The sequence below is a fragment of the Stegostoma tigrinum genome, chromosome 15 (assembly GCF_030684315.1).
Source record: "Stegostoma tigrinum isolate sSteTig4 chromosome 15, sSteTig4.hap1, whole genome shotgun sequence".
NCBI classification, from domain to species: domain Eukaryota; kingdom Metazoa; phylum Chordata; class Chondrichthyes; order Orectolobiformes; family Stegostomatidae; genus Stegostoma; species Stegostoma tigrinum.
In genome coordinates, this window is record NC_081368.1 from 51,338,380 (window position 1) to 51,460,275 (window position 121,896).

The 121,896-nt window shown below is 39.0% G+C and overlaps 1 protein-coding gene across 1 annotated transcript; it reads right to left on the reverse strand.

The window, feature by feature from the left end:
• Positions 1–31,942: 31,942 nt before the first annotated feature.
• chm (CHM Rab escort protein) lies at positions 31,943–121,363 on the reverse strand. Its single transcript, XM_048544431.2, is given in 16 exon segments — positions 31,943–32,850; positions 32,852–33,070; positions 39,659–39,825; positions 45,113–45,211; positions 47,952–48,048; positions 50,138–50,198; positions 51,178–51,282; positions 62,041–62,118; positions 80,021–80,243; positions 81,179–81,299; positions 86,866–86,982; positions 87,549–87,975; positions 90,502–90,623; positions 95,530–95,602; positions 108,300–108,366; positions 121,282–121,363. Coding segments are annotated over 16 exon segments (2,118 nt in total). The 5' UTR covers positions 121,331–121,363; the 3' UTR covers positions 31,943–32,757.
• Between the last annotated feature and the right edge of the window lie 533 nt (positions 121,364–121,896).

The window sequence follows — 121,896 nt, forward strand, 5'->3', positions numbered from 1 at the left end:
TCCATTTTAAGCAGATGTTCAACTGCACATCTGCCAATGTGGTGTACTGAATCCATTGTACCCGGTGTGGCTTACTCTACATTGGGGAAACCAAGCGGAGGCTTGGGGACCGCTTTGCAGAACACCTCCGCTCGGTTTGCAATAAACAACTGCACCTCCCTCTCGCGAACCATTTCAACTCCCCCTCCCATTCTTTAGATGACATGTCCATCGTGGGCCTCCTGCAGTGCCACAATGATGCCACCCGAAGGTTGCAGGAACAGCAACTCATATTCCACTTGGGAACCCTGCAGCCCAATGGTATCAATGTGGACTTCACCAGGTTCAAAATCTCCCCTTCCCCCACCACATCCCAAAACTAGCCCAGCTCTTCCCCTCCCCCCACTGCATTCCAAAACCAGCCCAGCCTGTCTCTGCCTCCCTAACCTGCTCTTCCTCTCACCCATCCCTTCCTCCCACCCCAAGCCTCACCTCCATTTCCTAGCTACCAACTTCATCCCACCTCCTTGACCTGTCCGTCTTCCCTGGACTGACCTTTCCCCTCCCTACCTATACTCTCCTCTCCACCTATCTTCTTTTCTCTCCATCTTCGGTCTGCCTCCCCCTCTCTCCCTATTTATTCCAGAACCCTCACCCCATCCCCCTCTCTGATGAAGGGTCTAGGCCTGAAACATCAGCTTTTGTGCTTCGGAGATGCTGCTTGGCCTGCTGTGTTCATCCAGCTTCACACTTTATTACCTCTCCTAGGAAGTGTTCTTGAAAACCTCCTCAATATGTTCACATCCTTCCTGAGGTTAGGCATCCAGAACTGCACACAATACTCCAACTGAGGTTTAACTAATGTCTAATATAAACTTAGCATCACCTCCTTCCTCTTGTACCCTGTATAAATGAAGCTTAGAATGCTGCATATTTATCACAGGCCTCCTTACATGCTCTGCTACCAGGTTTCTCTGATCCTGTACACCTTTTAGAATTTTACCTGTTATTTTATACTGTCTTTCCATGTTCTTTGTTTCAAAATGTATTCAAATTAATTGCATTAATTAAAAATAAAATTAAAGATTAAAATTAATCTGTCACCCACTTGCCCACTCCACCAGTTTATCTATGTCCTTTTAGGACTTCCGCATTGTATCTCTCACAGAGCAGAGTGGTCCAAGGCTTTGTTCCATCCATGACTGTAAAATTGTCCCCTTCACGCCAATATCTAAGTCGATGACACAATTCAGGGAAAGCAAGGGTTCCAATACTGAACACCGAGTGACTTTACTGCAAACCTCCTAAAAAAACATTAATCATCACCCTGTTTTGTATCCTTCAGTCAATGTCGTATCCATGTTGGCACTAGCCCTTATACTCCATGAGTTATAACTTTTGCAACAAGTCTACTATGTGGCATTGTGGTGAACACCTTCTGAAAGTCCGTCCATCACATCACCTTCATTATTCTCATCAACGCCTTCCGTTACATTGTCAAAAAACACCAGCAGATTAGTCAGACAATACTTTTCCTGAACGAATCTATACTGGCCTCTGTGGCTTAGCCCACATTTCTCCACGTGGGTATTAATTCTACCCTGAGTTTCTCACATCTTCTTCAGCAGCCAAATTAACCTAAGTGACCATTCCCCGTTCCTTCGTTGGGGTGATTTCACATAAAAGAAAAAAAAAGTTACACAGGAGATAAGAGCTGGTGCATGGCCATAAATGCTGTGCTGCAATCACAGGTTCAAGTGACTCAAAAATACAAAGGGACAGCAGAGTTCATTTCAAAGCCCTGTCTCACCAAAGATTGGCCTCAGAGAGGGACCATGAAGAGTGCTGACAGCTGCTCCAACACATGAAAAAATATTTATGGTAAAGCACAAGTTAAACATGTCCACCTGAAGATCTCTTTCTTGGGAAATGGAGAGGCAAATATATTACACGAGATATACTTTATATTCTGTACTGTGTGTATATTTGGTACCTGAATCACTTCTCTGTCTTAGGTCCATTTAATAGAATAGATCAGAAATTGACTTCTGCAGGTTAGAGGGTTAGAGGACATTAAAAGGGATAATCATATGCAACATTTTCAATCAGTTCCCAACTTATTAGTTTTAATTTTTAAAAATGACCTTCAAATTACTCTGTGTAATGGTTAATAAGTCGGTATGAATTGTTTTAGTTCACTAGTATAGCTACAAATTGAGGGGTGATAGATTTAAGACAGACGTCAGAGGCAGGTTCTTTACTCAGAGAGTGATAAGGGTGTGGAACGCCCTGCGTGCCAATGTAGTTAACTCAGCCACATTAGGGGCATTTAAACAGTCCTTGGATAAGCCTATGGATAATGATGGGATAGTGTAGGGGATGGGCTTAGATTAGTTCACAGGTCGGCGCAACATCGAGGGCCGAAGGGCCTGTTCTGCGCTGTATTGTTCTATGTTCTATGTTCTACGTTCTATGGTAGAGACATTGATATTAATCATTGTGTGAGCAACTCTTAAAACAGGGGGAAAATGAATTTAAAATAAGTGATTTGGACTTTCATATGCTAATCTTTGAACAGTAAAATTTCAAGGCCATTAACTTAAGGAAAGAAAATTATTTAGGGCAGTAGGTAAATATTTTGCAAAATGAATGACAAACTCGTTTTGCACTATTTTGGTTTGTTATTTGGTGTTTCAAGATTATGATTCACAGTCGGACTAGCTATTTAACTAGAATAAAGATCAGAAAACAAATGATAATGTACAAAACTCTGGTGCGGCCACACTTGGAGTATTGTGTACAGTTCTGGTCACCGCAATATTAGAAGGATATGGAAGCTTTGGAAAGGGCGCGGAGGAGATTTACTAGGATGTTGCCTGGTATGGAGGGAAGGTCTTACAAGGAAAGGCTGAGGGACTTGAGGCTGTTTTCGTTAGAGAGAAGAAGGCTGAGAGGTGACTTAATTGAAACATATAAAATAATCAGAGGGTTAGATAGGGTGGATAGGGAGAGCCTTTTTCCTAGGATGGTGATGGCGAGCATGAGGGGACATAGCTTTAAATTGAGGGGTGAAAGATATAGGACAGATGTCAGAGGTAGTTTCTTTACTCGGAGAGTAGTAAGGGAACGGAACGCTATGCCTGCAACGGTAGTAGATTCGCCAACTTTAGGTACATTTAAGTCGTTATTGGATAAGCATATGGACGTACATGGAATAGTGTAGGTTAGATGGGCTTGAGATCGGTATGACAGGTCAGCACAACATCGAGGGCCGAAGGGCCTGTACTGTGCTGTAATGTTCTATGTTCTATGATAATATTGTATGGAAAACTGAATATCATTTGTATCTCAGATTATGGTATTTATCTTATGTGAATGATGACTTTACATTTGAGGTTCCCTTTTTGTTTCACTGAAATTAAGAAAAAAATCAATCAAAACAAAAATCCTGCTGGATATCAGCATGCAATTTACTGGGCAAACGTGGCACCAAGGAAAATTAAGAGAAGGCAACAATTACCTGTCCCCAGGCTATCACTTCCCATTTTTAAACTACATGGATTTTACGAAATGTAGTATCCACAATTTAACAAACCCAATTGCTTCAGGTGTGATGATTTAGTGTTTTAAAATCAAAGTCCAGCTTAGCGAACCAATTAATTTGGAAGTCTTTGTGATTTGCGGAAGAATCAATGTTTTATTTGGACAATGCACTTCACAGCATCAGGATTGCCATGTGCAACAGCAAAGGACAAATGGCTGGAAGGGAATTCAGTTCAAATAATTCAACATTAACTGTAAGGAACAAAGGTTCATTTGTTTTTCAGACCTCCAAAAACTGTATGTAGTTGTAATGTTGGAAGCAGACCATTCACAAGCTCACCAGAAAATTATGAACAAGGAAGGCTATTTGTCGCCATTTTCCATGTAATTAAAGAGTCCAGATTCCCTCTTGAATGCCATGTCGAATTGTTTCTTACACGATTCCAGTTTTCCCAGCTGGACTACTCCATTTGAAAGTTCATTCCGAGTGTCAGTTATTTCCTCAAAGAATTTTCCGACCTCAATCCAAAATCTACTTTTTTTTTAAACTTGTATTATTTGAGCTTAAGTTAAATTATTCCAGATTTTATGTATCTGTACTAGGATAATTTTTATTTGCTTTTGAGTCTTGAAGATTCTATTCAGCTCTTACTACTAATTCAGTCCATTGGCACTGAATGTCAACCTTATGGTGGCTCATTAGCTGTGCCTTCAGTACTCAATTACCTTTTGTAAATCAATAACTAGAATTAGATACAGCATTCGCGTGTGGTCTAACCAGCACACTTTGACATCAGATCTTCCACCAAATTACATTTTACTGTCCAAAAACAGAAATTGCTGGAAAATCTCAGGAGGCCTGGCAACATCTGTGAAGAGAAAATCAGAACATTTCTGACCCTTCCTCAGAACATTTTGCTGTTTTTTGCCGGGTATTCCGAAGATGATCATGGTATCCATTTGTTTTTTGAGATTATTTTCAAATCTTCACAGTGTATGTTGTAAGAATAGTATCTGAACTTGGTAAACAGATTGATCCAGCTCCTCTTCCAATTGTTTTTACAAGTTGACAGATTTGTTGCTATATACCTATGGAATTTTCACTGCGGCTCTGGTTTGTTTGTCAATTATTTCAAATATCTTAACAATGCCTGCTGCTTAGCCAGCAATTGTGGAGTGAAATAATAACTTGGTCTTCTTTCTTTCAGGTGTTCACTTTAAAAGCACTATACAAATGCAAGTTGTGCTGGTTGTGTACTGTTTAATATGGGCCATATCCTTCTTTGGAGCTTGTCAATTTTAAATGCCCTGCCTGTATTTGTGCTGACTATTCTGTTGAAACAGCCCACTTGTGACAATGTCAGTGTCAATCTTTGTTTTCCTTGGAAGTATTTGATTTAACAAAAATACATTATTTATGTAAATAGAACACAGTGGGCTTTTTCAGCTGACGTTGACCTTCATCCAGAAGACTTGAAGTGGGAGCTTCAGAGTTGCTCATCAATCAAGTTAATTTACTTCAGTAAATTCAGTCAATTCTTGGTCAAGTCACAGGTTTATGTCTCACAGGGGAGTAAAGTGCCCTGGCTGAGCGAGATGTAATGCTGACACTTTTCAACTTGGCTAATATAAAATTATTCCTCACTGCTGATTGTGGAATGATGGCAGCTTTCAACATAGGCATGTATGGCTGTAGTTGCTGTTTCATCTGTTAATAACTTTAACTTCTCTGTCAATAAAACTCCGATAAGCAGGCTCACTGTAAAAAAAAAATCAAGCAGCAAACATTCCACCATTAATTTTCTTTTAACCTATTTTTCTAATTAACCTGTTCAGAGATGAAATTGTACTCCTCTGGAACAGGTGGGACTTGAACCCAGGCTTCCCTGTCTGGGTTGTACAGAATAACACACACAGGCACAGAACACACAGGTGGCAAGAGGAACTCTCAAATAAGTGGATGGTGGTTTTTATCCCTCATCCTCTGGGCTATGGGCCTAGCATTCTCCCACTGCACCACTGCGCTAGCATATAGACAAGTGGCACATTTTTGGACAAATTTACAAGCTTTATGGTGGCAAATTGTATCTAAGAAGCGACAGGCCAAATGTGAAAAGTACTAAATTAAATAATTAATTGTTCAAATAATCAATTGTTCAAAGCTAAAAATTGTGTACACAGGCAGTCTCCTGGTTGCAAGTGGGGCATTGTTTAGCCTTTGTGCTGGGACACCATGGGCAGTGAGCCCTGGTACAGCACATGGGCCACGAGCCCCAGGACACCATGGGCAGTGAGCCCTAGTACAGCATATGGGCTACAAGCCCCAGGACACCATGGGCAGTGAGCCCTAGTACAGCATATGGGCTACAAGCCCCAGGACACCATGGGCAGTGAGCCCTAGTACAGCATATGGGCTACAAGCCCCAGGACACCATGGGCAGTGAGCCCTAGTACAGCATATGGGCTACAAGCCCCAGGACACCATGGGCAGTGAGCCCTGGTGCAGCACATGGGCTATGAGCCCCAGAACACCACAAGCAGTGAGCCCTAGTACAGCGCATGGGCTATGAGCCCCAAGACACCATGGACAGTGAGCCCTGGTACAGCGCATGGGCTACGAGCCCCAGAACACCACAAGCAGTAAGCCCTGGTACAGCGCATGGGCTATGAGCCCTGCTGCAGCGCATGGGCTACGAGCCCCAGAACACCACAAGCAGTAAGCCCTGGTACAGCGCATGGGCTATGAGCCCTGCTGCAGCGCATGGGCTACGAGCTCCAGGACACCACAAGCAGTGAGCCCTGGTACAGCACATGGGCTACGAATCTCAGAGCAGCAGATGGGGAAACAGCCCCGGAGCAGCACACGGGGGAATAGCCCGGGACCAGAATCCGGAAGCAGACCTGGAGCAGCGTCAGGAAGCAGACTCAAAGCAATGTTGGGAAGCAGACCTGGAGCAGTGTTGGGAAGCAGCTCTGTAAGTAATGCAACTATTTTTATTCCTCTGTAGTATCCAATAATTGTACCTAGGTACCTCTACAAAGCTGTCGTCACAAAAAGAGAGACTTTGCAAAAGCTTTTCATTGTACTCCTAAAATGCAGTACATGTGACAATAAAAGAATATTTTATTGTTTTGTATATATTTTTGGAATAAGAATGTTTGCTGTCCACTCAAAGCTATAAGAAATACTAAAATATGTTCTGACCTGGAAGCAGATATAAGCTTCATTGCAGATCATTTCAGAGGGAAAGTAGAGCTACACAATCACAAGGTTAGTGATCTAACCCAAATCCACACTGCAACAAAGTAATACACCTATTGAGTTCCCCTAAATGCAACAGAAACTCTTCCTTTTTTTGGCCTCTTTTGCTTCCCTGTTCCTAGTTATCAACAAAACCACTTTGATCCATGAGTATGTTGGATCACTATGTTAGCACATATCTACAAACGGCTACAGATATGTGTTTAACCTACAAATGGCTACAAGTATCTGTTTAACCTACAAATGTATATGTAAAAGATGCATCAATTGCACTGATGTGTAAATCAGTGTAAAACATTCTGACCAATTTTGAAAACAAATCTGCATGTCTAATGGAGATTTAGGCATTATTTAGCTATCTTATGTTTATCTCTCTATTACCAACAAGCGCAATTAATTAATGCTCTTTTATTTTTCAAATACCCTTTAAAAGTAAACAGATTCATTTTTTCACATTTTCTACCCTGAACTCTCTTACCTGGTTTCTCAAAATTTATAATTTGCCAATGTTGCAAATACAGTAAGAAGAAATTACTTCACAGTTTGATTTTCCCCACTTGATTCCCTTGAAAGGTATTCCATTATGTGGGGAGATATCGATGTCCCACTGGTTACATTCTAAGATCTGAAGTCCACCTCTCTGTCATACTTCCAATTCTGTCTTCAGCCTGAGTCTTTGCACAGCTTTCAGACAAACAACCTCTGTCATACATCAACAACCAGGATTTGACAAAGTGCTCAAGTTGTGTCTCAACTAGAACAGGAAAGTACCATTTCATCTGTGTTGTACTTCAATGGTTTCACTTCTGAGGACAGGTAGCTCTCCGTAGCTCACATTCTTAGTGTAGTGAAGGATATAAACATGGGGAAAGTGGCACAAGGGAGCAAGGCATGAATGACTGCTCTCAGAAGAAAAGTTCTGAAAATGAACTCAGTTTACCCAATTGTCATGCATTGTACAGATATGTTACAGTATGAACTTTCAGTCAATAATTTTTTGAAAACTGAAAACAAATAAGGGGTGAAGACAGCACTCACAAAATCATATGACTTGGCATTTGGTCTATAGGCAGTATCAAATCTCTGTTAAATATGGACATGGCCAATGATACCTCACAGCCATTTATATAATTCGCAGCTCATTCGTCAAGGCCAAAATATAAATATAACAGGCTGTCTCCATGTTTCATACTGCACAAAGAGGCAAGATTGAAATTGTAGAACATAGAACATAACAGAGTACAGGCTCTTCGGCCCTCGATGTTGTGCCAACCTGTCATACCGATCTCAAGCCCATCTAACCTACACTATTCCATGTACGTCCATATGCTTATCCAATGATGACTTAAATGTACCTAAAGTTGGCGAATCTACTACCGTTGCAGGCAAAGCGTTCCATTCCCTTACTACTCTCCAAGTAAAGAAACTACCTCTGACATCTGTCCTATATCTTTCACCCCTCAATTTAAAGCTATACCCCCTCATGCTCGCCATCACCATCCTAGGAAAAAGGCTTTCCCTATCCACCCTATCTAACCCTCTGATTATTTTATATGTTTCAATTAAGTCACCTCTCAGCCTTCTTCTCTCTAACGAAAACAGCCTCAAGTCCCTCAGCCTTTCCTCGTAAGACCTTCCCTCCATACCAGGCAACATCCTGGGAAATCTCCTCTGCACCCTTTCCAAAGCTTCCACATCATTCATATAATGCAGTGACCAGAACTGTACGCAATACTCCAAGTGCGGCCGCATCAGAGTTTTGTACAGCTGCAGCATAACATCTTGGTTCCAGAACTCGAGCCCTCTATTAATAAAAGCTAAAACACTGTACACCTTCTTAACAGCCCTGTCAACCTGGGTGGCAACTTTCAAGGATCTGTGTACGTGGACACAGAGATCTCTCTGCTCATCTACACTACTAAGAATCTTACCATTAGCCCTGTACTTTGCCTTCTGGTTACTCCTACCAAAGCGCATCACCTCACACTTATCTGCATTAAACTCCATTTGCCACCTCTCAGCCCAGCTCTGCAGCTTATCTAGGTCTCTCTGCAACCTACAGCATCCTTCGTCACTATCCACAACTCCACCGACCTTAGTGTCGTCTGCAAATTTACTAACCCATCCTTCTACGCCCTCATCCAGGTCATTTATAAAAATGACAAACAGCAGTGGACCCAACGCCGACCCTTGCGATACACCACGAGTAACTGGTCTCCAGGATGAACATTTCCCATCAACCACAACCCTCTGTCTTCTTTCAGCAAGCCAATTTCCGATCCAAACTGCTATATCTCCCACAAGCCCATTCCTCCGCAATTTGTACAATAGCCTACTGTGGGGAACCTTATCGAACACCTTGCTGAAATCCATATGCACCACATCAACCGGTTTATTCTCATCAACCTGTTTGGTCACCTTCTCAAAGAACTCAATAAGGTTTGTGAGGCACGACCTTCCCTTCACAAAACCGTGCTGACTATCCCGAATCAATTTATTCTTTTCTAGATGTTTATAAATCCTATCCCTTATAACCTTTTCCAACACTTTACCAACAACTGAGGTAAGGCTCACTGGTCTATAATTACCAGGGTTGTCTCTACTCCCCTTCTTGAACAGGGGAACCACATTTGCTATCCTCCAGTCGTCTGGCACAATTCCTGTAGACAATGATGAGTTAAAGATCAATGCCAAAGGCTTGGCAGTCTCCTCCCTGGCTTCCCAGAGGATCCTAGGATAAATCCCATCCGGCCCAGGGGACTTATCTATCTTCACCCTCTGTAGGATTTCTAATACCTCTTCCTTGTGAACCTCAATCCCACCTAGTCTAGTAGTCTGTATCTCAGTATTCTCCTCGACAACATTGTCGTTTTCTAGAGTGAATACTGTTGCAAAATATTCATTTAGTGCTTCCCCTATCTCATCTGACTCCACACACAACTTACCACTACTATCCTTGATTAGCCCTAATCTTACTTTTGTCATTCTTTTATTCCTTAAATACCTATAGAAAGCCTTAGAGTTTACCCGATCCTATCCGCCAACAACTTCTCATGAAATCTCGTAGCTTCAGATCAAACAATGGTAAGGAAGTTGCCTGCTGATTATCACCTACTGCACCCCACCCTGCAGGAGTTTCCCAGGGCAGTGTCCCCAGCTAAAGTATCTTCAGGAACTTCCACAATGACCTTCCCTCATCATATGGCTAGATGGGTGATGTTCACCAATTATTGCATGATGTTTAGCACTATGCATGACTCGTCTGATAGTTAAGCAGTCTATTTTCAAATGCAAGGCCCAGGCAATATCCAAGCTCAAGCTAATAAGTGGCAAGTAACATTCCCAATACAAAAGTGCTAGCAATGGCTATCTCTAACAAATGAGAATTTAACCATCGTCCCTTGGCTTTCAATAGCATTCCTCTTGCTGAATGCTCCATTTCTCAACACACTGGGGGTTACAATTGACCAGAAACAGAACAGGATCAGTCATATATATACTGTGGCTGCAAGAGCAGGTCAGAGGCTATGAGTTCTGCATTGAGAAACTCAACTGATATTTCCACACTGCCTGTCCAGTGGCATAAGTCAGGAATATGGTGCGCTAGAGTATTTCCAACTTGTGCAGATAAATGCAGCTTCTTCAAAACTCAATAATCCAGACAGCATCCAGGACATATAAGATTACTAGATTGGCACCCCATCTAACACTTTCAACATTCACTCCTTTCACCACCCAAATACAGTAGCAGCAAGGCATGCCATCAATGAGATGCATCGTGGTATCTCACCATGGCTCCCTTAACAATAACTTCAAAACTCAAGGCCTCATCAACCTAAAAGGACATTGGCAGCAAATTAATGGGTAATCCATCACCTGCAATTTTTCCTCTAAATCACACATCATCATGACTTGGAAAAATATCACTTTTCCTTCATCGTCACTGTCAAAATCATGGAACTATCTCCCTAGTAGCACCAAGGGTATTCCGCACTCAAGGACTGATTATCACCGTCTTCCTCAAGGCAATTATGAATGTAAATGCTGGATTTTCAGAGATGCCCACATCCATAAATGAGCAAAAATATGTCCTACCTATAATAAAAGACAGTAAAAGTCCAACCTGGCCAATTGCCGGCTCATCTATCTGCTCTTGAACATCAGTCAAGTTATGGAAAGGGCTGTCTTCAATGCTATCAAGTGGCATTTGCCACCTTATTCAAATGTTGGCAAAATAGTTGAGGTCCAGAGAACTGAGCTGAGTGTAATTAACTGTCCTAAATATTAATGTAGCATTTGACCAAGCATGGCATCAATAAGCCCTAGCAAAACAGGAGTCAATGGGGAACAGTGGGAGCTCTCCGCTATTCAGAATCAAACCTGGTACAAATGAATTACTTCAGGAGTTCCTCAGGACAGTGTCCTTGACTCAGCCATCGTCAGCTGCTTCAAAGGCCTTCCCTCCATCATAAGGACAGAAGATTGCATAACATTTGACATGATTTGCATCTCCTCAGATACAGATGCAGATGGCCTCTGTTTGGAGCAAATCTGGGTAACATCCAAGCTGTGACTAATAAGTGGAAATTAATATTTGCACCAACAGATAGAAATCAAACCAGCCAATACCACTACTGTATCCCCCATTATCAACATCATGGAGGTTAACATTGACCTGGAAAGCACTGGAACATCCATACAAATACTGTAGCTACAAGAGCATGTCAGGATCCAGGAACTCCTCAACGAGTAACTGATATCTAACTTCTCAAAACCAATGCATCCAATTACAAGGCACAAGTGCATTAGGGAATAATCTCCATTTTCTTAGATGAGCACAGCTCCAAAAACACTCAAGAAGCTGGATCCCATCCAGGCCTGCTTGGTCAGCACCATTTCCATCACTTGAAGATTCACACCTTCACCACGAGCTTGTTCTCAACTTTTCCATTTACTTGACTCATTTTCTCCAAATCAAAGGTGTAGCCATGGCTACCCACATGAGCCCCGGTTATGCCTGTCACTTTGTAGAGCATGTGGAACATTCCTTGCTGCAGTCCGACTCAAGCTCCTACCCACAGCTTTTCCTTTAATACATTGATGCTGTCTTTGGTTCTGCTTTCTGCTTTTGTCCGAAATTGGAAAATTTGCTTCCGAGTTATATCCTGGTCTCAATTTCACCTGGTCCATAGCTGACTCATCCTTTCCCTTCCTTGATGTTACCGTTTCCATTTTTGGGGATAGGCTCTCCATCAGTGTCCATTCCCGCAGTAACCATGACTACACTTTGTCACACCCTGTTTCCTACAAGGATTCCATTCCATTTTCTCACTATCCCCTTGTATGCTACATCTGTTCTACTGATGCCACGTTCTGCAAGTAGGCCTCAAAGATGTCCTCTTTTTCGTTCCTCAACCGAGAACTCCGCACTGTATTGGTTGAGAGGGCTCTGAACCCATTTCCTGCACTTCTGCCCCCTCATCCCTTCCCCTCTCCCATATCATGTAATGATGGTTTCTGTTTGTCCTTATTTTCCACCCATTAGTCTCCAAATTCAAAGGAACATCCTTTGCCATTTCTGTCACTTCTAGCAGGATACTACCACAAAACATAGCTTCCCCTCCCATTTTTCAATCCAATCTACTGTATCCACTGATCACTTTGTGGTCTTTATGTTGGAGAGACCAAACACAGCTTGATCGACTGTCATGCTGAACACATCGGCTCTGTCCGTAGGAATGAACCCAACCTTCTAGCTGCTCACCATTTCAATAAACCACATTTCAAACAGTTATTGTTAGTTTTATTTTGGAACAAATTCTACCATGCTATACATTGCTGTGACCAGGGGCACTAGTTTATTTTGATTCCTTTTCTTGTCCAGGTGTCACACTCAGCTTTTGGAGGATTACTAAACCATGATATTACTTCAGGGCAGTGCAATGAGATAGGCCACAAATCTCTTTCAGCTAAAACAGGAATCGAATCTTGCACTATTGTTAATGTTCTGAACCGATGCACAAGTCAACTAACCAACCAATCCCTTGCTTTAATTAAATCATTCTACTTCTATTGGATTCTGTTGCTTAGAATGGTGTTCAGGAGATTACACTGCACATCTCTATTAGTTTTCTGTGAAAAACATCCTTGATTGTGACGTTTGTTGAATTGTTAAAATCAAAATAATTTCTACATATTTGAACATCATATTCCTTTGCTGCAGGATGATCTTTCTGGAGATCATCCGGATTCTGGATTCCTTCTGGACAAATTTCTCTCCCCCAGCCTTTCCCAATGCTCATATTGACTTCTACAGTTTCATGGCTTTGGGCACCCGCAAGGACTTGCCCACGCAGCTAATCTGCATTTAGCAGTGAACATCGATAGTCTATCCAACTGAGAATGTGGTGAGGAATTATTGCTCTTTATTGTTCTAACTTGCATCCCTCACACCCCCTCCAAACTTTCCAAAACGTGCTCCGACTGAGATCACCTGACATAACCTGGAGCAGGCAACAGACAGGAAACTTATTGGTTTGTGTTGTTCACGTACTGTCAAAGAAAATGAGTGGAATCTGTCAAATAACCTTTATAAATTTTTTAAAAAGCTGGTAGGCTCCTGCAGTTGACATAAATCCAAAGCAGTTGTGATGGCAAAGTAACAATGCTGTGCATGCATTTGTATAAGGGTGCAGTTATAAGGGTTCATCAAATCAATTGTGGTACTTAAATGCTGAGCAAACCAGGATGAGCACATCTACTCTTAATGGGGACTGATCAATAGAAGGATTACATAAGGGAAACCTTTCACTTCACACAGGATAATCCTATCGAATAGTTACACACTATACTAGGAATGACTGTCAAGGTAATTGACCTGCAGAAAAAAAATGGTCATTAGCAATGTTCCTGAATTTTAAAATGATTTAAAATAATTTAGATACTTTTTATTACTGTAGCTTCAATTTCTTCTGGCACTTTACATTCAGGCCTAATATTCATAATCTGCATAAATTCATTGCCCAATTCAACATTCTATATCAAAAGCACAAATACTTAAAACATTTTAGTTGTTGTACTCTCTATAAAATCATGAATTAATTTAAATAGCTTTTACACTTGATCAGTTTGCATTTTGAGAAAGCTGGGTTCATAAGCAGTACAATGCTCAAACTGCAGATAAAAGTGGTTTTATGGATACATCAGCTGTAAGCGATACAGTGTTGTCAAGTATGATCCGACACAGTACAAAGAACGGTGTAGTGTAGCACAGTACATTATAGGATATGTGGATCTATTTTAATTGTAGTGATATCAGAACTTTAAAACAATCCAGATGAAGTTTTACCTCAGTTTCAATTTTCCAACAGTCAATAACTTACTGTAACATTATGTCAATTCTGTTACCGTCTTCAACACAAAATGAAGCTTTATGATGCCACGGAAGTTGTAGTGTTCTCAATGCTGCTAATTTGCTGGCCAGTTTCAACTGGAAAAGCTAGAATACATAATTTTATGTTGTTAAGAATCTTCAAACAATTTTAATTCTTGGCCGTGGTTTTCTGCACTGCCTAATTATGGGTACTGCTGAGGTTTGTCGAATACTGATCTCTTGACGCAATGCAATCTTGATACAATTTCTAAAAATGTATTTATCATGCTTTCAGCAGACATCATCCAGAGAGTTCTGAGGAAGGGTCACTCGACTCAAAGCGTTAACTCTGATTTAACGAAGTGATGAATAAATTCAAAACTTCTTAAGTATACCAATTTTCCCCACCCCAAGCTCTCACCAATGCCACACAGCTCATTTCTTTTCTTCTCTCTCTTTCTCTGAACTCCAACTAAAATCTTTGTGATGATAGAGACACCGAGACTCTAATTATTCATTAGGTGGCACCTTGCATTGACAATGCAACTCAGTCACGTGCTGTCCCATTTCTAACCGTTATATCTTAGTAGAGCAGAATACTATGACTATTGGAAATCTAAAAGTACCACGATAAAATAAAACTCAGCAAGTCAGAAAGCATCCGTTTACAGGGAGAAACACAGTTATTGGATCAGTTCTTTCACAGCCATACAGGACAGAAACAGATATCCTAGATGAATCTAGTCCCATTTGGCCCATATTCCTCTCAACCCTTTCTATTCATATATTCATTTGGATGCTTTTTAAGTGTTGTTATTGTGCCAGCCTCCATGGCTTCCTCTAACAGCTCATTCCTCTGTGAAAAAGTAAGCTCTTAGGCCCTTTTCAGACTTTTCTCCTCTCACCTTAAACCTATGCCCTCTAGTTTTGGTCTCCCCCACCCCAGGGAAAAGACATTGGCTACTCACCCTACCCATGCCCCTCATGGTTTTAAAAACCCCTATAAGATCACTCCTCAGCTTCTGATACTCTAGTGAAAATAGCTCCAGCCTACTCAGCCTCTCCCTACAGCATAAACCCAGCAACATCTTTTTCTGAACCCTTTCAAGTTTCACAATATCCTTCCCATAGCAGGGAGACCAGAATTGCACACAGTATTCCAAAAGCAGCCTAACCAATGTCCTGTACAGTTGCAACATGACCTCCCAACTCCTATATTCAATGCATTGACCAAAAAAGGCAAGCAAACTAAATGCCTTTTTCACTATCCTATCTATCAGCAACTCCATTTTCAAGGAACCATGAACCTGCACTCCAAGGTCAAGGTCCTTTTGTTCAGCAATGCTCCCAGGACCATACCATAAAGTGTATAAGTCCTGCCCTGATTTGCCTGTCCAAAATGCAGCACCTCACATTTAACTAAATTAAACTCTATCTGCCACACCTCGGCCCATTGGCCCATCTGATCAAGATCCCACTGTACTCTGAGGTAACCTTCTTCGCTGTCCACCACACCTCCAATTTTGGTGCCATCTGCAAACTTACTAACCGTATCTCCCATGTTCACATAGAAATCATTTATATAAATGGCAAAAAGCAGTGGACCCTGCACTGATCCATGTGGCACACCACTGATCACAGGTCTCCAGTCCGAAAAGCAACCCTCTACCACCACCCTCTGTCTTCTACTTTTGAGCCGGCTCTGTATCCAAATAGCTAGTTCTCTCTGTATTTCATATGATTTAACCTTACAAACCAGCCTCGCACGTGGAACCTTGTCGAATGCCTTGCTGAAGTCCGCATGGATCATATCCATCTCTCTGCCCTGATCAATCCTCTTCATTACTTCTTCAAAAAACTCAATCATTTTAGTCAGACACGATTTCCCACACAAAATGCCATGTTGACTATCCCTAATCAGTCCATACCTTTCCAAATACAGGTAAATCCTGTCCCTCAGGATTCCCTCCAACAACTTGTCCACCATTGATGTCAGGCTCACCGGTCTATAGTCCCTTGGCTTTTCCTCACCAACTGTTTTAGATAGTGAGACAATATTAGCCAACTTCCAGTCTTCTGGCACCTCACCTCTAGCTACCGATGATACCAGTATCTCAGCAAGGGGCCCAGCAATCTCTTCCCTAGATTCCCAAAGAGTTCAAGGCTACTCCTGATCAGATCCCAAGACTTTATCCACCTTTATGCATCTTAGGAAGTCCAGTACCATCTCCTCTGTAATATGGGCATTTTTCAAGATGTTGTGATTTATTTCCCCATGTTCTCTATCTTCCACATCCTTCTCTACAGTAAACACTGATGCAAAATACTCATTTGGTACCTCACCTATCTCCTGTGGCTCCACACATAGGCAGCCTTGTTGATCTTTAACTGGCCCTATTCTCTCCTTAGCTACTCCTTCCTCTTTAATGCATTTATAGAATCTCTTTAGATTCTTCTTGACCCTATTTGCAGCAGATATTTCATGTCCCCTTTTTGCCCTCCTGATTTCTCTCTTAAGCATACTCCTATTACCCTTACACTCTTCTAGGGATTCACTCAATTTCTGCTGTCTACACCGGACATAAGTTTCCTTCATATTCTTGACCAAAACCTCAATTTCTTAAGGCACCCAGCATTCCTACACCTACCAGCCTCGCCCTTCACTCTAACAGGAACGTATTGTCTCTGGACTCGCGTTATCTCATTTTTGAGGGCTTCCCATTTTCCAACTATCTCTTTACCTGCAAACATCTGCGCCCCATCAACTTTTGAAAGTTTTTCCCTAATACCGTCAAAATTGGCCTTCTTCTAATTTAGAACTTTAACTTTTAGATCGGCCTATCCTTTTCCATCACTATTTTAAAACTGACAGAATTACAGTCACTGGCCCTAAAGTGCTCCCCCACTGACACCTCAGTCACCTGCCCTGCCTTATTTCCCAAGGGTAGGTCAAAAGTTTTGCACCTTCTCACGTGGATACATCCACATGCTGAATCAGAACATTTTCTTGTTCATGCTTAACAAATCCCTCTTCACCAAGCCCTTAACACCATGGCAGTCCCAATCAATGCTCGGGAAATTAAAATCCCCCAACATAACCACCCTGTTATTCTCACAGATCTCTGAGAAATCGTTGCAAGTTTGTTTCTCAATTTCCCTCAGACTATTGGGAAGTCTACAGTGCAAACCCGATAAGGTGATCATCTCTTTCTTATTTCTCAGTTCCACCCAAATAACTTCCCTAAATGTATTCCCAGAATATCCTCCCTCAGTACAGCTGCAATGTTATCCCTAATCAAAAATGCCACTTCCCTCCTTCTCTTGCCTCCCTTTCTATCCTTCCTCTAGTATCTACACCCTGGATCGTTTAGCTGCCAGTCCTGTATATCCCTAAGCCATGTCTCTGTAATTGTGATGATATCCCAGTCCCAGGTTCCCAACCATACGCCGAGTTCATCTGCCTCTTGCATTGAAATAAATGCAGTTTAATTTATCAGTCCTACCTTGTTCTCTGCTTTGTTCCTGCCTGCCCTGACTGTTTGACCTGCCTCTTTTCCCAACTGCGCCAGACTCAGACTAATCTCTTTCCTCCCTGTGTCCCTGGGGGCAACCCCTCCTTACCAGTTCAAATTCCTCCCGAGCAGCTCTAGCACATCTCCCTACCAGTATATTAGTTAGAGGAGTCAGGGAGTGAATTTGTTTGTCTAGAGCTCAGAAGCAAAAGAGGTAAAGTTGGTTTGGTCTATTACCAAAGTATGGAAAGGGTTTAGGGAAACATATTTACAGCAATTTACAGGTGCTTGCAAAAATTATACAGTGGTCATAATGGAGGGTTTTGTATATCTGGATGAAGATAATATAGTAGGAGTGTCAAGGACAAAGATTGGTTACAGCAGTGTGTTTTCAGTCGAATGAAAAAGGCATTAAAGGACCTACTTTTTGGGGATATGGTGAGTCAAGTGGATCAGGTGTCAGTGGGAGAACATTTAGAGTATCATAAACTTCAAGCTAACGTGGAAAAGAACAAAGATCGATGCAGAATCAGAATAATCATCTGGGGAAAAGCCAACTATTGGTAAAAATGGATCTGGCCCAAATAAATTGGAGTTAAAGGTTAATAGGAACATCAACGGCTAAGCAATAGGTTCCACTCAAAGAAGATAGTTCAGGCACAGACAAGGTATAATCCCTAGAAACGGAAACTTTGGACTAACTATGTGAAGCTCCTTGGAAGGAAGAAAGATGAGATAGAAATGATGATTAAAGTGAGAGAATGCAATTGAGAAAGATGTCAGGTAGAAAATACAATTGTAAACCAGTTGAATATTGAAAATTCAGGGAAGATGAGAACCTAAATAAGAATAGCTAGGAGAGTCTGAAAGAGATTAGCATCAAAGAAACAATACTGATCATAAAGCTCTGTATAGGCTCTATAATGGTGAAAAGAGAAGCAAACTAAAATGTGGGTTGACAGATGGAAACAGGAGACATGGCTGAGGTACAAATTATTTTTCTTAAATTAAGTTCAATATTTCTTTACCAATGGCTGCTCAGACTACAGCGAAACAGGTAATTCAGACTTTAGAAAGCTTTACAACTGATAAAGGAAAGGTACAGGCTGTCGTATTTAAAATTGGTTAGGTACTGGAACCAGATGAACTGCATCCAAAGGTGCTAAGGGAAGTCAGAGTGAAATTGTGGAGGCACTGGCCATAATTTTCCAGTCTGAGAGTTAGGGGTAGGATCAGTGACCTGGAAAATTGCAAATGCTGTAGTCTTGTTCAAAAGAGGGGATAAAGATAAGCCCAGTAATTACAGGCCAGTCAGTTTAACCTCAATGGGGGCAAAGTTTCCAGAAACAGCACTTTGGGACAAAATTAATAGTTTCATGGATTGTTAAAGAAAACCTCTTCTTAAGAGAAAATCGTGTTTGATCATTATTGGAGTTTTGAGGCCTGAAGGTAGCAATTGCATTGATGTGGTGCACAGGGGCTTCCAAAACGCAGTTGACACTTTGCTGCACAATAAACACTTGAGCAAGGTTTCAGCTCATGGATTAAAAGGGATAGTAGCAACAAGTATACAAAATTGGCTGACGGATGGGAGTGGAAATTCATGAATCATTTCTCAGGCATGTTGAGACCTTTGCAGTTTCGGACATACAACCAAATGTGTGTGGATCATATGGGATTTTGAAGTATTGCAAACTGTGAGCAGGGTAGTGTAGAACTTCAAGAGCAGATGGACAGTGAGCAAAATTGGGGGTTTGAAGTGGCAGTAAAAGTTCAATTGGGGAAATGAGATATGATTCATCTTGATGTGAAGAACATGGAGAGAAAAGGCAATGACATCATCCTAAGAGCAAAGCAACCTGGAGGTAAATGCACATAAGTCATTCAAGATAGCAGGCCAGATTGAGAGATTTGTTGATAAAGCATGCTGCGTCCTATGCTTTGTTAATAGCTGTATAGAGTACAACAACATTTAATTAGCTTGACACTGTCCAGGACAAAACAGCCCAATTGGTCTTTGCCACATCTGAAGTGTTCACGTCCTCCATTTACAGCTCACAGTAACAACAGTATGCACAATCTAGAAGAGGTACAGAAATTTGCCAAGGCTCCTTTCAAACCCACGACTGCTATATCTAGAAGGACAAGGGCAGCAGACACATGGGAATACCACTATCTGAAAGTTCTCCTCTAAGCCACTCACCATCCTGGCTTGGAAATATTTCGCTGTTTCTTTAATGTCGCTGAGTCAAAATCCTGGAACTCCCTCCCTAATAGCATTGTAGGTCCACCCATACCACATAGGCCACGTAGTTCAGGAAGATAGTTACTTTCTACTCCTACCACTAACTTCTCAGGGGAAATCATGGATAGGCAACAAATGCTGGCCCAGCCAGCATGCCCACATTCAATGAATGAATTAAGCAAAGTAAGGAGGTTGTAGTGACTTATGAGTTCCCTGATTGGACCAGGTTAACAGCCCCAATCAGGGCGCCATGACCAACAAATACAAACAGGAGTGTCAGAGGTTCTGTTCACTCTGAGAGCTGGCTCTGAGGAAGTTAGACCAGTGTCAAGTACTATGCACGTGTAAATAAAGTGTGACTTGGTGACAGGGAACTAGCAGCTGTGGAGTTATTTCATAGGTTATATTGAACTCGTACCAGATGCTGATTTAACGTCAGGAGTATTGTATACAGTTGTGGGTGCCACACTTGCAGAATTTTGTGAAGGAATGGAAGAGGGTGCAAAAATGATTGATACAAATGGTTCAGGAGATAAAGAACTTATGTTATGAAGAGATATTGGCAAAGTTAGGGCTGTTTTCTTTGGAGGACAAAAGGTTGGGAGGAGATCTGACAGATATTCAAGATCTTGAGGAGTCTGGGACAGAGTAGATAGGGAGAAACTGTTACAACTTTTGAAGACATCAGTAACAAGGCACAGATTTAAATTAATTTGCAAATGAAGCAAGGGTAACATGACAAAAGCATTCGCACACAGAGAGTAGTTAAGAAATGCACGGCTTCAGAGTCTAGCAATGTATTCAAAAGGGAATTAGACTACTACTTAATAAAGGAACAGTGTGCAAGATTACCGGGACAAGGCAAGAGAATTTGAAAATTAAATGCTCATTTCGGAGTGCTGAAGCGGTCATGATGAACTTAATGGCCTCCTTCTGTATTGTAACGATTCTGGGATTCTGTGAATCTCATCAAAACATTATGCAAGGTAAAGGTTTTATTTAAGAAATTTCAGTGACTGTAATATGGAGAAGCATGGATAAAAATGGTAAGAGTGATTACAAACACAGCAATCATACAAGTGAAATTGTATGAGGCACTTCTGTATTATGGAATAAAGCCCCAATAGCGTAAGGAGAGGTCAAGTAGCTATCTTACAGTGAGGATTAGGAAGTTCTATGCTAGTTACTGAAAAAAGATGTATCTGATATAGTATTAGCAATTGATTCTAACACCTAATTAATACTGGTGATAGTAACAAATGAATGCTTTATGTCTTTATATAGCAAGGCTAATTGAAACAAAGTCACGCATTGTGGATTAATGTCACCCAACTGCACACATCAAATGGCACACTGTAATGAATCTGAAAGGAGAATCTCTGATAGAAATAGAATAATTCAGGATCCTGCAGCATCAAATAGCACTCCAGTTCCTGGGATTAATTAAGTTATAGCTACTTTGGAATCTGTGGCTTCACTTTAGAAATTTATGCCATATTTATATTGCTCCAGTTGTAGATACGACAAATAATTTTTCAGTATAACCAAACAAAATTTTGTTTAAAGGGTGTTCAGGAACAATATTATCCTTAAAATGTCTTACTCTTTGCAGTTGCCTTCGAATAATGAAACTTACTCATTCAAGTTATACAAACCATCTTAATCAGCTCATCACTAGATCAGAAGTAGTTTGAATGAAATGACTGCAGCCTCTCTTGTAGAGATCAGTGCAACCTTATAGCTAGATATCTTGATCATGTAGCTATCTTGACCTCAATCTATACCTTAAGCAAAATTATTAGCCTTAGAGTCTCGCAGAGACATTTGACTACAGGATGCTGCAAATTACGGTAATAGGTGAATTTGTCTTTTCTCCTTAATTCCCAAATGCACATTCTCCTCGTGATCACTGCTATCTACATGTCAATGCAAGAACTCCTGTGAGAACACGAGAAAAAGATTTTTAGCTTCGACATAACTTCTATCGGTTTCATTTTTTTAAAACAAATCATTCTTGTTTTCCTTGATCAATACAAGTAGCCTCTTTTTGTTCAACTCTCCACTGATTGGCTTGCCTCATCCAATTAGATCACTGGCTATATATATCAGTTCCCTGAAGAAGCTCAATCTTTCCCCACCGTTATCTTTTCTTCCTTTAAATTTCATGTTTTAGCCTCTAGTGTTTAATTGCTTCAGATTTCAATATATTTTTGGGTGCTCTTTGGAGGGTCAGTGTGGACTGAATGACCAAATAAATAGCCTGCTTCCACACTGTAGGGATTTGATAATTTCAAAGGAAAGTTCAGACAAAAAAAAGCACCATTTAATGAAAAAACTTGACCTGATTTTTTTTGAATTCTTAATTAAGTGTATGGAATTCCACACTTATTACTACACATAATGCCGAGGACCTAAAACATTTGAGAAGATGCAAAATAGATTTAGAAGTATGATATTGGAACTGTGAAGTTATAATCTAGCAGAAAAGCATGAACAGGCAAAATTTCTATTCTTTTGGAAAGGATAGGTGAAGGGGACTTAACAGAGAGCTTTGAAATTATGAGAGGTTTTTGTATAGTAGGCACTAAGTGTATCCACTTATGGACAAGAAGAAAGTTAAAGGCCATTAATGTGAGTCACTAAGAAATCAAGTGCGGAATTCACAAAGAAAGTTCTTGTCCTAAAGGATGGTGAAAATGTGGTTTGTGCAGGAAGTGGTTCAGGTAAATAGTGGAAGTACATTTAAGGAGGTTAGACAAGCACAAAGGAATAAAACAAGGAACAAAAACAAAAGTTGCTGGAAAAGCTCAGCAGGTCTGGCAACATCTGTGAAGGAGAGAACAGAGTTAACGCTTTGGGTCCAGTGACCCTTCCTCAGACCTTTAGGTTTTTACAAAGAAATAAAAGGTTATGCCAAAGTTAAACGAAGGCAGAACGCCTGAATGGAACAAAGAAATCAGCATGGACTGATTAGGTTGAATATTGTTTCAGTGCTGTGTGTGTAATACAGCATTAGAGCTTCTGATGAATGGTTTGCAAAATGATGGAAATGCAAACTTTTCCCAAATTAGAGTTTTAAGGACTTGAAGGAAATGTTCAACAGAATGCCCAAACTTGGTTGCCCAAAATCCCAAATTTAACATATGCAAGTTAATGTTAATTGCTCTGTAAAACACCAGTTGTACAACATTGCATTCACCTCTATATTGTTATTTTCCTGCTTCTGAAATATTTTGTCACTGCTGTACAGATTTACAATATGCATTTGTTGCTGTTGGTTTAAAACAATTTCACGTTGCAATGCAATTATACAGTGCACAAATTGAACTTTTTTGTAAAAAATCAATTTGGAGTTCTACAAGGAAAATTTCTCAATGAAAAAAGTGCATTAACTGTATACAGGTTATGTAATGAAAAGCTTACCAATATGGACAAACTGACAGTCAAATAATCTGCAGGAGACAAAGTAGTTTTGCAATTTACTACTGTGATGTAAAATGTGTGATTCATTCATATCTTAATGTCATTTAGTTTGACTACCAAGTGAGTTTGTGCATCTGAAGGCGTTTAATGATTAAACTGTTAAGTAATTCTGTGGCAATGGTGATACATTTTCAATACAGTACAGGTGACAGACTTTCTGGATGCAATGATGTTTAGTTTACATTGGGAGAGTTTACACATGAACAAAATAAAGAATGTAGTGACTTGTGCTTTCAAGAAGATTAATGGTTTTTGGGGTGCTTATGGGAAACACCACAGCTTGGAAAAAAGATTTTTAGTTTTAGTTTGGGATAGATTTGGAGATGTTTTGGGTTAAGCTATGTAAAATAGCTGCTTCTCAGAAAGGGAGGTATTGTAGGATTGTTAAAGAAAGATTAATTGAATTCAAGGAGTTTAATTCAAATGTTCCAGACAAGAGTATTGGTTAATACCCCGAAGGCTTATTTGAAGCTGAGAAAGATTGAGCTTCACTATATCAAATCAAGGAGGACACCTTCAAGAACAAAGAACAAAGCGAACAAAGAAAATTACAGCACTGGAACAGGGCCTTCAGCCCTCCAAGCCTGCGCTGATCCAGATCCTCTATCTAAACCTGTTACCTATTTTCCAAGGATCTGCATCCCTCTGCTCCCTGCCCATTCACGTATTTGTCTAGATATATCTTAAATGATGCTATCGTGCCCGCCTCTATCACCTCCGCTGGCAAAGCATTCCAAGCACCCACCACCCTCTGTGTGAACAACTTTCCACGCATACCTCCCTTAAACTTTTCCACACTCACCTTGAAATCGTGACCCTTAGTAATTGAGACCCCCACTCTGGGTAAAAGCTTTTTGCTATCCACCCTGTCTGTACCTCTCATGATTTTGAGGGATCCCCCCCTCAACCTCTGTCTTTCTAATGTAAATAATCCTAATCTACTCAACTTCTCTTCATAGCTAGCGCCCTCCATACCAGCAACATCCTGGTCAGATTCTCATAACTGGAAATTTGGGATAGAGAAGGGGTTTTGAGTACTGTAAAAGTATGCAGTCAAAGATTATGTTTTAATGGTGTTTCAAATTTTTAAAGCTGTGTTATATGGAAGCTTTTCCAGCAACTTTTGTTTTATTCTATTTTATCGTTATTTCTTTTGATCTCTTGTTAAAGTCAAATCCACAGTATTGTGTTTTTGTGTTTCAGTGACAAACCTTCTTGTTAAAACCCAAAAGGAAAAAGAAGTTATAATTGATCTTGCCAGATTTCAGCCTGGAATCTCACTTGTCCAGTGATAACATTGCATCCCTCAAACCTATCAACCAATTATCCTGTGAGGCCTCACAGTACAGAACTGGAGGAACACAACAGGTCAGGCAGTGACAGGGGAGCAGGAGGGTTGATGTTTCGGATCGGGCCTCCTTTTCTGAAGAAGGGTCCTGGTCCGAAACGTCAACTTTCCTGCTCCTCTGATGCTGCCTAACCTGTGTTCCTACAGCTGTACACTGTGTTGTCTCTGATTCCAGCAACTCTAGTTCTTCCTATCCCCCATTCTGTGAGGTCTAGTAGTTTTTCAACAATATGATCACTTTTTTCAGCAACACATTAGTCGATATATGTTGCAGGTTTATTGGTTCAATGATAAGAAAATACAAGAGATTTTGCAGCCAATACTTCAACTTGAACACTCAAGTGAAACACAAGCCACTTAACCTTCACTTGAGATCTTTCAATGTCCAAGCAATCAGAACCTCAGCTCTGATGAAGAGTCATCTAGACTGGAACTGTTAGCTTGCTCCCTTTACATTGGTATTGTCTGACCAGCTGCGATCTCCAGCCTTTGTTGTTTTCAGCTATCTCCAGTGCATTGTGAGAGCAGCAGTCAATGCCATGCTTTGAATATTCAGTTACATATCTGCAAATCGGAGGTTGTCAACAGATATGGTGCAGCACCTGTGAACTGTACTATTAAATTCTCAGGATACTGTGCTTGTGGACATTTTGCACTGTGCATGTACAGAATGTGGGAAATCCACTTGTTACACAAAGTGTTTGGAAAAGCACAGGCTCAAACATTCGGTCAACTATGACATCCCCAGGTCATGGAGAAATTGCATGTGCCCCATAAAGGGACACGCAATTGTTGAATGACCGTTGAATTGGCCTGCCTATCTGGGTCAATTTAAGGCGAACATTTTTGGAATTTCTCTTTGGTTAAGCCATTGATCTAAGTCTTAGAATCTCTTCTCAGAAGAAATGGATGAAGCTGCCTGTTGAGGGTAAATGAGGGTCACTAGTTCCAGAGGAAATCTATCTGAACTTCACCTTTACCTACCAAATGCTGTATCTGCCTTCGAGAACTTATTGTTGAAAGGATCACAGAGTTCTATGTTTGTAACATGTCACTTTTGTAGTTCTTCCTTTAATACTTGGTTTGACCTGTTCCTGTTCTGACAAATCATGGTGACATAAAAGGATTATTTTAAAATGTAATAAAGATAAAAGACCTATTTTAATGTAGTTAGCTAAGATTTGAGCTTGTGGAGTGAGAGAATATGAAGAATGACTAGAGAGTTGGCTGGAAAAACAGAATAGAGATTCAGTGTAGTTAGATTGACAAAGGTGGAAATGGTGTTCCAAATGCTTTATAGGTAATTAAGTACTTTTTAAATGTAGTCTGTCTATAATTTGAATGCAATTTAACATAGAATGTAATTGTTGAGCGCAGCACTCTCTCAGGAAGAGTTGTTGATTAAGGATTATAAATATCAGTTATGACCATTTTAGCACCTCTGTTCTTCTTCAAAGAATTGTCATGGAGCCTGTTAGGCCCACTTGAGGTAGCATATGGAGCTTGTATTTAATATCTCACCTGAAAGATAGCACCTCTGATTGTGTGTCCTCAATACTTCACCAGAGTAGCTGTTTTGATTGTTGTTCTTGCGTTTCTGTTGTAGGACTTGAAGCCACAATCTCTCGGTATGGATGAGCGCCACTGCGACTATTATGGTAAGAATGAAAAAAAAATTGAGTAGTTGAAGAAAAAAGGCAAAACTACTGGAATTTCACTTTTGCAATGTTCTTGTGTACTAGATCAAAAAGGTGAAATTCAAAATGAATTGTCACTGAAGATTCCATCTGGAAATAGATAATTTCCTATAGGTAGTAGCTAGATTATTTTTGACAATTTAAGGATAGAATATGGTATTTGTGCTGGACTGTTTATGACTACTGAATATGTAGAAGAGTTAACGAAAATAGGCAAATTAGAACATGGTTCTTAATACAGGCTGTCCAATAATAAAGTGTAGATGTTTGGGTAATCATGTTCAACTTTATTTCTATCAGCTATTTTGTAAAAATATTTAAATTTTCCGCCACAGGAAGTAACACAGTGTTGATGACAGAGCTAAATGTCTGTCTCTTACATTATTTAAAGTTGGTAAGCTGTATCTAAACTCATGCCCTACTTTAACCATTTCCAACAATGTTTAGAACTACTTTTGTGCTTGGTAAAACTCTTGTAATGAGTAATTTATGAAAAAATAGATCAATGCAAAACTTATCAATATAACCTTACATTAATCATTTAGCATGCTCCCCTTCATTGCTCAAACCATTGAGATTAGGAGTTGGGACATCATGTTGAGATTGTAGAGGACGTTGGTGAGGTCACAGCTGGAATACGCACCCTGCGATAGGAAGGATATTATTAAAGTTGGAACGGGTTCAGAAAATATTTACAAGTATGTTGCAAAAGCTAGAGGGTTTGGGTTATATGGAGAGGCTGGATAGGCTAGGGCTTTTATCACTGGAGCATAGGAGGTTGAGGGATGACCTTGAAGAGGTTTATAAAATCACGAAGGGCATAGATTAGGCAAACAGCAAAAGGTTTTTTTTCCTCTATGTACAGGAGTTCAAAAGTAGGGGGCATATTTTTAAGGTGAGAGAAGAAACATTTAAAAGGGACCTGAGGAGCGATGTTTTCACTCAGAGGGTGATTTGTACCTGAAATGAAATGCCAGATGAAGTGGAATATGCAGGTACAGTTACAACATTTAAAAGACATTTGAACAGCACATTAAGAAAGGTTTAGAAGGATAAGGGCCAAATGCAGGAAAATGGGACTAGTTTAGTTTGGGAAACATGGTCAGCATGGGCAAGTTGGACCAAAGGGTCGGTTATTGTGCTGTATGACTCTAAACCTCTTGTCAAAAGAGGTGATTTTTCTGCTAATTCAGTCAATGAAACACCTGAACGCAAAGTCTAAAAAGCAAGAACTATTCAGAGACAGTACAATGAGAACTATCGGGACGTTGGTTTTCATGGACAGGAGCTGTTTCTTAATCTTTACCTAAATGTCCTAGGTGCAGAGAAAAACTGGCAAATAGTGGAGTTGAATAGATTTTAAAAATATGTCTATGCTCACAGACAGTTTTTTTTGGAGCATATTTGAATCGTTTCTGATTCTTCTGTAGCCTGTCGTACGCACAACGATGCAAACCTTTCTGGTCAGGCTGTAACTAAAGGAAAAGTAAGTAAACGCAATGTTTACGAGCACATTTAGTTAAAAAAAGTGGGTGTGCATGGAATTGTGCATCTTGTTGAAGTGTACCTCGATACTAAAAAAGTTGATAACCACTGCTGCCGATTATAATGACAAAAGCACAAACAAAGATAAAATTGCACGTCAGGACAAGATGCACGATAATCATAAGCAAAGTCTTTCCAAATCCAACCGTCTGTTGATGCGAACATTGTTTAGCCAGGCATTCAAATTTTAAAATAAAATGGGTAAAACAAAATAAGTACATTTGGAGTCTGAGTTCAGAATAACCAATTAGAGGGGATAAAGTCACTTTTGTAAATGCAGATTGGTTTACTATTATTTGATCAGAACCATGTGAATGTCATATTAAATTTCTTTCAATGTTAAGACATTTATATATAGCCTTTTGGTTTTTAACAGAAACATTTATGCATACTTACTAAATTATCAAATCAGATAATCTTGAAGCAAATTTCTTCCTCTGGCATTTACAACAATGATTCCAAGCTTCACATACATCCATGAATACACTTTACTACAAAGAATATCAGACACTCAAATTTACTGACCATGAACAGAATGCTCTCAGCAGATAACCTTGAAATTACACACCAGATGCGGGCATCCTTGAAATTAACTGTAATAAGCTTACCAACATTTGTTTTGTTGCAAAATCTATTATAGTACACTAACATTTTGATGACTGCAATATCTATTCACTGGTCAAGATTGTTCTACTTTTTTCCCCAAATGCACACTAAAGAGATAATTGATTATTTCTCTTCAACTTAAAACACATTAGAAGATTATCTCTACAGCTGCATGAAACAATCAGTTCAAAAAAAATTCAGTGCAGATATGACTAAACTAATAATAGCCAGAAACATTTAACAATTTATTAAAAATCTTTGAGGCATTTTTCCTGATATGGAAGTATGTTATTTACATGCCAAATTAGAGACTGCTATGAATAATTCAAATAATTATAATATTCACCTATATAACTGAACATAAAAATCCTGATTTCATTTACTTACAATTTTCAAAATGCATACTGGTGAGTAACTGACCTAAATGATCTTAGATTTAAAATTTATATTTTGTAAGTCAGAGCGAGATACCAGGCCAAACAAAAATCTTACTGCAGCCATGGAACTGAAGTAAAAACTGTACCTTTTCTAAAATGTGAAAGGTGCAGAAATATTACTGCATTTAAATAATTTTGAAATTGATGGTGTACACACCTGCATATTAAAGGATATATCATTTCAAATAGGAAATGGACTGTTTAAAAAAAAATTATCATGACATGGTCTTTGCTGGCTGGCAAGCATTTCTTGCCTGTCCCTAGTTGCCCTTGAGACAGTGGTGGTGAGCTGCTTTCTTGAACTGCTGCAGTCTACATGCCATAGGTTGATGCACAATGTGCTAAGGAAGAGAATTCAAGATTTTGACCCAGTGACAATGAAGAAATAGCGATATATATTCAAGATGGTCAGTGGCTTGGAGGGAACTGCAGTTGGTAGTGTGCCCATGTATCTATTGCCCTTGGCCTTCTAGATGGAAGTGGCTGTGCGTTCAGAAAGTTTTGTCAAAGGATCTTTGGTGAAATTCTGCAGTGCATTTTGTCGACAGTACACACAACTGAGTGTTAGTGCTGGAGGGAATGGATGTTGGTGAATGTGGTGATAATCAAATGGGCTGCTTTGTTCTGGATGGTTTTGAGGTTCTTGAATGCTGTTGGAGCTGCACCCATCCTGGCAGTTGCAGAGCATTCCATTACAGCTCCCATTTGTGCCCTGTAGATACTTGACAGGCTTTGTGGAGGCAGGTGATGAGGTATTCACCACAACATTCCTAGTCTCTGACCTGCTCTTGTAGTCATTGTTTATGTGGCAAGTCCAGCTGAGTTTTTGATCAAAGTTAACCTAAGCATGTCGACAGTAAGGGATTCAGTGATAGTAATAACATTGAATGTCAAGGGGCAGTAGTTAGATTGTCTCTTACTGAAGATGGTCATTACCTGGCATTAGTGTAGCCTGTATGTTACTTGCCATGTCAGGCCAACCATGGATATTGTTCAGATCTTTTTGCGTTTGAACACAGACTGCTTCAATACCCGAGAAGTCACAAAGGGTAGTGGACATTGTACAGTGAAATCCCTATTTCTGACCTCATGATGGAGGAAAGGTCATTGATTAAGCAGTTGAAGGTGGTTGTCCTGAGGAACTCCTGCAGAGACATCCCAGAGCTGAGATTACTGACCTCTGAAGACCACAACCATTTTCTCACGTGCCAAGTACGACCCCAACCACCGGAAAGTTTACCTGTTGATTCCAGTTTTGCTCGGGCTCCTTGATGCCACACACTGTTGAATGCCGCCTTGATGTCAAGGCCTATCACCCTCACCTCAGGATTCCAGGTCTTTTGTCCATGTTTGGTCCAAGATTGCAGTGAGGTTAGGAGCTGAATGGCCCTGGAGGAACCCAAACTGGGTGTCACTGACAGGTTATTACTCAGCAGATGCTGCTTCATAGCACTGTCGATGACACTTCCCATTGCTTTACTGATGACAGAAAGTAGACTGATAGGACAGAAATTGGTTCGCTTGAGTTTTCCCTGAATTTTGTGTACAGGACATATCTGGGCAATTTTCTACATTGTCAGGTAGATGCCAGTGTTATAGCAGTACTGGGACAGCAGAGCTAGGGGACTGGCAAGTTCAGGAAAATCCCCAGTTTGGCACTACCTCCAGATGTTAGTGAAGAGGAATTTGAAAAGTTGACAGGAGTACTTCTGGTGCCTAATTTTTGATGGATTGTTGGTCCAGTTTAATTTCTTTGTTATGACTTCATAGCAATTGCTGCAACAACGAGGGCAGGTCAGAGTCAGAGTCAACCATATTGCTGGCAGTCTGGAGTCTAATCGTTACCCAGATCAGGTGAGGATGGCAAATTTTCTTGCCTGAAGGACATTAGTGAGTCAGATGGAAGGAAATCACAAAGTTCTGAAAAACACCAACAACATTTGTGTTCAAGTGCACCAAAAATGGAGCTGTTATAATTCTAAAGTTGTGGCTGTAATGCAGTCAGTGTTTGACCAAAACTCTTTTATAATGCTCGTGTAACTGCAGCATTGCCAACTGACAGGGATTTCACTAATGAAAAGCACTGCCCACCACAGAATTTCATGTGTCTACAGAGCACACTACTACCTCAATTTTACTTGTAATTGCGTGGAAAATGGGGGAAAAGCAGAAGGGGGAAAGTAGGCACATGCTTGGTTCTGCAACTGGAAAAATAGCTTGCTATTAACAAAACTTTTCCTAGTCAGATTGAGAAATTTAATTTACAGCACATCTTACAGCATGACAGTACCAAAACTTACTGTAAATTCTCACAATCAACACTTACAGCATCCCTAATATAGAATTACCATATCCAATGCTTAAAGTCTAAAAGTGTCTCATTCAGTTCAAAGATAAATGTTCATGTCACGTAAATAGAACTCAGCTCTGTGAAAAGGCTAACTGGGGAATAAGATTGGAATACTGAGTTTCTGCAAGAGATACTTATTCATTGGTTAGAATCAGGAGGCAGTAAGAGAAAAGATGCAGTTTCATTAACAATTAGCCAGAAGAGAGATGTAAACTAATCAAACAGAAAGATAACAAAGGGAACGAAGCAAGAGTGACAAAACTTCTAACGTTCACATTGAATGTATTTCATGTGGCCTTTAAAGTTAACAACATAAAAATGGTCAGTTACAACTTCTAATTAAAGGCCTACTTATGGAAGTACATTCTCCATCAATTTATCAAATATGACACTTTCTTCATTTATTTGTATTAGCTGCTTGAATTGCTCCATAGTCTTATTATGAAATTAGCCAGAGTTGCAATTAGCTTCTGAATTTTTATAAATTCAGCAGGTCACGTTTTAATTTTAAAAAGAAATTTGTTCAAGAAATAACATCAGAGCACACAAATGTACCACAGGCATGGTTTTTGCAACATTTTAATCACTTTTGTTCACATAACCATTAAATGAGGTGTATTTTCACACATTATTGCACAGTATATGTTTTTGATATTGAACACATTACTCATGGAAAATAGTACCTTGATCTGCAAAACATCTGCTATTCCATCACATATCATCATAGACCTATTTGATTTTCCACTGAGAAAATTGTTTGCACCTGCCCCTGCTTTCTGAAGTATATTCATAACATAACATTAGCACTTAATATTTTTCCAGTAAACAATATTTCAAAATGTTGAATGGTTTGAACATTTTCTTGTCAAAAGAAATATTTTCCATCATTTATCATGAGTGAAATCTGCCCATTTCTTTGGGAATAGTATTATTGTGATAAAAATGTTCCAGCAAAGCAAGCTGTAGCTTTAATTTTAGATACCTTAATAGTCTTTAAACATCCAAGTGCTTTAAGCAAAGCTTATTTTGGCAATTCTTCCCCAGTCCCATCTTCACAATTGGCTACTTTTAATTAGTGTCAATAGGCCTTAACATTAGTCCATTTTCAGGGCAAGAGGAGAGTAAGGTGAAGAGGAAAGAGTAGCAGCAGGTGGCTGGAAATAGATCCATTTGTTAGAACTGCTTTACGCATAGAATACAGCATTTGTGTGTAAGATATCAAAAAAATTGCCTGAACTCAAATCCTCAAATTAGTGGACTGTTGCAACGTGTAAAGGCTCTATAATTCCACTGTATGACATTAACAGCATTTTTCAGTTGGCATCAATATAATTTGGAAATACCACCACTGGTCATTATTTTGACATTTTAATATACATCATTCGGTATCCTTTGGTATTTCTATCCCATTATTACACTTCAAAGCTTGTGCATTAGAGCTGGACATTTCAGATTGTCCGGCCGCTTCATTAAACATCCAAAGATTCTACCACTTCCTTGTTACCATCTTCTGTGGGATCAGATTTGGGATTTGTATTTTCTTTTACTTGAACTGCTTCTAATTCTGTAGAAGTTCCAAAACCAGAACCTTCTGGTTGCACACCATCACCATCATAGATAATATCTTCAGGGTTTGGAGCCATGGGACAGAACTCTTCCCCAGGACAGATTTGATGAAAGATATCTTCTGCCTAGTGAAAAGAAAGAGGAAATAAGCCCTGTAAACATTGATCCAAACACACATTGAAAATAATTACTGGTCTGAAAGACGATAGCCTTTTGAATGTTGCTACAATTATAATGAAGACAAACTATCAACATTAAGCTTTCATCAGTTAACTTTAACAATGGACTAAAAATGGTTTCAGTAAGGAAAGTGACCGAAATAACTGCACATGGAATGCACAAAACTGGCTGCACTGAAATGACCATTTTCGATCAAGTGGCAGCAAACTCTGAGGTATCAAGAAATTTTCATCTCCTATTTTACTCACACTTACATTATACAATCACATATTGGAGAGATGAAAGGGCACTGGTGGAATGTTAATGTCTGAAAGCACTTCATTCCCTTCCTCTTTCAATCCAATAAAGCAACACTTCCTAAAGAGCAGCTTGCGAATACCACCTTTCACCAAGAAATCAAGGTTATTGTCCTGAGGAAGCAGGTGACAGTAACGGGAGCGAGTTCCAAGAGTCAGCGGCAGCAGCTGTAACAGGTTCCGAGGGCCTGCGGGAGCAAACTCCAAGAGCCCTTGAATTCTGAGGGTGGCACTGAGATTCATGGTTGAGGGTAGAGGCCCACTTCCCTGACAAAGATAATATTACCTGAAGACTTTTGGATCTGGATGCTTTTTTTGGCTTTTTTTAATATTTCTGCTTTGATGCTTCTTTAAAAATTCTGTTTCTTTCCAATCTAAGATGGTAATTTCTTTTTAAAATTGGTATTTTGTACCAGAGAGGATGCTGGAGGCCAGCAACTTTGTACACTTTACATTGTAGCTGAGTACACGTAACAATAAAACCTAAGTCTAATTCCAGAACAACAGCTAAACAGTCACTCAGATTTCACTCTTGCAACTCAATGATTGCAAAAATTTCATAGTGCGATGACGTTGACCTTCCTATCTGTACAAACACTTAAAAAAAATTACCTGCATTTGCATGCGTTTGAGGTCATGTTTTATTATTTTTCCCCCCCCCCAAGTTTAATAGGAAACTTGACTCTATTCTTTTGCTCAAGATAGCTTTGGAATTGGACCTCCTCCATTCTTATTTGGTTCACTAAGTTTTAACTGAAGTGCAATAGCTGCACTAAAAAAAAAGTCCCTGCTGACCAATGGGGTGGGTTAAAAATAAGACTCAATTACCCCTCCTCAGTTGGTTGTAACAATGTAGGCACTCATGTTAATATAACATCTTTCAAAACCTCAAAGTTCCAATGTGTTTTGCAGCCAAATATATCTTTTCAAAGATGTGAAGTTAGAAAATGTGGCATAAATGTTTGCATACAACATTCTGCAAACAGCAGTATTATCAGTCAGTGATTTTGGTCAAGAAACAAACATGTTTCCCACGACGGAAGAACTGTAAAGGGCCAAGGAAGTGCCACGTGATATCTCAGGTTCACCTGCAGAGGCTACATCCTTCGACAGTGCAGCACTCCCTTCTGAGTGTGCAGAAGTGTCCATCTAGATTACATGATCAAATCTCTGGCTGCTGTTTGAACCTATTACCAAACCAAACTGACACCAGTGATTTGAAGGTGAATGACTGGAACAGCTTCCAAATGTGCTGGTCATCTAATTTATCTGAGAAATGCTCTATTTATCCTCAGTACAGCTAGGAGAAAAGATCCAAAGTTCACACTGCTGATTGCTTTGTGCTGAAAAATATTGGCTTCATAATAAGAACAGCCTGCTGACAATCACTGGCCTGATTCACATAAATAACTTTCACTTGAGCAAACTATTAAAAAGAGAAGTCAGCACTCATGATGGCATTCCAGCCAGGTGACAAGGACGATAAAGGTCGAGGGAAGAGAAATACTGATAAAATATAAAGCAGAGAGAAATATTCTAAATTTTACATCACTTAAAAGAAGCTTTCATAATAGTAATACGGTAACCCTAAGCTTTCCTTGTTGAGCCCACACATTTATTGAAAATAAATAATTCACAACCTCGCTGTGTTTGGCATCTGAAGACCTCTCAAAAAGTGTCCTTATGGACCAAACAATGAATTATTTGAGGATATATATGTGCCATGTTTACACAGAAGCACTAAAGGGGAGTCTAAGTATGCAGGTGAAGATGATGAAAACAATTTCGAACTTGCATAGAATCTTAATGTGGATAAACAATCCACAGAGGCATAAGGGGAAAAAAAATGGACAGCATGCCAAAGAAGGCAACAATAGCAGGGTGTCCAAAACTTTAGCTAAGGAAGTATGTTTTAAAGAAGTGCAATAGCACAGGTATTCAAAAAGGTTTTAAGTCAGGCCCATACCTCGGAGGAGTCTGTCCTTCCATGTTTTCTTCCTTCTTCCAAGTAGACCTCAAAATGAAAACATCATGTTTGACAGTGCATTGTAGCGAGATAGTACTTGACTCATACATCACAATATGTAGAGCTCTGAAATAACAATTCTTCCAATTTAAGATGCAGCAGGTACAGATGTAAAGCAAATTTATTGGTGGGGGGGGGGGGGTTCAAGCACTGGCACAGATGTTTATATTGATTAAAACAGAGGAGCAAGGTAAGCTTGACTTATGGGACTGAAATAAAATGCAGCTGCAGGTGCAGAGTATAGGGTGGAGGACACCAGTGATTTGTAGAGGTGAAACTGCAGAGGGATCTAAACTAGACTGATTATTAAGCATTTGAGATTATATAGGTGAGATTATATAGGACTGTTAGTCAAATGTCAGTCAGTAAAGGACCATAGAATATAGGTGCAGGATAGAAAAGTTTGCGGACTTGAGCTTGACAGAGGTTGAAGTTTGAGAAAACTACCTGAGACCAAGTTGACCAAAACAAAAACAACTCTACACTGGAAGTGCAAAAGGAATAAATGAAGCTTTCAATGGCATATGGGCAAATTGGGGATAGTACGGCAATGTCACAAAGATGAAAGCTGGTTATCCTTGTGACAGATTAGATATAATAATTGAAAATTCAAAGTACAGAAAACAAGATCTCGGATCTGCCAATGGTCACATTCTGCATAATGACCACGAATAGGGCAGAGTTAATGAGAGTATGTGCCTGTAGTGGTTAAAGACACCAGTTGCCTGCTTCACATGGCTTAAACTTATGAAGGACTGTCAAGACAGTCAGATGGAATAGCAGTGAATCAATGGAGAACGTGTAGAAGTAGAGTTAGGCAGCATGAGGATAAGTAGAAAATAACCTTATATCTACAAACAAAAGCACAAGGAAGATGATGGACAACAATAGCCACTAGTAGAACCCAGCAAGGACAATCTCACCATCCAGACAACAGAGAAGAGATACAAGAATTAGGTGGTGTCATTCCACTCTGTCCCATGTCTGGATACCTCAGCGCCAGCAGTAAGCAGCAGCAGGGACAACTGAAAAAAAACCCTTTCAGGCCACATAGTCATCAACTATCAATTGTACAGCATATTAAATTGAAAGGATTGTTATTTCAGAGCTCTACACATTATGCTGTACAAGTTGAGTACTATCTCATGACAATGCACAGTCAAGCATGATGTTTTCACTTGAGGTCATTCAGCTTACTTGGATGAAGGAAGAAAAAATGAAAAAGAACAGATTCCTCAGAGGTATGGGCCTGACGTAAAACCTCTGAATACCTGTTAACTTTCAAACAAGCTGATAGACTCTACAAAGCTACTTTCATTGCCTTTGCAGGCCCAAATTATTCTATCAGACTACGGATAGAACAAACATTTTCTGGGGTAGGGAAAGGAGTGGAAATTAGTTCCTGACAGAGCAGCCATTTATAGTCTTGAGGCCAAACACTTAGACTATGGGTAGCTGCACATTGGAATAGGATGGCAAAGGTGCAAAGCAACCATAAGTAGCAGATTTGCCTCCAGACGCAGCACACACAGCTACAAGATTCTTGCCTCATTCTTTCAATGAGCTCCACATTGAACATTTCAAATGTAGAGCTACTAGTTTCTTCTATTTACTGCACATTATTGTACATAATTTTACCTTTATTTTTCAACAATTTGCATATCACAGATTGCCAACTATGTTTCAAGCAAGCGAGATTTGTAATTTTAACATACTTTACTATGAATGGGTGTTTCAAAGCACTTTACAGCCAATGAAGTGCTTTTGAAGTGTAGTTACTGTTGTAACACAGGAAATGTAGTAGCCAATATGCAGACGGCAAACACTGAAACAGCATTGTAAAAATGAGCAGATCTTTTTAGTGATGTTAATTGAAGGATAAATAATAGCTTGGTCACGAGAAATAACCTCTGGCAATCTTTATAATATATGCTATTGTCACATTCCCCTGAACAAGCAGATTAGGCAGAGATATAGTGTCACCTGAAAGAGAGTTGACAGCAAATGTAGCCTTTAAATGTATCAACCAGAGTTTCAACCTTGATTTTTATTTCTCTGCAAATGCATCTGAATATTTTAAAAATCCAAGTTCATTCATTCATGGGATGTCAGCAATTATTGCCCATTCCAAATTATCTAGAGGTAAGTTCAGAATCAACCACATTGTTGTAGGCTTGGAGTGACATGCAGGCCAGGTCAGGCAAGGAAGGCAGAATTCCTTCCCTCAAGGACATCAGTAAATCAAATTGGTTTTTATCCAAATTGATAATGATTTCATGGACGTCTTTAAGCTAGTTTTTTTTATTCTAGATTTTTATTGAAACTCAAAATTCACCATCTGCCACAGTGAGATTTGAAGCCATGTTTGAAGAACATTAGTCTGGCTTTCGAGATGACTAATCCAGTGACATTAACACAACATTGGTAGCTCATGGAGGAGATGGCAAATAAACAGTTGATACACAATAGCATTATTTACTGTTTCATGAGAGTTTGCTCGCTGAGCTGGAAGATTAGTTTTCAGACGTTTCATCACCATTCTAGGTGACATCATCAGTGAGCCTCCGACGAAGTGCTGGTGTTGTCTCGCTTTCTATTTATCTGGTTAGGTTTCCTTGGGTTGGTGATGTCATTTCCTGTTCTTTTTCTCAGGGGATGGTAGATTGGCTCCAAATCAACGTGTTTGTTGATGGAGTTCTCATTGGAATGCCATGCTTCTAGGAATTCTCGTGCATGGCTCTGTTTGGCTTGTCCTAGGATGGATGTGTTGTCCCAATCAAAGCGGTGTCCTTCCTTATCTGTATGTAAGGATGAGTGATAGTGGGTCATGTCGTTTTGTGGCTAGTTGATGTTCACGTATCCTGGTGGCTAGCTTTCTGCCAGTTTGTCCAATGTAGTGTTTGTCACAGTTCTTGCAAGGTATTTTGTAGAGGACGTTCGTGATACGTGAACATCAACTAGCCACAAAACGACATGACCCACTATCACTCGTATCCTTACATACAGATGAGGAAGGACACCGCTTTGATTGGGACAACACATCCATCCTAGGACAAGCCAAACAGAGCCATGCACGAGAATTCCTAGAAGCATGGCATTCCAATGGGAACTCCATCAACAAACACATTGATTTGGAGCGAATCTACCATCCCCTGAGAAAAAGAACAGGAAATGACATCACCAACCCAAGGAAACCTAACCAGATAAATAGAAAGTGGGACGTAACACCAGCACTTCGTCGGAGGCTCACTGATGAGGTTACCTAGAATGGTGACGAAACGTCTGAAAACTAACCTTCCAGCTCAGCTAGCAAACTCACATCCAGAACCTCAACCTGAGCTACAAATCTTCTCAAAACTCACTTACTGTTTCATTGTACGCGTTTTGCAGTTTATCTCCACCCGTGGTGCAATAAACCTGTCTACTGATTGTTCAGCTGCACAGTAGTCACACCAATTCCTTGATATTTTCACAACAATGCAACATCGTACCTCCAATCCCAAATGCTTGCATTTGTATTTGATTTAATGGTCCTCTTCGAAACTTCGTGCACTAATAAAAAGTGTCAATTTTTCCTCAAGAAACTGATTTTCTAGGCATGCTGCCTTTTAAACACTATAGTTCCTTTGCTTTACACGAAACAAACACCCACTAGCTCCAAGATTCATTTCTAAATTTGACTTGCTTTTGTACAATCAGGCTATTCTTCACTCCCCTCCGAATTGCTACCACACTCTTCAGGTAAACCTTAAATTTTAAAATAAAAGAAAGAGAGAGACTTTTAAAAGAGAGAGACAATGGCTACTTAACAGAGGTATGCTGCCTTTTTAAAACTCCCAGTCAATCCAAACACTCATTCTCCCTTCGACTCTTTAACATCCAAACAAGTCTTCAAGTATCACAGTAAATTGTATGGAAGATTTAACTGTGGTAAGTAAGAGGAATCAATTTTAGGTGTTTGATGACAGTTATCCATTCCAAATGGAAAACATGGTACAATTTATGAGATTTCAATACTAGATTATGGAAAAGACAGTTCTCTCTGAAGAGCTGAAACAATTTGCCTCGCAGACTAATTGCTATTGTTTTCTTAACTGTGATAACATAGCAGAGAAGTAACAGCAAGGCTCTGAAAGCCTTTAGCACATCCTAAAAGCAAGAAACAAAATTATGTAAACAGTTTATTTTAGATATTTTTGAACTGACTGTACCTGCTTAACAGACTGCTCAAATCCAAGTGCAGGATCAGGTCCACAACAGACAAACACATTACTGGGAAGGCCTTCATATGTACTGTCAACTGTTGACGTATCTCTCACATTGAAATATAAAGCCCAAAGCACCTGAGGTTTTTCTTCCACTTCACGCTCACTACAATCTGAAAGAAAAATATGTAACCATGTTTGTCGTCAAGCACAGCACCATACATACAGATGTAATGCATGTTACAAGGGCCTAACATCACCTGCTTGCAATCTAAACCAGAACATTTGTCAAGATTCTCTCAAAAGAGAACACAAAATCCACAAGACAGTCAAGTACTGCAATATGTGCAAGGGGAGCTACATAATAACTAATGTTCCTTTGCCAAAAGTTGGAATGGAAGGAGAAACATCTGGATGAAACCGCACGACAATGTTTTGATGACATTCCCAGAAAATACAAATTTACAATAGATCTAGAAAATTAAAAAATATCCAAAATTACAAAATAAATGGGAAACTGTGATTTTAAAATAATATCCACAGGATAATGATAAATTACCAGTGAAAATAATAATTATAATCTCATTCTTCGGTATTCTAATGAGGCCCAATCTACTAAAACACTCCTGGTAAGACAGTTCCTCCATATCAGCTATCAGCCTTAGATGAACCTTCTTTGGACTGTTGCCAAGCCAGTACATCTTTCCTTAGCTAAGGGGCCCAAAACTGTTTGCGGTATTTTAGCTGTAGTCTAACTAATTACTCGTACGGTTTTAGCAAAACCTTCTTACTTTTATATTCCTTTCCCTTCAAAATAAAGGCTAACAATCCATACACCTTCCATCTTACACACAGAACTAAGGAACTAGCTTCTTCTGATTCATGGATGAGGACTCCCAAATCCCTCCGTTTTGTAGCTTTCTTTATTTAAGTAATATTCTGCACCTCTATTCTTCTTGCCAAAATGCATAACCTCATTTCCTGACTTTTTTTTCTCCCCCCCCACCATTTGCCAAGTTTTTGCCCAATCACAACTGGACCAGGAAATGGCAAACGAAAAAAAACAAGGCCTGAGGTCAGTCTCATGAGTGTGTAGATTTGGGGGCAGTAAATCAGTGAATGACGGAAGAGTGTATAGCAGCTAACTGATCAAAAGGTGATGACAAGCTCAATTTCATGGCCATGAATGTGGGCATGTGTGTGTATATGCGGAGACTGGGTCCAAGAGCAGACTGCTTACTCAAATTAGGCACGCTTAACAGAAAGGCTTACGAAGAGTAGAATGGTAAAGCTGGGGGTGTTACTGGTAATGCTTATTCAAACCAAGGCTGAAGAAGTTTTGAGAAAGGCAAGAAGTGTGAAATTGAGATGGAGATTAATAGTGACATGGACATGAAAGTGGGGGGAAAAAAAGCTATTTTGTGCTTGAAAAGTGGTCTTGGAGGTGAAATTCGACGTCAGCAGGGATGTTAAACACGTGGGACTGAATTGATCACATCCATTTTTTTTTCATAAATATATAAATGGGTACAAGTCACTGTCACCTTGTTATCATGCACTTTATCATCTTGCTGAGGTAAAGTCTTATTTCGACACCCTACCACCACCCAAGGAAAATTGCTCTTCCCATTCTCACTGGGAAGCAAAGCTCTCTGTTGAGACCTTGAGTGATCCACCAGTAAGTTATTGTAGCATGTATAGAGACAACACTGAAAACATCAGTTCGCACACTGGAGTTTTTCAAAACAAGTTTCACATCAATTAGGAGAAAAACATGGGAATTAACTTGTCATCTGTGACTAATAAATTAAATGGCAAAAACATCAAAATCAAATTGGGGTAACTGTATAAATTAAAAGATGAAAGCTTGAAAACAGATAGGGAACAGGAAAAGACATTAAAATATCAAATATTAAAATCAGCACAAAATGGTCATAACACAACTGAACATAAGTTTTAATGCTATCACCATGCTATTGTTGATTCACTGGGAATACTGCTTCATTTCTATATTCTACATGGTAGAGTCTCTGAACTTACTGAAGCATGAGAATACAATTCAAGGGCACTCATTTAATAACTTATGTACCCACCAGCTCAAAAATCAAAACTTTATTTGGTGTGAAGGGCCTAAAGTGCTCTTCTTCTCTTTCATAGCTTTCTAAGAAGCAGCTAAAATATTTTATACTTTTATTCCTACTCCTGTAATTCAGATGTACAAAGCTTTCTTCTGTATTGTTTTATTCGTGAAGAAACTAAGCCCTCTCTTTCAGGTGCCTTTGTCTTTTTGACCTGCTATGGCCTAGTGCTCACCTGATCTGGTGATTCGTCCTCAATGGCTCTAATAGAATTTGCTCTGACATTTTAATTAAAATACTGCCACTGCCCCACACACTGCAATCACAAGCAGATGATAAAAAGGGCAATGTACCAGCTGAAAATTCGTGCATGCCATATCTTGGAGCAGAACAGCACCTGATGTTCCTTGTTATCATCTCTGGTACGTGAACAAAAGGATTTCAATTATACTTTAAGTAAATGATAGGTAAAGCTTTCCTTCTTTGTAAATGGGATGGAAGTTTAACATGCACATCAATCTGTGGTGGCATCAGATAATTGAGTATTTCTTGCACCGAGTTTAAACTGGATCCATGTTCATTGATTAAATTTTTTTTAGTGTAAGTAAATAAAAAAACACAAAACTAAAAATTTTGGAAATTTTTTGTTTTCTCAACTGGAATGGGGAACAATCTCAAATACCCCACAGTGATTCCTGGCTGAATCTGCACATTTCTCAAAATAATCATTCGACAGCAAACTGAAATTGTGAACCCCGATAATTGCTTCTGGATCTAGAATAAGTTCAAATTTCCAACAAGTCAAATGTACCGTTGTATCATGATTCTCTGATCTGCAATGTCATAGAAGCTGGTCATTCAGCTCTGAGAAAGGCTACCTAATTGATCCTATTCCCCTGATTTTACCTATATTAAATTAATAAACACACAGATTACATCTTTTGCAAGTTCTCAACACAAGACTGAAGCAATATTTGAAATGTAAAATACTGAGCCATTCAGAATTTGTCCTTCAGCATCGAAAATTCTGGCCAAGAATTTAGCTCGAAAAAAATTGACAAAGGAAAATCACTTAACTGCTTCATCTGGGTGACAAAAAAAAATTATTATTTCTGGCAATCTCAATGCAGCTAGAATTAATGAGTCAGCAGTAAAAATCTGGAATTCAGCAGTTTCAGCTTAATGAAGCCATTATCAAGGTTGAGAATTAAAAGTTAGAGAATCACCATATTTTGTAAAATGCATTGCTGAAACACCCAATGCAACTGATAGTGACTGATTCCAAATAATAGACTACACAACATTCAATGTATCACTGTGTAAAATGATCAAGTGTGAAGGGGAAAAAAGAACAATATGGATGGCTTAGAAAATAACAGAGCAAACGTCTTCAGGGGAGTCATTTTCACATTGTTAACTTGTGAAGCAGCAACAGTTAGTGTTCACTCTCACTCAGTTTCCACTGTGCAGTTAAATTATTTGAATGCTATAGTTTGCCACAAAAAAACGAGTACAATCTACTCTTTCAGTTAATGAAACAGCAGCAAAACCCAAAGCCAAAAGTGTGCAAGGCTTAGTTTGCACTTATTATCTGTAAAATATACAGAAAAACTGGGTGGAGTCTCAAATACAGTGACAGTCCCCACCAATTAACTTAGCCATCTTCAACATTTCACTAACTGTGCTTCTGTTCAAATTTGAAAAACAATTCTTTTCAAAACACGTTCTGTGCTTTCATGCATGGCTCCGAATTTTACTGCTGATTATTTATACTGTCTGCAGAAATACAGTTAACTTATTTTTGGTTAGTTTGTTGATATTCAGTAGGAAGGCAAACCACACAGTCAGATGACAAAGTTTTTCTACCCTTCACAAGCACATGGAATTCCAAGGTGAGTATACACAAGCAAGTTTTCAATTTCTTACAGGTACCTTTGCATTTGCATCTCACAGCTACCATCATCATTCGAATACACAACAGGCTGAATTAAAGCAATAATTACTCAGTAAATTAATTATATTGGAATGACACTTACACAAGGATGACTGAAAGATGGGTAAGATGGAGGGGGGGGGGGTGGAGAATGCAAAGTGACTGAACAGTGCAGCAATAGCACGTCATTTTTTTGCAAATGTGTTCTCATTAAAATGTGACTAGAACAACAATGATGACCCCAGGTGTTGTACATAACATCTAGCTTTGGAGTGTGGAGTGTGAAGTGATTACTTCATTATGTGCATGAGTTATTGATGTGTTAGCATGTGATTATCGTAATGTCATGTCAGAAGCAAGCAACAGTTCACATTGAGATAATCAGGTTCCTCAATAGCATTATCAGGTTTAGTTTTCATATCGATTTCAAGACCTTTGTTTAATCTTCTAAAACTTGTTTCGAAGCTCAGTGTATCACATTAACAGACAACCACATTTTATTACTGTGCACACAATCATATATTATAATAATGCAATATTGCTCAATAATATTTGCTTCTGATAGAAGGCCTCTGGAGACTAAATCATACTGACTGTATACCATTATTTCAACAGTAAAACAGAAGTTGTGTCGTCAATTCATAATAAGGCAAACAAAATAATGAAGATACATACATGATGGAAAGGAGCTAGGCAAATTGAAAAAATGTCACCAGAGCAAAATAATGTAGCTTCTGGAAATCTGCACTGAAAAATTTACAAGAAAAGTCACATAAATAAAATATTAGTATTTGTTGAGAGAGAAGAAGTGATCTAATTTGCTGAACATCTCCAGGGTCTGGTTTTTAAGTAGTAAAACTCCCCTAGCATTTCTCCATGGTCCATATTGAATTGAGTGATGTCTACTTAAGTCTCAATAAAGGAAAAACGATTTAAACTATTATTTGATATTAACAACCACTAGCCATAACTTCGTTTATGCTCACAATCCTATTTATAATCATTAAAAGGTTCCTGTTCATCACTTGCTACAGCTATGACAGCCAATCCAGAGAAAATCTGGGCAAATTCCCATTGCTGGGCTTAAGCTGATTTTGAAAGAAGTACCTACCAGCGAGGCAACCGAAGTAAACATGACCCTACACAACCACCAAAATTCAAACAGGAGACATTCAACAGATATTGCAAAATAGGCTTCACATTATAGACGTGGCAGGGGTGGGGAGGGAATAACTATTAAAAGGAGAAGATGTGGGATGAGTAAAGTAGCATTGAGCCAGATGGTGAGGGAAGCAATAGGCATTTTACTCTTATACCTTTGTCAGTGCAACATGACATCAGTAAGGAGTTAGCAAATTGGACAATTTCAAAAGAAAACAAAATGGAATGTGGCACAACGCAAACATCTACCCTGTCATGGTGAGAAGTGATTAAGTCTTCAATTCTTACCAGATGCATTTTCACTGTACAGGGCATACAGTGTAGATACAACAGGTTCCAAGTCTTCTTTAGCAGTTCTGTTTGATGGGTGAGTTAGGTGAACCAGATCTATTTGAAACAGAACATAAAGTAGTATAGTACTGATGCGAAACAAAACTGCACAGCTGAACAAGCAATTCAAATGCTCCCAAAACAAACTTTGTATTGTAAAAAAGGGAATATTTTGTGGTGCAGCCTTTTCTCGAACAATAAGCTGATGCAATAAACTTGGAATTTCACTTCTTTTACATTAGAGAATAAAAGCCACCTCTTCTTTTGTAATATAGCCCATTTGTACAGGTTTAAACATTTTGCACTTGGAAATAAAGATACTTGAGCTTCATGTTTATCACCACACAGTACTCTACTTGACATGGGTGTCGACTAACTGCAGGGAAGCTTGTCCAAACTTAGCCATTTAAGAGGATCTTGGTATAAAAGGTGACCTTATTTGAGTTTGAGATGTATATGAATGAGATTTCTAGGGATGCAATCTCAAACATCAACAACATTTTTTGATGAAAATGAACATTGTAAATTTAGGAACATATATGGTTTGACATTGCAATTAAAAACAAGTTTTGTTTTGAGGGTAGGCACATGACCACCATGATGTTTTGAGCACAGACTACAATTTATGCCCACGTGCTTGTTTTTCCAAACACAACTAAATCACAGGTGGATGTGCAACTGGATTCTTTGGCACTTTGCAGTATTTAGAGTAATGATGCATGCTGCTTTGCATTTGAATTGTCAAAGAGGTCAATTGTCAAAAAAGATTGTATAATATTTATTACAATGAGATGCTGCTTTCCTGAAAATAGCAAGTTGATAAGCAAAGAAATTAACTTTTAGCACCCCAAAGCTATACCGACTACATGCCAAGAAGCTTGGCATATTGTTCAAGTACATAAGACTGTTGTAATTTTAACGAACGCATATCTTTTGCTGATAACACAATGTGGAGACGGAGGAACACAGCAGGCCAGGCAGCAAAGGAGCAGGAAAGTTGACGTTTCGGGTTGGGACCCTTCTTTTGCTGCCCCACTAAAGGACTGACTTAAGATCCAGAATGTCTACGACTTAATTGTTGGGGAGCCCAAGTAGGCTACATTTTTTCAACAAAAAAAACCAACAAAAATCACCAAAACCAGGTGGGAGCATTGGTTTGGAAAGAACATTTGAGGGGGTTCATGCTCCAGTTGCAAACCAGGTATCTCTTATAGGTAAGTAATTGTGCATAAATGTTGGATGAGTTTATGACTAAATTATGGGAGCTTTAAGTCTTTGCTTGGCCTCCGTCAAAACGATGTGACACAGAGAAATGCTCAACTAAGTTAGGTACAGAAGATTTTCTGTCACCTGTGGAATTAGATTCAAATGGTACTCATTCCCTGCTTTCTATCCTTTCTTCTGGTCAAGAAAAAAAAGATTAATGGAAAAGAAACTAAGATGACAACCGTTATGGTACGATTGTCAGGTTGAACAAAATTGAAGGCTGTTACGATCCCAAATTGTAACAGCACGAGAGAAACTGTATTTGCTACTTACTAGCAAGCTCAAATAGCTGTTGTCATCTGACTGTGTCGAAAGCACTAATCTAAATCACTCAGGCCAACTTCAAAAGCACACTGACAAGACATAGGACTGTAGTTTATTCCATTAAAGGCTGAGCCAACAATTCACTTTCCCTATTTAATTTGCTCTTGCAAATGACTCACTGCTGTGCAACTTCATCTATTCACAGCACAAGGAATCCTAAACTAGAGATTTTGTTAGAACTGTAATAATTTTCATTAACGACTACCAATAAGGGATTGTGGTTTACATGGTCAGATATCAGTCTGCAGAACTGACTACAAAGGAATCTTGTTCAACCCTTTATATGCATTGAACATACATAAAACGTGTAGCTTTTCTGCCCTACCATAATTATTTTCATATTATTCTATATAACAATTCATAGGTATTTGTTTGCAGACCCACTTCTTCAAACTTTTTTTGGAGATGGTACTTTTTCCCAAGAAAAAGTCTAAATAATAAGGTACTGTATAAAAGACATTTGTTTGATGGAAAACAATTGAGTATGATTTAATACTTCAGAAAGAAGAATTATCTGAGCAACAACAGGGTTCATCCTTCATATTCCATTCACTTAACAAACACCTGCACATATTAAATACTCCCTGAAGCGAAACAAACGATGGCCATCATACAAAACATCCCCATCAACACTGACAGCATAAGGCCAAAGGATGCTTTCATGGGGATGGGTGGTGAGAATCTAATTTTCTTTATTGTGAAATGCCCAGTACCACATTACAAACTTTACACAATTGAACAATAAATCAAAAATAACCACTATATTTTATGGTACTTCATACTGTCTTTACATTCTGCCCTCTGCTGCAGTCTGCCACATCAGTTTCTATTAACCACATGTTTTAGTCACTCAGGTATGACTGAATTAGTAACAGCAGCTGAAGCCATTTGTCATGTAATGCTCTCGTAGCAGAAAGAGCAATAATTTCAGTTCATGATTCCATCATTTTAGTCACATTTTCAGGGCAAGTGAAAGACTTCAGTTCCAGTCAGCTGGCAACTCTGATTACAGGTATGTCATTTTCACAACACATGATCGGGGGCTTGAAGAATAAATGAGTTAATCTTCAACAGTTATTGACCGTGGTAAATCACTCAGTTAAAGATCAATTTAAAAATGAAAATAATGTAGAAACAGGATTAGATATTGATTTTAAAGCAAAATTGTTGTTAGTTCAGGTATTAAGTGCAAAATATCTCAACTTACAGGTGCCCTGTGGACAGGTATTTGAAGAGGGAGAGAGCTCAATGACTCGAATAGAAGGTTGGCCTTTTTCCACTGCAGGGACAGTCAAAATAGATATCTGTAGAGTCAACGCATTAATTTGGGGATTGAGTAAGTTGAAACAATATCACCAAGTCTAAATAATCAACCTTATGCCTCAAATTCAACTTACACATTTTGGCTGCTTGTGGAATCTTACTGTACACAATTGAGCTGCTTGCTTAAAACGCACTGTAGTAATGCAAACAGCACTTAGGATAACGGGGTTTAACATGATACCTCAGCACATGACAAAAATTAGTCGATTATCCTGAGATCAGAAATATCGTTACCAAAGGGGAAAGAAATCAAATCTTTGATTTGGATGCTGAAATAAAACCACCAACTTGACCTTGAATTTGGGATTGTATTTCACCAAACAACTGTATATCTAGTTAACTATAGTGGCTGTCATATTTCAGACCAAGGGAAGATTCATCATGAATATCTTCAATCCCGTATCTCACATTTTCCATCTTCACAAGAAAAAGTCAGTGGGTTACAATTTGGGTATTTGATTTTTCTTTCCTCCATATGAAAGTTTGTAGAATTGTCAATACGTGGAAATTTATTTCATATAAAGAAAAAGAAAACATGAATGGGTGAGCCAACTTGCAGAGGGGTGAGGATTTTAGGAGCTTAAGTACGAATACAAACTCGCTTGCATTACAAATGGAAAAGCTGAAGTGATTTCTACATCATGTTTTAAAATATGGACAAGTCTGAATGGTGTCACTTCCCAGTGCATCAGTAATCTGCTGCTCATCTTGGAATGTGGCCGTATGCAACAGCACTGTAGCCAGGTCCTGACCTGGCTCAAATGATATCATAGGTATCAATGATATCTGAAGTGAACTACTGAGGCACTCACTGGCTTCCACTAAGTGTATTTGCCAAAGTGAGCTTGTGTTAAAACAGGACGAAGGGGTTCTGGTGCGGTAATGACAACTTCTACTGTTTAAACACCCATCACTTAGTCTCGCTTAGCTCACTGCATCATGACCTAAGTATGAGATTGTCTTCAAAAGGGACAGTGGATGCACAAAAGGGGCACAGGCAGAAGTCAAATAGATTTGACAGTTACAGCCCTGGATTATGTTATCATGTGGTCTAAATGTTAGATAATAGGTACACACATGAACATACACATTCTTGGACCTAAAAGTAGTGTACACCATGGCAGTACCTAATGGAACATCGAAAAAACTGTCAACTTTTGAGCTTCAATTCAACACTAACACTGCTATGTCAGCCATTTATTTGCTAAATACCAGCTAAAAACATTACAATCTCACATAGGAAAGGAAGGAGGTCAGAAATCACATGATGCCAGGTTAGAGTCAAAAGGTTTTTTGAAAACACGCGCTTTCAGAGCTTCACTCCTTCAAATTAGAGAGGGGTAATATCCAACACAATTTAGAAGTAAAAGATCGCAGGATCACATCACTGATGAGGATACATTAAACAAACCTAAGATGCTGTTAAATCTTTATTCAGTTAGAAGATTTTAATTGATTAATACATGTATCACACACTCAGCTGAAAGAGCGAAGCTCCGAAATCTTGTGCTTTCAAATAAACCTCTTGGACTATAACCTGGTGTCAGGTGATTTCTGACCTTGTCTGCCCAGTCCAACACTGGCACTTCCACATCAGGGAAAACACTTTTCCCTCACATTCTACATCCCAGTACAAATGATATCCAGCTGGATGTTAAGCTTGTGTAAAAGATTTAGTTATGATTATATTGAGCAATTAATATTGTACTGCATGATTTCCTCACCGGATTTTGCGATCAAGGCTGCAAAACAGATGAGGAAGGCTATTCACTTATTCAGAAAGATCATGCAACCAAACTAACCAAAAATTAAAATTAAAATAACAAGAAATAGAAATTGCTGAAGAAACTCAGTAGACATAGCAGCACTTGTGTAGAGAGAAACCAAGTTAATGTTTTAAGCCCGATGACTCTTCTTTGGAACAGTATTACCAACTGTCAACTTGACAAAAACCTGCCTAGCTTTCTAACTTCATGTAACATTCTATTCAAAAGCCCAGTTATCAGTGTTTTACTTATATTTTATATAAACTTAAGAAAGGAAAGAGAAGGTATCAGTAAGAATTATTACCTGCTCAGAAGTGGATTTCAGGACAGAAGAATTTGTTATAAGAACACCTCTTGAAGTATACCTTACAAAGAGAAATAATAATTAAATAACAATGTGGAATATGAAACTATGGAGTAATATAAATGATGACAACAGATCTCCAGAATTTGACAATATTCAAAGTATCACCATAATCCAGGATATCAATACTTAGACTTTTTAAGCAATGCCACTGGAGAATTTAAAAAGCCTAGTTAACAAGCATAAGAATTTTTCAAGGATCTAATGAGTATTTAGATATTCCACAGCTTTTTCAGCAGACATGCAAATGCTGAAGATTCAAGAATTTTTTTTTGACCACGCAATACAGAATTCTTTGCAGCAAAGAAAAATAACGGACTGTCAACAATCACACAGAAATAACACAAATCACAGAGAAGGATACAATAGCTCTGAAAAAGTGTGCATCATACTCAAGGGGTTTCACAACATTCAACTATGAAAGAGTAAAAGATTTATGGACACGAGATCCTGAGTCTTTCCAACAACTTTCCACATGCTTTCAGGCCAAATGCATTTTGATACACATTTTTCTCTCGTATCTATTAGTGCATTACAATTTTCCAAGTTTGGATTTTACTATTGTATCTTTCAACACTATCATTATACTTTGTAAACCTGGTCACCTATTTTCACAACTTAGATAGGTACAAGATAGTGCAGTGCTGGGAAAAGAAAGGAGTTGTGTGTAAAGTTAATAAAAATGTATTCTGTTGCTGATGGTTCTTCTCTTTCTTTCATCAGGAAGAATGCAAGTCAAATTTCAAAATTACCACAATAATTTGTACAAGAGGCTGCTGATTGGTTGGAAAGTCAGCTCTGATTGGCAAGGCAATGCCATGAGAGAAGTAACATGCAACCATAAGCATAATAACTAAAATTTATTTCAACACACAATCATAGGTTTCCAATTACAGTTTAAATTAGACATTTAATAACCTTATAACATGGCTGTCTGAAGTTATTTGATGCAACAGTTCTCAAATGTAGAAAAGTTTTACCTGTATTGCACATTTTTAGTATGTTCCTCAGTTAAGTAGCTGTTATTCACAATAAAATATCGACAGCTTATGCGCTGGCCATTACTGTCAATGACCGCTTTACACCTGTGATGTAAGATAAAGGTGGTTGAAATTAGTTCATAATACAGAAAAAAGTAGCAAGCAAATTTCCTACAAAAGTAAATGAAAATCAAATCAAACAACGTAAAAAAACTTACATTAAATAGTTAATTTACAATTTTAATGAACTGCAAATTTCAGTGAAAAACTGTACTGAAATTGTTGATTGTCTAACTAAAATCGTGTAGATGTTAGTGATATGGCAGTGGTTGAAAACACTGATGCACCTGTGCTCTAAAATTCCAAACAACTAAGAACTACCTTGAGGTATAATGTGCATCTTACAAAAGAATTGACACGTAGCAGGAGACAAAATTAATTCAAGAGCTGGTATAAGAAGTGCACGTAATTAAATGATGCCCATATATCTGGCATTCACAAATATACACCAGACTTTTTTTTCAAAACAATAAATTCAGAGAGTCATTTCGAAAACTTTTCCAAAATCCATTTCATGTAGTGGGAGCCTAACAGCCACAGCATAACCCATCAAGATCAAGGTTTCCAACTTGGAGAAGTCTAAACTGTCTATGCAGCTCAGAAGAAATTATCTCCACAACTTTCAGCTTTTACAAAATCTCAGCATTAAGTCTCGCCATGGGTGTGACTTTCCCCGCTTTGGACATGGTGGGGGTGGTGGCAAAGACAAATAATTGGTCAGATTGATGAGAGAGATACACTTCACCTTTCCTGCTACCTTTGCAATTAACTCCTATAAAATGCATGGACGACCTTCTCCACCTTCGTCGAAGAAGGCCCTTAAATGGTCAATTAACAGCTACACTCAATTATATGTACTCCTGGGGAGGTGAGAAAAGTGGCTCTTTTACCAACAGGAAAACTCTGCAATCCGCCTGCCCGGTTTGTGGAGCGTCCATGTGCCCCAATCTGGGGGCAATTGGAGATAGGATGGGATCAGAGATGGCTGCTGAAAACCTAGAGTGAAGTTTGTCAAACACTTCCGACCCTAATTTGCAGTTGATCTGACGAGAGACCCTGTTAGTAAGATTCAGGAGTTGAGAGCTGAGTCAGCTCTCTCAATCCAGATTTTATGGATTTCAAATTTCACCATCGATTCAGAATATTGGCCTGTGCTTCTGGATTCTAGTCCTGTGGCATAACCACTATGCCACCACCTGGTGCAGACGGAATATCCTATCTAAGCATGACCTCGATGTTAAAAATGATAGAAGCAGAAAATGGATATAGCACAGGAGGAGGTCTGGTAACCTATCAATGACCACGAAGGCTCTCTGGAAAAGCAAATTCAACTAGTTACACCCCCTTACCGTTTTCCTGTAACCCTGCAAAATGGCACTTTATATAATTATCCAACTCCCAAATGATTAAATCTGTCTATTCACAATACATTCTAACAATGTTATTTCCCCACATCATTTCTGGTTCATTTGACAGTCACATTAGATTATTGCCCTAGAGTTCTTGGCTCATACAGTGGAAACACTAGCATGCTGACTACTTCATCTAGACTTAGGGTGAACACAAATTAAATCTTGTAACCTGCTCTTCTCTAAAGAGAACAGCCTCAGCTTCTCCAATTCATCCACATAACAGAAGCTCCTTATTCCTAGAACCAATCTTATAAAGATGAAGGCATTGGAGAGGGATTTTAGAGAGCCAAAAAAATGCTACAAACTCATCACGGGGCAAGAAAATCCTGCTGTTCACAAAAAAAATGGTATTGTTACACCAGAAGAAGTTGGCATAAAACAAATATGGAGCATTTTTAGCTCTATGAGCTTTATAAATAGCTTGTTGAAACCACCTGAAATTACCTATATATTATTTCAGAATAGCAACATTCTCTATAAATAGGAATTAATCGCTACAGATATTTTAAGAATTTTCAATACACACGATTCGAAAGGTAGACATGAACATCTGTCTACAAAAGGAGAAGTTGCAAGGGCCTCATTATGCAATTTTGATGTTGACAACTGATTCTTTTGAGTTTACATTTTGTTATCCAGAGTGTTGGAACATAGTAAAGCATTCAAATGACACAAATCTATGATAATCAAATAATCACAATGCCAAGAATACAGTAATTTGATCAATTTTAGAAGTCAAAGCCATTAATTTCGATAACAATTTTTTAAAAATGAATAAGTCTGCAGAACAATTTGTGTGGTAAAATTGAAAGAAGAATGGAACCAAATTCAAATTTTACATAGTGGGTCAGATAAAGAATTAAGTTCTTTACACAATTTTGTGACAAGATAGTTGCAATCGTGCACATCCAGGTTTTTGTAAAGAAAACAAATTCTCATTTTTCAATTCCCACTAATCCTTGCCTTGAATTTGCATGTTTTGCCAGCAAGTGCCTCATTCATTTTGCAAGCCTCTCTGGATTTGTTTTTACTTCAATACGATATGGAAAAGCCTACCATGATCAATTTCTCTTTCTTATAGCTGCACAGAGATTTCTATGCAGCTTAAAATTTGGAAATTAAGTTTTAAAAAGGCACCAGGTTTCCACGAATACTGAATGTATCAAAATGCTTCGTTGATTTTTTTTTCCCACTAAATGGTTAAAATAAGCTCCCAACCTCATGGTTCACGTTTCCTCAGATGTTTCATTTTTAAAAAAAAAATACCTTTTAGAATCCATTATAAATCTAAATATGCAGAGCAAAATTATAGTTATAACCAATCAGAAAGAGATTGTTAATACTCAGTTACCAGCTTGTGGGAAACACTTGACACTGCATGTATGATCTCATTTGAGAAGAGTCAATCTTGATGAATAGGAAATAACCTCCATTGATATCTTAAGAATTTTCAATGCACATGATTTGAAAGCTCGACAAAAACCTGACTACAAACAGCAGAAACCTCAAGGACTTCGTAATGCAACTTTGCTGATTCTTTCAAGTCTACATTTTGTTATCCAGTATTAGAATGCACGAAAAATGGTCAGTTGAAGCTAGTTTCTCAGGATTCTAGAAGTGCAAATATTCTTTGCACAGCTAGTTATGCTCCCAGATGAAATCTAATGGTCAATTCTGCAAATCAAGCCCCCAGAGAAATCTTATAAAATACATGCATGAATGTCACATGCACCGGAAACTCAAATACACATAACATTGAAAAGCAATTTCAGCTTGAAACTGATCTAAAAAGTTGTAGATCCATCAACTTCAAATCCATTTACCACATGTTCATTTAACTAAGTTTGGCAGCTGGAATTGCACGTCAAGTTCTGAAGTTGCCCTTCCAGATAGAAAGATAATAAAAGTGCAATGTTTTTCAGATAATAAGCTTGCCCCAAAACTGTAAAGAATGATACCTCCATTGTATCAGGAACACAATTAGAGAAAAGCAAACAAAAAAGGTCATTCAGTTCCAATGAAAAAGTTCCAATCACACAGACTAGCTTCAGAACCTAGTGTGGCTCTTGCTCGTCATTCACATTTTTGAATAATTTGGAAATAGTTACAGTTAAGTCTCTATACATGGTGCTTTGTGCATTTTACATTTGGTCAGATGGCTCAAAAGACATTAAATTAAATTTGCAATTTTGGTTTAAAATCATGCCCTCTAGCTTTGCAGTAAGAAGTTTGCCATATTAATATAACTGACAACCTTCACAGCTTTACACCTCACATTATTTCCCAGATTTTTATCTCTAGTAAAAATATTGAGTGTTCCCATCTTAGATAAGAAATGTTCGAAATTACTGATTTTGTCTAGCATCATTTTGTAGATAAACGTGTCCTCGTGCACATAGCAAGACATTTGATCTTAAAAAAGAAATCACACTCCATGGCTATGAAAGTCTTAGGCACTATGAATCATGCAGAATTTTGCTTGAAAAAGATTGCACAGACAGTGTAGCTCAGAATTGAAGAGACTAAACATTATCTATGGAAAGAACGGCCTTGAAGACAAGAACACCATTTTCTCATTAAAAACCAAGGGAACTGTGGATGCTATAAATCAGGAACAAAATGTTAACTGATTTCTTTCCTCCACAGATGCTGCCAGACCTACTGAGCCTTTCCAGCAAACTTGTTTTTGTTCACCATTTTCTCATTTCCTGCTTTTTACATTTCTTGGCCCCATCCAGCTCCCTCCCAACTCAGACATTTGAAGGACTTCCTGCTACAAAAGGATTCAACAAGCCTCTGCAAACTCAAATCAGCAACGGTATATTTAAGGGAGTCAGAGGAATTAAAGTACAGAAAAATGAGAGGTGTAAGAACTATATAATAGTGATAACAGAATACTTCAACTATGCCAATATTGAATGTAATGAGCAAATAAAAGCAGAGAAGGGGAAAGAGTCCATGAAGTGTTCGTGGGAATATTCCGGGCATTGCTGAAGCTTGTCCGAGACACCTAAGAGGATCAAAGGGAGAAAAGGCTTGGTCAGTGGTAATATAGTATTATGGAATCTCACAGTCATGTAGCATGGAAACAGATCCTATAGTCCAACTTGTCTGTGTCTAGTCCCATTTGCCTGCATTTGGCCCATATCCCTCTAAACCCTGCCTACTCATTTAGGAGATGCTTTTTAAAAAGGTTATAGTTTCACCCACCCCCCCCACCACTTCGTGACAGACTGTTCCACACATTCACCACCCTCTGAAATGATACCCCCAGATCCCTTTTAAATCATTCCACTCTCACCTTAAACCTATGCCCTCTAGTTTTGGACTCCAACCCCTCACACACCCACCCCAAACCTAGGAAAGAGACCATGTCTCTTCACTCTATCCATGACCCTTATGATTTTATAAATCTCTATAAATGTCACCCCTCAGCCTCTGACTCTCTAAGGGTTCTAAACAACAAAAAAAAAAAGGCCCAGCCTATTCAGCCTCTCCCAATAGCTCAACCTCTTCAGTCTCAGCAATATCCATGTAAATCTTTTCTGCACCATTGTTTAACATCCTTCCTGTACCAGGGTACCCAAAATTTTATGTATTTTAAAAGCATCCTCACCAATGTCTTGTACAGCTGCAACATGACTATCCAGCTCCTACACTCATTGCCATCATTGGTCAGACAATCATGCCAAATAGCTTCTTCAACCCCTGTCCACCTGGAACTCCACTTTCAACTAACTATGCACCTGTGCCCCAAGGTCTCTGTTTGGCAACTCTCCCCAGGGCAGAGTATTGAAAAATTGAAGTCAATTCCGTAAATGGACAAGGACCAATAGAAAATAAAAATCGTTACATCAAAGAAAGTTACTTGAAATATACCCACCACAGGCAAAAACAAAATATTGCAGCGTGTGGTCGTAAAATGAAGATGGCTCAAGAAGATTCCTTCAAATAGAAAAGGGAGGGCAACCAAAGTGAAGATACTCTCCATGACAACGGCAAAAATGTCAGATGTCAGTTTGATAACACAAGAAAGAATTGGACTGTATATAAAAAGGAGAGGGAGAAATGAAAAAGTAGTAAAGGACAAAGATGCAATGAATATATTAATGTAAACTATAGAAAGAACACAAAGATTTGCTAACAGTAAAAAAGGGCTGCTTGGAGGACACTGAGGCTAGTTAGTGTCCAAAATGGAGATCAATTAATTAGTGGAGCCAGAAAAAATTACAATATTAAAATTGTGTATTCTGCAAGCCACTGATCAAGGAAGAGGACTTTATCAGGAATTAAAAACAGCAAACACTGGAAAAAATTCAGGTTAGTGCATGTCCACATTGAGAGTTTAAGTTTCGGGATTTGTGACTTATCAGAACCAGGAAGGGCTACAGGTATGCAATAACAAGGTGACTGGGACAAGGAAAAAGGAAGGCTTGTGTTGGGATGGAAGACAACAGACTGAATGACAGAAATGTCAGTCTTAAAAAGGTCTGATGCAAATGGGGATGGAGCAAGGAAAGTTCAACTCATTATAAAAATAATAAAAATTTTATAAAATTACACTGAGATGTGTAGAAGTCACCACAATTTGGTGCAGTTTTATTTACAGAATGTATGAAAAGAAATAATTGGATCAAAGTTAAGACAAAGTTTGGTTTTTGTTTTCTCCGTGGCAATCTGGGTTTATGGAGTGGCAACGGAACACTGTTGTCAAAGCAGCCCAAGGGCACCAAAGTAAGGATTTGTTGAACGGACCCACCACACTGCTTCCATTAAGTCACGGCATTGCCAAAGCGAGGAGGGACAGTCCGGACCAAGTCACTGACACTAAAGTTATCACACCTTGAAGCCACCATAGCTACAATGAATGAAACAGAACCATCATGCCACTATTAAGACTGCCACAATGCCAGGAAGAACAGACCAGACCCACGAACGATGAAGCCTTCGAAAACGCCATGGTCATTATGGACACAGGGAACAGACATCTGGATCCAACACGCTGCTGCAGCAGCCCCTCGCAACTGCCTACCTCCACTGCAGTCACAGAAAAGGTGACTTTTGATACAAAACAACAAAATGAAACAAACAGAGGAAAAAAGAACGAATAAAGAAGAACGCAGCCAGCCAGGTGAGCTGCAGCATACAGGAACAGAACCTGAACACTTCCTACCCTGCTGCTGCTGGCATCTTTAATTCAGTGCAGTGGGCCAAGGATATGCCAACGCGAGAGCAAAGAGGAGAATTACGATGACAAGCCACTAAAGCTGTGGGTTATGTTTGAAAGAGAATAGAAGTGCTCTGCAAAGTGTACACCCAACATAGGACGGACCACAATTTCAGCATCACATACAGTAGATTAGTGAAATGCACATAAAAATGTTAGTTGACCTCGAACTAGTGTTTGGGCTCTTAGACGGTCAAGACAGAGGGAGTAAAAAGAGAGCAGTGTTAGATCTCCTATATTTGCATGGAGAAGGTGCCATGGGAATGGGTGAGGGTATCGAAAATGTTGTTGTCGTCATCGTCGTCGTTTGGAAAGTTACTATTTTTCTTAAGTCCCGGTTTTAACCGTCAAATACATTGGTGAGTGTGTCTGGAGCCATAAGTAGGTCAGACCAAATAGGAATGGCAGGATTTTGTTCCCCAAAAGGACAGGAATGAACCAGTTGGGTTTTTATAATAAGTAATTGTCTTAACATCATTGGGTACAGACTAAAATTTCATATCTGATTCATGAAGTAAATTTGACCTGTTATCTTCAGAGCAAGAGTCCAGTAACAGTACAATTTGGACTATCACCCTGGAGAACTTCAAAGGTACTATGAAATGTGATATCTGTTTATAGGTGGCTGATAACACTGAGCCAAAAAGAAAAGAAAAAACCCACAACTGTCCCAAACAAATAATTAAAGGCTTGTTTACTCAACCAAAGTTGAAAGGTGGATTAAAATCAAGAGTAGCTCAAGAGAGACAACAGATTTATCCATGATTTTTAACTCTCAAATGATTTTTCAACTGGTTGGTCTTACTGTGCTGGAGTGATCAACTGCAAAAGGCAGGTTCTTCTTACCTGGAGAGAGAGAGAGTGTGTCTTACAAAGCTATTTGGAAGGCAAATGGATGGAACCAGGAAAGCAAATAGTATATGTCACCCATGTATTACAAAAGGTTTTGAGTATAGGAGAATGCGGTGTCACTTTGATTGTACAGGGTTTTGCTGAGCGTACAACTACAAATACTGTTTTGATATTTGTATCTAAGGAAGAAAGTATCTACCTTGGCAGGAAGGCAACAAGCTTTTATTAGATTAATTCTTGGGAGGAGAAAGTTGCCTATTTCTACTTTTAAGAGTAGAATCAGCCTGTACTGTTTGGAGCTAAGAAGCATGAAAGATGATCTCATTGAAAAGTAAAAGATTCTGAACGTTGACACACAGAGGTCCCAAGCTGGAACCAGAGGGGTCAAATTAAATATAACAGTTGATCATTTAGGATTGAGATGAAGGAAGTATCTTAAATTTAAAAGATTTCACATCTTTGAACATGCTTATCCCAGAAGGCTCTGGGTCGGTCCTGTGTATATTGAAGACTGATGTCAACAGATTTTTGTCACCTAGATAACTGAGACGTACAGAAATCAGGCAAATGTGCAGTGAGGTCAAGGCTCATTTTTCTCATCAGTGTAGGGGCTCAAAAAGGGAGTTTACAGTTGCCCCTGCAACCCATCTTCTCACAGGAGAAGGAAAATGGAATACAGAGAATAAGAATTTAGACCTATTCTGAGGTTATCACAAAATTTAGCTTGAAAGATTAACAATAAAAGTTATTCGGATAAATGAACAGCACAAATTTGTAGACTGTGTGTATATTTGATTATTTTTACTTTAAGTGGAGATTGCTTATTCACAGAAATCAGTCCTTTCTCTGTGCAATGGTTTTGTCAGTTTCTCATTCTTAGAATTTCCTCTGTTCTAATTACAGGAACCTTTGATTACCAAGGTTGCCATTTAAACTTTTGAAACATAGCATTCAGGCATTTTAAATTAATCTAAACTTTAATTAATTATCTGCATTAGGCATCACCTGTTAATTTTGAATACAGTCTTATTCCTCACGAATGATAAATTTCAGGTTCAATGACTCGACAGAGATCATGAAATTACATCAGACTACTTTCTTCTCTGCCGAAAACTACTTAGATTCTACAAACTTAGTAATTTTGTCTCATCTTTTATACTCTACAGATGTTCAAAAGATCTAAGGAAACTTGATCAAGGGTATTTTGTTGAGGGTCTAGCAGATTAGATTCAAGTGTGCCTTGGATATCAGAACAATGGCACATGTGTGAACTTTGAAAGTCACTTCCCCTACTTTCAAAGTTTCTCTTTTTATTGCTTCGCTGTTTGTGGGTCTTAAAGCAGACTGGCTATTTGTAGGAAGGGAAACAGGGTTAATTTATCATTTTATCTATACACGCTAAACATTAAAATTTGCAATTGTTCAGGTTATAATTATACATAGGTCAGCTCCAGTAGAGTTCAACTTCCTCTTCCCCCGTACAAAATGCACAATATACCTGAATGCCACAATCAGCAGCCTTACCAGTGTACAAGATTCTTGCAAAGATTTGTTACTCGGGGTGTGGATGAGGTTGTTGGTTTGTTTGCTGTGCTGGCTGGTTATCTTACAGATGTTTTGTTACCACACTAGGTAACATCATCAGTGCAGCCTCTGCTGAAGCAACACTGTTCCACTCCACTTGGAATTTATATGATTCAGTCTGTTAAGTTGGGTGGTGTCATTTGCGGGTATTTTTTGGATGGGTTTGTATTTGAGGTCTAGTTCCAAATGTTTGTTGATTGCATTACGGGTTAAAAACCAGGCCTCTTGGAATTATCTTCTGTCTGAGAATCATTCTACGATAATCAGTGGATGATTCTTACCACTGACCAACTGATCATCACAGGAGGACTACTAACAATGTAGTCAGTGGGTGTAGTTTTCTATTCATCCTAATTTTTAAATCACGTATTACTGTTAGTTTCAAAGCCAAATAGCTATAAATCAGAGTTAAAGAATGAAGGGATAAAATCTGAGGTCAATTAGAATACAAATTATGAATGACTAAATAATCAAACCTGAAATGATCAGTCATGAAAACCTATTCCTAACGTAATTCAAAATGGGGAATTAGTTTAAATGCTTCTTTCTTCTGTCACTTTCATCAGCAAATGAAGTTTCTAGTGTCCAAAGGAGTTTGCGATTGTCATGATTGAGGTGGTTTTTCATCTCAGGTGAGATAGTGGGAAGTGTCTGCAACATATTACAGCCATCAAAACTCTAAGACAGACTAACTGGGCCAACGGGTCTTTCCTCGTTGGCAAGCCACACCTGATAATGTGAGATGTATTTCATGAAATAACAGCTCAGTGTTTTAAAATTGTGAATAAACGAACATTGTTCAAACCAGCTTTTCGCCTTACTGTATCGTGACAACTACTCGGCAGTATATTTCAAGGTCCACATCTCAAGCCAAAAACAGGGATAGTAAATGTTTAGACTCTTCACATTCAAACCAGAATGCTTGGTACGTGACCATCTTTCAATGCATCCCACTTTTTCATCACCAAGTATTCCAACTTAGTTTCAAAGCTGTTTGGGAAGAGTACTTTACATCCGCAGACATCCCTTAGTTGTGTGAATTTTTTTTTCTAAAATACTCAGGTTAGCAGCTGATGGGCCTGTATTTATTTCATATCTTAATCAAATGAAACTAACAGAACACCACCCTGCACACAGCCTGCTTCAATCCTTCCCTTATGAAACTTGAGGGCTGTCATTACTCATCTCAAAATGGGATAAACAGCTGCACAATCCTAGTTGAGTTTTGCCACTGTAGATAAAAGGGTTTATCAGATGTGAAGAGCAACCTAGTTTGCTACAATGAACTTTCTAAAAATTCAAAGTCTTTTCCTCTTGGGAATGACATGCATTATCAACAGCGATTAATCTGGTGAATCTTTTGGTGAACTCAATTTATAAAATGCAACACAGAGCCTTTTTGTCTTCAGAGGAAAATCAATTAGTGTAGGTAAGGCCACAAGGAAAAACTAACATCACTCATCACTAGCCCCTGGCAGCTCAAATGATTTGTCTTCCAAGCTTGAGTGATCAGGAGCTGTTGTAATATCTCAGGAAAATTAATTTTGTTTCTACATTCTAGACCAAGTTTCTCTGTTTGCTGGACCTTTACACAAATAACTTTTAATCAAGGCTGATTTTTGATTAATATTTTAGATGATCCCAGAAGAAGGCTCCTTTTTCATGAGCCCTGACGCAGTCTTGCCCCAATCTGCTGCGTGAAAGGCAGGTCATTGCCTTTGTCCTTACCTCGACGTTTCTCTGTCGACCACCAGGCATTTCACCGTATGTCGCAAACAGTATGTTCCGCCAAAGACTGCAGACATCCTGTCGACAAAATACATATTGTAATATTCTTTACAACTATGACTTCACATTATCTCCACATCTTACATTTAAAATTGGAGAAAACAAAACTGGAATAACTCAAGTTGAAGTCTGTTTTTCAGTTCACGATTAACTGTATCCCAAATTTAAAAAAGGTAAGTAGTCAGCCATTGAAATGTTCCCACAAGATATTAACTTACTTACAGCATAAAAACACAGTAACCTGAATTCCATATCTGTCCTCAGCAATTTCAGATCCAATACATACGCTTCCCATTCTGCACTCTTGACGAAAGCTTGATGGAAGCTATATTTAACCCATACAGATCAGCACACCTGAAAGTGACTAATGCAAAGCTCCTACACCAAATGACAAACCAAGTTAATAAACAGGTAAACTAAATTAAGTGGTGCAGTTTTGAAAGATACAACTCTCCATTAGAGTTCATTAGACCTTATAGGTTTTATTCTGCCTGATCCAATAACAAATCATGCTAATATTTCATGTTAGATTTAATATTTGAAGGCCTTGAAGGGTCACAAATGCCATACACATTGCAAGCCAACAACCTGTAGCAGGCAAATTTTGCTGGTTTTCAACACTCCAGATTTAAGAGATTTTTCATGAAATGCTTTGCGCTGAAATTCAATGCAGCATTCCTGTGAAACTGCAGTTCATCCACCTGCTCATTATACAAGGTTAGGCTCTTTCACAGAAGTTTATGTTGATCAGTCACAATTCTAGTTTTCTCAAGTGATATGAGCAATAGCTACTCCTTCTTAAACTACAAAACTAAAGATATTACTTTACAGACGTTACATACTTACATCAGAAACCAACATTTGCACCAGACAAGCACCGACCAATACCAGCTTGAATAAGAAGCCCAAAAACGAAAGCATTACCAACGTGTGTTGAAAGCAGTTTCAGATTTAATACTTTGAGAATTTGAATTTTGAAGATTGCAGATATCTGGATTAGGTCTGGAAAAAAAAGTCACCGAAAAGCCTTGAGGTATCTAAACCATTGCTTAAAAAGGAGGCTTCTCACAAAGTTACATGATTTTAGATAACTGCCTGAATACAGTTCAGGGGAAACATTCCAAACATGTTTTACTTTTTAAAATAAGAGAAATACCCAAGAGGGAGCGAGCACAAGAGGGAGAGAGAAAGAAAGAGGCAGGCAGGCATGCAGGGGTTCAGTGCATAGTTCTTTGAAAGCTGCATCACAGATAGATAGGATGGTTGAGAAGGCATTTAGCGTGCTTGCCTTCATTGCTCAAACCACTGAGTATAGGAGTTGGGACATCATGTCGAGGTTGTACAGTATTATGTTGGTGAGGTCACTTTTGGAGTGTCGGGTATAGTTCCGATTGCCCTGCTATAGGAAGGATATTATTAAAATATCAGACAGGGCTCAAAAGATTTACCAGGTTGTTGCCAGGACTGGAGGCTTCGAGGTATGTGAATAGGCTGGCTGGAACTTTTTTCATTGGAGCGAGAGAGGTATAGGGGCAACCTTGTACAGGTTTATAAAATCATGAGGAACACAGATAAGGTGAATAGCAAAAGGTCTTTTCCCGAGCATTTGGCAGTTCATAACTACTTTAAAGGAGAGAGAAGGAGGATTTACAAAAGGAACCTGAGGGGCAACTTTTCCACACAAAGGGTGCTTGTACGTGGAATGAAATGCCAGATGATGAAGTGGTAGATGTAGGTACAGTTACAACACTAAAAAAAATTTGAACAGGCACATGAACAGGAAAGATTTACGAGGGATATGGGCTAAACACAGATCAGTGGAACTAGTTTAATTTGGAAAACTTGGTCAGCACTGTCAAGTTGGACTGAAGTGTGTGTTTCCATGCTGTATAACTGCAAGTTGCTGTATAACTACAAGTTGGAGTGCACAGCAGAGGCTGTCATTTTCTAAGTGAGCACAGCTTCAACAACATTCAAAAAGCTTGATACTAATCAATCTGCATTTCATCCACCACTAAACATTCACTCTCCCCACAACAGTGCACCACTGTTGCAGTTTATATAATGTTCACTGAAGAAGTTTACTACTTTTTGACAGCACCTCCCAAAACTGCTACTTGAAGGGATGAAGTTAGCAGGAATACAAGGGCACCACCTCCACATATTTCCTGAACTCACATGCTTTCCTGATTTGAAACAATATTGTTGTTTTCTTAAATGTTAACGGGTAAAAGTCCCGAATGTCCTAACAGGCTTCATTTGAACTTCCTATTTAGTATTACTACTTGTGGGACTATTTGCTCCTGAGATGCTGCTTGGCCTGCTGTGTTCATCCAGCCTCACATTTTATTATCTTGGAATTCTCCAGCATCTGCAGTTCCCATTATCTCAGTTACAGCCTACTAGCAATTTCTGGAGGACAGTTACAGATAAGCAATAAAGTAATTCTTTTGTCACAACATTCAAATCTGTTGAAAGTTTAAAAAGATGAATATAGAATGACCCCATATATGCAAATCGTAGAGTAGCTCAAAAATAAATTAGTCTGGCTGTGACTCTACTACTGTTTAGAAAATGGAGTATCACAGCTTATAGCGTGAGGCAAATGATTGGGCTGCTGGATGCAAATCATCTGATTACAATTTTCTGTAACCTTTTCAACAAATTGTGTTGTATAACGCAGCAATCTGTCTTAAGCCTTTCATCAAAAGTGTGAAGTTAATTGAAATTAATGCAAATGTTTACAGTTTATCAAAAGCTTATGAAAGCAAATGGTTTAATATCATCTACACTGGAACACAGTCACTTCATGATAATATGGAAAATGAAACACTACACCATTACTGAAGTGAAAAGCTTCTGCGTATGGTTACCACAATTTCACGCTTTGATAATATTTAGTGTAGGTGATGAATGTTGTGCCTAATTGAGTACTCGGGATTTGAATACTAAAAGTCAAATCACAGCAGGACTGCTGCTAGTTATTACAGAAACTACACAAAGACCAGAATGTCACCTGATAACACAAGTAATAAGTTAAAAGCAACATGAAAGCTAATAATCTAAAATAAAAACAGAAAAAAGCTTAAGTATTCTTGATGAACTGTGGAGAGAGTTCACCTTTCATCAAAACCAGAAAACATTAAAAGGCATAACAGGTTTTATGCATGTTCAAAAGGTGGAAAACGGCCAGTGATGAAAGAACAAAGGGTTTTAGATGGGTTGCTCAGCAAGAGGAATTAAAATGATTAAAGGTGGAACAATTGGACAAGACAAAGAAAGAAAAATAATGGGCCAATACTGGCTGTAAATAACAATAGCAGATGCAGTGCCAGAAGCAGTTAAATGATAAAGTCCTAACCTCTGGCCCTAGTTTAACTTATTAAACTCACTGTTGAGCCCACCATACAGGTGCAAAAACTGAGGTGGTGTCCTTTAAGCTTCCATTAAGCAGTAAAGAAGGCAAAGCCCAAGGAGAGGGAGTGGGGTGAAGAATTAAAATGACAAGCAACTAGAAGCTGTGAACCACAATGTGGAACGCAATCTACTTCCACTGCTGAGTACCTCTGGTGGGGAAATGAGAAATTTCAGGGCATTTCAGAGAACCGACCACTTTGGAATGCTGAGAAGAGGGGTATCATGACTGAGGTGATAGGAATAATGAAGGATGATCTACTGAATGTGGTAATTAGCAGACTAGAAGGTGCGAGAACAAAAGGGAAACATTTTATGACTCTGGGAGCAAGAAGGAGGGGTGAATGTATAGGAAATGGGGTGCTCACGGTCAGCATGTAAAAGGCAATTATAGAACAGGAACTTGATGGTTCAGGAGATCATTCAGTCCACAGTACCCACACTACTTGTAGAGGTTTTCAGTTTACTTCTATCTTCCAGCTCTTGACCTGGAACCAGTGGGGGCTGTGCTACTTCAAATGCACAAAGGCTTTCTTTTAAAAGAAAGCATGTTGAGATTGTCTGCTTCTCCCACACTTTTAGGTAATGATCTTCTGGTGCCCATCACCACCTGGATGCAAAACACTCTCAACATCACTTTAATCAGTTGGTCAATAACTTCACAACTATAATCACCGACTTGTTGACCTCTCTGCTAAAGGGAAATAGATTCTTCCTATCCACTTCAATTTCTTGTCCTCATCTAGGATAAGCAGAGAAAAAACTGGCCCTGTCAGTCACCACTATACGCAGTTTACACTCAGATTGAGCAGGCCAAGTTCATGATAATTTAAAAGACATTTGGAGATTCACCTGTGCAGGCAACATGCGTGCGGCATCGGGTGGGAGGGAGCTTTGGACAAACCAACTATTTCTAATTTGGGACAACTTTCAGCAAAGTCAACGCCAGATTAAGCAGTTACCCACATAGTATAATTCAGCATTCAGACAGTTAAACTTTTCTCTAATGGCTGATACAAATCACAAGTGAAAGACGATATAACAGTATCTTGTTATTTTGTTTACAGAAAATGACATTGGGCATTAAAACATGATAACAAAATCAAATACAGAGTATTTAAAACATCAATGTTGCTATCGTATTTTACCTTTAATCAACCACGTGCATGTAATTGGAGGTTTTATTTCATACTTGCCTCTGAAATACTGGAAAACATCTTGTTTTACTGTAAAATCCTCTAAACTGCTGATCGTTACTGAGATCCAAAAACAAAACTGTTCGACCCACATCCCCAAAAGATATAGTTGCTCAATAAATAAGAACACAACAGCCTGGCTTTTGGCAATTTTTGCTGTGGAGACACGCAGCATACAGCTCCCACAGAAAAACATGTATGGACAGACAGATTTTTGTTTAGTATGAGAATCAAGGGCTATGGGAAAAGGACAGGAAATTGTACAGGAGCAGGATCTGGATCAGCCACAATCCTATTAGGTATGCCTGCAAAGTTTTCGTGAAGCAATTTTTTCCCCCGACATTAGGTTTGGGTTTCATTCAGGACCTGGCTGAACTATTGCCCTATAGAACCAGCAGTCTTATTTTCAGTGTTAAATTTTTGCCACAAACCGGTCCAGCTAATCTTTCTCTCCGATAGGACTTGTCACGTAATTTGATATTTTATTTCTGCCTCTTCGTTTAATCCACTCCAATGATGAGGTCAAACTTCAAAAGTTTAAATGAACACTGCATCCCCTGGTTGTGCGTATATACTGTGAGATGATAATCAAAGCATCCCCTTCTGCCACACAACACCTGCTGCATACAGCTATGATACTGAAAGTGAGTACATTGCTACAAACTGAACAACGTTATGCCAAGACTTACATTTATGTCCGAGTAACAGCACTGAAAATCAATTGCATGAATAAGAGGTAGGGAAAGTTGCAAAAATCACTGGTAAATGTTTGTGGGAAGAACCACCTTTTATAGTACATCTTTCATTTTACAAGATGATTAAAGCTTTCTCAAACTTGCGCAATTATTCAATTCAATACCAAACTGGTGCTAAATACTTCAGTTTTTTTTTCTGAAATAGCACAATCATTTATGCCCTTCCATTTCCCAGTTTCGGAGCAGCTTTCAACTTCAGCAACCATTTCCAAGAAATGGAGCATATAGATTTTGTTTGAACAGGTTAGTTCCAGTTGCTCTAATTTCCTAAGGGCTTGGGGAAAGCGTTACTCATCTGTTGTTCAAACTTTTAAATCGACAATAACTTCAGTTTCCATGGGCATTTGTGTACAGCGACAAAAAAACACATTTAGACCATATATGGACTATTGACAGCAGCTATGGGCTCCACATTAGGAAAGATATACTGACATTGGAAAGACTGTAGTATAAACTTGCCAAAACGATTGATACCATTACTCCAAGGTGTTAAATTCTCAAGGAGTGATTTCCCCATATAGGGTTGTACGGCCTTAAATCTAGAAAGTCAGAGAATGATTTGGTCAGCGTTTAAGACATTACGGTAAGACAGTGTGGCAGATAGAGAGCATCTAGAACAAGCTGGAGGAGGCACGTAGCCCAGGAATTAGGAGGGAGATAACAAAACATGGCATGGGCCCAATCAGGTAAAAAGCCTCCCCTCGGTGTCATGAGTGGTTGAAGCCGGAAAGGTTCTTCCACTGCCAATTAAAGTGACAGATCAACTATGAACTTTAGATTCAAGACTGATAGATCTCGTCCAAAACAATTAAGGATATGGGGAAAAACTGGTTATATGGTGTTAGGTCATACGCAACCCATAATGTTAAAATTAATGGTGGAACCAGATCAAGGGGTAAAATGGCATATTTCTGTTCCTTTGTTCTTAAAACACACTTTGTTCACCCAGAATTCAGAAGTATAATCAGTTGCTGCGTGACAACATAGATGATGAGATCATCCCTGAGGCTAGAGGACAACGTCAGGGGGAAAGGGGGAAAAGGCAGTCCAAAAACTGGGATTGAGCAGGGAATTTATGGCAAGAGAGAAAATTTCACCTTAATTAGGTCAAAATAAAACCAAAAAGAACTGCAGATGCTGGAAAATCAGGAAAAAAGACCAAAACAATCTTGCTGGAAAAAAACTCCGTATTTCTGCTTTCCCTCTACAGATGCTGCCAGAGTTAACACTTTGGTTCTGAAAAGGTCACTGGATCCATGTTATAGAATCAGAACCTCTACAGTATGGAAGCAGGCCATTCGGCCCATTGAGTCCATATCAACCCTCCGAACACACACACAGACCCCTCCCCACCCGCCGCCCCCCCCACACACCCACCTCCTACCCTATCCCTGCATTTCCCACCCTAGACACTATGGGCAATTTAGCACAGACAATCCACCCAACCCGCACATCTTCGGACTGTGGGAGGAAACCAGACACCTGGCAGAAACCCATGCAGGCACAGGGAGAATGCGCAAACTCTGCACAGACAGTTGCCCAAAGGTGGAATCAAACCCGGGTCCCTGGTGCTAAGAGGCAGCAGAGATAATTATGCTGCGCCAACTACAGATTGACATTTAATTCTGTCAATGGAGTCATTACTTGATGGGAGCTGAATTTTAAATTACACAGACAGTTAAATTCTTATATTTTCAGCAGCTCTAATGCCTACGCTGGTGCTGAAAGTGAAAGGACTTGCATGCTTTAGTGGCCTATTTCTCTTAATTGGTTGCATAATTTACTTACCTCCATTTGGAGAATATTTCATTGTTTTAATAGCCCAGCTGACACATCAAATATCAACTGGTTCCACCTCCTTATGAAGTGTGAATTTACAAAATTGTGCCAGGCTGCAAATGGGTTGGAATATGCAGCTGTAGGCTGCTCAGCATACTCAGCCCTTGATGGGTGACAGGTATAAAATGGATTGCATGTAGGGCCAACTATTTTCAGCCAGAAGTGCTGAGTGGCTGGTCCATCTCAACCACTTCCTGAATTCTCCACATCACAAATGTTGGACTTCAGCCAACTTTAAAATACCTACAAGATCAAGAAATGGTTGCATGTGCTGGGTATTACAAGTCTAGAGGTGCTTTAACACTGGTTGTTATGCTGAAAGTTTGTGCTCTGGAATTGTCATATCTCACGTTCTCATACTGTTAAAACGCTAGCAATTTCTTGCTAAAATGAAAACAATTGATAACGTGTCAGGTCTACAAAAAGCAGCAAAACAAATCCCACCTGGCCAATTATCTATCCATCATCAACCAAGTAAACAAAGACCACATTGGCACACAGTTATCAAGTCACATTTATTCACTAATAACTTGCTCTCTAATATTACTCTGTGTTCCACCGTGACAACTTAGGTCCAAAACATCATTGATCCCTTTGTTCATGTTTGAACCAAGTCTGCAAAGTGAAAGGGAACAGTGAGATCAATACTTTAAAATCAAGGCATCTTTTGACCGTGTAGCTTCGAGGAGCTATTTTAAAGAATTTTAAAGGGATTGGGAAAACTCTCCACTGACAAGTCATACTTAGCAGGAGGGAGGGGCTAGGGAAACCAATCATCTTTGGACATAGCTGCAGAGGTTCATCAGAGCAATGTCTTTTGCCCAATCACCTTGACTGCTTTATCAAAGACTTTCCCTCATCCAGCTGAATTCAGACAGAGAATTACGCAGAGAAAGAGCCCATTCTGTGCACAGTGCTTGCGCCAGCTCTTTGGCAGAGAGCTATCCAAATAGTCTGACTCCCTTGTTCTTCCCCTGTAGTCATTCAACTTTTTTCCTTCAACAATTTATCCAATTCTCTGGTGAAAGTTGCTGCCAGATCTGATTATTTTCATCATTTTCTGTTGTAGTTTCATACTTCCAGCATCTGCAACGTTTTGCTTTTGTGCTGAAAGAGACATCTGGATCTGTCTGCCCAATAGAAATAATGTTATACCATCTTATAAACAGTTATGGACAAGGAGATGATTAAAAACAAACATACAAGTTTTTGGATTCAGAAATCAAAAGTAATTAATTAATAGGTCACTTGGATGAGCAAGCAACTTTTGTTCTGTTCAAATAATGATCACACATTGGTTCACAGGTTTCACTTGCTGCAGAAACTGTTTGAAAAGGTACCACATGCACTGGCATTACTGAATAAATAAAGGCCATCTCTACTACCCTTTCCATTATTAAATAAAAGACAACTGTCATTCTAGTTTTAATCACGTACAGAAAACTATCCACATATTTGTGGTCTGTGGACTTGAGGAACCTTTTTATGCCTTTAACCCTCAAAAGTATCATGACTTGAAACATCTAACTACTGCCAGCAGTATCAGTGATGTGTTCATTTGCTAAAAGAGGATGCTAAAATTGTACTTGCTCTCACCTTTAGCCTTGCAGCATCAAATCACATTATGACTAAATTAACAACTGCAGAAACTTCAGACCTTGTATCACACTGCTTCATATAGTCTTTAAATGCCATTTCAGTTCCTATCAAGATACAAATCAGTGGAAGCAATTTTTAATGCAGCTGCTAAACAATAAGACCCATTAATAGCTGAACTCTGACAGCACTATTCACAATGATTAATGGTTCTGTGTATAATTTGATTATTCTATTAATTCTGCTGATTACTGTTCCTGCTAATACAGTGAAGGTCACTTCCAAAATAAATCTTCATTACACACTTACATTAATGGAGAGAAAATACTGCCTCTAACTAGTTGTTTTTCTTAATTAAAAGTTAATGTAACATGAACTAAATAAGCTTGAGGGCTACTTTTGCTTCTGTTACAGTAACAGGATGTTTTTGAAAAAAATCAAGATAGAAACTATTTCACCTCAAATCATGCTGGTAATGGAGACTTAAAGATGATAAATAAAAAGGATTAAGAAAGCCCTCTTCAAGAAATGTGAAAACATGTGCAGCCACCGAAAGCCATGAACTGTTTCTACTTCAGTGACCCAAACAAACATCGAACTTTGAACAATTAAACTTTAGATAATGAGATGTTTCTACTAAAAATGTTCAAACAAAAATGTCAATCTATCCTAAAGGTAATCCAAAAAGGAGGGAGGGTGGAATGAGACATTTAAAGAGTAACATTTGGAAATTCCTACGTCATTTGAAAGAGACTATAGATTTACAAAAATTGTGAAGTAAAATACACATGTAAGCTGTTTGCTAGGCTCTTTATGTTAAAAGAGAATTATTTGTGTGTGAGACATTTCTTTACAGTAGTATACATTACTGGATTACCTACATCACTATGATAATCAGAAATAAACTTCACTTTAAGCTATTCAATGTAAACATTGATTTACTGTTTTAAAAAAAATCAATTCAATTTACCTCTGCTCATTTGTTCTATTATCCCACTCTCATATCTTGCTCCTTCTGCTTATATTAAAAGATTGTTTAGTTTTTATGTTGATTATAATTCTATTCTACTCATATGATGGCAATTTGCCCCATGTGGCTTTTTTGCCCTCCGCTTTCATTATTAATTTGGGAGATGTAAGCAACCAAGCACTTATTGGCTAGAAAACAATTTTTCAGGTTCCCAGCCAATGGAAGTCTGGAAAACAGCATCCAAATTTAGAAGTTGTAGTGAGGAATAAAAAAACAAACCTGTCAGTCAATCATGGACCAATCAAGATTAGACGCTGCAAATCTGAAATTAAAACAGAAAATGCTGGAAATATCAGGTTATGGAGCATTCATGGAGACAAACAGAGCTAATGTTTCAGACTTGTGACCTTTAATTCACAACTGGGAAAACTTAAGAACAAACTGATTTTGACCAAGGGATGGATGCGACAAGGACAAAAGGAAAGTCTGGGACAGGGTGCAAGACAGGAAAGGTATAATGCTAGAAGAGTTATTCTGTATGGTTTGGGAAGACTAGTGATGGCAGAAAGAAAAGTAACAACTAAACAAAAAGACATGCACAGAGGTGATCTGCTGCTGGTGAGCAAAAGAAAACAGTGTAAAAATCAACACATGCATACAAAAGGCAACAGATATTGAAATCTGAGCTTTGAAACTGGTGACATCAACAAGGGCTGTAAAACACCTAATTAGAAGATCTCATTGCCATTCCTAAAGCTTAAGTTCAGCTTCACTGCAACAATGCAACATGGGAGGAAAGCAATGCCAGCATGAAGGAAAGTTAAGGATTAAAAAAGGACACGTCGCCCAAATCCTGGGGTCATACTTGCAGGTGTAGAGGCGTTCCACAAAGCAGACACAATTCGAGCTGTGTCTCACTTGTCAGGGTTAAATGCAGAAAAGACTACATGTAAGCAATGAGTACAGTCCACTCGACTGAAGAAAACACACCAATTGCTGGTTCATCTTGAAGCGGTGTTTGGGAATCTGTTCAGCGAGAACAGAGGTAAAGAGAGCAGGATTTACATCGGAGATAATGGGAACTTCGGGATTTGCATGGCAAGATGCCATGGAACAGATGCAGAAGTGACTGAGGAATGGTCCCTTTGGAATGCTGAAAAGAGGCAGGCAAGGTACGCTTAGAGGTGGAAGTGGTCTATTGACTTTGGGAGCTGGTGTGTGAACGTAGACGACAAGAGAAACTCTGTTGTGGTCACCAAAATTAGACAGACAATCAAATAGTACAGAAGAAGCCCTTCATTCCTTCAAGTCTGCACCAACAAAAAACTAAATCTAAAACTACACTAGTCTCACTTTCCAGTACTTGGCCCATAGTCTTGATTAAAACAACATTTCAAGTGTTCATCCAAGTACTATTTAATGGTTTGAGGTTTCCTGCCTCAACTATCCACTCAAGCGGTGCATTCCAAATTTCCACTACCCTCTGAATTTTTCATTTCCTTAAAATCCCCTCTAAAGCTCCAGTCTTTCACCTGAAAGTTATGCTTCCCGATTATTGACTCTTCAACTGTAAGGAGCAGTTAAATTCCTATCCACCCTGTCCATTCTCCTCAAATCAAGTCTCCTTTCAACGTTTAAAGCTTTACAGCATTCAGTCGCCTCTTACGCCATTTTTGAACTGCTTCTGAAACATCTACATCGTTCCTTAACAAAGATGATCAATATTACATACAAATGTGGTCTCACCAATGCCCCATACAGCTGGAACATAACACCTCTAATTTTTTATTCAAATCCTCAGAATAAAAGCTAATGTTCTATTAACAATACCAATTACTTGCTGTCGTTGCTTACAGAACTTCTATAATTCATGCACTAGGACACTCAGATCCCCAGGCATCTTGGAGCTCCACAATTCTGATAATGTAATTCTTTTTATTCTTCCCAACAAATGGACAATTTCATACTTCCCACATAATACATTTGCCTCATGGTTCACTCAACACAATCATTTTGTAGCTTCCTTATTTCTTCTTCACAACTTGCATTCCCAATGTACATCAGCTAATTTAGCAACCGTAACTTCTGACCAGTCATGCAGATCATTTACATAAATTGTAAAGAGTTGAAGTACCAGCAATAATCCCTGTGGCACCCCACTCAATGCATCTTTCCAAGTTAAAAATAACCTATATTCATGCCATCCACTGGAACATCTACCCATATGCCTAAAAATATAAAATCAATCAAGAATTAACCTGTTGGGTCACTTGAGGACTTACGGCAGAAACTCAGAACCCGAAAGGAGACAGTATCCTTGAATCAAAGGGACAGCCAAAAATGACAAATGAAGTTAACACAATTCAAAACAAAATAAACAATATTGCTAAAATGCAATCCTTTGATTTCCTTGTTACAACACAGAGACAGACAACTGATCCAAATCAGTCTTTCAACCCCTATATTTGCAGCACTTCAAAACAAAACCATTAAATATCCTCCAAATAGTCACTCCAATGGTTCCCAACCAGAAGTTTGTAAAGCCAATACCAGACTTTGAAAATAAGTTTCCAGGCACTGGCTTTGTATCTTAAACAAAAGACTTACTATTAGATACACAATAATTTTAGCAGAGAGAAAATTAAACAATGGTAAGCTAGTTAATGCCTGTGCTTTAAAGTCAAAACATTTGTTTTCAGAAAAGCATTCAGACAAAAAATAAAATAAAAACAAACAAACACAGTTAAGGGATAAATAAAGCAAAGTAACAAAACTAGCCAGGTTACTTAAGTAGCTTTCATGGTGCATTGATTTGCAGGTATAAATTTGGACTTCTTGGTGGCTTTTCTGAAACATTAATCAGCATCACATTTTTGGTTCATCCAAGCAATACTTCAATTTGTTAAATTGCAGAGTAGGCAAGGTGGGTATAATTGCCTACTCATGCTCCATATTCAAATATTCATAATTCAATGGATTGACAGGTTCTTAAAATGATTAATCGTCACATTAAAATCCTTGTGAATAAAACTGATGTACAATTCTATGTTTAGCGTCATGTGGATACATCCTACACACAAACAAGCCAACCAATATTTTCCATAAGGGCAAGTTGACTTGAAATCAGACTTCTATGGGACAACATACTGATAAACTAATCCCATCAAGAAGGTCTTCAAAAGGACTAACACAAATGAACTTAAGCCTAACAACTCTCACACTGGAAAACAGTTTCAGTTGGTCTCTAACAACAAAAATCATGCTTTCAGTTTCAGATAAGGAGGAGAAGAAATTCAGTTACACTGGTATCGCTCATACAGTCATGGTCATCTGCTGTCTTGAGAAGCAACAGACCAGATACACTGAAATATCATTTCAGTGATTACTTTCTCTCACTACACAATTACAACACTTGACAAACATTAGATAGCAAAATCTGTATATAGAGCCTCTGTCTATAACATTTGCTTTCTAATTTACTGAAATTTGAACACTGGAAATGTAACTACCAACCATTTTACCAAAACAATGTGTAAAGAGTGCATCATACTGGAATGGATAAGTATAACAGACTGCAGAGATAGTGCCTTGAAACAGTTGATAGATACTGCAGAAAATAATGTTCATTGTGGCATTAATTGCAACACATGAACGTGAAAAAAAATTTGAGCTGATTACATTTTTACTCCAAATTATCCATATGACAGTTACTTCACATTGACAGATTAACTTGCTTTTGTTTCATAGTAGAAATTTACTTAGCTCTTCAGCATTAAATGCAATGTACAGGTAAAATCATTGTCCCACGTTAAAATGCACTTTAGTGTGAAATTTACTGATCTTTGAAAGTACATATTCTCGCACTTGATATTTATCTAATTTTCTATTAACAATTATTGTGTGTAAAATGTTAGCATGATGAACTTAATTCCAATTTTCAGCAGAATAAAAAGTTGACTGAGTTCTATCACATTTTTGATCAAAGGGGCATATGCTCAACAAAATTCTACATAATAGTAACCTTTCTCTGCCCCAAAGTCTCTCACGCAGAGGTTTACATTTTAAAGCAGCCAAGCAACAATTTTAGGTTTTTGCTTATGACTTATTTGAAAACACATCCTGCAACGAACGACTATCTAATCTGAATAAAGCAGCACAAGATTAATCCTACCACCTAGTAACCACTTCCTTCCAAAGCTACTGGCTAGAGTAAAATACAGATAAAAATACTTGAAAGGTTAGGACCATAATTCTACAACTGAATGACGTCAGTCTGAAGGTCCAATCCGTAATGCTTAAAAATCAGACACTGCTAATGTAAAATCTCACTCAAGTTAATCATAAATTTCCTGGAAATTACATCTGTAATCTGTGACAAGCAAACCTGTTTCAGGCAGTTTTTCCCATACATTTTACAAATTAATTTGGTCACTGCAATACAAATTACAAGGATCAACTGTAAAACCCAAGATGAGATGTCTTCAAGTAGCTAACATACGCATTTCCGAACACACGGTAATTCCTGTGCAACATCCTCATACGTAATTAATTTTAGAACATAGAACATAGAACAGTACAGCACAGAACAGGCCCTTCAGCCCACAATGTTGTGCCGACCATTGATCCTCATGTATGCACCCTCAAATTTCTGTGACCATATACATGTCCAGCAGTCTCTTAAATGACCCCAATGACCTTGCTTCCACAACTGCTGCTGGCAACGCATTCCATGCTCTCACAACTCTCTGCGTAAAGAACCTGCCTCTGACATCCCCTCTATACTTTCCACCAACCAGCTTAAAACTATGACCCCTCGTGCTAGCCATTTCTGCCCTGGGAAATAGTCTCTGGCTATCAACTCTATCTATGCCTCTCATTATCTTGTATACCTCAAATTAGGTCCCCTCTCCTCCTCCAATGAAAAGAGACCGAGCTCAGTCAACCTCTCTTCATAAGATAAGCCCTCCAGTCCAGGCAGCATCCTGGTAAGCCTCCTCTGAACCCTCTCCAAAGCATCCACAAGTTTCCTATAATACGGCGACCAGAACTGGACGCAGTATTCCAAGTGCGGTCTAACCAAAGTTTTATAGAGCTGCAACAAGATCTCACGACTCTTAAACTCAATCCCCCTGTTAAACACCTTTGAACTTGAAATCTGCATATTTTAACTACAAAAAAGTGAACCAAAGAGTTTGTCATGTAATAAATAATAGGGTCACGTCAATAGACCAGAAAATCAAAACGGCCCAGGCCAAAGCGACAGGGACACTGATTAAAGATCAGGGCAGCACGTGGAGCTTGAATTCAATTGATAAATCCCAGGCAGCCTTGGTAGAATTATTAATTGTTGTAAAAAACTATTTCGTTCACTAATGTTCTTTCGGGAAGGAAATCTGCCATCCTTATCTTGCCTACATGTGACTCCAGATCCACAGTAAGATGGTCAACTCAAGTGAGTTTTGAGAAGATTTGTAGCTCAGGTTGAGGTTCTGGATGAGAGTTTGCTCGCTGAGCTAGAAGGTTAGTTTTCAGACGTTTCATCACCATTCTAGGTAACAGTGAGCTTCTGATGAAGCGCTTTCTATTTATCTGCTTAGGTTTCCTTGGGTTGGCAATGTCATTTCCTGTTCTTTTTCTCAGAGGATGGTAGACGGGCACCAAATCAACGTTTGTTGATAGAGTTCTGGTTGGAATGCCAGGCTTCTAGGAATTCTCGTGCGTGTCTCTGTTTGGCTTGTCCGAGGATGGATGTGTTGTCCCAATCAAAAAGTGGTGTCCTTCCTCATCTGTATGTAAGGATACTAGCGATAGTGGGTCATGTCTTTTTGTGGCTAGTCGATGTTCATGTATCCTGGTGGCTAGCATTCTGCCCGTTTGTCCAATGTAGTGTTTGTCACAGTTCTTGCAAGGTATTTTGTAGATGACGTTTGTTTTGCTTGTTGTCTGTATAGGAAACCTTAGAGGAAACCTTCAAGACCATCAATAATACCCTTTACTGGCAGAACATTCACAAAAGAGGAGGAAAACAACAACAAACTGCCAATCCTAGATGTCACAGTAGAGCGAACAGTCAATGGGGAACTTCAAACCAGCGTCTACAGGAAAACAACACATATGGACCAAATACTGACCTACAGGAGCAACCATCCCAACACCCACAAACGAAGCTGCATTAGAACATTATTCCAACGAGCAACCACACACTGCAGCACAGAGAAACTACGAAGAGCAGAAGAAAAATCACCTATACGGCGTATTCAAAAAGAACGGGTACCTAATGAACACAGTCCGCTGATTTCTCAGCGACAAACCCAAACAAACAGACAAAACGGGCCCAGAAACCATAACCACTCTCCCCTACAAAGACATTTCCAAAATGACTGCCAGACTACTCGGACCTCTTGGCATCAGGGTAGTCCACAAACCCACCAACACACTAAAACAGCAGCTAATGAACTTAAAAGACCCTATACAGACAACAAGCAAAATGAACGTCATTTACAAAATACATTGCAAGAACTGTGACAAACACTACATTAGACAAACTGGCAGAAAGCTAGCCACCAGGATACATGAACATCAACTAGCCACAAAACGACATGACCCATTATCACTACTATCCTTACATACAGATGAGGAAGGACACCACTTTGATTGGGACAACACATCCATCCTCGGACAAGCAAACAGAGACACGCATGAGAATTCCTAGAAGCATGGCATTCCAACCGGAACGCCATCAACAAACACATTGATTTGGAGCCCGTCTACCATCCTCTGAGAAAAAGAACAGGAAATGACATCACCAAACCAAGGAAACCTAACCAGATAAATAGAAAGCGGGACATAACACCAGCGCTTCATCGGAGGCTCACTGATGATGTTACCTAGAACGGTGACGAGACATCTGAAAACTGACCTTCCAGCTCAGCAAGCAAACTCACAACCATGGTCAACTCAATTATCCTCTGAAAACAGTTGAGTGAGCTACCTTGCGGCAAAAGGGTCCAGAATTAAAGTGATTTGCAAAAGCTGAAAATATGATGCGAGGAGCAACTTTATATTACAGCTCGAGTAATTAAGGCAGGCTTTCCTTTAATTTTTCTGAGTCAAAGTCTTGGAATTCGCTTCTAAACAGCACTATGAAAAGCAGCAGTTTAAGGACTGCTCTCTTCACAAGACCAATTAGGGCTAGACAAAAAGAGTGACCCAGCCAGCAATAGCCACATTTTGTGAAATAAAGGCAAAAAGTTAAACTGAATGTCCAATTTTCAAGTGAACTACTTTTAAAATAACATTAATCTAAAGCAGTTCTGAGGAACAATCACTGGACCTGAAATATTAACTCTGATTATTTTCTTCACAATTGCTGCCAGGCCTGCTGAGCTTTTCCAGCATTTCTGGTTTTGTTCCTGATTTACAGCATCTGCAGTCCTTTTGGTTTTTATCTAACATTAATCTATATTGCAAAATAGCTCTGGATACAAGTCAGGGAACAGACAGATAAACAAGTGGTTTAAAGTAAGAGTTATTTGGTGAATAAAACTGTAGCTCAATCATGCTTCAAATTTTTTTCTTCATTCATAGGATGAGCACATCACTGACTAGGCACTATTTATTGCCCATCCCAATTGCCGAGAGGGCAGTTAAGAGTCAACCACATTGCTGCCGGTCTGGAGTCACATCTAGGTCAGGCCACATCAGGATGGCAGTTTCCTTCCCTAAACGACACTCGTGAACCAAATAGGGTTTCCTGATAATCGCCAATGGAATCGTGGTCATTATCGGAGGGTGGGATTCAAACCCAGGTTCCCAGAACATTATCTGGGTCTCTGGATTAACAGTCTCGTGATGACATAACATCACCTGCACTCATTATTATGTTATGCTGTCAGTGATTTTAGAAGATACATCACCTGGTTAAAACGTGAATGGTGTAACATTCACACATTGCTCATCAATTTCTAAATTTACAAAAATATGCTAAAAATACTGCCCAACCTAACATAACCAAAGCCTTTTTGAACTGTTTTGTACTAACTTCAGACATTTGTTAGAAGTCATGCAAATCTCAAGTTGGAAAATTATGAAACCATATAAAACAATTCTCGAATTGTAATTTTCAGGTATCAAGAATGAAATTCACACACCTGCAGAAGCATTGTGGTATTTCTCCAACACCATACAAGGGAAAGAGGAATGGTGTGTTCCCATAGCGTCCAAGGCACCGTAGGAAGTGTTGGGTTGCTTTGAGTCCCTTAGTGGTCAAAGCAGTGTCAGAGACCATAGCAATGGAATGTAGAATGAAATGTTGTAGATTTGCAGTTAATTTCTTTGTCTTCAAATAATCTGAAAATCTGCTGTCCTTGAAGTCTGTGGATTAACAACAGCAAACAACTTACTTCATATTTTGTTTCATTCAACCAACTTGCAGATTTGATATTTTGACTTAAGTATCAAACGTGTTTTGGTCGCTCGTTCTAAAAGATCTAAGGTCAAAAATGACTAGACGTAGAGGTGGTGCTGTCAAAAAAAAATCCCTCTCTCCACAAAATATTTAGCTAGAGAAGGAGTGTAAGATATTTGAAGTGGTCAAGTTGCCTCACACCTTAGCAATTAAAGCTAGCAGCCAAGAGGGAATTGTGCGAGATGGAGAATGAAATGAGGAACCAAATATCAAGATTAGAAAAGGTATGCATCATTAAAATTATCAAAATGTTTTATTTCAAATTATGTATTTGAGGCTGTTAGGTTTAACAAATTAGCTAAAAACAGCTTTAAAAAACTTCAACATCGTAATAATAGCATTTGCTATGGAAACAGCACATGACTTAAATTTCCTCAGTTGTTGGGGGGGGGGGCGCGCACGCGGGGGTGCAAGTGGCTTGCGGGAGGGCAAGAATAGTTTTCTTTGAGACACCAACAATCTAAGCATTAACAAAAACAACAGCCATTAACGCAGGACTGCAATATGAAAAATAAGAACAATGATATTACACAGTATCATATAGCCTTACTTAATACCCCTTGAAGACAATTTCATTAAGTTGACATACATATACATTGTAAGCCAGGAAAAGTTCTAAAAAAGGAACAGATAATTACTAAAATATACATGAACACGGAAGATAACAGTGAAGTTGTGTATTTCAGTACCCTATAATCAGATTTTTTTTTAAAAAGCTGTAGATCAGTATACAAAACAACAGGTGATATGTAGATAAAATTAAGTCTGCATTTAACACAGTTCAGGTGCAATGGCAGACACTTTAAAATACAGGGTGACCTTAGTCATAAAAGTACAGTACCTATGTATTCATCTGGGTGTTGTTCATATTCCAAACAGAAAGTAAGAAATTTCATCAACATTCGTTTTTCCACCATAGTGAGCTGTTTGCTGGCAAAGACATCAGCTCTGGAACATGGTACCTAAGAATGAGGGGAAAAGATAGATAAAATAAAATAAATTTTAGTCTGGAAAGAATACAAAGTAAAGCCATCAGTTCCAGAAAAATACAAGCAGCACAAAATTCAAATAGAAGCTGTCAAACAGCAGATCCTGATGCAAGACACAATCAACCATAATCATCCTTTTGGTATGAAGGTTATTTTCAGTTCTCAGAATATCTTAAAATACCTATGACTGCTAACAAGCAGACCTTGTAGACAGGCTTCAGAGTAATGGACTCCAAAGTTAACCTGCATTTCAAAATAAATACTAAGCAAAATTCCTGCAACTCCCTTGCCCTTGAATCACATGCACAGAGTACAGCATCGCAGCAATTTAGTCTTTAGTGAGCCAGGTTTAGTTAGATCAAGCCTAAAATTAAACATCTACATCTTAAAAATATAAAATTGCTAAACAAGATACCTTTGTAGACTCCGAAGACTATTGTAATGTACAAATTGCTTTGCAGCTTAGCAAAGTTCAACCGTTTTTAAGTGAACCACTCAAGGAAATTACCACAATGTCGCTAAGTCATCACAATTTTATGGACTGTTCTGTGAATTCTAAAAATGAAGTGCTGCAGTAAGTAGTTCTTTATGGTCTAGATTGAGTTATGGTTAATTTTGTCGTTTTGATAAATTTTCCTTTCAATCTGCAAAAGAGATATTTTATAACATTTAATTATACTACCTTTGGTAACAATCAGGTGCTGACAACAAATTGAACATAGCAATGTCTTATTAGAAGAAATACTCATGATGTGCCTAATTTATAAGTGAAGTCTGGCTCATCAAGTATGCTGGGAAGATTTGAAAGGAGAGATCACCATTCAAATATTTCCAATACTATACTGGTTGGATAATAGTCAAAAGAACTGTTGTGTTTATGAGCGTGCTCTTTTCTACTGCATCGACCACATTCCTGTGTTATTAATGGTAAAGCAAAATCCCAACTTAAAAAAATCACCACCTACACAATAACTGTTACTTTCTTAAATAAATCCAAACTAACTAAAAACAAAAACAAACAGGGGCTCTCTGATGAAGGGTCTAGGCACGAAACGTCAACTTTTGTGCTCCTGAGATGCTGCTTGGCTGCTGTGTTCATCCAGCTCATTACTTTGTTAAACAAACAAACAAACTAGCTCCCAACAGTTCACAGTTGCAAGAAAGGGCCGGTTTGGTATTCAAAATAACAAACCACTTATTTACAGGAATTATTTGACATGATCATCAAGTGTCACCAAACTGCCTGCACCAGCCTCTATTTCTGATGTTATTGACAAATTCAGCAACAAATGCTGAACGTGATTTTCTGAGAAGTGCCAATCTCACGCTGGGTCAGATGATGAGCAGATTGAGTGCCAAGTGGGCAGTACGTGATGTCACGTTTAGGCTGGATGGGAATTGGAGAGGTATATCACTTCCTCTGGAGTCAGGCAAAGCAGGAGTCAAGTTGGACCCAGAGGTAGTGGTTGGGGAAAGGGGAGTGGGTCTTGAAGGTGTGGAGGAGGCAGAGGTAGGCCAAGTCCAGACTTTAGTGCAGGGGCCGGGAAGAGGAGATGAGCTGGGTCCCGGGGGAAGAGAGGGGGATGTCAGGTCAGGAACCAGGAGTATGGGGTTCTGGGAGAGACATAGTTGCGGGCGCTGGTTGCGTGGCAAGTCAGCTGAACACTTTCTCAGAAGTTAGGATATTTAACAGTCTAACCTGCTGAGTGGTTATTTAATTTCATGAGATCCCTCTAAATCATTTAATCAGATGATGGTTTCAAACATAGGGGTAGTCCCCAATGGAATCTTCGAATTCCTGGGCATTTCCTTCAGAGCCCAGTGTGACAGGGACTCTACAGTGTGACCATCAGAAAACCTGGGCTATTATTTCCGTTAAGACAAAGCAATGCAGTCATAACACTTCTTGGCTACAGAGACCTGGAACATGCAATCTAAGACGCTTCTGTGCATGTCCATTATTTGCATCTACAAGAGGAATAAAAAGTTAATTTACCCACCCAATACATATTCAGAAAATGAAAACCATAGAAACAATGAGCACCCCAATTAAGGTTTTGGCTACAACGACTTGCAAACATAATTTGACACAAGTAAGGCCATAACAACATTTCTCCCCCCCGCCGCGCAAGAGTGTTCACGGGCAAATCAAAAATCACCTCAAAAAACAGCAGAATAAAAGAAAAACACAGCCAATTTATCATTTGTCCGTGGTAACTAATAGCCTAGGTTATACACTGGATATAAAGAAACTGAGTCAAAACAAGTTTGAAAAATCACAGATAGGAGACTTATGGGGAACATAGCATCCAAAGAACATGGGACACAGTAAAGATTGTATTGCTGTTATTTCCAGGATGTGGAACTTTGATTATTTACAGGTTTAAGGTGACTAAGTTGCCAACTAGTAGAATTTAACAATACTGTGATTGAGACTAAATATCATGTACAGGTATTGCAAAAAGGCAACAAGGTTTTGACTTTGGCCACATCAGCCCTTATTTTAGTCAAAACGCAATACTTACTGCAGAAACCAGCTGTGTCAATTTTTAATATCTAACTGATAGTATTGCTAATAGCAATACTTTCCATAAGTAATCATTCTTCCACGTATTAAAAATACCTACAAACAAGGATAGTACAGCTACTTGAAAATATTTAATCTTAGATTTACTAAAATGCAAAAGGTGTGCAAAAACATAGTTTTGTTTGAGACAGAAGTAGCAATTCAACAGCAAAAACTGCAAAGAAGGGAGTAGTGTTGGTGATGAACAGAAGCTTTCATCAGGCAGTTCCATGAGAAAAGCTTACTTCATGCATTGCTTATTCTCTACTCATGGTGAGGGAGAGCCTTCATTTTTACTTTGTGGGTTTGAGCGCTATTTGGTGTTATTGTCAGCTATAAATGCTTCCAACAGTTTATGGGCTATTAACTACAATTGCACTAGCTAAATTAACATTTCTGAGTATTTTGATGAATGGCTACATGAACCTCAAATAGATCAAACAGATACTCAACTCTGAAAAGGAATTCAAATTATAAAGTTACGTGCACTCACCTATCTCTGCCTGCCTTCTAGATCTGCCCTCTATGTCACTGCTCCCTTAACAGGGCTTCTCTTCATTTAAATTGCAGTTCCATTCAATTTCTAATCACATTTATTCTTAGTCTTTATAAGTGACTTTGAAACAGACAGAGAGAGCACAATCTTGGAGATAGGAAAATTTGGCATGATGCAAATATTTTATGATAATGGGCTTAATGTTAGCATGTGAAATTTAGCTTGACAAACTGAATGGTCATACAATTTGGGGGGAGCAAAAAAGTACACATAAAATGGAAAGATTTAAGATATGAGCGAACAGCAAGACTTGGAGACCAGATCGATAAACCCCTGAAAATATATGCAGATAGAGAAACTTAGCACAGAGTTCTACATTTCCCTTTTGTCCGTTATACTTCAGCAGCTTTCAGTCAAAACATGACTACCTGCTTTTAACGACATATTAGATTATTACAATGCCTGATAACATAACTGGGACATAAAAGACAGAGAGAAACTAAATACAAGTTAGATATTTTGCTATTATCAGTAAAATCACAGCATGCATATTTGCTCCACAACAAAGTTGTACAATTGGGCCCAGATATGGTTGTTAAAAAGAAACCCTTTCCAAATTGATAATTCTAAGTTTGTATTTACAGTGGGTTCCGTTATAATGCGCGTTCCGGCAATGTGAATTGGCTATAACGTGACTGACAAATAAGGGAATGCTACTTCTAAAACACAAATTTGTATTGGCGAGAAACATGATTCAATTGAGCATGCCTCAAAATTGCAGGCTGTGTCAAAAGGTAAATTTTGTCGTTTCTCCCCCCACCCCCACCAATCCTTGCAGATGGTGTTAGTGTTCAGAATAAGTCTGAATGAGACAACAGTGTGGAACTGGAGGAACACAGCAGGCCAGGCAGCATCAGAAAGAAGGAAAGCTGACACCTCAGGTCAGCCAGCTTGCTGTGTTCCTCCAGTTCCACACCTATCTCAGACTTGCGCACTAGCAGTTCTTACTATCTCTGAATAAGTCTGAATTAGCTCATTTAAAAAAAGGTAATTGGTTTGAATATCATTAACTTCAAATGTGTTATCACAGAGGCCAACCATCTTATTAGGAAAAATGTCAAGTCGTAGATTGAAGGGTTTATGGCTGAACACTTTTTTTTAACACTTTAAAAGTTTAGATTAAAATAATCAGTGCTGTGAAAACATGCAGCTTCTTGTGTAGTATTTTTGCCTAGATTTTGTTATAGATTTAATATATATAAATTTTTGAACTTGTTCGTCTAAATCACGTATACCATAAGTTGTTTCAGAGATAGTAGGAACTGCAGATGCTGGAGAATCTGAGATAACAAGGTGTAGAGCTGGATGAACACAGCAGGACAAAGAGGAACAGGAAAGCTGAAGTTTCGGGCCTAGACCCTTCTTCAGAAATGGGGCAAGGGAAGGGGTTTCTGAAGTAAATAGGGAGAGAAGGGGAGGCAGATAGAACATGGACAGAGGAGGAGAAGAAGAAGAAAAATGGTGGAGAGGAGACAGACCGGTCAATGAGGCAGGGATGGAGCCAGTAAAGGCAAGGTGAGCGGAGGTGGGGAGGTAGGGAGGAGATTGTTCGTTCTCCCCAGACTGATCTAACTGGTCAAGGGGGCGGGATGAGGTTAGGAGGTAAGAGATGGAGGTGGGGCTCGAGGTGGGAGGAAGGACAGGTTAGGGAGGCAGGGACGAGCTGGGCTGATTGAGATATGGTAGGGGGGGGGGGGGGGGAGAAGGGGAGGATCTTGAAGTTTGTGAAGTCCCTATTGATACTATAGGTTGTCTGTGTTAGAACCTGGGTCTTTTCTAGCAATATTTTGAATACAAATGCTACTCAGGTTTATAATGCATTTTAAACCCACAATTAACTTCAGTGTCAATGGGCTACATGGGAAAGAAAGGTTGGATTCCTCTGCTTCACTTATCTGAAAGCCTATCCAAAAGTCTGTGCTGATGGAATGTTAGGTCAGATCAGCAATGGGCTATGCTGTGACACAGATTATGTTTATTTGATTATGAGTGTCAAGGCTCACACAAGTGACAGGCATGGCGCCAATACTGGAGAGTGGTGAGGGAGAATTTTGAGTGATATTTTTCAGAGGTCTGTCCCAACCATGATTTTCCTACAGGCACTGTTATTTGTATAGCATGATTTTCCATAATGATATGTTGCACTGGAGTGCAACTACTGTGTTATAGCAGAACTTCCTGTACTTTTATTAAGCATGCAAAGTTGTGCTCGATGACTGTTTACCTTCTACGCCGTTAAGTGGTTTACTTTTTTCGCAACATGCACCTAAAATATTTGCAATATAATCCACAAGGGAATGGCACACAGCGAGTTTAAGCCTAAAATTTAAGACAGAGATAGAAAAAAAAATGCACTGGGGTTCATGCAGTTGACTATATCTATTAATTTCATGAAACAATTAAAAATGATCCAATACCTGTTCAACATTTCCTCCTTGAAAAGTAAGTATCCTGGTAATATTTTTGAATTCTGCATACCGACTGACATTGGATTTGATAAGAAGATTGACCAAGGAACCACAGGAATACAAAAACTGGAAAGAATACAAACGTACTAAGTTACATTTGGAAGGGCTTGAAACTCTGATTTTCAGAGCATGAATGGTCACAGATTCAATCATGGTTTAGGGTTTTTTCTTCCATTACGTCAGCATTTATACCAAACAAATTAACTTGATAGAAAATCACATCTATATATTTCCAGTATTATAGCATTGAAAGGAAACAGATGAATTTGTTGTTCTTTCAAAACAAGATAAATCTTATTCATACTAGAATTTATACAGAGCACAAAGTACTTCACAGTAAGAAATAATTAAATACTGCTTTGTTGATCCTCACTTTTACAGGGTTATAAAAAGCAAGATCAGAAATCTCAAAAATAGAAAGCAAATACTTTTGCAAATTCCTTGTCCATCATTTCTTCCCACCAGTGAAGACATCACTGACAACTCAGAAATAACAGAGGGAACGTAATAAGAAAACAAGTGCCCTATCTACAAGCAAACCGAACCAATCTCAAGTCTTATTTATAGTTATAAACTGAATTAGGAAGTTTGTGAATGCCTTGAACAATTAATGGGCAAAATCAAATTGCTACCTTTGAGGTCAAGTCAATGTTAAATTTCCTGCCATTCTTTATAATTTGTGAATAAGTCGTTATTTTTTCTTCTTTCTTCAGCTTTTGATTAGAGGAGTTAGTAGCTTGATTTACATTGCCAGCTTCCACCTCAACTGCAGCCATATTATCAGCAACCACTTTTGTGTCCAGAGATATTTCAGCAGTTGCAGACGAAGGGAGATTATAAGAACATGGTTTGTTCTCAGTAGAAACTTCCTCCTTTGAGAGTGAGGAATCTTGGCTTTGAAGAGGAGATTCTGCATCACCACTGCTTAAACCTGTGTGCTCTTTATTTTTCTCATCTTGATTGCTCACTACTGCATTCTCTGCTGCAGTGTCAGAACCCATATTCGATTGCTTATTTTCAAGAGCTCCTACTTCGATAACATCTTCCTCTGTATTTGTGCTATCAAATATAAAGCAAAATACAAATCAGAAATAGCACAAAATACAAATTTCATCACCATGCTACATTCCAGAAAATATGGAATGAGGTCACAGGTTCAAACCAGTAAAAGGCAATTAGAACTGATAAGGAGATTCCTCTTAAAAGCAGAATGGTGTGTAGTAATAGTGAAATTCCAAAAAAAAATTCAAAAATAAATTGGATACTGTACTGAAGGGATGAAGCACAATGGTTGAAAGCCTCTCTTCATAAAACTTTGCAATGAGCAATTGAGCTGAGACTGCATTACTTTACACTAGAAAACAAAGACAACAGCAGACATTTTCCATCCTCCTTCTCAGTTCATCTTGATAATGGAAGATGTTCAATTTATGAAGTTATCTATTGTATAAGTAATTTTAAGTTCCCCAAGCATCAGGCATTTCAAACCTGAGATACTGGAAAAGGGAAACTAGGACAAAGTGTAAATTTATTTTACAAGTACGAAAGAAACAGAAAATCAAAAAGATAATTCAACATCTTTCTTTTAGTCACAGTATGCAAGAATATTCCAAAGCAGGATTTCATGTTACATCCTTCTTCTAGAATTTATTCCTGATGAAAATATGCAAACAGATCACAATTTGGATCCAGCAATAAAGTTGTCAGATATTGTTTTGCCAAGATGTTCACTGCCCAGGAGAATAAACTTTGGTTTTCATCAGGAATTTCTTGGCCAAATGACAGAAAATAAATGGCATACATTGTCCATTCTATTCCATGTGGAGATTAGGTCTTGTGAAATAAAACAAAATATCTAAATATAATTTGGGTTATCAACAAAAACATACCAGAAGTGATTGCAAGGTTTAATTTTCATATCGACATGAGTGCTAAAGATCAGTTAAACATAATTATGAATAGCTTAAAAAGCACAATAAGGCTTCAAGTTCATCAAAATGTACTAATATGATCAAAAACTTTGCAGGCAGAACAAGTCAAAATAAAAAAAAGCACCTTTGATTTAGACAATGGCATATCATGTACAACAAAGTTTTTTTTTTAAAAAGACAAGAGCTTTGAACAACTGGCACCTAGATTTAGGCCAGCAGGCAAAGTGTAAGCGAAATGAAACAACCAACCAACCTCAAACTAAAGTCAGAACATAAGACTAAGTAGTCATGGTTATACTAAAAAAGCAGTAGATCACCAATGATGGAGTTGTGCTCATGACGTTTGTCTTGTGACAACAGAATAAGACATTTTATACAGACTTCTGTTTCTGGGAGACCATCTGTGTCTTTAACCATGCAGGTGCTTGCGACTACTCAGCTTAATTGATTTCTAACCCGGGAATATTATTATCAATTATGAGCTGTGCTCACCACTCTCTTTCAAAAAGAGAACATGTCAACACAGGAAAATATATGGACTAAAACTACTTGTCTACATTTATTTTCAGAAAGCAACAAATTCTTTAAACACCAAAGTGAGAATCAGCTTTAAATTTTGTTCACTAGTAATGAAAGAAAGCAAATCTAGACTTTGCTGAACAGTGTCCTGATGCAAATCTCTCGGTTGGCTTTCCAGATTTCTTGACGTACAGGTTGTACATATGGATTGAAATCATATCTTGCCAGGTGAGATAACAACACCTAAAACTTGAACTTGAAAATCAAGTGGAAAGCATACAGTGACAAGTTCCAATTTTAAATCAGCTTTACATTCTACTATTCAAAACTGCAGAATTAGCTCAAAAGTTGATTAAAAAGTCATAAGCAACTATTCAAAGGCTGCATGTTGACAGATTTCAGAGGACTTCTTAGCACTTGGATCACGTTTTAGCAAAGCAGGAAGAGATATCAGAAACATTCCGAAAAATCTAGATTTGCGCATCTATGTCAGCAATTTACCACACCAGAATGAGTTCCTTCAGGTTTACAGCTGCAAGTATATATGAATGTGAGCAGCCAGAGTGTTAAGAAAATTATGAGGCAAGTTAATTAGCTGAGCTCAGTGCAGATCAGAGTACTTCCTGATTACAAAAACATCTTTTACTATACAGGTAGTTCTGCTGAAACGCATGTTTCGTTAATGTGAATTAGCTGTAACACGATTGAAGAATAGTGGAAGCTGTCTGGATAACGTGACTTTTTTCTGCTGTACAGGTATAATGATTTTCTATAGCCATTTCCCTATAATGTGATTTTCTATAGCACGAGGTCACACAAGAACACAACTATTGTTTTATAGGAGAAATACTTGTATTGTCAGTTTCAGGTGTATTGTTGTTATTTTCTAACTACTGAGGCTGAATTTTCACAACGTCATCCCTCTGTTTTTCCTTATCTTTCAGCTGTAAACTTGAAGAAATTCATTCTGCTTTGGTAAAGTGCAAGCACAGGTGCACAATTTCACATTGAGGCAATCTCTGAAATAAAATTTGACACGTTTGCAGTGAGAACATCTTCCTGCTAGGAGACATTCACATACTAATTAATGGGCTGAAATCTGGAAAGAAAAGCATAACATTTAAAAAAAAATCACCTTGCATAGCAGAAGTATTCCAAATTCTCAGTAGATTTATCCACCAGACCAAGTTGAATGGCATCTTCCCCTTCCAGGATCTTGTCTTTCCAGTCAGCTTCAGTAATGTCAGTGGTGTGTTCCTGATAAAGGGTTGAGAAATCAAACTAATGAAAAGTCAGAATTGACAAAAGAGCAACTGTATACCTAAAGTGCTGCTAATAACAAATAGTAAAGTCGTCACGTCTAAAATGCCAGTGTTTCAAAGCTTTTAATATCATTTGATTACTAATGATCCGTTCATTGGGTTAATGGATTAAAAGTTGAATAAAGCATTTTCAATCGTAAAATCTGAAATCATTCTACAATATTCAATTGTGGATTGTTTTCATGCCATAGCTGTAAAAGCATGGGAAACTAAAATGTATTGATAAACACAAGCTTTTTTTAAAACATTAACTTTTATTCAGTGTCAAAATTGCTAGTTTACCTTACTTTTTCCAATGTAAATTCACATATTCCCATTGAAAGACAAAGAACATGTCGGGTAAAACACAAGATTTTATTATAAGTAAATTTGTGTTTTAACACGAATACAAAAAGATCAAGAGAATGTATATATATATAAACACTCAGTCACGAACTAAAGCAAGCATTATTGCTGAAGATGTCAGCATTGTACGTTTTGGGCATATTGCCAATATCATCATACAGATGCATCAGCTGGAGATCATTCCTTTGAATGATCAGTGACAGGAAATGAAATTAACTTCACCTGTCAATTTGTTATGCAAGAGATCCAATGACTTTCTCTGTTATCAAATTAAACAAATTTAAAAATGAACAAGCATTCTTCGTGTAGTCAGAAACATCGTAGCTAGTCATAAATAATATTCCACGTTAATTTATGATTCACAGGATTTGAGCAGCCATTTTGACAATGCTGAATATTATCAATGGGAAATGCACAAAAATATAATTGATTTAAAATGTAATACAACATCACAGCATGCATCACAGGAACGTAACCAGAAGAAAAAAAGTGGTCAGTCAGCTAAAAACTAGGACAGGTAGCAAAGCAACAGTAGACACGTCACATTAATATATGTGGCAAAGATGACTTTTAAACTCAGGAGACTATAATGCATTCTTTTCATATTGCCAAACATCATTGTTTGGCAGCATAAATGTTGCTAGACAATGTATGGTCAAAATCAGCAGATATTCCATTTTCTACAACCACTAAAGTTACTGGAATGGCAGTAGCCTGGAAGCACGACAGTTGCAATGTCATGGCCGCTTTCAGCAAAAAAGTGTATTTTATATCAGAAAATATAGCAAGGAAAATAAAAGCCAGTAAAAGATCTGATAATTTCTGACATGTTGGCCAGTAACCAAAGAACAATTGGCTCAATGTTTTTTAATAACACCCACTTTTGGTAAATCACTTCAGCACCATTCTCCTCTCCCACTTAGGGAGAAAGGACAGAAAATTGGGTAAAGACTAATACTAATAAAATACTCAATACAAAGTAGACATCTAATTTGTCACAAAACTACCTACTTCAGCATGAACATACTTCTTGTAATGATCCTTACAAATTCTCTGGGAGACTACCAACTGTGTGGTCATGTATACAGAACTACTGGCACAAATGAGTTAAAACTCAGTTAGTATTGCCACAAAATAATTTCAGGTACATCGACTTGTAATTACTCATCAGTGCAACTGTAAAGTTTTTTTTATAGGATACATGAAAGAAAGACAACACCGAATTGTGATAGGACGTTAGAACTATAAGCACATTTGAAGTTTTTTGAAGGAACTGAGAACTGGCAAGACTGATTTAAACACTAAGCTTCACATGGCAGTGGTATGGTGGCTAAAGGATCAGTGAAGCAGCACTGAAGCAGAAATGTTCTAGACCTGGAATATACTGTTTCTAATTCTAATGGGAAGGATACTGTTAAGCTGGAGGGGGCTCAAAACACGTTTACCAGGCTGTTGCTGGGAGCGAGGGTTTGAGTTCTAAAAGGAGAGGCTGGGTAGCCTGGGACTTCTTTCACTGAAGCGTTGGAGGTTAAGAGGTTTATACAATCATGAGGGGCATAGATAATGAATGGTAGGTACCTTTTCCCTAGGGTGTGGGATTTCAAGGGTAGAAGACATATTTTTAAGGAGAGATGAAAAGATTTTTAAAAAGACATGAGGGGCAATTTTAAAAACAAAAGGAGTGGCTTGCGTGCAGAATGAACTTCCGGAGGAAGTGGTGCATGTGGATACAGTTACAACATTTTAGCTAAGTACATAAATCAGAAACATTTGGAGGGATATGGACTAAACAGTGTCAGGTAGGGCCAGTTTAATTTGGATTATGGCCAGCACAGACAGAATTGGACCAAAGATTCTATTCTCATGCTGTATGATGAGTCAATAATTGTACCTAATTCAATCCTGCTCTGACATTTCGAAAATGCTCAAAGAACATCAATACAGCAGACAATACAGGAGACAAACAGCGAGACAAAACTCAAGAGCAGAGGTGAATAAGATGCTGAAACATTTAAAAACCAAAAGATTTAAATCAACACCCAAGGAACAGAGAACACATGGAATTTGGAAATGGTGGCAGCGATAAACAACCCATTAAAATGGACTTCAAAATTTCGGATTAACACAAGTTTGCCGGCATTTGAAGCTTGCTTATAAAAACTAAGGTACAATTGTCATTTTCATGACTGAGGGTGAGGAACAGTTAGGTAGGAAGAGTTCTTGAAATTGCAAAAAGCTGTTTGATCAGTTGAATTGAAATTCTGAAGAATTAATACATCAGAAGGTTACTGCGATTGTACACTAAAGGAGTATTTGACTTCAACAATCTGCACTGCTGTTCACAAAGTACGGTACAGCAGTATCCACAAACACTGCAGATCTGAGGTCAGTGCCAAAAAAAAGTTTCTTTGCTGTGTTAATGTTATAGAAAAAAGCTACAAGATGAGAAGGCAAATATTACCGAACAGAATGGTTGAGCATCATATTGGAGCAAAACAGATTCAGGAAAGGAATTCACGAGGCTGGCGCACGTTCAAAAAACACCATTCAATCCTCTAGTACCTAAAAGATTCAAAGATGGCAGACTGGTGGAATTCCACTACATGCAAGTTTCCCTCCAAGTTACACACCATCTCTGATTTGGAACTGTGAAGGGAGGCAGTGGCATGGTGGCAATGTCACTGGATTAGTCATCCAGAATGCCAAGTAAAATGCTCTGGGGACATGGGGTTTGAATCCCACTACAGCAGACTGCTAAATCTGAATTCTATGAAATGCTGGATTAAAAAGCTGGCCCAATGCAACTGTACAACCTTTGAATGTCACAATAAACATCTAGTTCACTAGTATCCTTTCCTCAACATTCTGTTCCAGGAGGCTGTCACACCTCTGAAACCACATACTTCTGAATTGATTTGTGCTGCATTTTCAAGTTGGCAGGCTTTGATTACTGGAATACCACAAGGATCAGTGCTGGGACATCTACAATGATTTTAATAAAAGGGACAGAAAGTAAAATGTCGAAGTTTGCTGATGCATTCAAAGCTAGCTTGAACTAAGCCAAGAGAAGGACAGGAAGATGCAAACAGATCGAGACAGATTAGGTGAATGGGCAACTTGACGGCAAACGGAGGAGAATGGGAGAAGTGTGACATCATTGAATTTGCTCATAAGAATTTTTAAAAACAAATTTGAAAATTAGTTAACCTTGTATTATTTTGATGCTTGGAGAGACTTGGTTGTGCTCAAATACCAAGATCACAAAAACAAATTGACACATAGGTATAACAAGCAGTTAGGAGACCAGACAGTGTTTTGGCCTTTATTGTTAAGGGACTGGAGTACAAGAACAACAACTGTGCATAGTTCTGATATGATCATATCTGGTATACTGTGTGCAATTTGTCTCCACATTTACATTGGAGATGAATACAGTGAAGATTACTAGATTGGCCCCTGAAAACACAGGGCTATTGTATGCATTCCTATCCAATGATAACAGAGGTCAATAAGCTGGGTTTATTCTCTCGGGAGTTTAGAAGAATGAATTTAGAATTCTAAATTCCCGACAGAGAAAGTACTGACGGGTATTCTCCTAGCTGGATATTCTAGGAAAAAAAAGGCACAATTTCAGGATAAGAGTGCCATCACTATGATGGTCACAAAAATCACAAGTGCCATATTTTCCTCGTTTAAAAGGAAGGGCCACCTTGAGCAAAAATGCCTTCAGAGATCTTTAAGACAACATCAGCCTGAACCACAGTCAAGCCCAGATCTCTGAAATACAACAGTGTGCTGCAGACAAATTTTATGCTTCTGCACAATAAATCTTTTGACATTCGCTGATTGAAAGCTAAGTAGCATGCTTGGAAATATTACTTGCGGTTTAAAAGCAAGCAGGACCACACCCTGAAATGTCACAGACACCATACTGGTATGCTAACTTGGCACACTGCATGGTTTCATTTTATAACTGACCTAGATTTGAAAACATATTCTGGACAGGAGGTAAAATAATAGAAAAGCAAAACTTCCAACATGACTGAGTTTTGTAAAAGGAGGATACACAAAAATCAGAGATAACAAGGTGTGGAGCTGGATGAACACAGCAAGCCAAGCAGCATCTTAGGAGGAGGAAAGCTGACGTTTCAGGCCTAGACCCTAAGATGCAGCTTGGCCTGTTGTGTTCATCCAGCTCTATACTTTGTAATCTGATTCTCCAGCATCTGCAGTTCCTATTATCTCTGATACACAAAAAAATCAGACAGAGTCTAAAATGTACTTTAACAGCAGTGTACCATTTTAATCAAAGTGATCAAATCAAAATGTATTTTCTAGATGAAGGGGAGATTTGTTTCATGTACAAATTTTTAATAGGTAGAACATATATCCAGCACATATTTATGTACACCTTATTCAAGAAATTTCAAATACTAAGTTGCATACTGCGATATTTCACACACGTTTCCAAATTAAGGAAAAAAAAACAAACTTACTTTGCATTCTTTGATCCAAGACAGCAATCCAGAAAAGCTAAAGCTGGCCCAGTTGCCTCCATAATAATTCCTCCTGCACAGAAACCAAAATGTTTATTAGCAGCAATGTTTAAGGCACCAATTCTTACGATTATAGATTTTAATACTCAAATCTAACAACGTTCTGTTACTCCTCATGCTATATCACAACATGTGGTCACACTGTCAGTCTGATAGTTTTGCTGAACTATCAGATGCACAAGGTGTGCTTAATTCAAACAATGAGGTACACCACTGTACAAAGGGCCATTAGTCTTTGACCAACCAATTTAAGCAGTGACAGCTTATGGTATTATCCAATATCTAGGTGGGGTCAAATTGGAGGCATCAGCAATTGAGGGCTGGTAACAAGGACAGACATTTACCTCTTAACCCCTAGGGTCATCTCGACTTAGGTGAAAGTTTCCCAGATTCTTAAAAAAATGCAGCCATGTTTAAATTTTAAATGGTCAAAATAAGGAAAGTAACCCCATTCTAAAATATTTAAGTCACATTCTGCGTCAGATAGGACATTGACTGTCCACAATTTTCTTTTAATTTTGATTCTGATTTTATTGTCACATAGACAATAGTCTATTTAGTAATAGTCTATTTAGACTATTTAGTAAAAATGCAATAAAATACAGTGAAAGTTTTCATTTGTCAGCCCAAAGTGAGCCATTTTGAATGATTTAAGAACATGGAAACAATATACAGCTTGAAGAGAGTCCATCAGTCCTGAGCCAGCTCATCACTGTCAAATGAAGTCTGCGCCACCACCTACACCAGACTCAACCAACAATCAAGTCACTGATCCTCAGGCAGCACCTTTACCACTGGTCCAATACTCCTCCACCACTGCTTCATTGCCTCCTGCGCTGAACCAACCAACAATCAAGTTGCTAATCTTCAGGCACCATCTTTTGCTGCTGAGCTTATCTTGTCGACACTGCCTCTGCTGGTTTAGCAGCCATTGATTCCAGGTCCTGTGTTTACTCTGGAAAGTTAATTAGGGACTCAGTCTCCTCCGTACTGTGGTCCCTGTTCAAGGTCCGCGTGCAGGACTTCGTTGCTGCGGAGGCCCTCCAAGTTGAGGAGGAGGGAAAAATGTAGAAAGTGTAAGAAAAGCGGTCAGAGCGGATGAGCTCTGGCACAGGAATCCTACTCCGCTGCCATCTTGGGCTAGCCCACCAACTATACGCACGTGTTTCGAGATTTGATCATTCCCACCTTACCACTACATAAGCACACTAACTTTTGGGAGGTAAAACAAGTAATCCATCTCAAACAAGCAAGGGGTAAGGCAAAGCAGGAGGACAATTATGCTTGATTTTTTTTTTAAAATTAATCTGTTCGGAGAAGTTGATCTCTCTGCAGGACTCCTGGCTGAGAAGCAAGGACACTACCACAGCATCATAAAAGCCCCAGCATGTTTTTGATTTTCTGTTTAGAGGAAATTATTCCAGCTGCAAACTCTTCTTTCACTCCATCCACAGAGTAAAATGCTTATAAAATTCATTACATAATGAGATATAGTATAAATCAAATTAAGCACTTCATTAACTCTTGATTATCTTAGCTCCAGTGCTGAGATTTACTTTTTTTTAAAAAAGATTGTACGGCACGTTTAATTTTCTGCCGGAAATAAGCTGCAAAATACTTGAGAGGTCATTGATAGTAACCCTCTGTTTCTCACTATTTTAACAGAGCTCTTTATATAAGAAGAAAACTCCATTCAGCAGACGCATGAATTCGATAGAAATAAACTAAATGCTCATAACAGATGAGTACATCTCACGCTCCATTCATGAAACTAGATTCTTATGATGTTGAGATGGAAAAAGCTCAATTATTTCAGAACACTCCTCCCGAAAAGCTGGAATGAGAATACAAAAAAGGGGAGAGATAATGGGAACTGCAGATGCTGGAGAATTCCAAGATAATAAAATGTGAGGCTGGATGAACACAGCAGGCCAAGCAGCATCTCAGGAGCACAAAAGCTGACGTTTCGGGCATAGACCCTTCATCAGAGAGCCTTCATCAGACATCTGATGAAGGGTCTAGGCCCGAAACGTCAGCTTTTGTGCTCCTGAGATGCTGCTTGGCCTGCTGTGTTCATCCAGCCTCACATTTTATTATCTTATAAAAAAGGGGAGCTTGACTTAACAGTGGAAGAGTGATCCAAACTAATAAATTACTTAAAAGTGAACAAAGTCAAGAAAAAAGATACACATCAACTGCCCCCAAATAAAACAGTTGTAATTCTCAGCTGTACCTTTCAGGGGCCAAATACATAAATCGACGCAAAATCGGTGTTTAATTACAATTCAGCTTTAGAAAATAATTAATACAGATGTAGATTCACAGATCTGTAGAACTTAATCACTATTTAACTTTTGCTACAGCAATCAAATTCACAGAATCATAAGAACATGCAGTAGAGATCATTCAGCCAACCAGATCTATGCCATCTCTTATCAAATGCACACCTGTTTTTGTTTGTGACCCTGCACATGCCTCATCCTCAAATATTTGCCCAGCCCCTTTTAAAATTATTTACAAAATCAACACCCACTAAATTTATCAAGTGAGACATTCCAAATCCTAACAAAAAGACAACTTCACCTTCCCCCATAGATAGTAAGAACAGCAGGTGCTGGAGGCAATGACGCAGTGGTATTATCACTGGACTGTTAATCCAGAGATCCAGATAACATTCTGGGGACCTGGCTTTGAATCCCACCATGGCAGATGGTGGAATTTGAATTTAAAAGTAAAATCTGGAATTAAGAGTCTAATGATGACCATGAAGCCATTGTTGAATGTGGGAAAAAAAAATCCATCTGGTTCACTAACATCCTTTAGGGAAGGAAACTGCCACCCTCATCTGGTCTGATATACAAGTGACTCCAGTCCCACAGCAATATGGTTGACTCTGAACTGCCCTCTGGGCAATTAGAGATGGACAATAAATGTTGCCTAGCCAGCAATGCCCTCATCCTGTGAGCACAATTCAGAGCTGGAGAAGCTCAGCAGGCCAGGCACCAGAACAGCAAAGCTGATTTTTTGGGAAATTCTGAAGAAGAGTCCCAACCTGAAACATCAACTTCCCTGCTCCTCTGATGCTGCCTGGCTGACTGTGTTCCTCCAGCTCCATACTGGGTTATTTCATCTTCCCTCAAACTTTAACCTCTAGTTATCTACTTAAAAAAGGGAGATGTTCTTTGTCAACTATCAGAATTCAACATCTTGAAAATCTCCAAGATCATGGAGATCATGGACCTTCTTTGTTCCAAGAAGAGCAGTCCTAATTTTTTCAATCTCTCGTCATAACTGAATTCCCTCAACCTGGCAAAGCTTTTGTGTCCTTTCTAATGTTGTCATTATTTCACGTAAGTATTGTGCTTAGTATCAGCCACAATACCAGAGCTAAAGGATTTTACAGCAATTTATAAAGTTTCAGCAAAATCTTTTCTTATGGTATTTTTATTCATAATCCCAAGCAATTCGTAAGTTTTAAGGTCTTCTTAAAAAGTATCAACTCATCTTTAAGAATTTTTGTACTTGATAACAAAGTCCGGCATCATGACTACTTATCGAAATGATATAATTTAGAGTGTACACCACCTTTCAATAACAGCTTTCCCAAAATGCATTGCCCAATATTTATTCAATGATTGGTACCTAGCAAGCTTCTTTCCATTTTAGGCTTCTCTTAGTCATCTTGGACTCTATAATAATCATCTATTTTGCCAAGATATGTACCATCTGCAAATATTTATACTACTATTTTTCCAATGCTTCTGTCTAGATTGTTCAGAAAACCAGAAATAAAAGCCTAAAAAACCTGACTTTTCACTTACCACCCCAAAGCACCTCAGTCTAAGGAACATCCAAACAATACCAAAGGTGGCACGGTGGCTCAGTGGTTAGCTCTACTGCCTCACAGCGCCAGGGACTTGGGTTCGATTCCAGCCTCGGGCGACTGCTTTGAGTTTGCACAGTCTCCCTGTGTTTGCATGGGTTTCTGCCTGGTACTCTGGCTTCCTCCCACAGTCCAAAGATGTGCAGGTTAGGTGGATTGGCTATGCTAAATTGCCCATATAGTGTTCAGGGATGTGCAGCTGAGGTGGGTTACAGGGGAATGCGTCAGGGTGGGATGTTACAAGGGTCGGTGTGGATTTGTTGGGCCAAAGGGCCTGTTTCCACACTGTAGGGATTCTAAGAATACCATATTTTCAATTCTGTTCAATTCCAACCACGGTTGCCCCTTTACCCTCGATTCCATAAGCTGGTGGCATTTTGACAGATGCATTCCGGAACTGCAGATATACATTATCTACTGAATTACTTGTCAATACTGTTGTTACAAAGAAATTCTATTAAATCACAGCTATGATTTGCCTTTAGCAGAACCACACCAAATCTAGATTGCCCATGCCTTTCCAAATGGGGCTTTGGTCCTGACGATAGTATCCAAAAAGAAAAAATATATAAAATTGCTGCAGAGATTGAGTAGGCTTGGCATATCTATAAAGAGAAAGCAGAGTTAAAATGTTGAGACTTCTTTGGAACTTATTTTCCAATAATGATGTCCCCACTACTACTGTTATTCCAAACATCCTGGTTTTTATATCCTCTTCCTTTAATTGTGATAGACGACTAGCAACCCTCCAAGATACTCCTGCACACAGCAAAGACTGAAAAAAGTTTAACAAGAGCCTCTTATTTTTATCTTTGTTTTCCTCATCAATATATAATGCATTCCAACTTTCTGTAATGCTAAATTTTTTAGAAGATTTTTGCTATTTTGTCAATTACACAAAATTTATTTCATTCTTCTCAAAAGAAACAAATGACAAGTACATGCGCAATATATTAGCCATGCCCTCCATTTTCCTTTGCGGTTTAAAAAGCTCAACTTTTTTTCCACCCCTCAGTCTACTCCTAAACACTTTATAACATGTTATAAACATTCAAGAGTTTTTTCCAATAGTGCCTGCAAATCTTCAATCCCATTTTGTCTTTCCCATTAACTTCTCTTGTTCTGTCCATACTCTTCTTGGACATAAAATAATTTCCCACCTGCCATTTGAAATCAAGCGTCCTTCACTGTTTTATCTTTTACTTCCTGTGTTATCCAGGGTGCATCAGCTTTGGATGCTCTACTGTTTCACTTCAACTGGAACAGACCCGTTGTTTACTCCGGAGTTACAGCTAGACTAAATTCCTATTACTCATGGATATTGTCTGTAGTAATGCACTTTAAACTCTTGTTGGAGGAATAGGTTTCTCAGATCGATTCCAACTCTTCATTTTACAACTTGCTCAACTCGTGCTCGAGACAGTTACTTCACTCTCATTCTCCCCCCACCCCCACCACCCCCACCCCCCACCCAAGCACATACTCAGGTGTTTGGGGGAGCTGTAGTGCACTAGCCTTACTCTTTGCAATTCCTTGGAGTTCAAGAGAGTGATCAGCAGCTTCTTTTAATCCTGAAGTACAAACCAATTGGATAATAAGACTTTTTTGCCCACCCACATCATCACTAATGCTTCCTATTCAACAGCTGAGTGACTTTTATCTGCATGTGTCAAGGAACTAGAGGCGCAACAAACCGACTTCTTTGTCCAATCTTCCTGAATTTGCAGAATCACAGTTCCAAGTACTGCAGGTGGTATGTCTGTCATCACTACTGTTGACTATTTGACATTGCAGTGTGCGAGCGCTTTAGAAGAGATAAGCGCTTCTATGAAACTCTCAGACGCACTCTTCTCTTAACATCCGAAAATAATTGCTGACGCTCTATCGCTAGGTCTCGTAAAAGGCTTCTTGAATGCAGATATATTTGGGATCACCTGGCTTATACCCAAGTCCATAACACTTGGGCTGCGGAAATGCTTGAACTGTCTTGGTATTCTGGGTTAACCTTCATCAACTTTGCTAGATAAATACAGGCCAAGAGTCCAGTGGTGGTTCTCCTTCACTTCTGGTTCACAGTGAGGCCTACCTGCTCTCACATTCTTAAAACATCACAAATTCAATGGTCATGCTCTTTTTGGATAAGATGCTCATTGACAGTGTCAATGTGACAAATTAATGCCCCTGTGTCTTCAAGGGCATTGGATGCTGCATGTTGAAAGATTTCTAGCTCAAGGGATATGTCTAATGTAAGTCAATTAAAACAATACTGACTGAAAGGCATGAATGTATGTTGTGAGCAACTTGCATTCTTAGTCAAAGGGTATCTGTCGGACAGCAGGATTGGCACAAGACTAACTCAGTAGACATTGGATGCATTGCCCTTTGAATCACTTTGGTTTAGGGACTATCACTACCACTTAATACCATTTTGTAAGCTCGATAATGGGCGAGATTACACCTTGATGCAGCATCCTATTAAAGTATGCCCAAAAGATGTAAATAAGCAGATGAGTTTAGTATATGGGGAGCAGAGTAATATATTCTTGCTTTAGCTTTGACACCCTAAGCCAGTTTTGGAAATTCATTACAAAATGCTGCTCCACTATTACCTTGTGTTACTACAAACTTCCTATGTAAAATGCATGAGCAGAGCTATTTGCTGGTTCTCAAGCTGTACAGACTTGCATTACTTCTTTTGCCTTTTGTGTCCAAGAGTTGTGGTGGTCTGGTCCTTGACTTGGTGTCTCTCAACTGGTCCCTGCAATTTTAACCATGAATTTAGATTTCTTTAGGTCAGTCCAAGGGCTCCTTTAAGTAAATCCAATCCATGTCTCATGTTTAACCTCCTACACAAAATCATTGTCTTCCAGTTCTGCAGACCATAACTTGACGCCTTTTACTACTTACAAAATGTTTAACTTCAATTTCTTCCTTATTTTGGTTTTCTGTATTCTGCAATTGCTGCAAACTTGTTCCAGCTGTCTTCTTTTAATGTATGTTTGACTTTTGCAAAATGGCTTACAATATTGTCTTGTCACAAAGCATTTAGCTCCCTCTACTGACCATCCTGCTCTGAAATAATGGCACCATATTGGGCCCATGTAACATGGTTGACACACACACACACACACAAACGCTTTGGACTTCTATGGACTAGGTTTTTTTTCCCCAAAAGAGACCAAAAATACATATTTAAAAAAATAGGCAGAGGCATCACTTGATGCGTTCAGGTTAACCAAGCTTCATGAAGCCAATGTTGAATACACAAGACATTTATACTTCTTCTATAAACTTTATTTGCTGAGGCCCACACAACTATTCCCTTTGCTTCCACAAAGAAGCCCTTTCAAGCCCAGTTTTTGTAGAAACCCTACAGTATGGAGACAGGCTATTTGGCCTAACAAGTCCACATAACCCCTCTGAACAACATCCCACGAGATCCATCCCCATACTCTGACCCTGTAACCTTGCATTTTCCATGTCTAATCCACCTAACCCCCAGTGTCAAGTCTGGACACTGGGGAAGTTTAGCATGGCCAATCTATCTCACCTGCACATCTTTGGGCTGTGGGAGGAAACTCATGCAGTCAGTGTGCAAACTCCACACAGTCATCCGGAGGTCGAATTGAACCCAGGTTCCTGCGCTGTGAGGCGGCAGTGCTAGTCACGGAGCCACCATGCCATGTCAGCTTTTCCTTTGAGAAACATCCATGCTTACGTTATGTTTTTACCCAACTACCGCACTAGGCACTATTTTGTTCTTTTTAATTCCACAAATTTTTACAAAAAAGTGTTTGTTTCCCCACTATATCGTCCATCCCCAGTGGAATATCAACTTTTTGATCAAAGCTGTGAGCTCTACCACCTTCAGCCATTTTTCCCTCTGCTCCCTAGATTTCCTCAATATCTGCAAACAGGAAGAATAAGGACCCTCAGTTCTTTCAATGAGGGTACTGCAACTGTTAAATCTAGAGACTGGAACTGTTGAGTTTAAAAGCATAATCAGTTTGGTGTCTTTAAATACATTGGGGAGAACGGTGACTCAGTGGTTAGCACTGCTGCCTCACAGCGCCAGGAGCAGGGTTGAATTCCAGCTTCAGGCGACTGTGTGTGGAATGTGCACATTCTCCCGGTGTCTGCGTGGGTTTCCTCCAGGCACTCCCGTTTCCTCCCACAGTTCAAAAGAGTGCAGAGTAAGTGGATTGGCCATGGAAAATTGCTTAGTGTTGAGGGAACATGTAAATTAGGTGGGTTATGGGGCAAGAGTCTGGATGGGATGAGGAACATGTTTCCACACTTAGAGATTCTATGATATTATTACTACAAAAAGCAGGAAGAGATATTTGGTTCTGAAACTTCCCAACAATCTCTACTTTTCCTTCAAGTGAAGGAATGCATTTCCAGAAGTGCATCATCTTATGCTCCAATCAGAGACTTCTGCCAGTTTTTAGAACCACCGAGATTGAAATCTTTGCCATTAATTTTAAAATCGGCAGACCTTTCAAGCATCTTGAGATGCATTTCCAAGAGGGCACCTTGACAAAATAAACTTTTAATCTAATTTCTACCTTACTGGATGCAGGATAAACAAATAGTTTCACAATTCCAAGTCTTTTTGCTACAGATTCGTTTTAACCAATCACTATCTTAGCTCAATCTTTTCATATTTAAGAATTTTAGTGAGAACTAAAACTCAGTATCCATTCAGGCATGAAAATTATGTGCAATAAATATTTACTGTGGGCCAGATTTCACTGTAAAATGACAGCAACATGTTCACTATTATTGAAGTATAGATCAAACATCAGCTTCCGCCAAATCAGAAATGTGTAGTTCAGGAAGTTGCTGTCAGAGTTGCCTTGATCCTTACGAAGCTGCAGTTTACTGATATCGTGAACCAGAGACTCAGCACTGAAATGGGTTGACCTACATGGTACTTACTACAACACACATGATTATATTCCCACTACTTCAGGTGGAAAACAAGCTAAGTCAATGTTTTGAGTTTAAGCAAATTTTTAATGCAGCGCGTCTTAATTACTTCCAAAACTCCTTCTGGAATATTAACTTTGAGATGCACAACTTTTTAATTTGCTTTATCTAACCTCTCTTTTTGAATGCAATCTTTCCTTCTTTATTTTACATTCGGTACCTGATTTGACATTGAATTATATGCTGATACCATTTCCGAATGGTGACTGAAAATTGGTCTGAAAGCAAAACAAAAATCAGATTAGCAGCAAACATAGTTGCTTATGTAGCTGAAGTCCAAAATCATACTATACCAGGTTAGATTCCAACTGGTTTATTTCAAAATCACAAGCTTTCGGAGCATAACCCTTTCATCAAGAGCAGTGAGAGAGGAGGACACAAACACAGTTTATAGGCAGAGAGATCAGAGGATCATACAACTTGTGTGGGGATTGAACAAACTGCTTCCTGTTGAACCTTTAATCATTCATATATTGCTGCATTCTGGAAATTGCAGAAGCAGAATTTGGAAAACTGTTCTTTCGATTGATTAAGATGCAAATTCTACAACCTGCTTCACATCACTGCCTCCCCAACTTTCCAAACTTCAAACAGGCAGAGTGAGAAGAATAAAACAGGTGACATCTCAGGTCAGACACTGAATTATAGGTGTGAGGCCTTGTCCAGAGTCTGTCTCAGTTTGGAACAATACCAGCCTGATTCCAGTTCAAAAAGCAGGAATTTATAAATTGCCACATCGACTGACTGACTACAAACTGTATGTTTCTTGAACAATATAGGAAGTATCTGTAAATAAACAAACATCTCGGATGAAATAATTCACCCCATAGGTTTACATGTGCAAATGTGAGCGAGAACGAGCACATGTGTAAGGGTACAAGTGTAGTAAGTGATCCAGAACTGTACAAACGAATTAAGGTAGAGAGATCATAATTTAATCAAACATGATTCCATCAAAACAGGACCGTAAGGTAGATTTTTTACAGATAGAGAACAGTGTGGCGAGGTCACCTGCAGCATGACATGAACCCAAGATCACAATTGAGGCTGTCTTCATGGGTACAGAACTTGGCTATCAGTCTCTGGTCGGCAATTCTGCATTGTTATGTATCTTGAAGTCCGTGATCATGGGTTCATAATCAAGCTACACGGGACCCCACCACACTGTTCTGCATCTGTAAAATCTTCCTCAAGGCTGTTAACACAGGACATCACCTTAAATTGTTAGTTAGTTTGTAGACACACACACACGGAGAATTTTCTCCAAGAGGTTTGTTTGTTTGTTTGCAGGTAGTTTCTTGAACAAAATAGGATGTATCTGCAAATAAACAAACCTCCTCGGATGAGAAAATCTCCCCACCATTGGTAGGTGGGTAGCTGTGTTTGTGTATCCAAAACTCTACAAACTAATTAACAATTTGTTAAGGTGATATTGTCAAAATAGGACAGTGAGGAAGATTTTACAGATGCAGAACAGTTTGTTGGGGTCCCCTTAGCAATGACATGAACCCATGATCACGGTTGAAGCCATCTTCATTGAGTATGGAACTTGGCTAATCAGTCTCTGCTTGGTTCTACATTGTTTTGCCTCAACTTGGATACTACCATCACACATGGAGACACCACTCACCACGTATGTAGCAGGTACTCATGTGACTTGGCCAGTGTTGTCTATCTCAAACATGCCAGGGAAGTGTGCCCCAAGGCATGGTATATTGGCAAAAACCATGCTGACACTATGACAAAGGATGAATGGACACCACGCAACAATCGCCAGACTGAAATCCTTCAGCAGTCAAGGGCATTCAGCCTACAGTCCTGAGAAGGACTTCAAGATATATAACAACGCAGCATCGCTGACCAGAGACTGAGAGCCAAGTTTCGTACCCATGAAGACAGCCTCAATTGTGATCTTGGGTTCATGTCATGCTGCAGGTGACATCACCACACTGTTCTGTATCTGTAAAATCTACCTTACTGTCCTGTTTTGAAACAATCATGTTTGATTAAATTATGATCTCTCTACCTTAATGTGTTTGCACGGTTTTGGATTATTTACTACACTCATGCTGTCACACATGCAAGCGAGAGCGAGCGCATTCACACATGTAAACCTATGGGGTGAATTATTTCATCCAAAATGTTTATTTACAGATGCTTTCTATTTTGTTCAAGAAACATACAATTTGTAGTCAGTCGATGGGGCATTTTATAAATTCCTGCTTTTGGAACAATACCAGCCTGATTCCATTTCAAGACTCAGACTCTGGACAAGGCCTCACACCCTTAATTCAGTGTCTGACCTGGAGATGTCACCTATTTTATATTCTTATCGCTCTATCCGTTTGAAGTTTGGAAAGTCGGGGAGACACTTATGAAATCAGTAATTATTTTGGGGCAGTGACTTGAAACAGATTGTGGAATTTACATGTTTAATCAATCAAAAATAACAGTTCTCCAAAATTTTGCTGCTGCAATTTCTACAATGCAGGAACGTATGAAATGATTAAAGATTCAATAGGAGGCAGTCAGCCAGCCATTTTAGGTTTGTTCACTCCATTCACACCAGTTGTATGATCCTTTGCTCTCTCTGCCTATAAACTGTTTGTGTACTCTTCTCTCACTGTACCTGATGAAGGGGCTGTGCTCCCAAAGCTTGTGATTTCAAATAAACCCGTTGGACTATCACCTGGTGTCATGTGATTTTTGACTTTATCCACTCCAGTCCAACACCGGCACCTCCACATACCATGGATTGTGTAGCTTCCAGGTGTTAGCTTCCCTGTGGAGGGTACCATGCTAAAACTATTCTCAAATTACAATAAGTTTCACCTCAAGATCCCAAGAAACAGTGAAATCACAAGTCCAACAAGTGGCTCGAGTAATTTGTTTGTTGCCACGAGAAAAATTCAGCCCCACATTTAAAAATTACTAGTGGCACATAAAAGGGTATGTTGACTTCAATTTCTCTCTTCAGTCTCATCTCCCATCAACTATTTGGTGTTTAAACTCTGTTACGCTGCAACTGTTTCTCATTTCTTCACAAGTAATTTGGAAACAAAAATAGGATAAATTTAGTGTTTCTTGTCAGACCTGCCTCTATGATGGATTCATTAATGAAAACGTGGATTAGAAAAGGATGTATACACACAAAAATGCCTTTCACATTTGCCTATAACAATATAGCAATTAAACAGCACACATATGGCTCAGAGGTAACCAGAACTTCAGGCACTGGAGTCAGAGATAACACAGGATGGAGCTGGAGGAACACAGCAGGCCAGGCAGCATCGGAAGAGCAGGAAAGTTGATGTTTTGGGTCAGGAACCTTCTTCAGAAATGAGGCTCAGTCACTTTTAAATCATTGTTTCCTAATTCAGATAGTTCAGTTATGAAACTGACATTCAACACTAATGATTCAGTAGTGAAACATCTACTTTCTTTCGGCTCCCTTTAACGTGTATTACCTGATTTTAAATTAATGGGAATAAACTGCATTTCATGGACTAAAAGACTGGAAACATTTAAAAAACAGAATTTTTTTTCCAAAAAAACAGCTAACTCCAGTCAAGGTATAAAAGGAGGCCAATATTTGGAAACACAGTAAAACAAAATATGCAGCTTTGATTTTTGCATCTTATTTCAGTTCAACAACATAACTACAGGAGTATAAATTCTAAAATGTTCAGTAAGAGGTTGCAGAAAATAAAATGATTTAAAGTCAAGGAAGTAGTGTTTCTGTAGATGAGCATATAGCATTGATAGTTGATCACAGACTGACAGCAGGAGCACAGTGACTGATTTCCTTCCAAAACTGCAAAATATTGTAGCTTACCTGTCAATATGAAGAACTCTCTGGCCTATTCGAGAACAAGCAGCTGCAATAATGGACTCTTGCAGACCTGCAACAGAAGTAAATTTTAAAAAGGTATTCCATCGCTCAAATATAGAGCACAGAAGCTGAATAAATTCCTGTGAATGCTCTAACATTAAAGTAATCTGTCAAATTTAAGTTGTACTAAAAACTTACAACCTACTTTTTTCTGCAGAGGGGTTGGAAGGACTGAGCTCATTTCAGTTGACAATCATTCAAATAGCAAAGCACAAGATGGGAAAGCAGCAGAGCACTACTGGAGTCTTGAAGAATCCCCCAAAGCAGCAAATGTAAAAACTACTTTTCAAAAGAAAAAAAAAAAGTGATGAAAAACAAAATCCTACTTTGTCTTACAATTAGAGACGATGTTGGAATATATTATTAAGGAAGTGGCAACCCAGCATTTAGAAAACCATATGATTAGGTGAATTCTCCAATGACATTAAGTGGGGTAACCTAAAACATGCATCTGCCTCTCACTTCACAACTGTCTTATCCACTTACATTTTCAGCATTACAAGCTTCCCTGCATGACAAACTGGACCTTGACATTTTCCTTTTCCAAAAGGAAGATACAATGTAGGAAGGTTTGGCCTTCTAGTATTTCCATCGCACAGCATTGAAGATACTGGCCCATTCTGCATTTATGACTCATGACATTTCTTTCCACTGAAAGCAAAAGGACACTTAAACATATTCAATAAACATCTTCAATACAGACATCTTCACTAGCCTGCATCGCATCAAGTCTATTTGCATTGAAAAAGTTGAGTGATTAATCTGAATTGTTAAATGAAAGGGTGAATAAAATTGCTCAAGATAAAAGATATGAGATAAATACAAACGTAATGAAGAAATACAAGACAAATAAAATTTAGAGGTCAACACAAGGTCAAATATTGCAAGCTGCAGGTTGAAAGTTGAACTTATCTTGCTCAAGATCCATTTTTACTCATTACAATCAAAATTCAAGGGGATGACAATAACAGCTGGAGTTATCCAACTTTTTGTTTATTGTAGTTCGTTTCCTTTACTGTGTTTACTTCAAATGGGCTAGGACATTGGTTAAAGAGTTCAACTGGAGGTCCTTTGAATTCTCTGTAGACAACATCAAACAAATGAGACTCATGATTTTACACAACATAAAGTGCTTTGAGAGCTACTATGCTCATTAATACTGAACAGTCTAAGGCTGTGCTGCTGATAGGATTCAAACTGATTCTCGGCTGTCAAAATTTTGTACTGTCCAGGTCTGACCTATTGGGACGTTCTAAGACACCCACCTTCAGCTACGCCTAGTTGTTCAGCAATGCAAATGGGATCAACATTGTAAAAACTGATCAAATGCTTTTTTGGATGACAACCTTTGCAGTTTAATGCCTCTTTCTCACCCTCAGCATGATTTACTGTATTCTATCATTTTACATATCTGGTCAAGAAACATATTTGACTTAGCATGCCCCTTTTCTAAAAAGTCAGAAGTTAGATGCATGATTTAGTCTGTGTTTGCTGCTAGATATTCTTAGAAATAAACAAATAGGGTAGTAATGAAATAGGCTGGGAAGCAAATCCTCTGACAAAATATTTTAAAAAGGTTAGTGCCCGTCAAGTATTCAGTTAACCCTAAAGACAGTTCTCCTGTCTTAAAATTAATGTTGCTAAATTACAGTTTTGTCTTATTGAAACAAATAGTGCCAATTCAAAGTCCAGTCTTGTAATTGTACCGAGACCCAAGCATAATTAAAATGAAACTGTATTTAATGAAATTATTCAACATATGAGACAGCCATTGCCATAACTACAATCAAGAGTAAAATGTATTGTTACTTTTAAACTATGCTAATTTGCTCATACAGATTTGGTCAAATGACTCAATTTGCATTCCATTCACCAGTTCAAAGCGAGTACACTCTCAACCCAGCTTCATATCTGCTGACAGTCTTGCATAATTAGAAAGGTAACAGGCACTATGGGGGGGAAAAAAAAAGTTTCAGAATCACATGGAATGCAAATCTCGTCTTACCTTAGTGGTTTGACAATCATTGGTGAAACCTACAAGTGTACAATTTTACTGGACATTTTGATCAATTATTAATAAAAACTCAACTAGCTTTCTGAAATTGGATGTTTACAAGTAATTCTGTTGTTTACATCGAGTATGTGCATTGACATGCATTAACAAAAATTAGAAGGCATGCTAATTTGAAAGAGACATTCTCCTCACGAGAAATATTCACATTTATACTTGTGTTTATACAGCTCAAAAACCACCTGGATTACAGAAAGGAATAGTAAGATTTGAGTGAAGCTGATGGCCCACTGCTGAGATTAAACACAAAATAACCAGCTGATATGAAGACAGAAGAAAATCAGTGATTGTGTGAAAATACAGTTAAGATGGGTGCTCAACTAAAGTTTGCTCTAAAAAAAGTATAACCTGGCAGAGATTACCCTCCTCCTCCTACTGCCCCCTTGGATCATGACCCCACCCCTGAGCACCAAACCATCATCTCCCAAACCATTCACAACCTCATCACCTAAAGTGACCTCTCACCCACAGCTTCCAACCTCATTGTTCCCCAACCCTGCTCTGCCCGCTTCTATCTCCTTCCCAAAAATCCACAAACATGCCTGCCCTGGTCGTCCCATTGTCTCCGCCTGCTCCTGCCCTACCAAATGCATCTCTACCTATCTGGACACCATTTTCTCCCCCTTGATCAAGGAACTCCCCACCTACATCCGTGACACCATCCACGCCCTCCAGAGCTTCCAATTCTCCGGTCCGCAACACCTCATTTTCACCATGGAAGTCCAGTCCCTATACACCTGCATTCCTCATGCAGATGGCCTTAAGGCCCTCCGCTTCTTCCTGCCCCGCAGGCCCAACCGGTCCCCCTCTAACGTGCAGGCCCGACCAGTCCCCCTCTGCTAATGTGCATTCATACTGTCTTTGCCTCAGATTTTTTGCCATGCTTTGCAACCTTCAAGTTTACCACTATTTCTTGTATTCTTATAAGATACTTCCTTTGATCTACTGCAATCTTCAGCTAGATTGTGTTGACACTGGTTGATTCACCTATCCCTTTGGCATCTATGTCTTAAGGGAATGCGTAAATTTTGTAGACATTGTAGTCATTTCTTCAGATACTAGCCGTTGCCTTTTCACTGTCAATTTTTTTTTTTAAAAAGCTGTGTTTTGCCCAATTCACTCCAGCCAGTTATGTTTTACTCAATTCTGTGTTGCCTCTCACATTCCCACCTTCCTTCCAATCTAGTTTAAACCCTCCCCAACAGTACAAGCAATCTTCCTGCTAAGATTTCAGCCCTGGTCCTGTCAAGATGCTATCTGTTTACAGAAACTTGGCTTCAGGCCACTTTCTTTCCAACTCAAGTTTTTAGTATTGGCATGGATCACAACATTTGGTAGTTCACCTTTCCCCAGAAGAAAATTCTTGCAGCTTGTTTGTGACATCCTTGACTCTGGCATCAGGGAAGCAACATAGCATCCTGAAATCACATTTATGCCACAGAAATGACTTTCTGTTCGCCTAAAGAATTCCACATCAGGACTGCTCTTCCACTCAACTCGAGCCGAGTTACTAATGGCACCACTTACATGGCTCTGACAGCACTCCTTTGAAGAGCTACTACCCTAATCAGTATCCAAAGTATAAAATCAGTTTGCAAGCAAGATCATTTCACAGGACTCCTGTACTATGTTCCTGGCAATCACTCATTCTCTTTCTGCATATAAACCCCTAAGCTGCACTGTGACCACCTTCATGAACACGATATCAATGTAGCCCTGTTTCACAGGTGCAGAATACTAACTCTATTCACTGGTCCAGCTAACACCTGGAGCTGAAGCTTACAAAAGGTGGTGATACGTCCTGCTAAAGGTGTTCATCTGGGCACAGTCTATAAACTTCTCACACATGTATTACCAGTAAATTCCACTCAGCTGAATTGATTTGCCTTAGTTTAACTGTAATGACCATTATTTACAATTAGAACAATTGATAATTGCTCAAAACAGTCATTTCTGCTGCGAAGTAAGAGGAAGATCCTTCTCTTTCAAACACAGACTTGTGTTTTAAAATGGTTTAGTTTTGCACTTTAAACGTAACAAAGTATGTGTCTGACAGCGTATATACATTTACTTCTTACTTTGAAATCAGAACTGCGAATTGGCATCCCCAAAGAGAAAAAGCTAAGACACTGCTTTTATACTAGTCATGATAAACTTAAAAACTCTATATTTGTGAAAACATTTGTTCTTGGTATGGGTTTTGTAATTAATCAGGATGAATAAACTTACAGTCTTAGAATTAAATTTAAGTGTATCCCAAAATTCTGTCTTACTGCTCTATAAAACCAGCCTAATATACAAAGTCTGCAACTGGATGTAGATAATGCAAGTGAGTAAATATTTGGCAGATTGTGTTAAACATGGGGAAATGTGAAGTTGACCACGAAAGTGGAAAGAATGAGCGAGTAGATGCAAGTAGAGAGACTGTAGTTCAGATGGATCAGATTGCCTTCCCACTGTACTGTGCAAGGACAAGTGAACATTGCATGGGTGGGGGTTGCAGACAAAGTACGGAATTTTTGTTTAAACTGTATGGGGCAACTGTAGTCTCAAAAGGAGGAATATTGCTTGTGTTGGAGGCTATACCACAAAAGCTCACTAAGAGATTGTCTTGTGGAAAGTTTGAGCAGATTAGGTCTAAACTCAAAAGTTTAGAAGCATGAGCATTGATTTTATTGAAGTTTACAATTCAGAGGAAGGTTAAAAAGGTTGATGCTAAGAGGGCATTTCCCTCAAGGAAGAAGAATTTCTCTCTGCACATCATTAATCTTTACAATTCTCTATCACAAACTACAGTGGACTATTGGGCAACTGAATGCATCCTAACCAGAGGTGAACCAATTTTTGATCTGCAAAGGAATCAAAGGTTACAGGACACAAGGAGAAAGCAACTTGAGGGCACAATCTGATCAGTCATGATATTATTGATTAGCAAAGCAGGCTTGAGCGGCTGAATAGTTTACAGGTGCTCTTACCTGTCGTGTTCTGTACTTTCTGTCCCATACTGGCTGTCACCTATTGCTCCCAATTCCAGGCCTCTTACTTGTTTGTTTAAATCCCTATCCGGCTTGAAAATGTCTCATCTCTATTCTAGCTTCCTCAAGCTATATACAATTTCCCATTAATCTTGTACCCTTGAATGTATCAACAACCCACATTACTTCGTTATTGTGAACTGTTATTAGGGTTCCAGACCCCAAACTCTAGCTCGCTCCCTTAAAGTAACACACTTCTCTACATCCTCGATTCCCTCAAGTTTTTTCCTACCAGCCACTTCTTCAATAAAACATTCACATTTTTAAAACCTGGTGCTCTTATTAGAAATCTTAAAAAAAATCATGAAAGGAAATTAAACAATCCAAGACCCTCAATATGCATGGCTCCCCATTTCAAATAAATGCAGACAGGACTCAAGTATTGCTTCTATGTTACATTTTCTTCAATTATGATTGTGAAACTCATTATGACTTTAATCCATGGAAATACTATTGATGCAAAAAACTCATCTAAAATTATACACACAATTCTACAAAATGAATTGCAAGTTAGAGTTGAAACCCATTCAGAACAGAAAATTATACCTGGAGAAATCATGGAAAATTAGGCTATTTTTGAAGCCAGTAGTGCCAAAACTCTACCACTAAAACCATTATTACAAAAGGAAATTTCAGAAATAGTATAAAATAGTTTGAAAAGATTTGTTTATATTCTCAATTCTAATTAAATACCTTCTTCAAAGTAAAAGCATTACTACATGTTTTCCTGCAGATGTTCAGAGTATTTACAATACACCTCATTTCCAAATCACCAGGAGACAAAATTAGAATGCAAAAGTGCATTAAAAAATTGTCTAATTTAAGACTGATTATATGAAGTAAAACTCCTACTTCAGCCTTTAAAATTTCCAAATAAAACAGGATTAATCAAATATAACTTTTGCTTTAAATTGATAGGTATTCAGGAATATACACAATGTAGAATCTTTTCAGTTCCTTGATCTTGTTCTATCATTCCTGTCAAGAATGACTGATAGGTACCCCAACTTAATTTAGCTGTCTTTGCCTCCTATTTTTCAGTACTATTACCTTACAATCTGTTGGAAACTTCAATACATTTCAGCGATAGTAGCCTTGTTATATGTACGCGTGCATGTTGTGCACACGTGTGATGAGAAAGACTTGAAGATTTCCATGACCCTTTGTTGAGTTAAAACAACCAAATTGAAAGAAATATTTACCTGTATCTATGTTACTAAATTTCTTCTTCATTTTAAATTAATTTGTTCAATTACTTTTCAACCGTCTAAATTTAGAATACAGCCTAAGTTGTGGCAAAATGGTAGCACTCTACTCTGGGCCAGACAGTCCAGTGTCAAGTTCCACCTGCTGCAGAGGGGCTTCATAACATGTCTGAACAGGGTGATCAAAAACATCTACAACTTGGGCTTAACATTTCAGGTCCATGACCTTTCCTCAGAATTTCCGGTAACCGGACGCGAAATGTTAACTCCGATTTTTCTTCATAGATGCTGCCAGGCCTGCTGAGCTTACCCAGCAACTTCTGTTTTTGTTCCTGATTTACAGATCTGCAGTTCTTTCAGTTTTTACAACTCAGGCTAATGCAACTTCTCATAAGTTACACTTGCATGCCATGGGATCATTCTGATAGTCACTATCAACAAATTGAAAAATACCAAGGTGAGATGCATATGGCAGCCACATATTATATTTATTCCTGGGCTAGTGAGCATGGGCAGAAAGTATATTTTGAGTATTTGAGCCAGGTTAACCAACAACATTCAACTGAAGACTACCCTCAAATGGCATTATTTCCTTTGAGTTACTTTTACATTTAAAATTAGAAGGTGAATTATAAAAATGACTTTTAAAAGCTATTTCAATTCAATATTTATATTCAAACTACTGCAAAGTCGTTAATTCTCTTCAAACTTTGGAAATTCAATTCTTAGGCAACCACTTGCAGTTTGTAAGCACCACTGCCTACAGTATAGTGGAAAATCTTGAATTTAGTTAGATTTTCACATTGCATAACGTTGACCAAAAATTAAAAATCATTGGAGGCTAGGTAAAATTCCAAAATGTTTATACAAGACTGTCATTAATGCTGACCAGAAAAGTCACCATGCATAAGGTACGTTAATGGGAAGAAAACAAGAACTACAATCAAGTTTGAAGTTGTAGCTATATTGAGTCGCATGGAGACACAACATTGGGAGAGTCACTCACTTTCATAACTATCAAAGATCAGTTTTGTAACATGGTTTGGAGTTAAGAATAACAATTCTGTGTACTTAAATAGCCTGGTGGAAAGTTGTTATCTGCTTCTCTACTTCAGAAAGTTTTATAACTTATCTTTAAAAAAGTGACTAGGCCTACATAGCCTTGCATGGCAATAATGTTCCACTGATTCACCACCCTCTGGCTGAAGAATTGACTCCTCATCTCAGTTCTAAAACGGTCATCCCTTTGCACTGAGGCTATGCCCTCAGGTCCTAGCCTCTCCTACTTGTGGGAACATCTTCTCCACGTCCAGTCTATCCAGGTCTCTCAGTATTCTCTAAGTTTCAGTCAGATCGCACCCCCCCCCCCCCCCCCCACACACCCCCCCATCCTTCTTCGAGCACAAGGCCCCAAGTCCTCCCTCAACCACTCATCAGACAACCCCTTCATCCCCTGGATAATTTTTATTATCTTCCTCTGGACCCCCAACATCAGCACATCCTTCCTTAGATACAGGACCCAAAACTGATCACAACATTCCAAGTGCAGATTGGCTAGAGCCTGATATTACCTCTGCAGCATATTCCTGCTTTTGTATTCTAGCCCTCTCCAAATTGAATGCTAACAGCACATTTACCTTCTCTATGTGCCAAACGAATCTGCACGCTAATCTTAAAACAATTATGAGCTGGGCCTCCTAAGTCTGTGCTTCGGATTTCTGAAGCCTTTCCTCATTAGAAAACAAACAGTCTACACCACTATTCTTCTGATCAAATCGCATAACCTCACATCTTCTCATACTGTATTCAACTTGTTTTGGTGAACAGCTGTGTTTCAGCCAGCCTGCAGCATTTTGTACCTAAACCTGCTATTAATTCCCAAGATACTATAATAACAAGACAAAACCACCATGCACAAAAATTGGTCCTCTCCCTCACTCTTGGTCTTGTATGCAAGACGTACTTTGCCTTGGTCTGCAACAGAGGGGAGGAAAAGGTGCTCCACAATCAACTTTGTCTTGCTACAGCGATTGTTCGGTTGCCTACACGGCCAAAACATTTTCAAACCATGCAAAATTCACTTTCTTGAGTAAGGGGGAAAGTTACAACCTCTTAAAAATCATTTTCTGAGGCAGCAACCCACAAATCTATTCCAAAAAAGGTACAGGTGAAGAACAGAATAATTTCTGTGAGATAATAACTGCCAATGAGCAAGCTTCATGGATAAAACTGCTTCAAACCTGCCCAATAGCACTAAGTTTTAACTCATACACAAACAATGCCTTATGTGGAATTAGGCAGCTTAATTTCCTCTAGTTTCTAAATGCATCCGTAAATTAATCACTTGAGATGGTGAACTCAAAAGCTTCCAAGGTAATTATTGGACAAAGAGTCTCGGCTGGATGTTTCCTTTCTCCCCCTCGAATTGTCAGTCAATGAGACAATTCTACACTGACCGAGTTTCCACTCAAGTCAGAACTCTGATAAGCTAATTCGTGACTTCATTGGACATGCCATGAAGGAAGTCGTACTCAAGCTGCACTGTAGTCAATTATGCACTTGTGGCAGTGGCAGAGGCTCTAACAACCGTGAGCACACAATTCTTAACTCCAAGATCACATCATTTTTCAACTGTTGAGAACTAAACCATTTTCCCCCACTCAGTATGTTCACCCCACCCCTCAGTGTGGAGTTGCTCCAATTTTTACACATTAAAAATGGGGTCAACGTAAGAGAAAGTTGGAAGGACTACACTAGGCTCTTGCTAAACACATTCTCCTAAAAAGTTAAACACCAAATGAATTTTGATGTAACATGTGCTGCTGTTACAAATATCTCAGGAGGGTGGGAAGGGGGAGTGGCATTACACATTTGGGCTCCAGATTTCAGACTCCTCAGGACAACACTCTTAAATATCAGTGATAATGGGAACTGCAGATGCTGGAAAATCCAAGATAACAAAGTGTGGAGCTAGATGAACACAGCACGCCAAGCAGCATCTCAGGAGCACAAAAGCTGACATTTCGGGTCTAGACCTAGAAGGGTCTAGGCCCGAAACGTCAGCTTTTGTGCTCCTTAGATGCGGCTTGGCCTGCTGTGTTCATCCAGCTCCACACTTTGTTAAATATCATGTGTTCTTCTCACATCAGATATCTCTTTACATCCTCATCTAGCCTATACACCCTCCACTGTCTTTGGTCACCCTCACATGCATGCCTGACAGTCACCCTCCATAAATGCTGCCTTTCCCTCCTCTCCACACAAGTTGCTTCTGACACTCATTCTGCAAAGCAAAAAAAGGAAAAACTAAAGCAAACAACACTAGAGGGAGCAGAGACCATAGAGATAAGGGCAACCCTCTCTGATGAAGGGTCTAGGCCCGAAACGTCAGCTTTTGTGCTCCTGAGATGCTGCTTGGCCTGTTGTGTTCATCCAGCCTCACATTTTGTTGTCACTGACAATTACAGATCCACCTATCCCACTGGGAAGGAGACCCTCATTCCCAAGGGCTGTAGATGTCAGCAATGGCTTACATTAAAAACCTGAGCATATTGGATACTGGTGCACATGTGTCATAAATTTGATATTCTGTCTGTACACTGTTGTGTTCATCAGATCTAGCTCAGAGAAGGAATATACGGAGAAGAAGGCACTGATACCAATATTTGGATGTTGCTAATGCTGATTCTCTTGCTCCTCAGAGGTGCAATGTTGAGTTGTATGACCTGCTTCCATGCCATGGTTAAATCTGGCAGCAAGGAAGAGTAGTTGAAAGACAGGAGCAGCTGCTATGGTGTAACTATATTAATAAGCACATGCGGTTCTTAGTTTATTAACTGGTCAATTGAAAAGGATCAGTAAAGCATATTTTGGTTCACATTGCAAAATTTAACATGTTGACAAGTATACCTTCTATTAATATTGTGTAACCACCCATCTGCAACTAAACTCACTTCAAATTTATGACTTTTGGCATTCCAACATCACGATGAGCTAGGTTCTGAAAACAAAACACAAATTCAAAGTACAGAGGTAGGATCTCATCCACCTTCAGAAACCTTATGAGGTAGAAAAGTTTGAGTAAAAGTTATATCACATCAGTCTTGCACATGATTTTTGCAGCTAATAAGGGGATAAATGGCAGGAATGAGACAGTTTGAAGACCAAACAGAACGTTTCTCAAATTTGGCTGCCAAGAAATATATCACATGATGATCTCCATGATATGTAAGTCATGCTCCTCACATACAGACCCCTGCTAGTCACTGCAGTAATGCATGGAACAGCAGACAATTTGAACATGGTAATCTTCACAAATACTGCAAGGAAAATAGAACAGCAAAGCAGGGATTGCTTTGCTGCAACAGAAGCAGATACTGGAGCGACCACATCTGGAGTGGTATGCAAACTTTTACTTTCAACTTATCAAGTGGCAAAGGGAGCTGAAAAGGGCCCGTATTCCTTCTAATTTTGTCTTTCTCCTGTGAAAATCACGAGGTCTTTGCAGGGGAGTGATTTCAGGAACCCAAAGTCAATGTTTCTATCCACAATGGCACACTGATCTCCATGCACAGACCCTCAATAGCAGGCACATGCAGCCAGTTGGGAACTGGAGAAGACTAAGGTTGTTTGCACATTTTCAGTGTGGTTAGCAAAATTAGTCCATTTTTTCCACATGTTTTGGAGAAGGAGTTGACAATGAACTTGAGCTCCACGTGACCCTACACAAGATCCAGTGGTACACTGAACAGTTACAACTGACAAAGTGGTTTCGTTTTGGATTGGGGCAGTGTAGATCAAGCAGGGTCCAATCTGTTCAGTAGATTACCTCCACTTTTGAGCTAAGACCCAGTATCGAAGGGAGGAAAAAGGAGAAAGGTGGTAGTGCAATGGTTGACCTCAGTTTTCATGAGAAAGTAAATTTAGGTACCATATATTAGTCCCAAATCATTGATTATAGGGTGTAATGAATGAGGTCCTCTTCATAATACAGCCCACAAGACAACATCTGCCCCTTGAATTAAGATCAAAGCAAAATCCTGGAACCTATGGGCTACTTTGGGTAACTTGGGAGTCTCATCTTATAAGCAGACATTTTAGGTAACTTTAAACACAGAAAGCAAAATTTATCACCTCCAATGTGCTAGCACAGCCTTCAGCCAACTGGCAGAAAGACTGTTTAAGAACCAGGAGTTGAACTTCTGAAACTATAGTAATTGTTTCTAAGTAGCAATGATTCCAGTTCTCCTAAATGCTTTGGAGCTTTACTGCAGACACCCTGGGGAACAAACACTAGCAAGTGATTGTTAAGATCTTCCAAACCAGGCAGCAAAAAAAAAACAACAAACAGTGCAAAATCAGGAACTTCTCCCAAGTGAGTTTGCACTGAAGGAAAGAACTGATCACTCAAAACCAACTGTACTGAGGAGTATGCCTGCCACAAGTATCCCAAGAAAATTGTTTTATTCGATTAGTTGCATAAAAACACTCACAAGAAACAATGGAAATGCTTTAGAAATGCCTTCAAAAACATCCCAAACGATGTCAAACATAGATGGCAACTCATACAACTGCTTTGTGGCCAACCAAGAGTGTTATTCAGGAAAGCAACAGACACATTGAAAGAAAATGGAACATGCAGAGGCAAAAATCAAGCCTTTGATGGGAACCGACAAACCTCTAAAATACCCACCTGCACAACTCAAGATCCATCTGCGCCAAACTTGGCAGAGTCCACAGATAGTGCAAAGAACTTATCAGCCATCTGTGAATCCACCAAACTGGAGCACCCTCAACAATGAAAAAAAAAGTTAACTGCTCATAAAACACAGTAAGCCTGCCACCAGAGATAGTAAGAACTGCAGATGCTGGAGAATCTGAGATAACAAGGTGTAGAGCTGGATGAAGACAGCAGGCCAAGCAGATCAGAGGAGCAGGAATGCTTCTGGGCCTGGACCCTTCTTCAGAAGTAATCCTGCCGTTTCTGAAGAAGGGTCTAGGCCCAAAACGTCAGCCTTCCTGCTCCTCTGATGCTGCTCGGCCTGCTGTCTTCATCCAGCTCTACACCTTGTTATCTCAGATCTGCCACCAGACTTCTTGATTTTTTTTCCCAGCAAATTCTGCTTCCGATTCCCAGCATCCGCAGTCCTTCGGGGTTTCTTTTTGGTGGAACATCCTCAACCAGAGGGACTGTTAAAAGGTAAAGACTGCAATTCAGAAGTTCGGAGGATGGGTCGCAGGACCCGAAACGCCAGCTCTTGATTTTTCTTCACAGATACTACCAGACAAGCCGAACTCTGCCAGTAACTTTTGTTGGTGTTGCAAATTCAAAAAAAAAGTGGTCCGTTGGCTGTAAAGTGCATTGGGCCATCCTGATGTCGTGAAGAAAGGCTACATAGATGTCATGTTTTTCTTTGACACAGTTTGCCAATAGAGGGACTGGCTGGGGTTCTTTCCTGCACTTAACAAATCATGACCGGCCTGGGCTTCGATCAACACCCAGTTCCAGCACAGCTGCCGGCCGGCATCTTAAAGCCCGCAAGTTGGCATCCCCACTGCGGCCTTTTCACTGCTGCGGCAAGTACCGACCCAAAAGGGACCTACCCGTTCCTTACCTGTACCCAGGATGACTACATCCACCTCCTCCGGGAGAGCATCCGCCATCTTCCCGCAACGCACGTGACTCAGAAGCCGGAGGTGACGACTCCCTTTCTGCCCCGCAAACTGTCAATCAAAGTGAGATCCGCCCCGCTGCTGTAAATCATCCTGCAAACATCCCACTTAGCAAAGTATGCTCGTAATCAACACAAGAGCTTGATAATTACTGCCGTTCTCACAACAAAATATTACACCATAATCCTGACAAGGAAGGTGGCATGAAGCAGTGGTGCAGCAACCTGCTAGCCAGTTACAAATTCTGCAACAAGTAAATGACAGGTCAGCAGCAATATCAAACTTGAAATCGGAAAACAATAGGTAATTTGTGGTTTGAAAAGAACGTAGCTGTATTGATTATTTTAATAAGTACACCCACAATGCGAACTACCTTTGACATTTCTCTGAGTTAATGAGAGTTCGATATGGTGTTCCTTAAATCAGTTTAACACCATTCTCAATGTTGCATTCCAGTTGATCCAGAAATCTTTTGGTGTGATTTTTCTTTTAGAAAAACTAACTGAATTCAACAGCGTTGTGGTAAATGTATCACGTTGGAATTCCGTCCCCTTACT